A 121,129-nucleotide genomic window follows, 5' to 3' on the forward strand; every position below is an offset into this window, starting at 1 on the left:
CATTGATCTACTGTAAATTTAAATTTTTCCCTTTCTAATATATATAGATACTTGGGGGAAGATACTTTGAGACTATGCAAAATTCCTGTTTCTGCTTACTTACTCACTGATTTCAGCATTCATTGGTGGATCATGCCTGCAACAGTTATTACTGTAGTGCTTGAATGGTGCCTTTTCTATTTTTCACACTTTTTTCCTATATTTACTGATTGTAATTTTTTTTATAAAGAAGAGTTGTTTCTCCTCCCTTTATTTTTATTCAGCTATATATTTAGATCCCCATGGACTCATAGATTTGGTTCCACTTCATGAAACAGAAACCCAAGTACCAGTGACTTAACCCAACAGGGGTTTAATGTTTCTTAGATAACAAGACATCCGTAAGAGGCCCAGTACTGTCATGTCTCAGAGAAATCATTAAGGAAGCAAGCTCCCTCTGCCTTTTTTTTTTTAAAGATTATTGAAGTATAGTTGATTTATAACGTTGTGTTTAATTTCTGCTGTATAACAATGTGACTCAGTTAAACATACATACTGAAGTGAAGTCGCTTAGTTGTGTCCGACTCTTTGCGACCCATGGACTATAGCCCACCAAGCTCCTCCATCCATGGGATTCTCCAGGCAAGAATACTGGAGTGGGTTGCCATTTCCTTCTCCAGGGGATCTTCCTGACCCAAGGATCAAACCCAGCTCTCCCACATTGCAGGCAGACGCTTTAACCTCTGCACCACCAGGAAAGCCCTATACATACACATATATATATACAAATGTATATATGCATTCTTTTTCGTATTCTTTTCCATTATCACAGGATATTGAATATAGTGCTCTGTGCTATACAGTAGGACATTGTCATTTATCCATTCTCTATGTAACACTTGCATCTGCTAATTCCAAACTCTCAATCCATCCCTCCCCTGCGCCCCTCCCCCCTTGGCAACCACAAGTCTGTTCTCTGTGTCTGTGAGTCTGTTTTGTAGACAAATTCATTTGCATCATATTTTAGACTCCGTATCTAAGTGATATCACATGGCATTTGTCTTTTGCTTTCTGACTTCGCTTAGTGTGATAACCTCTAGGTCCGTCCATGTTGCTGCATTGCTTCATTCTTTGTCACGACTGAGTAGTATTCCATTGCATATATGCACCACATCTTTTTCCATTCATCTGCTGCTGCTGCTGCTAAGTCGCTTCACTCGTGTCCAACTCTGTGCGACCCCATAGATGGCAGCCCACCAAGCTCTGCCGTCCCTGGGATTCTCCAGGCAAGAACACTGGAGTGGGTCCATTCATCTGTCAATGACATATAGGTTGTTTCCCTGACTTGCGAGTTGTGACTAGTGCTGCTGTGAACATATGCCTTCTCTCTTTCTAAACCTCCATCCTAAGCACTTGACTGTAATCCCATGGTCATGGAGTTGCTGCTGCAATTCCAAGCACTGGGTCCATGCTCCAAGCAAGAGGAAGAAGGACACACATCTTTAAGACTGTTTCTGTTTGTCAAGAAAGTGGCTTTCCTGGGAGCCTCATCTGCTCGGCTTTACTTACATCTCATTAGTCAAAACTGGGTCACACAGCCAAGGGAGTCTAAAGAGGTGGTGTTGGGGGTATTTTTACCTGGGTATATCACAGCCCTAGACAAAGACAGCATTGATTAGCAAGGGGAAAGATAAGAGTGTCCTCTTGGTGCCTCGCCCCGAGTGTGTGTGTGCACAAGCTTCATTGTGTGTCTGTTCACCTCATTTCCTGTTAGAGCTACAGTCTGGAGGGAAAAAATATTTTCAACTTATTGACAATGGTCACTCTATAAGCCAAAAGCCAAGAAATGGCTTGCTCAAATGAGGATAATTTGTGGACGATTTATTTACAGGATATGGACAGGATGTACAAAGGCCAACCAGAGAACTGCCCTATCCCAGGGCCACTAATGAAGGCACTGTTGGTATCCTTTGGCCCGGGACAGGGGGAGGGGTTGTGGGAATCCCAAGGGAAGTGAGGGATGGAGAAGAGATTGCCTTGCAAAGAGCAGTGATTTTCTGTCAAGGGACACAGCCAGCTTGACTCAGGCTCAGGGCCTCACCCTACTCCATCTGATCTCCCACTGCGCATTCCCAGCCTCCAAACACAGAGGACAGAGAGCACGCAGGGGTGATGAGGCCATCCCTTCAGGTTGCCCTCCAGGGCAGAATGCATCCGGAGGGGCAAACTGAGTGTCATCTGGCAGAACTGTCCTGTTTTGAACAATATCAGGTACGAATAGGCCCAGTGATTAATGTCAACAATTCCTTGGAGGTTATTGTAAATAGGCCTAACTTGTATAGGAGTAATCTTCTCAGTGAAAATGTATCCCTGAAAAATTACCCCTAAAGCTAATTTTTATATACTTGGCTTTGAAAATATCAAACACTGGCCAACAAGAATAATGAGCAAATCCCTATGTTTAGTTCCAACTGCAGCAGAAAGCGTGCTCCTTGGGACCAGACACAGTCAAGCGTAAATCCTGTTTCTCCTGATTACTAACCTGATGTTTGATCTTGGGCAACTAAGCATGCTAAGCCTCAGTTTCCCAATCTGCAAAATGGAAATAATAATTGGACCCATTTTGCTGGGTTGTGAGGGGATAAACTAGAATATTCATGAAAAGCTTAATAAAGGATCTGGTGCTCAAGAAATGTTGGTTCCTTCTTATATTGTCCCCATGCAGGACCATCAGAGTCAATTTAGGCAAAGGTTAGTTTGTGGAACCGGGAGTAGCCCATGGCTTATTTCACAGTTTGTTTGCTCTTAGCAGCCTTGGCAGGTATGGGCTGTGGGGGGCCTGTCTTGATGACCACCGGTCATGGGCTGTTGTGGACAGGCAGACCAGGGGCAGTACTGAGAGGGCAGTGGGACCTTAGAAGGTTCGTTCAGACTGGATGCTAGAGCATGGGAGAGAAGCCAGCCTCAGGACAAGGGAAACAAATTGGTAAGCAGGAAAAAAATCTGTGTTGAATCTTAGGAATGCTTGAAAAGTAAAGAAGTAGAGGAAGAAAAAGAAGGAGAAGAAGAAGGGGAATGAGAAGAGGAAAAGGAGGTGGAGGAAGAGAAAGAGAAGGGGGAGCAAGGGAGAAAAAGCGAGAGAAAGGGATGAAGGAAGCCAGGAACCAGGAAAAACTCTGTTCCTGTAAACAAAATTTCTGAAATCCTATGACTGAATATTTAAGTATTTAAAATGTGGGATGAAGGTTGAAGGTAGCCTGTGCTGGAAACAGCCGTGCTCTGGAGATCCTTGAGTCTGCAAACCATAGGCCAGTCACTCAGCCACTCCCAGCTTTCGTTTCTTCTGGTGAACTCAGGAGTGTCTTCAGGTCTGCGCATCCATTCAGAGGGCGGGGCAGGAGGAAAGTTCTCAGGCACTTCTGCCTGGCTCCAGCGCAAGCAGGCACCCGGCCGAGAAACGTTGGTTTTGAGGGTGGCAGTTGCCATGTAAACATCAGGTGGGATAAAATACAAAATAAACACAGCCTCATTGACCAGAAGAAATTCTTCTCTAGGGGTGGAGGAGGGGAGAGTACAAAGAGGGGGACTCTGGGCTTTGGCAAAGACAGCAAATGTGAGCGATGGAGGCAGAAATACCACGATTTCCATAGGCTGCGGGTTCCGCCCGGGGCTCCTTGGCCCCCCCCGCGCCTGGACAGGGAGGAGCAGTGTGCTGCCCAGTGCCCTTCAAGCAGCCTCCCCAGGAGCAGCAGTAACAGTACACAGGCGCGCTCTCCTTCCCCCGGCGGCAAGGTGGCCCGGCAGCCCAGCCTGACTTCCTGGGTAGTGTCTGCCCAGGTGGCCAGTCTGCAGCAGGCCCCTCGTTTTCCATGGGACTCCAATTTTCCCCTCTGCCTTCCAAAAGAAAACAGTTCGACTCGAAGGCTACGTAGCCTTCTGAGCTCCGTGCCTTGAGCTCTGAATGGGCTCTGCTAAATGAAATTTGGAAACAGGAAAAACAGATTTGAGGATTGGCCAGACTTGGTGTGCACCATGACATCTGCAGTGTTGCCTTCTGAAAACACTCTTCCAGTAAGAACTTAAAACATGTTTTCCAGGAGCTTGGAGCTGAGGCCATGTGGATCCTCCCACAGCCCCTGGATGCAGGGGGACTCAGACTGCTAATGTCTGTCCTTCCCAGCGGCGTGTCCCACCCAACCTCAGCAAAGCATCCAGTGTTCCCACAACCCTGCCTCCCAGTTCGAACTGTTTCTCCTTCCATTGGGAGTGGAGGGCAGCAGCTGAGGAGGGCTGCTGATTCTGAGTCACTGTGCTTGAGTGTTCTTGTGCTCCGACAGCAGTTCTCGGGTGGAGAGCTCGGTCTAAGTTCATGAAGTCCATCTCGCGCCCACACCAGTCCTGTCTTCCGAGTGCCGGGGAGGAATACGTCCGCGCGCGCGCGCTCTGAAGTTGGACAGACCTGGATTTGAGTCTCACGTGCTGCTGGATGAGGTCAGCCTCAGTGTCCCCGGGCTGGAAAGGGGCGGGCCAGGAGCGGCCCGGCGCTGGGATGGGCTCCCGGGCCCCGCACGCACGTGCGCGCCGCCTCGGCCGCCTCCCCCGCGAGGGCTCTCAGGATGCCGGCGCTCGTCCTCTGCGTCGCGCCGGGCCTCCTCCGGGAGCCGCGCGGGTTGGGCGCGCTCCCAGGCGCATTCCTGGCCGGGCAGCCCCTCCTCCTCGGCTTTGGCCAAGGGGCCGGCGCCTCCCCGCCTCGCCGGGACTGTCTCGTGCAGGCGGCAGCGGACGCTGGTGGCCGCGGGAGCTCCAGGTCCGCGCGCGGCGCACCTGGATCCGGGACTGCACCTCCCGAGCGCGGCGGGCCGAGCTGGGCTCCCGGGCTCCCGCTTTCCTCCCTACCCGAGCCGATCCGGACCGAGCGGAGCCCGGTTCCCCGCAGGGGCGGCCGCTGCATCGGTTGGGACAGCCTCGGCGGGGGCGGCAGACCAAGTTATCTCCCCTTCCCAAGCAGAAAGGTTCCGGTTGGCAAAGATGGTGCCCAAATGTCCCCGGGCACTCTTCCTTCTGCTGCTCTTCCTCGCCTGCCCCGAATCGCGGGCTTCCCAGGTCAGTGTCCCTCCCGCCAGTTCCCTGATCCTGCTTGCAGGGGAGGCCACGCCGAGGCCGAAGGACCTTGGCTCGCCACATTCCACCGGAATGCTCGGGCCGGGGGCTTGGAGCCAGGCTGGGGCTGGGGTTCCGTTCCTGCTTCTGTCATCGGATGCATCGCGGGCCGGGCAGTCTGGGAGGACCCGGGCTGGTCTGAGCAGTCGGTGCGAAAGCCTCGGTCCGCTGGGGGAGAGAGAGACAGAGAGAGACAGAGAGAAGGCTCTGCCTGAGCAGAACTCATGAGATGTTGGTCCTCCTCCGGTCTCCAGAAGAGCTCCGCGCTCACCCGATTAGAGTAGAGGATGTCCCGTGACTCCAACTTCCAACACTTAAATTTCTAACCGAAATATCCTTCTTCCCACCAACTTAAAAAAAAAAAAAACAAAACACCACTTTTTTTTTTTTTTTAACAGCAAAAACATTTTGTTCTGGGAGTATAGCCCTGGTAGCTCAGATAGTAAAGAATCTGCCTTCTTCTATGTGGGAGCCCCAGGCTCTATCCCTGGGTGGGGAAGATCCCTTGGAGGAGGGCATGGCAACCTTCCACTCGAGTATTCTTGCCTGGAGAATCCCATGGACAGAGGAGCCTGGTGGGCTACAGTCCATGGGGTCACAAAGAGTCTGACAGGACTGAGCAACTAACATCATAATAGCCAATTTAAGCGTGTTGCTCCCACCACCAACTTTCTTAGCAGTTCACAGCACTTCCAAGGCAGGGGTGGACAGGGCGGTGTCTGAAGCAACTTCCCTCTGAGCCTGGGGGACCTGAGATTTGGGACTGTTTCTTTCCCAAACTTACAGGCAGCTTTCCTTTAGGTTTTCTCTCCCTGACTTGTGGCTATTGGAATCCCGATGGATTTATGTACTTGAACAGATTCACTTTTACGTTAAACAGCAAGGATTGATAGTAAAAATTAAGATAAAAATGCAGATTAAAGGGAGTTCCTTGACGGTCCAGTGGTTAAGACTCCTCACTTCCAAAGCAGGGGGAGCTGTTTGGATCCCTGGTCAGGGAACCAAGGTCCCACATGCTGTAGCAGTGCTGTAGAAAAAGAAAAAAGAATTCAGTTAAAAGTGCACTGTCAAAGGTAAGATTCGAACTGCTAAATTCCAAGCCAGCTATCACCAGACTGGTTCTGAAAACTGGAGACCCCTCCGTCTGTGACCACGTGTTCTGTGAGTTGTAGGGCAGCTACCCGGACAATACCATCCACAGCAATAACAGTAACAGCAGTGTGCGTGTGTGTGTTCAGTCACTCAGTCGTGTTGGACTCTGCGACCCCTGCGGACTCTAGCCCGCCAGGCTTCTCTGTCAGTGGGATTTCCCAGGGAAGAATCCTGGAGTGGGTTGCCCATTCGGAAGGAAAGCTTGCCGAGTGACGGATGAACGCCTGTTTCTTTGCTAAGCATCTCCCACGCTCTTTATTCTCAGAGCAGCCTTGTGAGTTGGGAACTGTCACCACCCCCATTTTGCAGACGAGGGAGCTGAGGCCCAGGGAGATTGTGACTTATTCAGGGTCACACAGCCTCATCTCTCTCTCTGGGCTCTAAGCCTTTTCTCTTCTCCACAGACTGTCACCCATGAACTGAATATCTGAACCAAGCAGGCATATCGGTGGCCACTTAGAAGACCTTGGGATGCAGGAAGGGAGATTTAGTTCAGACCAAACTTGGTCCATGTTAGTGTGGGAGGGGGTGAGTTGCCACCGCAGGGAGTCACTCAGCCACCAGGCCGCAGAAGGTCCCCACAAGGAACTCACCAAGCAGAACAATAGGGTTGCCCATTGCAGATTACAAAACAGAGCCTCAGGCCCAGAGTGCAAAGCCAGGAGCACAGGAAGGTGCATCCCTTAGTTGGCCCCCAACCCGGGACCAGCAGAGGGGGCAGGGTAGACAAGACGCTGCGGGGGGGGGGGGCGGGGGGGGCCTGTCCTGCTGTTACTTGCTCTCTCAAGGTTACCTGGACAAGGTGAGACCTTGACAGTTCTCAGATGTTTGCAGCTGCTGTTCAAATAGGGAAGTAAGTTCTTTCAGGCTATGTCCTTGGAGGAAGATCTGGGTCCCATCCCTGCCCTGCCATGTCCAGGCTTCCTCAAATTTCTTATCCTCTAAACCTTGATTTCTTTACCTGCAAAAGCACCTGCCTTACTGGGCTTGGTGAGAGGGAAAGGGAGCAGAAGGGATTCTCCATGGAAGTTGGTTTAACACTTCTAGTGAAACTGTCCTTTGCCCAAAGTCCTGTGTAGGCTGGGGAATCTCACCCCCAGCGCCTGTCTGGCTTTTCATCATGTCTGTCCTGAGTCACTTTGAAAGACTTTCGGGATCTGCTGTTGGAGAACCGGTGGTCCTGGGAAAGGAGCGGAGGTTGAGCAGTGTGGGGATCCCATAAATGCGGCCCTTCTCAACACTGCTGCCCACTCTGTGGTCTCGCCCTAGGAAGAGAGACAGCCTTGCGGGGGAGACAAGAAAGGAAGGACGCTTAGCAAAGCCCCACGCCTCACCCTTCTGCCCCATGCTGGCCCTCAACCTCCTGAGTGGCTATGGGATGCGGCTGCTGCAGTATTTCAGAATACTTCCCTCTCTCCAAAACCTCTCCTTGTAATCAGTTGTTACAGGGTTCCAAAATCCACTGTTAGAGATTCATTCTTTTGACTGTCTACTCCCATTGGATACATTGCTTTTTGGAGTTTCTTGGGGGAAAAATGTCTTTAGTGTACATTTCCATGATTTTAACCATAGAGCTATGCTCTATATTTGGCCATCTCCACCACAGTCAGGAGACAGAACGGTTCCACCACTCCAAATGACATCATGATGCCCTATGTAGGCACGTGTCTGCCCACCTCAGCCCCTGGCATCACTGATCTATTCTTCATCATTATAGTTTTTCATCTTCATAATGTCATATAAATGGAAGCAAAAAGTACATAGACTTTTGATTCTGACGTAATGTATATAAGATTCTTCCATGTCACTCCGGGAATGCACGGTTCCTTCCTATTGCTGCGTAGTGCTCCACTCTGTGGACGTATCAGTTTGTCAGCTCGGCCACTGAACTTAATGACTCCATGCTATCAATTCCAATTTTGGGAGACTATGACGAGAGCTGCTATAAACATTCCCCATACAGCTTTCTGTGGAATGTAAACACTCATTTCTCTTGGGTAAATATCTAAGAGTGGGATTGCTGGGTCATTTGGTAAATGTATCTTTAACTTTGTAAGAAGCAGCTAGGCTATATTCCATTCAGTTTTATCATTTTTCAGGATCTTCCCTGGTGGCTCAGATAATAAAGCGTCTGCCTACAATGCCTACCATGTGGGAGACCCGGGTTCAATCCCTGGGTCGGGAAGATCTCCTGGAGAAGGAAATGGCAACCCACTCCAGTATTCTTGCCCGGAAAATCCCATGGATGGTGGAACCTGGTAGGCTTCAGTCCACGGGGTCGCAAAGTGTCGGACACGACTGAGCGACTTCCCTTTATCATTTTACGTTCCTACCAGCAATGCATAAAAAGCTGAGTTACCCTTCATCTTCACCCGCACTCAATATTATTAGGTTTGTTTATTTGTCTCCAAGTCACTCTAGTGGGTATGGAGTGATGCCTCCTTTTGGCTGAAATGCCCATTTCTCTAATGACTGGTAATGCTGGCGTCTCTTCATGTGCGTCTTTGACATTTGGACAGTCTACTGGGTGGAGCGTCTATCCAGACCCTCTGCCCATTTTCCAAACGGGCGGCTTGTTTTCTTATGGTTGAGTTTTAAGTATTCTTTATATACTTTAATTAGAAATCATTTTTTCAGGTGTGTGAGTTGCTAATATTTTCTGCAGCTTGTCCTTTAAAATTTTTATTATTTTTTTTAATTTTTAAATTTTGTATTAGAGTATAGTTGATTTACAATGCTGTGTTAGTTTCAGGTACACAGCAGAGTGATTTGATTATACATATTCATATACTGTTCTTTTTCAGATTCTTTTCGCATATGGATTATAACAGAGTATTGAGTATAGGGGCCATGCGCTACAGTAGGTCCTTGTTGGCTGTCTATTTTATATAGAATAGTATGTGTATGTTAACCCCAAGCTTCTACTTTATCCCTCCCCCCTCACTTTTCCCCTTTGGTAACCATAAATTTGTTTTCTAAGTCTTTGAGTTTGTTTCTGTTTTGTAAATAAGTTCATTTGTATCATTTTTTATTTCTAGATTGTACCTGTAAGTAATATCCTACGGTATTTCTCTGACTCCACTTCATTTAGGGGGATAAATCCACCCATGTTGCTACAAATGGCGTTATTTCATTCACTGCAGCTTGCCTTAACAGTGTCTTTTCCAGAGCAAAGGTTTTTAATTTTGATGAAGTCCAACTGATTAAGTTTTTATTTTTATAGATTTTGCTTTTGGTTTTAAGTCTAAGAACTCTCTGACTTCGGATCATTAAGGTTTTCTTGTACTTTTTTTTCTAAAAATTTTATAGTTTTGCTTCTTTATGTTTTGATCTGTGATCTGTTTTGAGTTAATTTTTATATAAAGTGTGAAGTTTATGTTAAGATACATGTTTTTAAAGGCAATTCTCAGTTGAAGGGGCTTCCCAGGAGGTACACAACCTGCCTGTGAATGCAGGTGATGTAAGACATGTGGGTTCATGTGGTTCCCTGGGTCGGGAGGATCCCCTGGAGGAGGGCACGGCAACCCACTCCAGTATTCTTGCCTGGAGCATCCCATGGACAGAGGAGCCTTGGTGGGCTACAGTCCCTGGGGTCTCAAATAGTTGGACATGACCAAGAACATACACATGTACATACATGGCATTTTAATATTGTTTTCCAGTGACATGAAATTACATGTCTTTCCATTTATTTAGATCTTCCTTGATTTTTTTCATCAGTATTTTAAAATTTTCAATGTGAATATGCTTTGTTAGATTTAAAATCTAAGTATTTCATTTTTGGAGCTATTTTAAGTAGTATTAGTTTTAAGATTTTTTCATTTCCGATGCTATATTCCTAGACTATGGAAATTCAGTGGGCTTTTCTATGTTGACGTGGTATCCTGTGACTTTGTGGAACTCACTTATTAGCTATAGGGATTTCTTTTTGTAGATTCCCTCAGATTTTTTACATAAACAATCAGGTTATCTGCAAATAGGGGCAATTTTATTTCTCCCTTTTTTATACACGTGCTGTTTATTTATTTATTTAGCCTGATTACACTTATTAAACTTCCAGTACTGTGTTGAGTAACAGAGCGGACATCCTTGCTGTGGGAAAGATGTGTTCAGCTTTTTTGTCTGTTTTAAAATATTTTATTTATTAATTATTTGGCTGCACTGGGTCTCAGTTGCAGCATGTGGGCTCTAGTTCCCTGACGAGGGATGGAATCCAGGCCCCTTGCCTTCGGAGTGCAATGTCTTAGCCACTGGATCACCAGGAATGTCCCGCATTTAGTTTTTTAATGTTAAGTGGGATGCTAGGCTGTAGGTCTTTGTAGAAGCCATTTGTCAGGTTAAGGTTTTATAGCCATAGCTTAATAGAGTTTTTATTATAGTTCAGTTCAGTCACGCAGTCATGTCTGATTCCTTGCAACCTCATGGGCTGCAGCACACCAGGCTTCCCTGTTCATCACCAACTCCCAGAGCTTACTCAAACTCATGTCCGTCCAGTTGGTGATGCCATCCAACCATCTCATCCTTTGTTGTCCCCTTCTCTTCCTGCCCTCAATCTTTCCCAGCATCAGGGACTTTTCAAATGAGTCAATTCTTTACAACAGGTGGCCAAAGTATTGGAGTTTCAGCTTCAGCATCAGTCCTTCCAATAAATATTCAGGACTGATTTCCTTTAAGATAGACTGATTGGATCTCCTTGCAGTCCAAGAGACTCTCAAGAGTCTTCTCCAACACCACAGTTCAAAAGCATCAATTCTTCAGTCCTCAGCTTTCTTTGTGGTTCATCTGTACATGACTACTGAAAAAACCATAGCTTTGACTAGACAGACTTTTGTTGGCAAAGTAATGTCTCTGCTTTTTAATATGCTGTCTAGATTAGTCATAGCTTTTCTTCCAAAGAGCAAGTGTTTTTTAATTTCATGGCTGCAGTCACCATCTGCAGTTATTTTGGAGCCCCCAAAAATAAAGTCTGACACTCTTTCCATTGTTTCCCCATCTATTTACCTTGAAGCGATGGAACCAGATGCCATGATCTTTCTGAATGTTGAGCTTTATGCCAACTTTTTCACTCTCTTCTTTCAATTTCATCAAGAGGCTCTTTAGTTCTTCTTCGCTTTCTGCCATAAGGGTGGTGTCATCTGCATATCTGAGGTTATTGATATTTCTCCCAGCTTGATTCCAGCTTGTGCTTCACCCAGCCCAGCATTTCTCATGATGTACTCTGCATATAAATTAAATAAGCAGGGTGACAGTATACAGCCTTGATGTACTGCTTTTCTGATTTGGAACCAGTCTGTTGTTCCATGTCCAGTTTTAACTCTTGCTTTTTGACCTGCACCCAGATTTCTCAGGAGGCAGGTCAGGTGGTCTGGTATTCCCATCTCTTTTAAGAATTTTTCAGTTTGTTGTGATGCACACAGTCAAAGGCTTTGGCATAGTCAATAAAGCAGAAGTAGATGTTTTTCTGGAACTTTCTTGCTTTTTTGATAATCGAATGGATGTTGGCAATTTGATCTTTGGTTCCTCTGCCTTTTCTAAATCCAGCTTGATCATCTGGAAGTCCATGGTTCACGTACTGTTGAAGCCTGGCTTGGAGAATTTTGAGCATTACTTTGCTAGCGTGTGAGATGAGTGCAATTGTGCAGTAATTTGAGCATTCTTTGGCATTGCCTTTCTTTGAGAATGGAATGAAAACTGATGTTTTCCAGTCCTGTGGCTAGTGCTGAGTTTTCCAGATTTGCTGGCATATTGAGTGCAGCACTTTCACAGCATCATCTTTTATTATTGTGATGATATTATAGCATCATCACAGCACCTTTTATTATAAATGGATGCTGAATCTCATCACATGCTTTGTCTCAACTGATATGATCTCGTGGTTATTCTTCAGTCTGCTATTAAAGTGGATAATGTTGATTGACTTTTTAAAATTTAATTAAAAATTTTAATTGTGGTGTAATTGATTTAATTGTGGTATAACACATTATAATGTCATGTGATTTTCTAATTTTGAAACCAGCCTTGCACTCGCAGATAAACCCTGATTGAATCATGTCATCTTATACGTTGTGTATATTTCTGGATTCTGCTTGCTAATGTTTTGTGAGAATTCTTGTATCTAGTTGCAGGGGTCAGCAAACTATAGCCCATGAAACATATCCAGCCCACTGGTGCTCAAATCTGGCCACGCTGACTCCCTTACATGTTACCATCGCTGCTTTTTGCACTACAACCGTACAGGTGAGTAGTTGCAACAGATATTCTATGGGCTGCAAAGTTGGAAAACTTGACTCTCTGGCCCTGTTTCTACAGACAATTTGCTGACCCCTTGTCTGTGTATCTCTTCTCCTGTCTTTGCCTGGGTGCGTTACCACAATGACACTAGCTTCCTAGAATGAACTGTGAGTTGGCCCCTTCTTTCTGTTTTCTGGAAGAGACTACGTAGAGGTGGTGTCAGTTCCTCTCACGGTGTTTGATAGACTTGACCAATGAAACCATGTGGGCTTGGAGATTTCTTTTCTGGAAGATTCTTAACTATGAATTCAGTTTCTTTGACAGATACAAAACTCCTTTGGGTAGCTTTTCTTTTTCTTGCGGGGGGATTTTTGGTAGTTTGTGGCTTTCAAGAAATTGTCCCATAGTCGAGAGAGCTCTTTCTCTTGAGGCTACTATTTTCAAATGCCCTGGAAATTATTCCACATTTCTGCGTAACTGATCTTCTGTGATGACAGATGAGCACTTCGTTCCGTTGCTCGGTACGGAGCCAAGTAACCTACCATGATTTCGTTCTTGGGCCACTTTATGGTTTTCCTCAAAGTTTTTCTCCTTTGCCCCATCCATCCTCTACATAAGCACTAGAGTTTCCAAAAATCTCTTTCCTGGTCCCTATTCTGCCGGGCTCCTTGCCCCTGGATTCCAGTTTTGCTGAACCTTCTCTGGGCTCATAGCCCTGCGGCTACCCGGGGACTTTGGCCTGTACTGGAGTTTACGTTTTCTGGCTCATATGCCTTCCTCTTTCTTGGCTTCTTCCCTTGTTTTTTTGAACACATTGTCAGGAAAATGATGATTTAATTCACCATCCTTGTCCTTCCCGAGTCACTTTCGTACTGGAGATGTTACACTTGTCCCTCTTTGAAATTTTAAAGCAGACAATGGTAGCAGCATTATCCCCACACTGTAGACAGGGAGCCTGATGCACCCGAGACAGTAGCAACTGAATCCTTGTATTAGGATCAAAGCCTGAGGGAGGAGCGAGAAGGGGGAAGGATGCCCCCACCCACCGAACCCCACTGACGGAGGCGGAGGGAGAGGAGGTGGCACGGGTTCAGTACCTCTTCCCTGGATGAGACAAAGGGTAGAAACACGGAAATCTGAACACATTCCATCCTGGTGTCGTGTTGTTATCAAGCAGGGTTCTTGGCCCTCCCCAGTCAACAGAAATTGACTAGAGACCAGAGAAGCCCAGACAAGGCCTTATGGGGCCCTGCTGCAGCAGGCGGGATCAAGAACAAGTGGGAATGGGGAAGCTTGTTCCTTATATGGGGGCATAGGCAGGAGTATGGCCAGGGGCATGTGGGAAGGGTGGCTTAGCTGCTTTGCCCACCCCTCTGGTGGTGTGGAGTGCAGAGGGCATACACAGTACCCTGCTTTTGCTCCAGGCTCCTCAAAAGTGGCAGTTGGGCCTTTTGGTCTCTATACCCAGAATCTGCCCCAGCTATGCATGCACGCAGTTATTTTTAGTCTCATACAGCTTCTTTGTATTTCCCTACTCAAGGAGAGTTGTGTCCAGCGCTGCAGGGTCCCAGGTCCCAGCCTGTCTCAGTTGTGGTCAGTTTATCAATGTCAATTCTGTTGCCAATTTAAACGGATAGCCTGGGGCTGCCTGGAGCCTTGGTTGGGATGGATTGTTGTTCACTTCGGAGCTCAATGTGAAAGAATACCGTGCTTGATCAGAGAGGTATCTGCCATGCTCGTAGCACCAGGAGTATTTGCCAACCCTGCTGCAGGGTTTTATAACCAGTTCTTGTATTAGAGGGCTTTCCAGGTGATGCTGGCGGTAAAGAATCCAAGTGCCAAATGCAGGAGAGGCAAGAGACGTGGGTTCGATCCCTGGGTCTGGAAGATCCCCTGGAGGAGGAAATGGCAGCCCACTTCAGTATTCATGCCTGGAGAATCCCATGGACAGAGGTGCCTGGCAGGCTACACTCCATGGGGTCACAAAGAGTCAGACACAACCGAGCAACTGATCACCCTGTTTTAGAAGGATTCGTGGAGATGAACCACAGCTACCAGGATGTGTGAATCATTCAAATCGAAAATGAGTTATTTCATAAAACACATATTTGATGGCTGCCACGGTCCATGGGCTTCCCTGGTGGCTCACATGGCAAAAAATCATGTGATTGATATGTGGGAGACCTGGGTTCGATTCCTGGGTCAGAAAGATCCAACTGAAGAAGGGCGTGGCTGTTCACTCCAGTATTCTCGCCTGGGAAATCCCATGGACAGAGGAGCATGGTGGGCTACAGTCTGTGGAGTTGCAAAGAGTTGGACACGACTGAGTGATTGACACTTTCACTTTTATGGCCCATTCACCGAGAACCAAACAGACAAGGATCCTGCATTGGTTCTGATCGAGCTGCTCTGGGTCTGGAATTGGCTGACAAGGTCACCAGTTTGAGCAGGACTCAGATCATCTGTTCTGCTCATGGGCTCCAGGCTCCACTCTCTAGGCCTGGGCTCCTCTTGGTCTGTGGACAGCTGCTGGGTTAGCCAGGGCTGGATGCCTCTGTTTCATGCAGTCCCCCGTCCTCTAGCAGGCTGGCCTGGGCTTTCCGCATGTTGGAAAGTGGCCGAGGGCTAAGGCCAGCAGGATGCACCAGGCTTCTTGAGACGCTGTTCTGCCGTGAAGCCAACATTTCGGTTTCAGTCAGGCGGGGTGGGGCCAACAGATCAGGAGACAGTGCCGGGGAAAAGATAGCATGTTATTAACTTAGAGTTCTCGAGAGAAGGAGGTTACAGAGAAAACATCAGGCAGAGAGGGGGATGGAAACTTTGGGAGAGCCTGTACTGGGGGCCTTGAGACGGGGTAAGGGCACTAACCGAGTTTGGACTGGCTAGTTGGAATAATGTGAGCGAGATGGCAGTATAAGGCTGTTCCTAGTTGTGTGCTGATGGACCCTGGGGTTGTTGGGGGGGCGTGGCTAGGGTGGGGTGTTCAGGGGGGTGGGCTCAGCTTTGGTTGGCTTGCCACCTAAGGTGTGCTGGGCATGGGCAAGGAGGGTGTTGTGCTGTCTGCTGCCTTTAGGAATTTGCTAGCCAACCCCCACCCCCCGTGGAACAGTCCATGCCAAGTCACACAGCCCCAGATGTGAAAACATCAGATTCAGAGACTAGACAATAAGGTTAATCCAGAGCCAGCCTTGGAACTGGTATTTCGCTTCCAGTGTGTTCTGCCGGCCAAAGCAAGTCACAAGACCTGCCCGTGTCCGGAGATGGGAAAACAGACGACCCCCTGGATGGGAAGACCAGAAGGGCCCCTTGCAGGGAGGGCGAGATTGCCATTCTGTAGGCCTTCATGAGTACTGGTCCAGGGACTCACTCCCCACAGGCACGGGGTTTAGACAAATGGGCGGGCTCAGGGTGAGGATGGGTGACCGGAAGGCCATCCTGGCATTTCCCCTTTCTCCAGCAGCCTCCATCTTTCCTCGGCACCTTCAGGAGTGTGACTCTTTCCCAGTCCTGTCAAGGACTGCCCTGATCGCAGTGAAGAGCAGAGATCCCTTTGCTCCGCTGGGGCAGTTTCTAGCCCTCAAGGGCATTGGTCAGTACAGGCTGAGGGTGTGGACCGGAGGTGACCAGCTGGGGAAGGAGGCAGTGCACTGGGTCCTTGGGCTGGGCTGGAGTCTTCCAGGTGGGAACTGATCCCCTCCTAGGCCTGCTCACCATGGCGGGTCCTGTTGGACACCTGCCTTGATTCTTGGCAGAACCAGCCAGTGGCTGTGGAGTGCTCCCCCTGCCGCTGGGGCAGCAGTCTTGCTTACATACGGCCACCCTGACCTGCCTCCTCGTCAGCTGCCCCAGGAGGAGTGTCTGTCTGCTGAGTGGCGCTGGAGACTGGCCGATGCCCCTGATCAGCAGGGACAATGGTGGGACTGCCAGGGTTCTACAAACTTTCCCCAGGCTTATGCAGCCCTGGGGCCACGGGGCAGACTCCCTGGGTGGATAGAACTTTCTTTGTCCTTTCAAAGTCTCCACCCAGTCTTCCCTGCTTCTTTGGGACTGGCTGGAACTTAAAGTAAGGACATCACAGACATTTTCATTTGAAAGAAAATTGTCGTTTAGTTGTTCAGTCACGTCTGACTCTTTGCGACCCCATGGACTGTGGCCCCCGAGGCTCCTCTGTCCACGGAATTTTCCAGGCAAGAATACTGGAGTGGGTTGCCATTTCCTTCTCCAGGGCATTTTTCTGACCCAGGGATCAGGGTCTCCTGCACTGCCGGTGGATTCTTTACCATCCGAGTCACTAGGGAAGCCCGGAATACATGAGTACCTGTAGGCAAAAATAGACAAAACACAAAACTACTTTCAGAAAAACATCAGACACTTTCAGTCATTTACACTGTAATGTGAAAACATACAGACTTGTCAGTATCAGCTTGGAGCTCTTTCTCTGACTGCATAATTAGAGGTTTTACCTTCCCAGAAGGAATCTAGCTAGTAAGATAATGTGCTCATTCAACAAGTATGTCCGGAGAGCCTGTCCTGCCAGGTGATGTCCTGGGTCTGGGGAGGCAGCCTCTCTGTGTTCTGGCTCCCACTCTTCCTGGCTGAGTGACCTGGGGCAAGTTCCTGCCTTTTGTGAGTCAGTGCTCTCCTCTGAGATCCCTGTCTCATGGGGCTATAGGAAGGACCACGTGAATGACATTCAAAGAACAGATCTCAGTACGTGACTCGCCAAGCATGCAGAGAAAAACCAGACAGACCTGAACGCATCCAGAGGCAGACAATGGAAATGGGGTGTGTACTGGAGGGAGGCCAGGAGGCTGCCCTACACTTGGTAGGCACGTAAGGGCTCTCCAAGAAGGGTGCTTCTAGTGAAAGTGGAAAACTGACTTTCAAGGACCGGGGCCAGAATCTGGACAGAGCAAACGGCCAGTGCACAGGCCCTGCGGTAGAAATAAACTTGCTAAGGTTTGTGGAAACTGAGGGCTTCCCAGGTGGCACCTGTGGTGAAGAACCTGCCTGCCAGTGTTGGAAACATAAGAGACACTGGTTCGATCCCTGGGTCAATGGAGAAGATCCCCTAGAGAAGGAAATGGCAACCCACTCCAGTATTCTTGCCTGGAGAATTCCATGGACAGAGGAGCCTGGGGGGCCACAGTCCATAGGGTAGCAAGGAGTTGGACATGACTAAAGCGACTTAGCATGCCGCACAAGGTGTGTGGAGAAACACAGAGGTCTGAATGTTGGAGCCCAGAAGGTGTCCGATCTGGGCACTGTTGGAGGTGGCAGGGCTTGAGCACACAACGTGGGAAGCAGAATAATGCTCCCCTCTCCAAGATATCTATGTTCTTACCCAGGAAATCTAAGAATCTTACCTTGATTTTAGCCCAGCAAGACCCATGTTGGAGTTCTGACCTACCAGACTGTAGGATAATAAATGTGTTGTTTTAAGTGGCCAGGTTTATGTTGATTTGTTAGAGCAGCAACAGGAAAAGAATCCACCCTGTCAGTGACATGGAGAGGAGTTTGCCTTTATTTTCATGGGTGGGGAGCCACTGGCGGGTGGAAACAAGGAAGTGATGCAGTGTGGCCTCTGACATCTGTCTTCAGGAAGCTTAGATTGCAGCAGGGCCCGGGAGGAGCAGGTGGGACACAGGTCCAGGACAGGATGGTTTTCATCTCACGTCTACCTGCTCACCCAGAAATGCTTGGGATTTTTCGCTAGGGAGGGTAGAAACATCTGAAAGTACACCACGTCTGTTATTCAGCCCTTCACAACTGTGCAGGTGATTTTCTCTAAGGGCGGGACTTCCAAAGCCCCTCCTCTCACGCGTGGCCCATCCTTCCCTTCCCTTCTGCCTGTGTTGGTGGCCAAGACCAGGCCCCCGTCCCCCTCCACCTCTTTGCATCAGCCCCCGGAGACCAGGTCAGATCCAGATAGTTCACTTTCACAGGTCTCGGAGATCGGGGTTCATGTGTGAATGTGCACACACCTGGGCCGATGTTCCCAGAAGGGTCTGTGCAGGTGTGTTGGGAGGGGACTGCCAAGGCACTGAGAGGGTCCTCTGGCAAACTGGGGCCTCCTCTGAGCCCCTCGTCCTGGTTCTTTTGGGCTGAAGAAATGGGCAGAATGTGCTCCTCAAAGGATGGACTGGACACGATGTGGCAGAGAAGGTAGCCCCACCATCCATCAGCCAGATACCTTGAGCCTCAGTTTCTCTAAGCTGTGAAATGGTTAGGCCATGGTGCCCAGATATTTGGTGAAACACCAGTCCCTATGAAGCTATTTTTTAGATGTGATGAGTGTTAAATTGTAGACTTTGAGTAAAGCAGGTTACCTTCCGTAAGGAGGGTGGGCTTCATCCCAAAGACTGAGGTCCTGGGAGAAGGAGGGCGTTCTGGCTTCAGACAGCCTTTGGATATGGAACACCAGCTCTTCCCAGGTCTCCAGCCCCCACACTGCAGGAGCCAGTTCCTTAAATCTCTGTCCTTCTCACTCTCTCGCTGCTGCTGCTGCTGCTGCTGCTGCTGCTGCTGCTGCTAGGTCACTTCAGTCGTGTCTGACTCTGTGCGACCCCATAGACAGAAGCCCACCAGGCTCCCCTGTCCCTGGGATTCTCCAGGCAAGAACGCTGGAGTGGGTATGATGTGTATATATTGAGTTGGCCCAACAAATTCATTAGGGTTTTTCCGTAAGATGTTATGGAAAAATCTGAATGAACCTTGGGGCCAACCCAATACAATTGGTTCTCCTTGATTCTGTTTTTTTCTGGAGAACCCTAAGATAACAGCCTGCCCCCTAAAGTGCCCCCACTTCCCCCAGAAGTGTCCCTTTCCTCTTCAGTGTGGTTGCTGGGTCAAGGTCACTGGGATGAGAGAAGTCAGGGAGTTATAATCTGCTTCTGATTTGGTCTAAAGTTTAAAAAAAAAAATCTTTCAGAGAAAAAAAACATGTGTGAATTCTACATGACTCACATGCAGAGGGCCTCAAGCCTTGGCTAGCAGGCACACGCTTGGCAAGTGTGCTCTCTCCTTTCACAGACCTAAAGTCATCAAAACATCTGTGTTCCCATTAACAACATGCTGACGCATAGCTGTGGCTTAGAGGAAACCAATGCAAGACAGCCCATCCGAGGTCCAAGGGGTCATCTGCACCCGCCTGGAGGGGCCTGGGGTTCTGTTGTCACTGAGGTGGCTTTTAGAAATAGTCTCTTTGCCAAGACTGATGTGAGGATGGCCATCAAGCCAGGTCACGTGAGAACAGAGCCTCAAGGACACCCCCACCCACCAATCCGGCATGCCCTGGCACTTGACTGCTTTGAGAACTGGGCTACTTTGTAAACTGAGCCCAGATGGCAAGGAGGCCTGGATGGGGTGGGAGGGTCCACCCACCAAGTTCTGGCATGGGCTTGCAATGAGCTGGGGACACAAACTGTCTTTGTCTGTGTCCAACCCTGGGCCAACAGGTGGGGTCTCTGAGTTGCTTAGTCTCCCAGGAAGAGGAGTGTTTAACCTCTGAAGTGTCCCCACCAGATCCATCAGAATCAATGTAGTAACAGGATGAGTTGGACAGAAGATAGGCAGGACTTTCCCTGGACGTGGCGTGGGGTGGATGGAGTACACGTCTGTGACCTCCTTGCTCCCAGAAGCCTTAGACTCAGCCGCCTACCACCTGGCTGTCAACATTGGCTAGCGTGTTCTGGAACCATCTCTGCCACCTCCACCCCAGCTTGGAAAGAGTGGGTGGAATGACTGCTGTTGCTACTCCTCTCTCTGCTTCTGGTCTTCTCTGCAAACATCACTCTTGATGTTTAAATTCACTGGAGGGCCAGTGCTCTGAGGGAGAGTTTGATACCAGAAATGGGAAATCTTGATTTTTTTCTCCTCGAGGATAGGAGAGTTTCACTGAATGTCTTTTCTTGGTCCCATTACAAATAAGTTATTAATTCAAAGAAATAAGAACTAATTTTCATTATTTATTGTCAACGGCCTACACCAAGCATGGATGGAGACCGGTATTGAAAGGATGCAAATGTAGGCCATTTGAGGAGCTCTTTGAGAAAAATATTAAAAGTGAGGGTCCTAGGGACTTCCCTGGTGGTCCAGTGGTTAAGACTGGGCTTCCAGTGCAGGGGGTGTGTGTTTGATCACTGGTCAGGGAACTAAGATCCCATATGTGCACAGTGTGGCCAAACAGTAAAAATTTTTTAAAGTGAGGTCCTGGAAGAGACCTGGGAAAGTGGGGGCCCTAAGATAGGCCTTCCTTCCCTGGTGGAGACCCCTCTTCTTGTCGGCCCCATCCAGACTTGACTTTCACCCAGTCACAGCCTTGGTGAGCCTTCCCACCTAAGTGGGAGGTTCTTTTTTACAGTTAGAGTCTGGGACCCTGAGATGGGAAGCCAGGCTGAAATGCAGGTGGGTGACACCAGACGGTCCAGCCTGTTTCTCGTCCCGCAGCCTCGCAGGCCCTTGAAGCCCCTCAAAGCCCCCTTGCGTACAAAGAAGGAAATGGTCTGTTCCCTTGTGTGGCTTCTCTCGGCCGAAAGCAGATACTGGTGGGCGTGGGAGGGCAAATGGGCAGACAAACGGAAGCGGGCTGAAAGGAACAGAGAGGAACAGAAGCAGACTGAGGTGCAGGTTTGACTTTTGCTCTGCTCACTGGTGTGGAAACAATGCCACAGCTTGGCGCCAAGAATAAAGAGCTAGTGCGGGGCCTGCCTCCGAGGTCCAGCAACTGTCAGGGGACGCTTTTGCGTGTGTGAGTGTATACCTGATCCAAATGTTAAAACCACACTAAATGTGAACAGTGGTTGTCTGTGCTCATGGGACTTGTCCTTTGTTCTGATGTGTTCTTCAGGATTTTGAGTGGTTTTGCAGAAAGTATGCTTCATTTTTCTGACCAAGCAAATTGACAAAGTTTTCTCAGTTTGAAAAGGAGGGATGCTTAGGTTCTCAGCCCCCACCACGTGACCTCATTTGTCCCCGTATGCCCATATAATGCAGACCTCTTGAGCCCTTGACTCGGTCTGAAGGTTTCTAGCCTGTCCCTCTGCTCTGCAGATGAATTCAGTTATGCCATTGCTGAGGTCCCTACAGGTGACAGATTCTAAGCGTGGCGCCCATGGGCTCCATTTCTAGCAATTTGGGATCAAGGAGCTGGCCTGTTAGTAGCAGCTGCTGCATAAATCCATCAAACCTCAGGCAATCATTCTTTCCACTGCTTTGGCACCCCGGTTCTGCCCCTGCCAAGCTAGCTTGCCAAGAGGACAAGGATCTCCCGTTTTTCCCCCTTGTGAACTTTATTGTTCCTCCCTCTCCCAGTTTTATTGAGATAAAATTACATAACATGATATAAACGAGTGATAGCATTGTATTAGTCCAAGACATGGGGCCTCTCCAGTGACTCTGGTGCTGAAGAATCCTCCTGCCGGTGTAAGAGATGCAAGAGATATGGGTTTGATCCCTAGGTCAGGAAGATCTCCTGGAGGATGAAATGGCAACCCATTCCAGTGTTCTTGTCTGGAAAATCCCATGAACAGAAGAGCTGGGCTGGCTACAGTCCTTGGCGTCGCAGAGTCAGACACAAATAAGCACACACGCACACCACACAGTCCAAGGTATATACGAAGTAATGATTTGATATACATATATATTGTGAAATGATCACCCCAGTAAATCTAATTAACACCCATCACCTCACATAGTTGCAGCTGTGTTTCTTATGATGGGAGCTTTTGAGATCTATTCTTTTAAGGGACTTTCCTGGCAGTCTGGTGGTTAAGACTCTGTACTTCCAATGCAGGTGCCACAGGCTGCGTGGCCAAAAAAAAAAATCTACTCTCATCAACTTTAAAAAAATTCATTATTTACCTTTGGCTGTGCTGAGTCTTCATTGCTAGTGGGCATTAAAGTTGTTCGCATGTCTTAGCTATTGAAAATAACACTGCAGTAGGCATAGGGGTGTGTATATCTTTTTAAGATATAACTTTGTTTCCTTTGGAATTGCTAGATCATCAGTTCAGTTCAGTTGCTCAGCTGTGTCCAGCTCTTTGCGACCCCATGGACTGTAGCATGCCAGGCCTCCCCGTCCATCACCAACTCCTGGAGTTTACCCAAACTCATTCCATTGTGTCGGTGATGTCATCCAACCATCTCATCCTCCCTCATCCCCTTCTCCTCCTACCTTCAATCTTTCCCAGCATCAGGGTCTTTTCAGATGAGTCAGCTCTTCACATCAGGTGGCCAAAGTATTGGAGTTTTAGCTTCAGCATCAGTGCTTCCAATGATTATTCAGGGCTGATTTCCTCTAGGATGGACTGGTTGGATCTCCTTGCTAGATCATATGGTAGTTCTATTTTTAATTTTTTAAGTAAACTCCAATCTGTTTTCCATTGTGGCTGCACCAATTTACTTTCCCACAAACAGGGAACAAGGGCTCACATTTCTCCACATCTTCACCAATACTCGTTATTTCTTGTTTCTTCTATAATAGCCATTCAACAGGAATGCGGTAATACTTATTATGGTTTTGATTCGCATTTCTCTGATGATTAGTCATCTTGAGCATCTTATTATGTACCTGTTGGCCATCTTTGGAATGTCTTCTTTGGAAAAACTATTTAGAACCTCTCCGCATGTTAAAATCAGATTTTTGTTTCAGTTCAGTTCAGTCGCTCAGTTGTGTCCAACTCCTTGAGACCCCATGGACTGTTGCATGCCAGGCTTCCCTGTCCCTCCCCAACTTGAGTTGGAGCTTGTTCAAACTCATGTCCATTGAGTCAGTGATGCCATCCAACCGTCTCATTCTCTGTCACCCTCTTCTCCTCCTTCCATCAATCTTTCCCAGCATCAGGGTCTTTTCTAAGGAGTCAGTTCTTCACATCGGATAGCCGAAGTATTTTTTTTTTCTGTTTTATTTTGCTCTTGAATTATATGAGTTCTTTGTGTATTTTGGATATTAACCCCTTGTGAGAAAATTGGCAGATGACTTGCAAGTGCTCTCTCCCATTCTGTAGACTGCCTTTTCATTTTGCTGCTGGTTTCCTTTGATGTGCGGAAGCTTCCCAGTTTGATTTAGCTTCGCTGGTTTATGAGCGCTTTCATTGCCTTTACTTTTGGTGTCAAATCCAAAAAAACAGTCATTGTCAAGACTGACGTCAAAGAGCTTACTGCCTATGTTTTCTTCTAGGAGTTTTATGGTTTCAGGTCTTAGGTTTAAATTTTCAATATAATTTGAGTGAATTTTGTGGAGGATGTAAGACAGCGGTCTAGTTTCATCCGTTTGCATGTTACTGTCCAGTTTTTCCCAGTGTCAACTTAAAAAATATTCATAACCTAAAAGGTGAGAGTTATGTTTTATTTGGTGGGAATTCTTAGGACTTCAAGCCTGGGAGGCAGTATCTCAAGCAACCTGGAGAGAACGACTCTGAGGAGGTGAGGGGAGGAACCAGGTTACATAGAAGTTTTGCAACAAATAGCAGGTAGTCTACACATCAAAAGATTATCGTTAAAGAAAACCAGATATCCCAAGTTAAGGAGTTTAGTGCTTTCTGTGTATGGGGAGGTGCAAGTCTGGGCTCACTGAAATCGTTCTTTCATACGCACCTCAGCCATCTGGGGCGGGTATCCTGTGTTTTTTACTTCCTGAGCTTCCTCGGGGCTCACCATAGGGAGGGGCTATAGTCTGATGGCTGCGAGATCTCACGTGCTCTTCTTCCTGAGTGCCCTTAGGGCTCACAGGGTCACACTGGAGGCCTGCGATCACTGATGACTGTGACATCCTTGTTTAATATGCAGGAAATACTCCGCTCCTCACTAGCGCCACTTGTTGAAGAGACCGTGCTTCTGCCGTCACATGTTCTTGGCTCCTTGGTCATAGGTTAGTTGACCATATATGCATGGGCTTATTTCTGGGCTCACAGGATCCTTAACACTTAATTCTGTTAGCATCACCATAGTGAGGCTGGAGGCAGCGATGGCTAAGGTTTCCTGACCTTCCCTCATCAAGCCTGCCCCCCACCTTCCTCCTCCATCTCCACCTTTGCGTGGCCTTAGTGTACTTGATCTGGGAGGGTTTCCCATCGTGACTGGAGAGATGAGCATGTGCATGCTAAGTCACTTCAGCCGTGTCCGACTCTTTGTGACCCCATGGGCTGTAGCTCAGAGGCTCCTCTGTCCATGGGACTCTCCCCCAGGGGATTTTCCCAACCCGGGGATCAAAACATCGAACCCGTGTCTCTTACGTCTCCTGCATTGACAGGTGGGTTCTTTACCACTAGTGCCACCTGGGAAGCCTAGAGGTGAGCACAGCTCACCTGTAATGAGCACCTTGAGGCAAAGCCAGTGGCGCTTGCTGCTCATGGTGCATAGGTAGGCAGGGCTCCAGGGCAGTGCCACCACAAGCAGAGCGCAGTGTGTCTGGACCTGGGAGCACTGAGATTCAACTACTTGGCTTCCCAGAGGCCCCTTTATTTCCATTCCCGTCTTTCCTTCTGTACTGACTGGAGTACAATGTCCTCTATGCCAGGTTCCTGGCAGAAGCCTTGGCATTGATCTAACGTCTCCTACTTTGAAACGTAGCCCTTCCCTGTCCCCTGGGACAGCCCTCTCCCAGCTGTCAGGCCCTGGAGGCAGCTGCTGGCCTGGCTCACTGCGTGAAGCTGTCTCTTCCACTCCACCCACCCCGCTTCCTGTCTCCACCGCTCATGCTGGCAAGCTGGAATCCACACAGGAGTTAGAAATCCACTCCTGTGGGATATTTAGCTTGGGTCACAGGGTGATCAATCCCTCATGCAGACTAATTGAGAACCTTCACCACACAGAGGCTTTTGTGAAACAGTGGTAAAGAATCTGCCGGCAATGTGGGAGGCTTGAGCTCGATCCCTGGGTTGGGAAGATTCCCTTGAAGAGGAAATTGCAACCCACTTCAGTGTTCTGGCCTGGAGAATCCCATGGATAGAGGAGTCTGGCGGGCTACAGTCCATGGAGTTGCAGAATCAGACACGACTGAGCGACCGAGCACACTAAGGCGTATGACAACCCCGGGGGCATGACTTGTTGGTGGGCGCAATCGATTGGAGTCAGCAGGTCCCCAGCCTGGTGCTGCCGCTCACAGGCCACATGGTTCAGGACAAGTTGCTTGACTTCCAGCCTCTATATCTTGACTGTAAAACAGAGACCGTCCCAGGCTTTCTTCACAGGGCTGCTGCCAGCCAGTAGTCCTTTTGTGTGCTCAGTAGCTTCAGTCTTGTCAAATTCCTTTCGACTCTATGGACTGTAGCCCGCCAGGCTCCTCCATCCTCCTAGGAGTAGCATATAGCTTGGTACACTGTGAGGAACTTCACAGATGTGAATCACACATGCTATGGAGCAGCATCTCTGGAAGCAGCTCCTTATTATTGTTATGTGTTTTTAAAGGGAAGGGAGGTGGGTGTGTGAAGTCCGATCTGGGTGGATGGCTGCGCCATGCTGGGCAGGTCAGGGACTGCGAGAGGTCACTGCCCGGGTGCCCAGGCCTGTGTGGGAAGGACCACAAGGAGGGAGGGAGAAGGAAAGCAAAGAAAAGTTCCCTTCCCAAAGGTTGTGTTTGAGGCCAGGCCCAGTTAGGCCCTGGTTTTAGGGTGGAGGCCAAGGAGCCCCCAAGGATTAATGAGCTCCAGGGGCAACGGGATTCAGCTTTGTCAAAAGCATCCATTGACCCGGAGCAATAAGCCTTGTGTTTGGTGAGATCTCCAAGGTGCGGTGGCCTGGCACCCGCCCTGAGAGAGCGGCCGCGGCTCCGTCTCCGCCGCGGTGGCAGCACTCCACTGGCGATGCTGGAAGCCACCCAGGCTGCAGAGGCCACATGCCTCCCGGCTGCCAACCGCTGGCCGCCTTTGAAAGCTTTTTTTCTAATTATAAAGCTAATAATCATTGTAGGAAAAAAATTAAGTATAAGAAAATAAAAGCGGATTCACAAGCCTATCCCCAGAGGTTGCCATCATCCCACTCTCCTTTGTTCCATGCAGGTCATGTGAGTCAGGCTGGACTAGGCTGTGCTGAGGTAATGTGCAACATGTGAACCAGGGCCTGTCCTATCTCTGCCCACGGTACTCACCTCTCCTTTCTTTCTTTCTTTTTGTTCCCAGTGAGGCAATGTTCTTATTTGTTTATTTATTTTTTTGCACCCTCCCCACCTTGGCATGGGGGACCTTAGTTCCCCGATCAACGATTGAACCTGTGCTCTCTGCGCTGGAAGCGCAGTCTTAACTATGGGACCACCAGGGAAGTCCTCACCTCTCCCTCCTGTTCACTTCCTGGCTCTTAAGGGCAATTAGGATCAGTGCACGCGCAGTCACTTCAGTCCTGTCCGACTCTTTGCAACCCCACAGACTGTAGCCTGCCAGGCTCCTCTGTCCGTGGGATTTCCCAGGCAAGAATACTGGAGTGGGTTTCTGTTTCCTCCTCCAGGGGATCTTCCTGACCCAAGGATCGAACCCACCTGTCTTACATCTCCTGCATTGCCAGGCGGGTTCTTTACCACTTAGTGCCACCTGGGAAGCCCCCGTTAGGATCAGAGACCTTGAGATTTTTATCACTAGGCATGAAACCAAGTTTTGCTAAAGTTAGTCTCTATCGTGATAAGCACATGCCTCCTCCTTCTGTGTTTTGAGCTTTTCAGAAAGTGTTAGAACTCAGCATTAACCTTAACTGAATGCTCCTTTAATTATTCTTACTTGCCCTGTTGCCTTTTCATACTGTTCATGGGGTTCTCAAGGCAAGAATACTGAAGTGGTATGCCATTCCCTTTTCCAGCATTTTCCAATGCTGGGAAAGATTGAAGGCAGGAGGAGAAGGGGACGATAGAGGATGAGATGGCTGGATGATATCACCAACTTGATGGACATGAGTTTGAGCAAGTTTTGGGAGTTGGTGATGGACAGGGAAGCCTGGCGTGCTGCAGTCCATGGAGTCACAAAGAGTTGGACACAACTGAGTGACTGAACTGAACTGAACTTGCCCTGTTATATTTTTTAAATACTTAATTATTTATTTGGCTGTGTCGGGTGTTTAGTTGTGGCATATGGGATTTCCTTGAGTCACATGGGGTCTTCTATTGTTGTTCCAGGGCTTAGTGGTGCCAAGGCATATGGGATCTTAGTTCCTCAACCAGGGATCGAACCTGCATCCTCTGAATTGCAAGGTAGATTCTTAACCACTGGACCACCATGGAAGTCCTGTGCCCTGTTACATTTTTAAAAGAATGGGAACCACTGGGCTTCCCTGATTTGCCTGTTCTATGTTATATCATCCATCTGCTTAAGAATGTCCAAGGTAGAGAAAGAAAAAGTTCCTCGAGGCCCAGATTTCAGAGCAGTAACTTGGAGTGAAGAATTAGCAGGATGGAGGGGGGGGTGGTCTTTGAAGTAAGACCACTCATATAAGGCACAATGCCTTCAGATAATTCTTCTACCACCCAATCACTTAGAGTCATCACTTCTGCCCTGCACTCTGAAAATCGGAGCTTTATTTTCATTGAAGTAGGAACTGGGGAGTGCTTTTTGGGGGCCTCACCCGATATATTGTCGGGATACAAGCGCTTCTGTATTGTACTCAGCGGATCCCCAGGGTGTTAGAGCCCAGGGTCCCGGTAACCCCTGGCCCCCCATGCTAGTGGTGGTGATGAATATTTTTTCCTCTCCCCAGAACTGTCTCAACAAACAGCAGTTCCTCATGGCTATCCGCCACCTGCAGCAGTTGCTGAAAGGCCAGGAGACACGCTTCGCCGAGGGCGTCCGTCACATGAAGAGCCGGCTGGCGGCGCTGCAGAGCTCTGTGAGCAAGGCGGGCCCGGATACGCCCCCAGGTGGGTCCCCGGGTCAGCGCCCCGAGCGCCCCCTGCTCCCGTCTCCCATGGCTGGATTGATTCCCAGGCCTTCCCGGCCTCGCCTTCTGTATGGGGCTGGGTGCTAGGAAGACGTGCCCGTTTCCCCCTATCTTCGGGGCTTCCCGGGGGACACTAGTAGTAAACAGCCCACCTGCCAATGCAGGAGATGTAAGAGACTCGGGTTCCATCTCTGGGTCGAAAGATCCCCTCGAGGAGGAAATGGCAGCCCACTCTAGTGTTCTCGCCTGGAGAACCCCATGCGTAGCTTCTCCAGAGAATGGTCGAAAGGCACAACTTTCAGAGCCTGCATCCCCGTCAGGAGAGACCCTAGTTGGTTCATTTTTCTTGTTTTGTCATTTAATAGACTATTTTTTATTTTTTTAGAGCAGTTGTCATTTCACGGCAAACTGAATGAAAAGCAAAGAGGGGTCCCACATACCCTCTCCTGGAACAATCATGGCTTCTCCACCATTAATAGCTCGCACTCCTGTGGCCTGCCGGGTACAGCCCATGAACCAACACTGGCTTCTGTTTTCCAGGCGTGAAAATTATTCCTTTTCCATGAGCCCCCTGTTAGTGCCGTGGGTTGGGATGGAGGGGCTGCTGAGGGCAATTTGCATTTGTCTCTGCTGTCCTCCCCCTGCCCCCAGACCCCCTCCCCTGCTGTCCTCCCCCTGCCCCCAGACCCCCTCCCCTGGGGTAGGACTCTGACAGACACTGGGCCTTTCCTGGTTGTCCCAGTGATGGATTGCACGCTGTCAAGTCCTGGCATGGGTGGCTGCATTTCTTCTGGCCTCTCCTCAGGGTGACAGGGGTCAGGGAGCCTGTTGTATGTTTGTTTAAGTCATGATGACTCTGGTGGCTCATGCAGTAAAGAATCTGCCTGCAATATGGGAGACCTGGGTACAATCCTTGGGTTGGGAAGATTCCCCTGGAGAAGGGAACAGCTACCCACTCCAGTATTCTTGCCTGGAGAATCCCATTGACAGAGGAGCCTGGCGGGCTGCAATACATGGAGTCGCAGAAGTCAGACATGAGTGCTCACATGCACACGGGGTTATGGGGGGTTGGGTAGGGCTGCCATATATTTGTTTAAATCATCAGCTTGAGGAATATCTAATGTCTTCACTCACTTAAGATGCTTTTCTCCAGGGCCTCCTTGGTGGTGTGAGATGGATTTCCTGGGTTGGATTTTCCACCTTTGCAGACTCTGGTAGCAAATCTAGAGTCTCCACAGCCCTGAGTCAACGCCTGTTTTCTTTGGCTGCATGGGTGCAGAGCTGGACCTGGTGGCCAAAGGCCTCACACTTTCCAAGGTGCCGAGAGGCCGCGGCCTTCGCTGGGGCTTGTCACAGTGTGGCATCCCTCCTTTCGGCTGCAGATGTGGAAACTGAGGCCAAGAAACGTGAGTTAGTGATAGTGGGTTCTGTTCTGGGGATTTTGTTCACTGCTGAGGCTCAACCGCACTGGTTCTTCCTGTTTTCATGGGATCAGAGTGCCTGCGGGTTTCTGGGAGTTTCCAAGAAAAGCCTGCAGAAGGGAATTTCTACAGCTGCCCTGCCCATCTTTAAGGTCCCTGTCCATGAATACAGAAAAGAAAAGGTAGGGGTTTTCCCTGGTAGTCCAGTGACTAAGACTGCGATCCCAATGCAGGGGACCAGGGATCGATCCTTGCTCAGGGAACTGGATCCCACAACTGAAAAAAAAGATCCTTCATGCCGTAGCCAAGACTGAAGATCCTATGTACTGCAACTAAGACCCAGCACAGCCAAATAAATACACATATATGCATATGTATATATTAAAAAGAAACATAGCTATGGTTAGATTACTAATCTTCTTGCTGCTGGGTTCAAGGTCTTTTTTCCCTGAGCTATGTGAGACCTTTTTAAAGTGGCCAATTCTTGGGACATTCCTGGTGGTCTAGTGGTTAAGACTGCACTATGGTCATGGGTTTGGGATCAGGGAACCAGGATCCCACAGGACACACCTTAAAAAAAAAAAAGTGGCCAATTCTCTTTTTAAAGAATTGCTGCCGTGAATTTTGTCTCCCTCGTGCATTGGACATGGGAGCGGGCAGCTGTCAGCACCACCTTGCAGGGTAAAGGGCACTGACAGGTGCCCAGGGGAAGCCAGAGGCTTGCCCCAGATCACACTGCAGTTAGAAGGAAAATTACCTTTTCTTTTTTTTAAAGGGTCATTTGCTTGGGAATCAGGAAGAATAATTTCCAGTACCAAAGAATTCTTGGCCTTCTTTCTGGTTTATTTCTGAGTATCTCCCTCCTATTTTCCCAGCCTTTCTTCCCTGAAAACTTCACAGTCCATCAGCTTTAGAACTTATCTCCGCAGCCTCATTCCAATAACGTCCCCAAATCACCAGGACTGATTTCCTGCTGAGCTCTTTCTTATACGTTACATCCTCTGGGATGGTGGAGGCCCTGTAGGCTCACCAAGAGACGATCATGATGAAATGAACCAGCCAAGGGACATGTCTTCCCACCCAACAGAATCCTTTGGCTACCATTTGGGAAATGCCTGAAAATTGATTTTTATTGAATCTGTATCCATTCATTGGGACTTCCCAGGTGGTGCTCTTGGTAAAGAACCCACCTGCCAATGCAGGAGGCACAAGAGACGTGGATTCGATCCCAGGGTTGGGAAGATCCCCTGGAGGAGGGTGCAGCAACCCCCTGCAGTATTCTTGTCTAAAGATTCCCATGGACAGAGGAGCCTGCCATGCTACGGTCAGTGGGGTCACAAGGAGTTGGACACAACTGAAGCACACATGCACACCCATTCACTAAGCCTGCTGACATGCATGGGGGCCTGCTCAGGTAGCTCAAATGGTAAAGAATCCCCTGCAATGCAGGAGACCCAGGTTTGATCCTTGCATTATGGAGCCATGTGGAGATATGATTCCATCCATTCTGATACCATTTGCCTGTGAGTTGCTCCAGTGGGTAAGTTTTCTTTCTTTGAAGGTTTTAAAAATGTCTCTTCCCCATAGAGACCCTACTCCTTTCCCCCAAAGCATTTTAAATCCTCTTCAGCACAATGCAGTAGGAGATTTTTCAAAGAGAAATATAAAGTCGTGTACTTGCAGGGACTAAGGCAGCGAGCTGGGGGTGCCCAAGTGTTGGGATCTGGGTTCGCCTGGCTTTCTGCTCACAAGGTCATTACTGTGGGTGCTCACTTGGAAGTTCACTAACAGAAGGTCACGTGTCAATCGTCAAATGTTCCCCAGAACCCAAAGGGCACTGAGCGTCCTCAGGGAGTGAACCGGCTCCCACTCTTCTCCCAGGACAGGGGGGTGGGGATATGGGGCAGAGATGCAAGTGGCTGCTCCCCCGCCCCTGGAGCGATGTGTGGACAGATGCTGTTCGCCTAGTAGATGCTGAGCCATTCTCTATCACAAACTACAGCCTACACAGCTGAAGCAACAGCTTTGTTTTCATCTGTCTAAAACCCTGAAAGTATTTTTACAAATGACATTTGGATCTTACCTTAAAAACGAGTTAGAAGTGACTGAATTTCCAGCTCAGACAAATCCAAACCCAAGCTGTCCCAACTTGGGGCAGCCTTCCTTTAGACCAGCGTGGACCACGAGTGGAGCTTGGCTGCAGACTGGGGAGGAACAGGGACCGTCACCCCTCTCCAGCCCTGTTGCACCCTGAGAGCAAGTTACGTGGCCTTTTCTCTCCTCTGGGATGCCACGGCACTGCTGTCTCTAACTCCCTATTGCCTCTCTGTTTTCATGCCCTATTGCTGTCCAGTTTGTTCACCCCGCTGCAGTCATGGCGGTCTCCCGGACATTCCTCAGACTTGCCAGGCACATCCCTATCTCAGGGCCTTCGCACCAACTTGATCCCTCTATCCTCCTTGGATACCTGCATGGTCATGCCTTTAGCTTCTTCAGCTCTTTGTCCCAAGGAGGCCTTCCCTGACCACTATCCCAAAACACACCCCTCCTCTGGCTTCCCCTGTGCTACTTTACTTTCTACATGGCACTTATCACCTCTTGTCACACTCTGCCATTTGCTTGTGGATCTTGCTTGTTGAGTGTCTTCCCTGATGGAAGGAGACTTCCTGAGAGCTGAGTTTCATCTGTTTGTTCACTAATTGTCTCAAACTCCTAATAGGGTGCCTGGCAGACAGTAAGAATACAATAAACAATTTTTCATTCATTCATTTGGTCAAGAATTATTTACCAGGCCTTCACTACAAGCTGGTGACAGGGATACAGACCAGACAAGAGGTCAGGCGAGGTCTCTGCCCCACTGGAAGTTCTGAGGGGTAGACTGACATCAAATGTACAAACAAACACGTTGATAAGATAATGCCAATAGTTACAAACATTAGAAGAAAGCCAAGTGAGCTCATGGGCAGGGGAAGAATCTTAGTGGAACATGATGGAAGAACACCCTGGAAAGCGGTGGGCGTTCAAGTCAAGACCTAGATAGTGAGAAGCCGCCAGAGATGGGCAGTCCTTGGGGAGAGAACATTCTAGGCAGGGAAAAGGGCAAAAACCAGGGCCTGGAGATGGGGCTGAGTATGGCCTGTCTGGGAGAACCAAGGAGACCCTGGGGAGGCTGGGGCTCCAAGAGAGCACAATGAGTGGGTGGGCCCTACAGGGGCCCCAGCTCCCACCCTCCCACTTTGCCAGGCCCTGCACACCACAGTGTGTCTAAGCCATGATCTCATCTGTCACCAAGCGGGCATGCATTACCTGTGCCCAAGAGTGCTCTGAGTATTCAGTGACACGTAGTATTTTGAATGTGCAGTCCAAGGACTTCCCTGCCAGTCCAGTGGCTAGGCCTCTGAGCTGTCACTGCCAAGGGCTTGAGTTAGATCATTTATCAGGGAACTAAGACCCTGCAAGCTTTGTGGTGCAGCCAAAACATTTGATACAAAATAAGATGTGGAGCCCAGTGCACAGCTTGCAGCAGGCACTCAGCCTGCGGGTGCTGAGGGTGAGAAGTTTTGTGATCCAGTTTGTTGCTGTTTAGTCACAGAGTCATGTCTGATTCTTTTGTGACCCCATGTCTATAGCCCTCCAGGCTCCTCTGTCTGTGGGATTTCCCAGGTAAGAATACTAGAGTGTGTTGCCATTTCCTTCTTCAGGGGGTCTTCCCGACCCAGGATCAGATCCGCATCTGCCCTGGCTCTTTCTGCTGAACCACTGGGGAAGCCCACTGTAAGGCAGTTGTTGCCCTTCAGTTGCTCTGTCTTGTCCGGCTTTTTGTGACCCCACGGACTGCAGCACGCCAGGCTTCCCTGTCCTTCACTATCTGCTGAAGGTTGCTCAAATTCATGTCCATTGAGTCGGTGATGCCATCCAGCCATCTCATCCTCTGTTGCCCCCTTGTCCTCCTACCCTCAATCTTTCCCAGCATCAGGGGCTTTTACAGTGAGTGGGCTCTTCGCATCAAATGGCCAGAGACCTGGAGCTTCAGCTTCATCGTTATGAATATCAGGGTTGACTTCCTTTAGGACTGGCTGGTTGGATCTCCTTGCTGTCCAAGGGACTCTCGAGAGTCTTCTCTAGCACCATAATTCAAAAGCATCAGTTCTTCCGCACTCAGCCTTCTTTAAGGATTGTAATCCAGAATGATGTCTAAATGCTTGTGGGCCTTCCTTTCTTCCTTACAGTTTCCTGCCCTGCTCTGAATGCCCCTCTGGATGGCAGAAAGTTTGGAAGCAAGTACTTAGTGGATCACGAAGTCCATTTTACTTGCAATCCCGGCTTCCGGCTGGTCGGGCCCAGCAGTGTGGTGTGTCTTCCCAACGGCACCTGGACGGGGGAGCAACCCCGCTGTAAAGGTACGGTCCCTCCTTCCCAGGGGCCTGCTGGATGGGAGGGGTCATTCCAAGGGACATTTTCTCCCTGATTTGTCAACACAGAGCCGTAGCCAACCTGTCTGATGACTCACTCCATGCCTGGCCTGGGCTGGCCTCTGTCTCCAGAATCCCTTGCCAGACCCTCTCAACGATTTAGTCTTGTTTTACCTATAGGGAAATGGACGCATAGAGAGGTGAAGGAATTTGCCCAAGGTCACAGCTAGAGGACAGGCTGAACTGGTTGACATATGCACTCTTATCGCAGAGTTGGGGCAAGAAGTCTTCTGTGGGCTGGGGAGGGGCCAGGGGGATACTGCAGAGAGACATTTCTTATTTGGACTGCTTTGCTCTGGGGCTGCCGTTTGATGGCAAGGTTCTTTGTGATCTATAACGCTGAGGAAATTTCTCAGGAGTCCTTTGTGACTGCACTGGGGCTTGGTGTAGACAAGCTACAGGAGAAACCATTTAGCTGAGAAGGAGGCATGAAGAGGCTTCTTTTTTTCTCTGTGCTAACCTTGAAAACAGTACATTTTTTTTTTAATTGGAGGATAATTGCTTTACAATATTGTGTTGGCTTCTTCCATACAACAACATGAATCAGCCACAAGTACGCATATGTCCCTCCCTCCTGAACCTCCCTGCTCCCCCTCATGCCACCCCAGCCCTCACGGCTGTCACAGAGCACCAGGCTGAGCTCCTGTGCTAGACAGCAGCTCCCCACCGGCTCTGTCTCACATGTGGTATATATATGTCAGTGCTCCTCCCTCAATGCATCCCCTCTCCTCCCCCACTGTGTCCAAAGTCTGTTCTGTAAATCTTCATGTTTACTCCTGTCCTGCAAATAGGTTCATCAGTACCCATTTTCTAGATTCCAGTATGCTTTAATATACGAATTGTGTTTTTCTCTTTCTGACTTACTTCACTCTGTATAACAAGCCATCCATTTCATTGGAACTGACTCAAATGCATTCCTTTTTGTGGCTGAGTAACATTCCATTGTGTTTATGCCCCACACCTTCTTTATCCATTCTGATGGACATTGAGGCTGCTTCCATGTCCCAGCTATTGTAAATAACGCTCCTGTGAACATTGGGGTACACGTGTCTTTTTCAATTATGGCTTTCTCAGCCTATATGTCCAATAGCAGGGTTGCTGGGTCATAATGTAGTTTTAGAAAATAATTTCCATACTGTTCTTCTAGTGGCTATATCAATTTACATTCCCACCACCAGTGCAAGAGGGTCCCCTTTTCTTTACACCCTCTCCAGCATTTATTGCTTGTAGATTTTTTGATGATGGCCTTTCTGAAGGTGTGAGGTGATACCTCATTGCAGTTTTGATTTGCATTTCTCTAATAAAGAATGATGTTGAGCATCTTTTCATGGAAAATAGTACTTTCTTGAGGGAGAGGAAAATCAGCCATGGCACACATAATTTGTTGGCTTTTCAAAAGCATATGGTCAAGGACTTCCCTGGCCATCCAGGGACTGAGACTCCATGATTGCACTGCAGAGGACACAGGTTTGATCCCTGGATGAGGAACTAAGATTCTACATGTCAACTGGCATGGTCAAAGAAAAAAAGTATATGGTCGAAATATCATGGATACCAGTCATTTTCAGAACAAGAATCATGGGACTTCTGCTGGGGCAGAATGTCCATGACTTGCCCAAGCTTTGAAGGGGAAAATACAAATGTTACATAAATATCAGTAAGTTCATTGTGAAGAGTAGCTTGGAGAGGACTTCTAGTGCATGAATAACTTGAAAATATAAAGGAACATCAGGAAGACAGGCCATCTCTAAAGACAAAAGCAGGCTGATATGACGGGCCCTGGGCAACTGGAACCATATTCATGGACCTAGACTTCCATTTCCTGTCTCCTGGAAAGAACCACGGTTCGAAGGTTGATGATAGGTACCAGCTCTCAGAGTTATCTGGGAAACACCCAGGAAATCAAGCCATGTGACCTGCAAACACTGAAAATGCCAATATCTGGACTTAGCCTTGACCTTGAAAGCTCTCCATCCAGGATCAGCACCTTACGTGTACTAAACTACGGCAGCAGATGTGCGACTACAGCAGCATTTCATTGCCATCGCTTTGGGTGTCTGTATTTCTAACTTCTAATTCTCCAAGCCAGGCTCCAGCAATATGTGAATCGTGAACTTTCAGATGTTCAAGCTGGTTTTAGAAAAGGCGGAGGAACCAGAGATCAAATTGCCAACATCTGCTGGATCATCAAAAAAGCAAGAGAGTTCCAGAAAAATGTCTGTTTCTGCTTTATTAACTATGCCAAAGCCTTTGACTGTGTGGATCACAATAAACTGTGGAAAATTCTGAAAGAGATGGGAATACCAGACCACCTGACCTGCCTCTTGAAAAACTTTTATGCAGGTCAGGAAGGAACAATTAGAGCTGGGCATGGAACAACAGACGGGTTCCAAGTAGGAAAAGGAGTACGTCAAGGCTGTATATTGTCACCCTGCTTATTTAACTTCTATGCAGAGTACATCCTGAGAAATGCTGGGCTGGAGGAAGCACAAGCTGGAATCAAGATTGCCAGGAGAAATATCAGTAACCTCAGATATGCAGATGACACCACCCTTATGGCAGAAAGTGAAGAAGAACTAAACTCTTGATGAAAGTGAAAGAGGAGAGTGAAAAAGCTGGCTTAAAATTCAACATTCAGAAAACTAAGATCATGGCATCTGGTCCCATCAGTTCATGGCAAATAGATGGGGAAACAGTGGAAACAGTGGCTGACTTTATCTTTTGGGGCTCCAAAATCACTGCAGATGGTGACTGCAGCCGTGAAATTAAAAGACGCTTACTCCTTGGAAGGAAAGTAGATAGCATGTTAAAAAGTAGAGACATTACTTTGCCAACAAAGATCCATCTAGCCAACGCTATGGTTTTTCCAGTAGTCATGTATGGATGTAAGAGTTGGACTATAAAGAAAGCTGAGCACCGAAGAATTGATGCTTTTGAACTGTGGTGTTGGAGAAGACTCTTGAGAGTCCCTTGGACTGCAAGGAGATCCAACCAGTCCATCCTAAAGGAGATCAGTCCTGGGTGTTCATTGGAAGGACTGATGTTGAAGCTGAAACTCCAGTACTTTGGCCACCTGAGGTGAAGAGCTGACTTATTAGAAAAGACTGATGCTGGGAAAGATTGAAGGCAGGAGGAGAAGGGGATGACAGAGATAGATGGTTGGATGGCATCACTGACTTGATGGACAAGAGTCTGTGTGGACTCCGGGAGTTGGTGATATACAGGGAGGCCTGGTGTGCTGTGGTTCATGGGGTTGCAAAGAGTCAGACACGACTGAACAACTGAACTGAACTTCTAACTTAGGGCTTCCCTGCTGGCTCAGCTGGTAAAGAATCTGCCTGCAATGCAGAAGACCTGGGTTTGATCCCTGGGTTGGGAAGATCCCTTGGAGTGGGATACTACCCACTGCAGTATTCTGGCCTGGAGAATTCCTTGGACTGTATAGTCCGTGGGGTCACAAAGAGTCAGACTAGCATTGAGTTACAGACCTCAGTTGGTTTCTTTCTCTGAGCACTGGGTGCCTCTGATGGCCATTCCATCTTCCATGAGGTGTGTGGGCATCTCACCTCTTGGTGCCCTTGTCATGGACACCCAGGTGACAGTCTCCTTCCCATCACCACCAACAGTGCTGATGAAGTCTTCTTTCCCCACCTCTTTGTCTCTGGGCCATGTATCTGGGGCTGGAGTTGGGGGCAGTTGGTTGTATGCTCACTTCCTTTGGACCAAGTGCTGTTGTGTTGTTCTTCACAAGAACGAGACCAGCCCCTGCTCTCCTGGTAATGCTATGGACAGAAGCACATATTACTCTTGTGAGAATTTTTCTTTCTTGCTCAGGTCTTCTCCATATTTGGCCCTCATTTGTGATACACATTTACAGTGAGCATCATCTGGTTTGAATGAAAAGATGGGTTCATAAGAGAAGAGAGCTGAAAAAATGCATATTTAGGCAGATAAATAAGAAACACTGGAGGCTCAGGAATGTAGTCATAAGTGGCTTGAGCAAAGAAATCCATTGTTGCTTGACAAAGTTGGGACCCATAGGAGCCCAATGTCATCTTAGTGTAAATATGTGTCATATGTTATGCATATATATACGTTAATATATGAAATTTGTTTTTCTGATTTACTTCAATCTGTATAACAGGCTCTAGATTCATCCATCTCACTAGAACTGACTCAAATTCTTTCTTATGGCTGAGTAATATCCATTCGTCGACCGGCATCTAAGTTGCTTCTATGGCCTAGCTGTTGTAAATAGTGCCTTCTCAGAGGATCCTGGGTATGTCTGCCAGCTGCCCTCCTGATCTTACACCTATTAATTATATATTAGCTCTCACCTCCCTGCAGCAGGACCAACCCCCTTAGTGGAAAATGGAGTCTTACTGTATCATGGCCTGTGATGCTGTGGATCCCAAACTTTCAGGCACTCCAGGATCACCCAGAAAGCTTATAAAACGTAAGTTCTGATGCCCCAACAGGTCTACTGAGTTGGGTGAGATCTTTTTGGATAGGAGTTGGGAAATCTGCATTTTTTCATATGATTGTGATGTTAACTGAATTTTAAGAAACACTAAAAATGCTGGGTTTTGCCACTGCCAGAAGTGGGAAGGATATTGAACATTCTGAAGCAGTGATGCGATTGGACCCTCACCAATCAGGACTGCAAGCTATAAGCCAGCAGTAGGGTATGACCAGGTGAGACATACTAGGTATGCTCACCTCCACCTGCACTGTTGTTCTGGGAAGGCTGAGCCAGCCCTGACAAACATCAGGGCACCCAGTCCCACCGAGCAGGCCCCTCTCCTGAGATGTGGAGGTCATCCTCCCTGGAGGCCCACTGCCAAGCCTGGCCAGCAAGTCCACTGGCCTTTCCCATTGTCCAACATGGTGCTTCTCATTCTCCACCTTGAATGTCCCAGCTCATTCCAGACTCGCTGTGTGTTCTTGGTCTCCCCTATCCTCCCAGCCTCCTCCCTAACCACCAGTCCTCCTTCCCTGACTTCCATGCCTGAGGACAGCTTGCAGCAGCCCATCCTGGACTTCTCTGAGGGCCACACTTATCTAAAAGCCTGAGAAGAACTGGCTCAGGGAATGAGGTGGCAGCTAGTCCATGCTGAGATTTTAGAGGATGGTTTTCATCTTAGATGCTTCCCTGGTGGCTTAGATGGTAAAGAGTCCACCTGCAATGGAGGAGACCTGGGTTCTATCCCCGGGTCAGGAAGATCCTTTGGAGAAGGGAATGGCTACCCACTTCAGTATTCTTGCCTAGAGAATTCCACAGACAGAGGAGCCTGGTGGGCTACAATCCATGGGAACACAACAAGTCAGACACAACTGAGCAACTAACACTTTCATCTTATGGTTTAAGTGTAAACTGGACATGGAGTTCTCCCTTGGGTGGTGATGGAACAGAAACACTGGTGTCACACGACCAAGGTGCCCCATCAGCTGCTGGACAGGACACTTTCCCAAGAGAGTGGACGGTGCCTGGTCGACACTTCTGTTCTCAGCAGGAGTTTGTCTAATGGATGCTATTTCCAGTAAAAGCCTCAAAAGGGTGCCACCCAAACCTGTCAAAAAGGAGAAATAGTGCTTCTACCTGCTATTTGGTGGGACAGCATTGACGGGGGGCCAGGACATGGGAGTTCAACAATCCAACGGCCCCTTCTCCCCACCTCGGAGTGGCCCTAGAATCTCACCAGCAGCTACTGCTTGTCCACTTCGCTCACCTTCTCAGGAGTCTTGCAGTCACTCTGTGTGTGACCACAGTGGGGAGATCATCTTATTTACAGGGAAGTAATCTCAAGATGCCGAACCTCCGTGTCGCTGAAAAATTTGCGAGTGCTTTAATAATTGCCCCCCCTCCCATCCAGTCAACCGCTTGAAGCAAGGTGATGAACCCAACTTGGCATGAGAGGAGATGACACATAATTACACATTAAAAATGCAGAGGTAGGCTCCGGAACTCCAGAATGGAAAGCAGCCATTTAGCTTCCTGGATTAGTTCCCTGTTTCCTTTCTTAGTCAGAAGAGCATATTTTTAAGATTTGAAGCTTCCTGAACTGAGGAAATCATAACCACAGACCTTGTCCCTTTGACAACATGGGTAACCAAAAAACAGCACGAGAGGAATAAACACCCTTGTCCACCACGCTGGGAAAAAATATTTACTTTTCTCATCCCCATCCTCCTCTTTTTAAACCTTCATTCATTCGACCAGTTTTCACTGGGTACCAGCTGTGCACCAAGGATCATGTTAGGGATTCAATGCTGAAACTAACAGATGCTGCCCAACTTGGAGTGTGAGTAGGACTCACACTCCAAGATGGAGGCAAGACGCAGGTCACTGAGCACAGAAGTAAGCAAATCAGCATTTGTGGTCAGTGCTTTGAAAGGACTGACATCAGCCCTGAATATTCACTGGAGGGACTGATGCTGAAGCTGAAGCTCCAATACCACCTGATGCAGAGAGCCGACTTTTTGGAAAAGACCCTGATGCTGGGAAAGACTGAAGGCAGGAGGAGAAGGGGACGACAGAGGATGAGATGGTCGGATGGCATCACCGACTCAATGGACATGGGTTTGGGTGGACTCCGGGAGTCAGTGATGGACGAGGAGGCCTGGCGTGCTGCAGTTCATGGGGTTGCAAAGAGCCAAAGAGACACAACTTCGCGACAGCAACAGGGGCCTGGGAATAAAACCTCCTATGGGGTGAGGACAGTTGAGAGCCTCTCTGAGGCAGTGACAGTGATGCTGGGATTGAAAGGATGAGCAGGATCCAACCAGGTGAAAATGGGTATTAGTGGGTGGCATGGAACGATGCCATTCCAGAAAGAGAGAGGAATATGTGCAAAGGCTTAAGAAGGGAAGAATTTGGCATGTTTGAGGAAGTGACAAGGTAAACATAGAACCTTGTTGCTGGAGCAGCGTGTGAGCTGAGAATGAGTGAGGTTGGGTGGAGAGATTCCTGAGCCAGCTCTTATAGTCCTGAGGACGGGGTGGGTGGTGAAGGTTGTAGTTCTGAGAAAATAAGCCAGGTTTAAGAAGAGGGCTGTACTGATTTGATGGGCACACTGTTGCTGTGTAGACGTGAGCTGGAGATGACTAGAAGAGACAGGATGCTGGGAAACCACTTAGGTGGCTCTTAGCAGGTCCAGGGGCCAGACTGAACAGGGGACAGGGAAGATGGAAGGTGAACTGGGGGACAGCATCATGGAACTTATCCCACTAGGGATGCGAGCAGGAAAAGAGGGCAAGCTTCCCAGACTCCATCTTGGGTGACAGGGTGCATGGCGCCATGGGCAGAGACAATGAAGACCCGGTGATAGATGGAGGTTTATTTTTGGTTGCTCTTGCTTTTATTTCACTATAGTTGATTTATAATAGTATGTTAGTTTCAGATGTACAGCTTCAGGCTCTTTTCCATTGTAGGTTATTACAAGATACTGAATAGAGTTCCCTGTGCTACACAGTAAAGTTTTGTGGTTTACTATATATATATATATATGTAATAGTAGTTGTTGTTATTTAGTCTCTAGAGTCAGGCCCGACTCTTTGTGACCCCATGGACTGTGTAGTCTGCCAGGCTCCTCTGTCCATGGGATTTCCCAGACAAGAATTCTGGAGTGGGTTGCCATTTCCTTCTCCAAGGCATCTTCCCAACCCAGGGATCGAATCTGCGTCTCCTGCATTGGCAGATAGTTCTTTATCACTGAGCCACTGAGAACACCTGTATTTAGTAGTATGTATCTGCTAATTCCAAACTCATTCACCACCCCCTCACCTCTCCTCTTTGGGAACCACGATTTTGTTTTCGACGTCTGACTCAGTTTCTGTTTTGTAGGTGAGCTGACTTGTATTATTAATATTTAGTTAGAGTCCACATTTAAGTGTTGTCATGTAGTATTTGTCTTTGTATGACTGACTTCAGTTAGCATGATCATCTCTAGGTGCATCCATGGTGCTGCAAATGGCATTATTTCATTCTTTTTCCTGTTGGTGGGGATGTAAATGGTGGGGATGTTTTTTTAAAAACACCTGAGTGTAGGTCGTTGATCAGAATACCATTTTGGTTACCTTAATGTGTCTGTGTGACATTGCAGTGGAGATCCATTCATTCAACCTACAGGGACCATCACACCCAGCACAGTGCCCTGGTTACCAGTTCCAGCAAGGCTTTAAGTACTCTGCCCACTGCATCTTAATATTGGAGTCACCAAGGAAAATACAAGGCGGTTGGGCCCTGGATGAAGCAGCACTGTCCTCACGCTTCTGGCCAGTGCAAGATCAGTTCCAGCCAAGGGCGTCCATCCCCCAGGGTGGGCAGGTCTCTCAGCAGCAATTGCCCAGGGCAGCTTGCTAGTGTGCAGTGGAAGGATTCCCCACTTCACCAAGGAATCTGAAACACTGGAGCTTCAGGTGAGCCTGAGAGCCATCAGCATACAACCTCAGCAGAACTGAACAGCACTTGTGGAGCAGGAAGAAGGGAAATATACGGCCACATGAGATGGCAAACCCAGCACAGGCCCTAGGAATGCCTCATCTCTTGTTGAGGGCAGGTGCCAGGCCCAGTGCGGGGCCAGAGATTTCCTTTCTCAATAGAGCCAAGTGAACAGTTTGATGTAAAATCTGGAGTCAAGGGCAAAGGAGGGTTGCAGAGACGCAGTTCGGAGTAATTATATTAGCATGATGATGGTGCTTAAATGGGCTCCCTGGTGGCTAAGTGGTTAAGAATTTGCTGGCCAGTGCAGGAGATGTGGGTTGGATCCCTGGTCCAGGAAGATCCACTGGAGAGGGAAATGGCAACCCGCTCCTGTATTCTTGCCTGGGAAATCCCACTGACTGGGAGCCTGGTGGATTACAGTCCTGTGGGGTCACACAAGAGTCAGACACGACTTAGCCATTGAGCACTCCCGCGTGGTGCTTAAATCCAGGACAGTGATCAGAGCACCCGGAGGAGAGGGCGGAGAGAGAAAAGAAGTAGCTCAGAACCAGACAAAGGAGGGTGGAAGAGGCAGGCAGAGTCTGCAGAGGCAAACCACAGGGAGACTGCAGAAATCACGGTGTTGCACCAGATTTGGTATCTGGAAGGTTATCTTGAAGTCAGAATAGAGCAAAGCTTTGGTTCTCTTACTTTTGGATCATGAGGCTTTCCTCAGAGACCTTTAAACAACATCTGAAAGAGCTGCCTCTGATAGAGTAGCCCCTTGATATTTGGTTACTGTGAAACCAGCTGGCTGGCTGATTTATCAAATGTTTGAATGACTGAATGACTGAATGAATGAATGGGGGATTATATTTTTAAACAATTTCCTTCTGGCTTTTATCTGAGTCAGATGTATATTTATATATACACACACACACACACACACACACACAAATTTGGAAAACTCATCAGTGGCCATAGGACTTGAAAAGGTCAGTTTTCATTCCAATCCCTAAGAAAGGCAAAGAATGCTCAAACTACTGCACAATTGAACTCATCTCACGTGCTCAAAATTCTCCAAGCCCGGCTTCAGCAATATCTGAACCGTGAACTTCCAGATGCTCAAGCTGGTTTTAGAAAAAGGCAGAGGAACCAGAGATCAAATTGCCAACATCCATTGGATCATCGGAAAAGCAAGAGAGTTTCAGAAAAACATCTGTTTCTGCTTTATTGACTATGCCAAAGCCTTTGACTGTGTGGATCACAATAAACTGTGGAAAATTCTGAAAGAGATGGGAATACCAGACCACCTGACCTGCCTCTTTAGAAATCTGTATGCAGATCAGGAAGCAACAGTTAGAACTGGACATGGAACAACAGACTGGTTCCAAATAGGAAAAGGAGTACGGCAAGGCTGTATACTGTCACCCTGCTTATTTAACTTCTATGCAGAGTACATCATGAGAAATGCTGGGCTGGAGGAAGCACAAGCTGTAATCAAGATTCTTGGGAGAAATATCAATAACCTTAGATATGCAGATTATACCACCCTTATGGCAGAAAGTGAAGAAGAATTAAAGAGCCTCTTGATGAAAGTGAAAGAGGAGAGTGAAAAAGTTGGCTTAAAGCTCAGTATTCAGAAAACTAAGATCATGACATCCAGTCCCATCACTCCATGGCAAATAAATGGGGAAACAGTGGAAACAGTGGCTGACTTTATTTTTCGGGGCTCCAAAATCACTGCAGATGGTGATTGCAGCCATGAAATTAAAAGACTCCTTGGAAGGAAAGTTTTGACCAACGTAGACAGCATATTAAAAAGCAGAGATATTACTTTGCCAACAAAGGTCCGTCTAGTCAAGGCTATGGTTTTTCCAGCAGTCATGTATGGATGTAAGAGTTGGACTATAAAGAAAGCTGAGCACCGAAGAATTGATGCTTTTGAAGTGTGGTGTTGGAGAAGACTCTTGAGAGTCCCTTGGACTGCAAGGAGATCCAACCAGTCCATCCTAAAGGAGATCAGCCCTGGATGTTCTTTGGAAGGACTGATGCTGAAGCTGAAACTCCAATACTTTGGCCACCTGATGTGAAGAGCTGACTCACTGGAAAAGACCCTGATGCTGGGAAAGATTGAGGGCAGGAGGAGAAGGGGATGACAGAGGATGAGATGGTTGGGACTGACTCAGTGGTCATGAATTTGAGTAAACTCCGGGAGTCAGTAATGGACAGGGAGGCCTGGTGTGCTGCAGTTCATGGGGTTGTAAAGAGTTGGACACGACTGACCAACTGAGCTGAACTGAACACACACACACACACACACAAAATATTCCATAGTATGTATACATATACACACTTTTCACTTACTTTCGGTATTCCATTGTATATGTGTGTATACATATATTCATATATCATATATATATATGGGCTTCCCAGGTGGTGCTAGTGGTAAAGAACTCACTTGCCAATGCAGGAGATGCACGAGACTCAGGTTCGATCCCTGGGTCAGGAAGATCCCCTGGAGGAGGGCATGGCAATCCATTCCAGTATTCTTCCCTGGAGAATGCCATGGACAGGAGCCTGGTGGGCAACAGTCCATAGGGTCACCAAGACTCGGACACAATTTGGAGCAGCTTAGCACAGTACAGCATATAAATATACCATATACCATATCTTCTTTATCCATTCATTAAGACAAGCAATCTTAATGCATTTTCCATTATGGAAAAATTCAAATACACAAAAGTAGAATGAATAGTTTAATGGTCATCATGTACTCGTAGTCCAGTAATGATCAACACAGAAAATCTTTTAATATCTTAAAATTTCTAGTCAGGATAAACATTTCTGCACTTGTCTCTCATATTTTTAACACTTTGAGCCAGGGTGCAGATAAGTTCTGCACATTACGGTTGGTTGCTGTGTCTCCTACACCTTTTAATCCATAGTTGTCTTGAAGAAGACTGCTCCTCCTCTCTGTCTGCCATTCCTTTGAAGTTTATCTGTTGAAGAAAATGGCTTGTTTCCCACAACCTTGGATTTTTAAAACTTATTTATCTATTTTTTAGTTGCATTGGGTCTTCGTGGGTGCACTCAGACTTTCTTTAGTTGCAGCGAGCAGGGGTTACCCTCTAGCTGCAGTTTGAAGGCTTCTCATTGCGGCGGCCTCTCCTGTTGCAGAGTGTGGGCTCTAGGTGCTCTAGGGCTCTAGCTGCCTTGTGGCATGTAGGGTCTTCCTGGACTAGGATCAGTCCCGTGCGCCCTGCATTGACAGGTGGATTCTTAACCACTGGACCACCAGGGAAGCCTCCCACAACCTTGATTTTGCTCACTGCATCCCTGTGGGGTTATTTAACAGGATCTGCATTTCTCTTTTTGGGGGTCCAATTTCACTGAAATAAAATGACATATAGCACTGTGTAAGTTTAAGTTGTACAGCATAATAACTTGATTTTCATATACTGTGAAAAGATGACCACAGTAAGTTCAGTTAATGTCCATGATCTCATACAAATACAAAAAAAAAAAATAGTTTTTTTTCCCCTTGGGATTTAGTCCCTTAACAACTTTCTTTTTTTTTTACTCTGAAACCGAGCTTTATTAGATATGTCAAATAATTATCCATTTTAAAAAACTATATTTTCCTTTAAAATGCCACCAAGACACAATTAATTCATTGCATGTTCTGCCTAAACAAACCAGTAATAACAACTACAATAAATATTTGAAGGGTAAAATTACAATCAAGATCTCTTTTAAAAATTATCTCCATGTTTGTCATATTTGTCAGTAAAAACAATCTAGTTTTAGTGAAAGGTACAAGTTATAAACTACGTACGGGGCTTCCCAGGTGGCTCAGTGGTAAAGAATCCACCTACCCATGCAGGTGACACAAGAGAGGCGGGTTTGATCCCTGGGTCGGGAAGATCCCCCGGAGAAGGAAATGGCAACACACTCCAGGATTCTTGCCTGGAGAATCCCACGGACCGAGGAGCCCGGCAGGCTATGGAGTCCATGGGACTGCAAAGAGTTGGACACAACCTAGCGACTGAGCACGCACATTAACTAAAGGCAATACTGCACTTGTGATCTCAGATTTCCTTTGTTAAGACTCAGATCTGAGACTGAAATACCTTTCGATTTAGGGAGAAGCAGGAGTCATAAAGTGTGTTTGTCTAAGCTGGTCCATCCGGGCTTTTCTGTAGGGTTGGAGTTGCAGGGTTCCCAGGCCCAGCCTGCCCAGGAGCTCTCACCACAGCTCACTGTGTGCTTTCTGAGAGTACCTGGGATGTAAAGTGTTTACTCACTATGTCTACTCTAGTTTTTTTTTTCTTTTCAAATAAAGTCAGTTGTGAGTAAAAAGCTGTTTCTTGAAATTTCTCCAATTTAACTCATTATGTACCTTCAAAAATGACAAAGCCTATTCTTATAGCTAAAACTGTTCTCTAAGAAGGTACTTTCATTCCAGCTGTGAAACTGATTGATGTTTTTAAAACCCCTGAGGAACTTCTGCTGGCAGCTAAGTTGTAGTTTCAAAGAAGAAATAGATGTGGCATGTGTCCTTTTGTAAAGAAACATTTCTACCTGAAGGAGCAGCATCACTGCACATGAGGGACTGAAAAATCAATGCAGTTAGTCAACATCTAAAAATTCATTTTACTAATGCTTAACTATTCAAATATACTAGATAGCAGTGTCAACCATAATCTTCATATTGTACATTACATGCCTAGTACTTATGACTGGAAGTTTGTAAGTTTTTGGCCTCTGTATTTCTTATAAACTCCAGAGGCTTGATTGGATGCTGGTGAGATGTTTCTATCATTTGGGCAGGACAGCAGTACATACTTCTTTCTACCAGGAAGCCCCTGTGGTCCATCTCTGTTTTTGTGATGCTGAGCCTTGGTGAGCATCACCGCCCTCCTCACCCTGACCTCTGTCCAGAAGGCTTCTCAAGAGGAACTCACAGGGCGGTTCCTGAGTTCTTACACTTTCAAAACATACACAGCATTACCAACAATGACTGTTCAGTTGCACATAAAACACCTGTCTCACGTTTTCTTTTCTTGAATATCTTAAATATATTCTTCCACATCTCCTGTTTTAACTGTTATTGCTATCATAAGGCTGCCCAAAAAATGTTTTTTCTTTTTCTTGAAAACCCAATAATTGTATTGGGATATGGATCAGTACTGGCATTTCTGGGTCAGTTGTCTCGGATGTGGGGTTTATCTTTGCAACAGGAAGTTTCAATGGCTGGAACAGTCTGGCCCCAAGGATCTCTCAAACTTCCCAAGACCTTTAAAGGTCCATTTTCTAATGGATGGAGAATCCAATTAAGTCAAACAAGGAAAGTTGGTGCAAATGAAAGAGATAGTCTGGATAAAAGTGAGAGAGGAGAGGACAGAGTGGAGCGGAGAAGGCATGGGCTGCCTTAAAAAATGACTAAAGGGAGAGGCTGTCAGAAAGTTGCTGTTGTTCAGTTGCTAAATCATATCCAGCTCTTTGCAACTCCATGGACCACAGCACACCAGGCTTCCTTGTGCTTTACTATCTCCCTGAGTTTGCTCAAACTCATGTCCATTGAGTCAGTGATGCCATCCAACCACCTCATCCTCTGTCTTCCCCTTCTCCTGCCTTCAATGTTTTCCAGCATCAGAGTCTTTCCCAATAAGTTGGTTCTTCACAGCAGGTGGCCAAAATATTGGAGCCTCAGCTTCAGCATCAGTCCTTCCAATGAATAGTCAGAAAGTTAGAAAAGCTATATGGGAAAACTTATTTCCCCTAAATATGAGCAACAGAAAAGGACTCTTGTCAAATCCTGTCCAAATTATTATATGAAAACAAGGTAAACTCTCTACAGTCAATGAAGAAATCCCAGAAAGACATGCCCCTACAAAAGATGAAAACCATGACCTAGTACTTCCGGACAAATGGAAAGAAATTTAAAAAATATAAAAACGATGAAAGGACAACATAAATAAAAATCAGAAAGCCTTAGAAATGAGGTGATTAAAGAAATGGAAAATTTGAAGCAAGATGACAAAACACAGGAAACAAAAAGAAAAAAGAAAAAATCAGATCATGCATGTGGAACATTTAGCTCAGTTCTGGGAAAATAGCAAGTGCTCAGTAAACAGATTAAAAGAGAATCATAATCCATGCTTTTGGCTTGCCAGCCTCTCCACAGCCTCTGTTATTGTCCTCCTTTTATAAATTCAAGGGTAGTTGGTTTATAATATTGTTTTAGTTTCGGGCGTGCAGCTAAGTAATTTGGAATCTGAAAGTTTTCAGATTCTTTTCTGTTATAGGTTATAATAAGATATTGAGTAGAATTCCCTGTGCTACACCATAGGACCTTGTTGTTTATCTATTTTATATACACTAATTCAACTGCAGCCCTCCAGGCTCCTCTGTCCATGGGATTCTCCAGGCAAGAATGCTGGAGTGGGTTGCCATTTCATTCTCCAGGGAATCTTCCTGACCCAGGGATTGAACCCAGGTCTCCTGCACTGCAGGCGGATTCTTTACCGTCTGAGCCCCCAGGGAAGCCCTATATACTAGCTAGTATCTGTCAATCCCATGCTCCTAATTTATCCCTCTTTCCCCTTTTAGTAACCATAATTTTGTTTTCTATGTCTGTGAGCCTGTGTCTGTTTTGTAAGTGAGTTGATCTGTATTATTTTGTTAGATTCCACATGTAAGTGATATCTTGTGGTGTTTTTCTCTGTCTGACTTCATTTAGCATGAATCTCTAGGTCCATCCACATTGCTGCAATTGGTGGTAGTTCATCCTTCTTCATAGCTGAATAATATTCCACTGCATACATGTACCACATCTGTCTCCTTTTGTCTGCTGATGGATGCTATAGCGCCACTGTGAGCACTGGGGTGTATGTATCTTTTTGATTTAGAGTTTCCATCTTTTCTGGATATATGCCCAGGAGTGGGTTTGTTGGATCATATGGTAGTTCTATTTTCAGTTTTTTGAAGAGTCTCCATACTGGTCTCCATAGTGGCTGTACCAGGTTACATTACTACCAACAGTGTAGGAGGGTTCCCTTTTCTCCACACCCTCTCCAGCATTTGCTATTTGTAGACTTCTTGATGATAGCCATTCTGACCTGTGTGACGTGTAATCTCATTGTAGTTTTAATTTGCGTTTCTCTAATAACTAGTGATGTCAAGCATCTTTTCACTTTCCTGTAGGCCATCTGTATCTTCCTCAGAGAAATGTCTATTTAGGTCGGTCCTCTTTACAGTTCTGAAGTCGTCATGCACTCAACTAAATGCCACAGCTTGGACAGACTTGAATGTGATGACAGCTGTACTTCAGTCAGGACACAGAGAGTGTGCCAGAACTGGGCACTGGGCCATGGAATGCCTGACAGCGTATCAAGATAAGAAATGAGAGTCTGAATGTGGCTTGTCTAAGAAATGAAAATCCTGGGTGGCAAGATCCAGACAGGTGCTAGCACACAGGGTCATGGGGCATCTCTTCATTCCTCTATCACGTGAACAACTCCATCCCACCCTACCCTATCCTCACCCACACCAGCCAAGTACAGCCAGGCTCAGTGCCTCCCACCGCAGGCCCTGCGGGGGACTCACACTGGTGCTGGTCCCCACCCCGCTGCAGAGCCAGACTGAAAGATTCTCAGGTTCTCAGCCTAGTGACCGGCCGGCCCACTTTCAGACTATGCTGGGGAGCAAGATGGCAGGAACAGGAATTCCATGCGCTGGTGCATTTGTGTTGTTTCAGACACATTCCTGAAAACTGGTCATCGGCAGAGAGAACATATCGGTGCGGTGGGGGGCGGAGTGGGCGGGGGGCAGGAAGCTGAGGCTCTCTCCCCAGGCCGAGTTTACTGAGAAATTGGAATGGCTCCTTCCCCAGGGAGAAGCAGCATTTCGGATGGTCTGGGTCCTTTCGCAATGAACGGAATCCATGTAATTGTCTGCATAACTTCCCAATTACAAGGAGGCTGAGGGAAGCCAGAGTCTCTGCCAACCCACCCACAGGAAGGCTGCTGTTCTCATCAAGAGCAAAGCACCTTCCTCTGCCTCCTGATAGACACAGCAGGAAAGGATGCTCTGAGGCCAACAAGGAAGTGCTTCCAGTTTCTTTCCCAAGATGCTGCAGTCAGGTCAGTGAACTGACAAATCACTCCTCCTGGTGGAAATGGCCTGTGCCCTGAAACTGGGCCTAAGGAACTCATAGCGAGCGGATGTGGCCTGAGGATCATTGTCTCCTCATTAGAAAATTTAGAAATGTTCGCTGTGGAAAAATGGAAGATTGTTAACAAAATGCTTTTGAACTGTGGTGCTGGAGAAGACTCTTGAGAGTCCCTTGGACAGCAAGGAGCTCAAACCAGTCAATCCTAAGGAAATCAATCCTGAATATTCATTGGAAGGACTGATGCAGAAGCTCCAATGCTTTGGCAACCTGGTGGGAAGAGCTGACTCATTGGAAAAGACCTTGATGCTGGGAAAGGAGGAGAAGGTGGTGACAGAGAATGAGATGGTTGGATGGCATCACTGATTCAAAGGACATGAGTCTGAGCAAACTCTGGGAGATAGTGAATGACAGGAAAGCCTGGCATTCTGCAGTCTACGGGGTTGCAAAGAGTTGGACATGGCTTATCGACTGAACAACAACAAATAGAATAATTGTCAATAAACAAAGAAAAATTACCCATAATCTACCACACAGAGAAAAATCTATTAAAGCCTATTACATATTTATTTTATTTTGTGACTGCTCCATGTGGCTTGCAGGATCTTAGTTTCCTAATCAGGAATTGAACCTGGACCCTCAGCACTGAAAGCACAGAATCTTAACCACTGGACTGCCAGGGAATTCACTAAACCTATTAAATAGTTGAACATGTTTAATGTGTCTCTCCGATAGCTCAGTTGGTAAAGAATCCGCCTGCAATGCAGGAGACCCCAGTTCTCTTCCTGGGTCGGGAAGATCTGCTGGAGAAGGGATAGGCTACCCACTCCAATATTCTTGGGCTTCCCTTGTGGCTCAGCTGGTAAAGAATCCGCCTGCAATGCAGGAGACCTGGGTTTGATCCCTGGGTTGGGAAGATCCCCTGGAGAAGGGAACAGTTACCCACTCCAGTGTTCTGGCCTGGAGAATGTCATGGCCTATATAGTCCCTGGGGTAGCAAAGAGTTGGACATGACTGAGCGAGTTTCACTTTCACTTTAATACATTTTTCACTATTTAGACTATTTAGTCTATAAACAAGGAACGTTTTCCTTTTCAGGAAAAGGAAAAATTAAGGGTCAAGGTTAACTCCTCCCTATTCCCACAGGGTGGGAATTTGGAAAGAGTTATTTTTCTCCATCTCTGACCATTCTTATGGGCCATCTCTCCCTCTTATAACCCCTTGAATTGAGTTCTTGTTCAAAGAGGGTTCTACCTGGGCACTGGCTGATAGGGGCAGAGTTGAGAGGCAGTAAACTCAACTTAGAGGCAGTGCGGGCCCAGGACAACGTCGGTTCCTTCTGCCCAGCTGCAGTATCTACACTGCAAATTAGAAAATGGCGCCTCTGGGTAGAACTGGGCTGAAAGATGGGCAACTCTCACAGGCAGAGCTCCAGGTGGGCACAATGTGTGCCAGGGTCAGTGGCTTGTTGCATGCATGGTGGACTACATCTCAGCCCCACTGGCTCCCTCCCAGCTCTTGCTGTTGCTGGAAGAGGCAGAGGCAAGGACTGAGTGGGATGGGGAGTGGTCACAAGCTGGAGTCATCCTGTCATGAAAAGAAAGTGACCCCACCTTTGTGTTTTGTTTTAGAATGAGAACTCATGCCTATATTTGAAATTTATTTCTTTTCCTAGATATCAGTGAATGCTCCAGTCAGCCTTGTCAGAATGGTGGCACGTGTGTGGAAGGTGTCAACCAGTACAGATGCATTTGTCCTCCCGGAAGGACTGGGAGCCGCTGTCAGCATCAGGCCCAGACTGGTATGTAGCAGCTATAGGGCCGGGGAGGACAGTCCGTTATCGAGAAGGGAGGACCCTAGTCACGGGTCACCAAAGGCAGACCAGTGGGATGTTCTCTCTGGTTCACATCATAGATCCCTCTGAGATGGTTATTTGGGATGGCACTTAGTTCTCTTGTGGAACCAGAGTTTTGGTCCAGGTGGCTCAGTTAAAGAATCTACCTGCCGATGCAGGAGAAGTAGGTTCAATCCCAGGTTGGGAAGAGCCCTTGGAGTAGGAAATGGCAACCCACTCCAGTGCTCTCGCCTGGAGAATTCCATGGACAGAAGAGCCTGGTGGGCCACAGTCCACGGGGTTGCAAAGAGTCAGACATGACTGAGCACATGCACACACACACTCGGAAGAAGATGCAAGTGCAAGGACTGAGTCCCACCCTAAAACCCTCCAGATTTGGAACTTGGCCTGAGAAGCTTCCTTGCTGCCACCTTCACGTGGTTGGCTTTCCTCCGCATATCAGCAGAACAGCTTCTCCTGCAAATGTTCCATGCAAAATCCATAGTTCCTGATATAGTATTTTCAGAGCTGGGTAAACTAGACGTTCAACTGGTGATGAGGTTATGATCCACATTTGAGTCCCAGCATTTCTGCAGCCAGAGGTCTAGGTGCCACATGGTGGCTATTTTTGCAGTGAAAGTCACTTAGTCGTGACTGTTTTTGCAGGTGCCAAGAAAATCTGATGATAAGGAGTCTATGGGAGATGGGGGCGGGGAGTGGCATGCTATGCTACAACCATCGTTTTGTTTTTGGCTTCCCCCATATGTAGCTTGTAGGATCTTACTTCCCTGACCGAGGATTGAACTGAACCCATGCCCTCAGCAGTGAAAGTTGAGTCCTAACTACTGGACCACCAGGGGATTCCCTGAGCCACGCTTTCTCATCTAAGAAAGTCAAACCCTAAAGATGTCCTGTTCCGTTGCCAGAAAAGCCTGGGGTGTCTATGTGGTTGTCTTCTGAGTGGAACCTCAGTATTGGGGAAGGAATTGGTGGTTAGCAGAGAACAAGCTTTGTCAGTACTTGGTATCTTTCCACTGGAGCCAGCTCAAGGTCCAGTTTAAGTTTTGTCCCCAGGGATTTGCTGCTTAACGTGTCTTGACTTCATTCAGCTGAGTCACCCTTCTGGGTGCTTTCTCAGGGAGAGCCTGAGGTCCCTTGACAGTGCCTGTCCCTGGAGTTGCCCTGTGTGGAAACAGCCCCACTCCTCCTCCTACTTAGTACCAGGAAGGAAAAAGAAATAGCTACATTTCAACCCAACTGTGCTGGTCCTGGACACTGGATCTAAGCCCCACCTGTCTGGGCATCCACTATTGGAAACTTCAGGCTCCAGGCCACAGATCCTCAGGCTCCTGGATCCTCAGGTCCGGGGCACAGTTAATATAGAAATTATTCCTATGACAGGAATCTCTGCGAGGAATTGGAGGGAGGGAATGAGCAGGCGCATCTGAAGCTAGTTTATGTCCTTACAGGATCCCCGTGAACAATGTGAACAACAGCCCAGCACACCTCTGGCTTTTTGCTCACCTGGTCCCCCAGCCTACAGCCTTCCTTCTCATCAGCTCTGCCCCTGTCTTTCTGGCTCCCAAGGGGAGCCTCTCTTCAATTACTTAAAAAAAACCAAACCAAAACAAAACACATTCACCGTTTTTGTTCACATTGTAAAGTATACATAACAAAATTTACCATTTTAAGTGTGTGGTCCAGTGGCATTAACTACGTTCACCATCACCACCATCCACCTCTAGAACTTTTTTCACCTTGCAAAACTGAAACTCTGTGCCCATGAAACAACTTCTTCCCATCTCCCCAGCAATCATTGTGTTCTCTGTCTGGATGAATTTGATGACTCCAGTGGGATGACTTAGTGTCCTCTTGTGTATCAGATAACATTTACCACCAATCCCTTTAACCATGGAGAGTCTGAAATCCTTTGAAAGCTTTCAAAAATTAACACTTTTTTTTTCACTGATTAGAACACTGATTTATATTCTTGGTTGAAACAAAAACTTTCGACACTTTAGGAAAATATTTTAAAAATACAAAAAAATAACCCAGAAAAAAAGGTAGTGTTTTAAGCTATGTAGATTTTTTTTTGAATTTTTACTTTTTAGCCATGCCATGCAGCGTGGTTTCGAACCTGCACCCTCTGCATGGGAAGTACAGAGTCTTAACCACTGGACTTCCAGGGAAGTCTCTCCATAGATTTTTTTTTTTTAAGTGTTTTAAAATTAATTTTTATTGGGGGTATAGTTGATTTAGTTTCTGCTATACAGCAAAGTGAATCAGTTATACATATACATATATCCACTCTTTTTTAGATTCTTTTCTAAAATATATATATTATATGCATTGATATGTTTGCTCAATGGTGTCTGACTCTTTGCGACCCCATGAACTGTAGTCTGCCAGGCTCCTCCTTCCATGGGATTTTCCGGGCGAAAATACTGGAGTGGGTTGCCATTTCCTTCTCCAGGGGATCTTCCCAACCCAGGGATTGAACTTGGGTCTCCTGCACTGCAGGCAGACTCTTTACCGTCTGAGCCACCAGGGAAGCCCAGTATACACACACACACACACACACACACACACACACACACACACACATTGTTGCTCTTATTGCTTAGTCACTCAGTTGGGTCCAACTCTTTTGCGAACCCATGGACTGTAGCCCGCCAGGCTCCTCTGTCTATGGAATTCTCCAGGTGAGAATACTGGAGTGGGTTACCGTTTTCTTCTCCAGGGGATTTTTCTGACCCTGGGATTGAACCCACATCTCTTGCATTGGCAGGTGGATTCTTTACCACTGAGCCACCAGGGAAACATATATATATATACACATATATACTACTATATATAGTAATGTAGGGTGTATAGTCAATCCCAATCTCCCAACTTATCCCTCCCCTGTTACCCCTTGGTAAGCATAAGTTTGTTTTCTACAGCTGTGACTCTATTCCTGTTTTGTAAATAGGTTCATTTGTACCATTGGTTTTAGATACCACAAATAAGTGATATCATAGGCTATCTGTCTTTGATTTCACTCAGAATGACAATCTCTAGGTCCATCCATGTGGCTGCAAGTGGCATTATTTCGATAAGCTCCGTAGTTTTAACCTCCAGTGCTCACTGCTAGGGCCCTGGTGCTTTACGCCTTTGAAAGTGAAACGCGGCTCTCACCTCACTGTGGTCCTCTGGGTGCGGTTGCGTCGCCTGCTTTTCTTGTATCATTCTTTTCGGGCGCGTCCCCTTGTCTTCCGCCCGTTTGGGGTGGGCGCTGGATCACCGGCTGAGTTTCGGTTAATTCCGTGTCTTTCCTCTCCCTACTCCAGAGTAAGCTCTGAGAAGGGGCCGCGCCCCGATCTCGGGGCTCCCCCAAGGTCAGGCCCAGGTGCACCAGGCCCGGCCCTGAGGATGTCTTCTCCCCGCAGCCGCCCCCGAGGGCAGCGAGGCAGGGGACGCCGCCTTCAGCCGCGCGCCGCGATGCGCGCAGGTGGAGCGGACGCAGCACTGCAGCTGCGAAGCCGGATTCCACCTGAGCGGCGCCGCCGCCGACAGCGTCTGCCAGGGTAGGCGCGGGCTCCATCGGGGGGAGGGGACGCGGGGGTCGTGGGGAGAGGGGCTCCTACCTGCCGCCCTCCCGGGGGGTGCGCCCGCGCCCATGTGTAGGTGCGAGTGGGCGGGTGGCTTCCTGGGCGTGCTCTCAGAAAGCCCCGTATCTTGCTGCTTAGGTAAGTAGGTGTGGACCTGATGGTGGCTAGGACACAGCTAGCGCGGAGAGCTGGGAAGCGGTTCTAAGAAAGCATCCAGGGGTCCCCGGTCTACCCCTAGTCATGAGCACTCGTGCAGAAGTCTGTCTCCCTCCCGGCTAGGATTGCGGGGCAGGTGGCAGCGCGGAGCTGGAATGACAGCCCCTCACCATACCCCATCCCTGTCCCCAGAGCTGTGCAGGGGCTTGGGCTCACTTTTTGGGCCCCTCTCTGCTTAGTCTTACTGACTGGCCCACTTTTGCAAACCTCTTCCTGGATTATCAGACTTCCATCTGAAAACCACTCAAACCAGCGGTTTCAACCTAAGAGTTGCCTGCAGCTACTAAGTCGCTTCAGTCGTGTCCGACTCTGTGCGACCTCAGAGATGGCAGCCCACCAGGCTCCCCCGTCTCTGGGATTCTCCAGGCAAGAACACTGGAGTGGGTGGTCATTTCCTTCTCCAGTGCATCAAAGTGAAAAGTGAAAGTGAAGTCGCTCAGTCGTGTCCGACTCTTAGCGACCCCATGGACTGCAGCCTTCCAGGCTCCTCCGTCCATGGGATTTGCCAGGCAAGAGCACTGGAGTGGGACGCCAAGAGTTGCCTAGTTGTTGCTAACGGCCTCATTTTACAGCCACAGAAGCCGTCTTACACCCGTTCCCAAAGATGAGAAGGATTAAGGCGCGGCGGGGAACCAGGGCGGAAGTCTGGGTCCGCCGCCCCACGCTTTGCTCCCTGGGGAGCAAGGTACTCGCCAGGTTGGACTTGGCAGCCTCGCAGGATCTGCCCAGGTAGTCATCAGCCTTAGAGGAGCGGCCCAGGGTCCCTGCCCGTATCAGCTCCCTCACCTCGTCCCTTCGGCCCTCCAGGGCCTTGGCTTGGGAGAACGGGGAGCACTCCTGCGTCTCTTCTGAGTCCTCTCAGGGGATCGGCCTTGGCGGCCACTGCAGACCCCGCCCGCTAGCTACAGCTGCCACCGATGGTGATGCAGCAGCCGTGCTGGGCCATAGCCGGTGGCTGCCCACTGGCGGCTCCTGGAGTTATACCGGGTACTTCTGTCCCCAGATGTGAACGAATGCGAGCTCTATGGACAGGAGGGGCGCCCCCAGCTCTGCATGCACGCCTGCGTGAACACGCCTGGCTCCTACCGCTGTGTCTGCCCCAGTGGATACCGGACTCTGGCGGACGGGAAGAGCTGTGAGGGTGAGTGAGGCTGCGGCAGAGGAAGGTGGTCCCAGACTGTGGCTCGGAACTACTTGGGGAGGAGGGGAGGGCAGAGGGCTCTTTCTACGGACTGACATGGAATCCAAGTGAACAGGGAGCTGCCCAGTGACGTCCTAGTGGGGCCCCATGGCTGGGCTCAGAGGAGTGGGTAACCTGGGACTAAAGGAAAAGGCATCCAGATAGCCGTCGTCCTTCCATCATCCACCCATCCATCATCCGTCCATCTCTCGATCATCTATCCACCTTTCCTTCTATCCTACGAGTATTCATAAAGGCCCCTAAAGTTTGTGTGGGGTTTGAAAAGAAGCCTGGCCTCCAGGCCAGGAGCTCATTGAATATGTACAGAACGGAGGACATATAAAGGGCATGATATTAGCCACAGAGGGCAGACTCTAGGTCTCGCTGACTGAGGGGGAGGCAGGTCGAGAGAAGCGTTGTGACCAGTGACACTCATTCGTGCCCTCCAGCGCCTCTGAAACCTGTCACGTCCGGAGGGGGCGGATGGGGTCCTAGGGAGGGGAGCTCCCCAGGGCTGCCATCAGACCTGGATTTCTAATAGTTAAGAGCGACAGGGCTTCTGGTTATCAGAATCAGCGCTGGACATTTTGGAAAGTTCACTGCGTGTACAGCACCTTTTGCAGTGCCTGCTGGTGCCATTCATGTGGGCCCATCAGTGATGGACGGGTGGCAGGAGATCTTCTTCCTCATTGGGTGCCCACTATTCTTTTTTTTTTCCATCCATGGATTTTATTTTTATCGGAGTTTAGTTGCTTTACAATGTTGTGTTAGTTGCTACTGTACAGCAAAGTGATTTAGTTATACATATACATATAAAAGCTGACTTAAAACTCAACATCCAAAAAACTAGGATCACAGCCTCCTGTCCCATCACTTCATGGCAAATAGGAGAAAAAGTGGAAACAATGGCAGCTTTATTTTCTAGGGCTCCAAAATCACTGAGGATGGTGACCACAGCCATGAAATTAAAAGACGCTTGCTTCTTGGAAGAAAAGCTATGACAAACCTAGACACTATATTAAAAAGCAGAGACATCACTTTGCAGACAAAGGTTCGGGTAGTCGAAGCTGTGGTTTTCCCAGTTGTCGTGTACAGATGTGAGAGTAGGACCATAAAGAAGGCTGAGTGCCAAAGAATTGATGCTTTTCAACTGTGGTGCTGGAGAAGACACTTGAGAGTCCCTTGGACTGCAAGGAGATCAAATCAGTCAATCCTAAAGGAAACCAATATTCATTGGAAGGACTAATGCTGAAGCTGAAGCTCCAATACTTTGACCACCTGATGTGAAGAACTGACTTGTTGGAAAAGACCCTGAAGCTGGGAAAGACTGAGGGCAGGAGAAGAAGGGGGCGACAGAAGATGAGATGGTTGGATAGCATCACCAACTCAATGGACATGACTTTGAGCAAACTCAGGGAGATAGTGAAGAACAGGGAAGCCTGGGGTGCTGCAGTCCTTTGGGTCACAAAGAGAGATGGCTTGGTGATTGGAGAGCAGCTCTTTTTTAGATTCTTTTCCCATATGGATCATGACCGAGTACTGAGTAGAGCTCCCTGTGCTGCGCACAGTAGGCTCTTACTAGTTGTCTGCTCTGTATAGAGTGTTGTGCATATATCCATCCCAAGCTCCATTTACCCGCACTCTGCCTCACCTGGTGTTTCAGATGTCGATGAATGTGTGAGCACACAGCCTGTGTGCCCCCGGGGGACCGTGTGCATCAACACCGGAGGAGGCTTCCAGTGCGTCAGCCCAGAGTGCCCCGAGGGCAGCAGCAACGTGAGCTACGTGAAGACATCTCCGTTGTGAGTATGACTAGGGCCACCCTCAGCTGAGTGCGTTCGCCCTTCACCCAGGCCTCCCCAGGGGTGGGCTGCATTCTTCCTAGATGTTCTCGGGAGAAGGTACAAGTATGTCTGATGAAAGGCACGGCGCTGTGTCTGGCTTCTCGGAGCTTCCCTCTCTCTCCTTTCAGGGTTTGCATTGAGTGTGCTGCTGCCCTGGGTAGTAGGACTGATGTTCCTGAGCGCTCCCCTGAGGACAGGGAGGCCACTGGGGGGAAGAGGGCAGTGGTGAGGCTGCCAGGAGGTATGTATGGGACACAGATTCAGAAGAGGATCACTTCCTGTGTTCACAGGGTATCTGTACACTTTGCATTATAGCACTCTTCTTTGCTGCTGCTACTAGGAGTTTTGATTTCCAGGAACCTCAGCCCCTCACAGACTTTTTTTTCTTCAAAAGATGAAGACAGGCTTTTAAGGAGAATAACTGCAACTATCACAAGCAACACATATTTTCTCTGAGAGAGAGATCACAAGAGCCTTAGCATTGTCTTTAGAATGCCTTGGCCCAGTGAAGCAGCTCCTTGAATAGCTGCGGGGGCTACAGCAGGTCAGAAGCAGCCAGAAGGTTGGTGGCAGTTATTCACTGAGAGTGAAGACACCAGGGTCCTTCTGCAGTGTCACGTCGTGAAGGGACGGAGGGACCTGTATGTCGGGCCTTGGCAGACATCCCTGATGGACAGCCAGAAGTGCTGCTTGATCTCCTTAACGGGGATGATCTGAGTCACCAGAATCGCTAAACTGCATCTATCTCTTGTGTTGGATGGCGCTAGGGGTAAAGAACCCACCTGCCAGTGCAGGAGACTTAAGAGACATGGGTTTGATCCCTGGGTCAGGAAAATCCCCTGGAGGAGAGCATGGTAACCCACTCCAGTATTCTTGCCTAGAGAAGCCCATGGACAGAGGAGCCTAGCAGGCTATAGTCCCTGGGGTCGCAAAGAGTCAGACACAACTGAATCAACTTAGCACTCAGGCTTGTGTTGGATGAGATGGAGAAAAAAAAAAAAAACTATCAAAGCACTTTCACAGGACCTTGACTCCACATGCCTACGGAAGGCAGAGTGTCCTGCTCAAGAATGAACACTGGGGGGTTCCCAGTGCTTTCCCCGCTGTGGCCCTGGTTGGGGAGCTAAGATCCCTTAAGCCATGATACACTGACAAAAAGAAAGAACACTGGTTGTTTAGTAAGCTCACCACATGCGGAGAACCACACTCTAGGATGTCACCAGCTAACTGCTGGGGTCTCAGCACTCTAGAAGGGGCAGCTGGTTTGAATGCTAGCACCATCATCATTGAATCTTTTCTGGCTTTATTTTTCTACACAAACAGTGAAAGAAAAAGGGCTTCCCTGGTGGTTCAGAGGGTAAAGAATCCTCCTGCAATGCAGGAGATCTGGGTTCGATCCCTGGGTTGGGAAGATCTCCTGGAGAAGGGAACGGCAACCCACTCCACTTCCGGCCTAGAGAATTCCATGGACAGAGGAGCCTGGCGGGCTACAGTCCAGAGGGTTGCAGAGAGTCGGAAACAGTAGTAATAGCATATTATAGTAGTAATAGCACAGTATGTAAATGGTAGTAATAGCCTGTATAAACATACACACATACCCAGACACACATGGACAGATGGGTCAGGGAAGCACCTTTTCCTGGCCTGACCCCACCCACGCTCCCGCGCCTGTGGTTTTGGAGTGCCTGTGTCAAAGAACACATGGCTGGAGGAGTCACTCCAGTGCCTCTTTAGGAAGGCAGGTGGGACAGACCGGCCTGGTCAGAGCAGCCCCTGCCGACTTTCCCCAAGGCTGAGCGTCCCCCACATTTGCCTCTCTTCCAGCCAGTGTGAGCGGAACCCCTGCCCCATGGACAGCAGGCCCTGCCGCCACATGCCCAAGACAATCTCCTTCCACTACCTGTCTCTGCCCTCCAACCTGAAGACGCCCATCACACTCTTCCGCATGGCCACAGCCTCAGCCCCTGGTCGGCCGGGGCCCAACAGCCTGCGCTTTGGGATTGTGGGTGGGAACAGCCGCGGCCACTTCGTGATGCAGCGCTCAGACCGCCAGACTGGGGAGCTGATTCTGGTCCAGACCTTGGAGGGGCCTCAGACGCTGGAGGTGGATGTCGACATGTCCGAATACCTGGACCGCTCGTTCCAGGCCAGCCACGTGTCCAAGGTCACCATCTTTGTGTCCCCTTATGACTTCTGAGGGGGTCCTGAGGTCGCGGGGTGCAGCAGCCTGGGCCCGTTTCTCTTCCGCAGAGACGTAGCTGCGGGCGTGGGCCGCAGCAGACATCTCTCCCTGCCTACCTGTCCCCGTGGCTCCCAGGACAGCACCGCACGCCATCCCACGATGCTGAAGTGCAAACCCACAGCCCAAACTATTGCTGTCATATGTTTTTCTGCTTTACGGCCTCCCATTAGATGATGCACTTTCTCAAATCTTCGTTGTCTTTTTTTTAACAGGGTAACAGGCAGCTTGTCAAAATGCTGCATGAGTGGCATTACGAGTTTGAAACAGCTGGGGAGGGAGGAGCTTATGGCCTGTGTCTGAGATGGTGGCCCAGCATCTGTATCGCTAGAGTCAGGCCTCCAGGCACACTGAGGGTGGATCACGCCCCTGTGCTTGTGGCGTGGGGGGCGGGCTCCTGCCACGACTCGGCCCGTCCTTCTCTCTGCACCTCCCTTTGTGCCACGCGGCTGGCCTTCTCACCAGAGTGTCATGGCAGGGCTGGACCCCCACACAGATTCTTCCAGACCAAGGAGCCAGAGTTTTATGTGCAGATTCTGCCTGAATGAATTCCCTTTTGAGAAACCATGTCTCGAAACATAACCTGGTATTATAACTGAAAAAATAAAGTCTGTTGCTCATCCCTGTCCATCTGGCCTCTTCCTGACCGTGAGCTAGCCCAGTTCTTCCCAGGAGGGGAGACCCAGCTCTCTCCTGTCTAGGCTGGAATAAACTGGGATAAACAAATGAGAAAGGGAACACAGAGGTGATGTAGGATTGCTCTGTCAATAGGAATTTGGCTTGGCTATGTGGGAGCCTGGTAAGGCAACATCTGCCCGTGGAGAGTTTAAGAAAACGCTCGAGTCGCCGTTGGGTCCCCGTTTCCCCGGTTGCTCAGCTGGGAAAAAATCTGCCAGCCAGTGGAGGAGACAAAAGCGACACGGGTTTCATCCCTGGGTTGAGAAGGTCCCCTGGAGAAGGGAATGGCACCCCCCGCCCCGGCCCTGCAGCCAGTATTCTTGCCTGGAGAGTCTCCTGGACAGAGGAGACCGGTGGTCTACAGTCCATGGGGTCACAGAGTTCTACACAACTGGGCACACGTGCGTTGCAAACCACTGATTCCAGGGCCTTCTACTCCTGATGGAGGAGCCCAGTGGGGACACCCTCCAGTGACTCAGTTTCGAACACTCTCTCTGGTGCTGGGAGTTGGTGGGGGTGTGGGTGTTCAAAAGACAACTTAGATGCTAGCTGAGTCATCGGGAAATCACGTCCATCCAGGTGAGATTTCATCCCAGATGTCCTACTGAACAGTTCTTTGTGTTGCCCTTGGTGTGAGGTGGCGCCCGAGGGAGTGTGTTGCCAGTTTAGTGATCAAGCCCTCCACCAAGGTGGTGCCTAGGACGCCTCTCTTTGTATTATGTCCAAGAGTGAAACACGGCCAAGAGTTCCTTCTGACTCTTCTGGGATCAGCTGTGCTGATCTGCTTCCCTGTGTTGTTACACATCACTATTAAAACTGTCATCCAGGTGGGAGGGGGCTTAGGGGAGAATGAATACATGTATACGTGTGGCTGAGTCCCTTCGCTGATCACCTGAAACGATCACAACATTGTTAATTGGCTATAAAAGTTCAGAAGAAAAAAAAGCCCTATCATTCCAGGAAAAAAACAAGAGTACTTCTCTGGTGGTCCAGCGGTTGAGGCTCCACACTTCCAGTGCAGGGAGTACGGGTTCAGTCTCTGGTTGGGGGACTAAGATTCCATGTGTCACGTGGCCAAAAACTAAAAAGATTAAAAAAAAAGAAGGCGGCTTCCATGGCTTTGTGTCTCCAAATAGTGCCTGATGGGTCAGAAGCCTGCCTGTCACCTGATCCCTAGGAGAATGCCAGGTGGGAGGGACCAAGGCGTGGCCATGCTCCTGAAAGTGCAATGTGACAGGAGTGCGGACCTTCCTCCTTGCTGGGGGGAGGACGAGCGGTGCCAAAGGACAAGCTTCTTACCTCCCAGCAGGTAAGGAGTGATTTCGGGCACTACAGAGCAGATGCCCTCCCTAATTTGTGTAGGATGATGACATAGGCCAAATCAAAACCCAAAATTTCCATCATCACAATCCACCATCATCAAGCCTGTTTCCCATTTATGAAATGCCATGCTGAGCCCCAGCGCCTACCTATTAATGCCTGCCGAGCCCACTGTCTTGTGGATTATGCCTGGACCTTCCTCCCTGGGTGACATCCTGTTTTCGCCTCTCTCAACTTTCCCTTATGGAAACCAGTTTCTCCATTGCCCATTCATTGCTCCAGTCTGTTCTAGGTCAGAATAGCTAGGAGGCTTCCACAGTGGCTCAGATGGCAAAGAATCTGCCTGCAATGTAGGAGACCTGGGTTCGATCCCTGGGTGGGGATGGTCCCCCCAGAGAAGGAAATGGCAATCCACTCCAGTATTCTTGCCTGGGAAATTCTATGGACAGAGGAGTGTGGTGGGCTACAGTCCATGGGGTCACAAAGAGTTGGACATGACTGAGTGATTAACCTAACAACAGGTATTAATTTGCAGCCCTTTTCACATAATATAGTTTCATATTATTTGGCAGAGGGCTTCTAAAACTTTTTATTAGACACCGTTGCAAACATAGACAAAAGTACAGATAATAAAATGAATTCCATGTCCAAATCAGCAGGTTCAACAATAGTCTCACAGACAATCTTGTTTCATCTCTGCTCTCACCCCATGCCATGACAATTCTGAAGCAGATCCTGGACGTCACATTTCATCAGTAAATATTTCAGCATGTATATCTAAATGTTCTTATGTATAACCATAAGAACTTAAAAAAAAAACCCATGACCTGGATAACAATCCAATCTAAAACATCAGCAATAATTCCATAACACCTTTAAATATTTAGTCATTGTTCATGTTTCTGAGTGGCTCATTGGTTTTTTTGTTTGTTTGTTTGAATTAGGTCCATTCTCTATAATTTGCTGGTTCACTTCTTAAATCTCTAATCCATAGCAGTGGTTCTCAAACTTGAGCATATACTGGAATAACCTGGAGGCTTGTTAAAAGACAGAGAGAGCCCTGGGGCTTCCCTGGTGGCTCAATGGCAAAGAATCCACCTGCCACTGTAGAAGACACAGGATTGATCCGTGGTCCAGGAAGACGCCACATGCCTCAGACCTACTAAGTCCATGAGTCACAACTACTGAGCTTGTGCTCTAGAGCCCAGGAACCACAGCTCCTGAGACTGGGGGCTGCAACTACTGAGGCCCGCTCACCCGGAGCCCGTGCTACACACAAGGGGCCACTTGGGGCGAGAAGCCTGCACACTGCAACGAAGAGCAGCTCCCACTCTTGGCGGCTAGAGAAAAGCCAGTGCAGCAATGGAGACACAGCACCGCCAAAAATAAACAAAACCGCTAGAAACCCATTTTATCAAATAAAACAAACCCCGAGTACTGGGTCATTTGTCCTGAGTACTCCTCGCGGTCTAGGTTTTCTCGAGTGCACCTCTGGAGCTTCTTTTAACATGGCCCTCTGTCCTCTCTTCCCTGGCGGCTCAGTGGTAAAGAATCTGCCTGCAATGCAGGGGACCCGGGTTCAATCCCTGAGTTGGGAAGGTCCCCTGGAGAAGGGAATGGCTACTGACTCCAGTATTCTTGCCTGGAGGATTCCATGGACAGACCAGCCTGGTGGGGTACAGTCCATGGAGTCACAAAAGGTTAGACATGCCTGAGTGACTTACACGTTCACTTTTCTGTCCTATTTTTTATATGTCAGTAGTTATAGCTAGAAATTCAATTAGAGTGCAGTTAGGTTAATTCTCACAGGACTGCTCTGTTGATGACAGGTATTTCCAGTGGGAGCCGTATTATCTCTGGTTGCCTCTCTTTTCTGATGTCAGCAGCTCCTGAAGATTGTTGTATAGACCCACTACTTCCTTAGGAGCTGCGAATAATATTCTGGTGCTGTTGTTCATTAGTGGCATACCTTCTAAGAAGAAACTTCCTTTCTTTGGTTATTTGGCTCCCCTGAGGCTTGGTTTGTACTGGAAAGATTGGATAGAATTTTCTTAATGTTTTTTTCCCCTATTCTTTTTCTTCGTTTTTTATTTGGCCGTACCTCAAGGCATGCAGAACTTCCCCAACCAGGAATTGAACCTGCATTCCCTGCAGTGGAAGCAGAGTCTTAAACACTGGACCATTGGGAAGCCCAAGACAATGAATTTTGGATTCTTCCCCCCTTGTCAGTTTCTGAAGTGGTTCCCTGGCATCTTTCCAAGCTTTCCAGTGAGTGTTGTTTTCTTATTGGATACATTATGAACTTGTGGCTTAGATATATTTGACATATGCTTCAATCTATAGATGTTATTATCTTTACTGTCACTCAAATTGTCCCATTTGGCTTTTGGGAACTACTTCAAGTTGACTAATCCTTTTTGACATGACTCTACTGGTCTAATCCACTCCAGGATTCTTGCCTGGAGAATCCCATGGACAGAGGAGCCTAGTGGGCTAGTCTGTGGGATCACAAAGAGTCGGACACGACTGAGGGACCCACACACACACTGGTCTTTGGTAATTTTGTCGTTATCTTGCAAGACAAGATGTTTCAGACTTGTCTCGTTTATTTCATGCTCCAGCCTGAAGTCACTCACTTTCCCTGCCCAGGGACCCATCCGTGTTCTTTCAGTGGGGCATGGCCATTAGATCAAAATCTGAGTGTAAGGAAAGCTCATTGGTCGTGGTTTAGTCATTGTTTCTTGGTTTTAGTGAATAGAGCTGGGAAATAGGTACTATCCATTTTTTTAAAGAAGAAACTCTGCATTAGTTTATACTGATACTTCCAATTCAACTCAAGACTACAGGGTTTTTAATGTAATGTCGCTGATCTTACATCTGCTCTTCTGTCATTCTGAAGGCCTCCTTCTCAAAAATGACCAAAATAACTATGTTGTTGTTCAGTCACTCAGTCCTGTCTGACTGTTTGCAACCCACAGACTGCAGCCCACCAGGCTTTCCAGTCCCTCACCATCTCGCGGAGTTTGCCCAAGTTTATGTCCGTTGCAGTGGTGGTGCCATCCAGCCATCTCATCCTCTGACACACTCTTCTCCTTCTACCCTCAGTCTTTCCCAGCATCAGGGACTTTTTAAACCCTCAGGATAACAATGCCAAAATTATCACGAAAAAATTACTGAAAAAGTTAAGGTTTTCCTTTTGCAGTTTTTTTTTGTCCTTAGAGTTTATGATATTGAGGATGTACAATCAAATAATTTGGAATAGTTCCTTGCTCTGTGGTTATGGCCCAAGCATGAATCAGGGTTAGGATTATTCACTTTGTTTTGCTTCCATTTTTAGATTTTTTTTCATTTTAATTTTTAAAAGTCGTGTAAACTATTTACATGGTTATGAAGTCAAATCCACAAAATGAGCAGTGATCAAAGACGTCTATATCCTAACATTGTCCCCTTCACCCTCTTTCCCCCTTCTATCATAATCAAGTTTTTTTCCATTTTACCCTTTCATTTAAAAACATATAAACACATGATAAATGATAGCATACTAATTCACTTAACACTTGCCCTGATCTTGGTTCCCCCCCCCCCTTAATGATATACTGAATATGAATCCACAGAACCAGATAGAATGTTCTTCTATAAAATGCTGCTTTATGAAGACATATTATTTATTCCACCAGTCACCCTTGATTGACATTTGGCTTCTATCTAGTCTGTTGCTATTAAAATACTGCAGCAATACCTGCTTGTCTTTGTGCATTTTTGCCTTTGTATCTCTAGGGCTGGTTTCCCTGGTGGCGCAGTGGTAAAGAATCCACCTGCCAACGCAGGAGACAGGGGTTCGATCCCTGGGTCGGGAAGATCCTCTGGAGAAGGAAATGGCAACCCACTCCAATATTCTTGCCTGGGAAATACCATGAACAGAGGAGCCTGGCGGGCCACAGTCCCTGGGGTCGCAAAGAATCGGACGCGACTGAGCGAGCACGCAACAGGCACAGGCAGGCGCCTGTTCTCCCACCTCTGTGCCCTTCTGCCCCCTTGTGGCTGGGTCGCAGTATTACAGAGTTCTTTCCCCTCCAAGCTGGCATCTCCACTCGGGTGGAGGCCCCCATAACAGCGCAAGTGAACTGCTGGCACATAATGTGCGCGGCATGAGCAAAATATGGTCCCAAGCCACAGAGAGTTTATTTTAAATTTTATTTATTTATTTTTGGTCGCATTGGGTCTTCGTTGCTGCATGCCAGTTTTCTGGAGTTGCGGCGAGTGGTAGCTTCACTTGCTGCAGCTCACAGGCTCTAGGCATGCGAGCTCAGTAGTTTCTCCGCTGCATGTGGGATCTTCCCAGACCCGGAACCAAACCCGTGGCCCCTGAATTGGCAGGCAGTGGACCACTGTACCACCAGGGAAGTCCCACAGAGATTTTAGAGTTGTTACTCCAGCATACCTATCCTGACAATGCAAAGCGAGAGAAAAATGAGGAATCCCTCCATCACTGACAATGAGATCATGCTATGGGTTGAAGGATGGCATGCACTGAACTCCTTATACCTGCTTTACGCCGAACAGAAAAACCACATGCACGAGTGATATCTTACATTGCAAAACTGGGCTACAACGGTAGGTCTCAAAGTTTGGGGTAGGTTCCCTGGCAACATGGAGGAAACTGCAATGAGAAGTCTGCACATCAGAACAGATAGTAGCCCCCTGATTGCTGCAATTAGAGAAAGCCTGCATGTGGCAGTGAAGACCCACCACAGCCAAAAATAAAATAAATTTTAAAATCTTAAAGAAAAGAGAAAGCCCTCAGGCGTCTGGAGTCCAATGTACTGAGATGAAATTCCATTTTTTAAAAAAAGTGATAAAAACAATCACCTCCTTCATGAAATTCCTGCTAAACTGAGAGAAGACCATTTTGCAGTGAATGCAGAGTCATGCTGGGGACATTCAGGAGGCTAATTTTCAAACACTGTGGTCTGCTTTCCGTTTACAAAAGAGAAGTTGGTTGATTTTATAACTAGCAGTGACATAATTCTACTTATTTCAGCAGTCGGAGCTGAAACAAGCAGCCCAATCAGCATATTTCATAAATATTTCATAAATTCATTGACTCCAGGGATATGGAAGGAATTTGGACTCTTAATCCCAACCCTGGATTATTAGGCTAGAAGACTGGACACGGAATCAAAACCATTCTCCCCTCAGGGTCTGCAGAACCAAAAACTCCCTCTCCGAACCCTCATCCCCCCGTTCCCCAAAGCCCCTACCTGGCCGCCCCACCCCCACCATCTCTCCAGCAAGATTCCTACAGAAGGACCCCTCTGGTGGCTCAGTGGTGACGAATCTGCCTGCCGATGCAGGAGACACGGGTTCAGTCCTTGATCAGGGGAGATCTGACGTCGCAGAGCAACAGCCTGCGGGTCACAATTACTGAGCTTGGGCTCTAGAGACCAGAAGCTGCAACTGCTGCCGCCCACATGCCCTAGAGCTCATGCTCAACAAGAGAAGCCCGCGCACCACAGCTAGTGAAAAGCCTGTGCAGCAGTGAAGACCTGGCACAGCTGTAAGCAGATAAATAAAATCATTATTAAAAAAAAAAAAAAGATTCCTACAGCAGGAGGCAAAGTAGCCCTTCCCCTTACAGCGCAGCCTCGGAAGCCCCTCCTCTGTGGTCTACAGTGAACGAAACTGCTGTCACTCACGTCAGGGGGCTTCGTGGAGCAAGTGAAGGACCAGATAAAGTTGGGTTCTGCCCTAAAAACGACTGCAAGGCCTGCATTTCCTTTCCCTCTGGTACACACAGAAGGGGAACACAATTCATAATCTTGATCAAAAGTGAGAGGAACTTCCCTAGTGGTCCAGTGGTTAGATCTCTGCAACTCCATGCTTCCAGTGTGGGGGAGAAAGGTTTGAGCCCTAGTTGGAGAACTAAGATCCCCCATAAAGTGGGGCATGGCCAATATATATACATATATGTGAATCAAAAGACAAATGGACGGGAATTCTGCAGAGGGTTCCTGGAAAGTCAGGGCCTTCCTTGAATCTGAGAAACAACCTTGCCAAGTCCATGGGCATCACTGCACACACACCTACTGGCTACTTGACAGGCAGACAGGTCACTTCCTAGGATTGCTCCACCTCTCATTGGGCCAGTTTCTCCTTGGTAAGAGGGAAAAACTGCTCGGCTGTCAGCCAGCCTTGCGGGGAAGCAGAATGGAAACAGAAGCCAAAACTTCTGTGGCTTTTCCAAACAGGCTGCTCCGGGACTTATACCACCCAGAAACTGCACCCATTCAGATGTGAGTGTCACAAACTGCCTAAGCATAAACTTCCAATACCTGCTCATTCCCAGAGACCAGACCACCAGCTTGTCCAGCAACTCTGTACTTAACAAAATCTGCCCCACCCCAGGACTGACTCAAAAACTCTTGTTGGGCTTCCCTGATGGTCCAGTGGTTAAGAATCCACCTGCAAATGTGGGGACACAGGTTCGATCCCTGGTCTGGGAGGATCCCACATGCCTTGGGGCAGCTAAGTCAATATGTGCCAATTTCAGAATATCAGGGAGGGCACCCCTGACACCAGAGAAAATTTGGGTGAGGCCTCAGGAGAGGGTCCTTCATGCAGCTAAATCTTGTTACAGCCACAGTACCTTGTGAGCTTTTTTAAAAAAATTTATTCATTTTTGGCTGTGCTGGGTCTCCATTGCTGCGCGTTTTTCTCTAGCTGCAGTGAGCAGGGGCTGCGCCCTAATTGTGGCATGCAGATTCTTCGTGGTGGTGGCTTCTCCCGTTGCAGAGGACAGGCTCTAGGGTACTTGGGCTTCAGCAGTCGGGGTTCGCAGGCTCTAGAGCACAGGCTCAGTAGTGGCGGCGCACGGGCTTAGTTGTCCCCGGGCATGTAGGATTTTCCCGGATCAAGGATTGAACCCAAGTCTCCTGCATTGGCAAGCAGAGTCCTTACCACTGAGCCACCAGGGAAGCCTTCTTGCTGAGATCTGCCAGAACCAAGGCCATGGGGAGCAGCCACCTCGCCATTTGTCCCCGGGTGCTCCCTTCCCCATCCTGCCCTCTAGTCTCCCACCTGGAGGGGCCTGCATATCCCATTCAAAAGTCAGTCACTTCTCTTTTTTTTTGGTGCAGATTTAGCTGGAGGGCGCATCCCCAAGAATTCAGCCCAGCAGAGGTGATGACAGGAGGCTGGGCAGCTTTCTGTTTCCTGAGGGGCAGCTCACATCACCTCTGCAGCTTGGGGAGAACATAGAACCCTTCACGGCCACACAAGGACAGCCATTCAGCACCCGAGACAATCAGGAATTCACTGGGACCAGGTTTTCCTTCTTTTCACACCGAAGTGACCGTTTTATATGTCTTTGGCTGAAAAAGGAGTGTTTCTGTTGAATCTGGATTCACCAAACTGAGCTCTGCGACATGAGGAAGTTGAAATTGGCTTACGGTCCTCGGGTACACAGAAAGGCTGGTGTGTCAGCAGATATGGGCTGAATCACGAATTTGTTCAGGAAGTCCAATATTAAGTCCAGTTTATATTATTATGTAACTAGCTTACCTGCCAAGCAACACATCCACGCAAATAAATTTAAAATATTTTTGTGCAGGATACAGCTGGGATTCAAAACTTGTATTTACTTAAGACTTGTATGAATGGTAAATAAGGCCACTTCTGTGGAACCCCTGAAAAAGGCAGTTTAAATATCTGGAGCAGGAGTGAAGGCCTTACCCACTCAGAAATGAGGAACATCAGGCTGGAAAGATGAGTTCCTGGACCGCCAGGCAGGAAAGGGGGATTCGGAAATAAAAGACTAGAAGATGGGACACCTGCAGTCTTCATACCAGGCAAAGATAAGCATTTCTAAAGTGTAGACATGGTAGAAAAACATGTCAAACAATACTTAAAAGGGAACTGTTGTCATCCCTCCTGAAAGGACAAAGGGTCTCTGAAATCTACTGCTTCATAAAAAGTATGAGGACAATGACCAAAACAGTGAAAATTAAATTTTTTTTTCAGAATTCTGGAAATTAAAGGCTTACAATTCAAAGAGAATTTTACTCAAGAAAACCAGCTGAAAGGACTTCCCTGGAAGTCCAGTGGTTAAGACTCCGCGCTTCCAATGCAGGGGATATAGGTTCGATCACTGGTTGGGGAACTAAGATCCCACATGCCATGTGGCACAGCCAGAAAAAAAAAAAAAAAAAAAGAAAAGAAAAAATAGCTGAATCTGGGTAAAATGCCTTGTGGCAATGACTTCCCTAATCTCACTCTTCTCTCCCCAGCAGCCTTGAAGATCGAGACCTCCCAAAGTAACACCTGAGCTCCGGTCTGCAGTCCCAAGACCAGGCAGAGGCAGTGCACGCATGCTGCCGTGTTCAGCTCCTGAACCCATGGACTGCAGCCTGCCAGGCTCCTCTGTCCATGGGACTCTCCAGGCAAGAATACTGGAGTGGGCTGTCATGCCCTCCTCCAGGGGATCTTCCTGACCCAGGGATTGAACCCACGCCTCTTGTCTCCTGCATTAGCAGGCGGGTTCTTTTACCACTAGGGCCACCTGGGAATGCCCTAGTCTTTTTTAAGGATTCATCTGATTAGTTACAGCCCACCTGTAATCATCTTCCTTTTGATGAACTCAGAACCAAGTGATCAGAGATCTTAATGGAGACGGTTATGCAGGCTGTTTACACTGGGGTCAAAAATTTGGGGAGCCACCTTAGAATACTGCCTCCCCCATTTTCAAACTGAAATGTCGGTAACTTAATAAAAGCCACCATTTTTAATGTACCAGTAAGAAAAAATAATGTTCAATGAAAATGTGACATTCCATCAGCTGTAAGTTCAGTTCAGTTCAGTCGCTCAGTCGTGTCCGACTCTTTGCAACCTCATGAATCGCAGCACACCAGGCCTTCCTGTCCATCACCAACTCCTGGAGTTCACTCAAACTCACGTCCATCGAGTCGGTGATCCATCCAGCCATCTCATCCTGTCGTCCCCTTTTCCTCCTGCCCCCAACCCCTCCCAGCATCCCCAATCCCTCTTTTCCAGTGAGTCAACTCTTCGCATGAGGTGGCCAAAGTACTGGAGTTTCAGCTGTAAAGTGTATCCCAATTTCAGAGATGCTGACTGTGAAAGAAAGCATGCTTGTTTCTTACTGTTTCTCACTGTGGCACCTACAGGAGCTGACATGGTGAACAGAGTCTAGGTGAGGACAGTGGTGGGTGAGGACTCGTGGCCTCTGGATCAACAAATAGTTTATTTTGGGGTCACGTGGATTAGCTTGTCTTTGACTGCAGCTAACATAAAGCCTAAATCAAAATGGTCTAAACAGTAAAGAGAATATATGATTTCACATGGCATAACATGAAATCTGAATGTTGGCCATCTTTTAAGAGTCGTGAGTTCCATGGCTCGGTTGTTCTCAAGGACCCAGGTTCTTCCCAAGTCTCTTCTCTGTCATCTTCCACTGACTAGCCAGCTCCCCTTGAGGTCTTAAGACAGCTGCATCCGTTCTGGGTGTCTGTTTAGACATGGCAACATCTAGTTCCTTACCAAGTATCTCAAGAAATGTTAGCTTTTCCGGGAGTGCAGCAAAGGACCTGAATTTGTATTTCAAGCTTAAGCCAACTAATGGCAAGAATGACTTTTCCATTACTTGTTGAGACCAGTAGTATTCAACCTTGGTTGTGCTCTTGAGTCACCTGAAAGCTACTGAAAAAACCCCAGGTTCACACATCCCAGGCTTCCCTCCAAAACTCCAAAATCAAAATTTCTGCCTGAGTGGGCCCCACGCATCAGTATTTTTTTAACCCCTGAATGGTTATGTTTAATAAAACTACTCAGTGAACTGAGCTAACTGTGCTGGATGTCAGGAATCCTATTAAGACTGGGGGCAGGTAATCCAACTCTTTTGCACCTGAAATTACTGAAGTTCTACAATTGGGTCAAGTTAACATACTGGAAGACTACATTGTCTTTCAGTTACTAAGTCACGTCCAACTCTTGTGACCCCATGGACTGCAGCACATCAGGTTTCCCTGTCCCTTACTATCTACCTGAGTTTGTTGAAACTCATGTCCATGGAGTCTGTGATGCCATCCAAACATCTCATTCTCTGTTGTCCCCTTCTCTTCCTGCCTTCAATCCTTCCCAGCATCAGGGTCTTTTCCAATGAGTCGGCTCTTCTCATCAGGTGGCCAGAATATTGAAGCTTCAGCTTCAGTATCGGTCCTTCCAATGAATATTCATGGTTGATTTCCATTAGGATTGACTGGTTTGATCTCCTTGCAGTCCCAGGGACTCTTAAGAGTCTTGGCCAGCACCACAGTTCAAAAGCATCAATTCTTCGGCGCTCAGCCTTCTTTATGGTCCAATTCTCACATCCGTACATGGTTACAGGAAAAACCACAGCTTGAACTATATGGACCTTGGTCAGCAAAGGGATGTCACTGCATTTTCACATGCTGTCTAGGTTTGTCATAGCTTTTCTTCCAAGGAGCACATGTCTTTTGATTCCATGGCTGGAAGGCTACATACTTGACTTATATTGTCTCACCAACTGACAAACACTGAGTTTTCCTGTCATGTGCCTTTTAGTAACTGACTGCAAAAAAGTTCTATGAAACGTCACAGAGAATCTTAGAAATGAGAAATCTGTTCACGTCCCACTCTGTGATTTCCATAACGAAGACCTATGTAAGAATTGTTTTTATGAAACTATTATTAGAACAGTTAGGTTTTATATCTTTTCTCCTTCCTGAAAATAAGAGGTAAATAGATAATCACTTCATCGTTTTTGTTTGGGCTCTAAAAAAAGATCAGTGATAGGGTTGTCCTGGTGGTCTAGTGGGTAAGATTTCATGCCCCTACTGCAGGGGGCACCAGTTCGATTCCTGGTCAGGGAACTAAAATTCTGCATGCTGTGCAACATGGCCAAAAAACAAAAACAAACAAAAAAAACAACCCAGAGATACAATTAATACAGCCACAACCATGCAGACCAAACGATGTGTAAATCCATGTACAGTTTTCCCCATTACAACTTTTTTATTATTTCCTCTAGTTCAGATTTTTTTTTTAAACTATGGTTTTATTATGAGCCTTCCTAGTGGCTCAGATGGTAAAGAATCTGCCTGCAACACAGGAGACCTGGGTTCGATACCTGAGTCATGAAGATCTATGGCTACGGTTTTATAGTACATGACTTGCTTGCAAGTGCCTCAAAGGTCAGTGAGATTCATCAATAATTTACAGGAGGAAACCAAGGGGAGCAGCAGAGGCTGCAGGCACTTCAGTCTGGTGATGCCCAGGCTTCAGAGTGCTTAAAACCGGGCAGATAAACAGACCCTGATTCAAGGTACAACAGAATAGAGGCCTGACTGAGGTAGTACCTTGGAAAACCTGCTCTGAGGAAAAGAGAGTGAATTGCAGAGAAGCAAGTGGAAACTGGAGGCTGGAGAGCAGCTGAAAGTGGCTCTAACAGCCCCCATGCAAGCGGCCCACGGCCTGAGGCTGCTTCAGGTGCAGAGGGCACCGCTGAGAACATGCCTCTCCTTCAGGCTGACTTAATGCCACAAGTTAAGAGACTCCCCTGACACAGAGATGCTTGCCTCTTCAAAATAATAATAATAGCTGTAGCTATTCAAATTTCCGTGACTCTCAGTCCCTCCAACCTCTGCTTGGGCTTCTAACTTCAGAGGTGAGGTGGGTACTGCCTCTTCGAAAACAAATACTTTTTTCTTATACATAAACTTTGTATGTGTATTTAAACTAGACACTACATAAGGAAAAAATTGTTAAAAACTGTCATAGAAGATTAAATACAAGTATTTTCAAGGCTCATGAAAAGAGAGAAAGTATAAGCTAAATATTTTTATTTCTTTTCTAAGCAATGGATCCCATTATCCACTGAAACTAATAATAATAGCATCTGTCCAAAGTTGGAGCTTCTATCAGTCCTTCAATGAGATTGTGATGGACTGGTACTGCTCTCTTACCACAGAAAAGCATCAATTTTTCTTATGGTCCTATAAACTATTGTATGCTGTATTTTAAACGCAGACACTGTCCATCACCAGGAAAATTCGGTGTCATCAATAGCAAGATTAATGAGTCAACAAGTACTTTCAAGCATCTCAATGGACTGATCTGAGACTAAAAGTATAGAGCAGTTAAGCATATTTTTATCTTTTTCCATACATATAGACTAGACATGGATATATCCCGTCATGACTGCAGTCACCATCTGCAGTGATTTTGGAGCCCATCAAAAGGTTTTGAGGCTTAAATTATAAAAAGTCAAACAGTATTGAATAAAATAGCCCAGCGCTTGCACATGCTAAGTATGCGCTCATCTTAGCTTACTGCACAATAGCCAATGTTAGCTTTCATACAAGTTGGCCATAAAATGTACCTTCTACCACTGCCCAAGACAAGATCTTGAATTCCCTTCAACTGTGTGTGATCTTTAAAGAAGACATAAAATATTAATTCTACAGGTAACATAACCACTCCCTTGAACAACGTCATTAAATAATAGAAGGTTCTTATAATGAACCTTGTTAAAGCATCGACTCAGCATCTCTCCCACGTGGCTTCGTATGGACGATTCTGGTGCATTCTCTGCCCCCTCCGCATCACAGCCATGGAGTAAACCTGGCAGACAGCAACGGTGCTGAGCGATGACTGCTCTCAGCTCAGACTCCCCACGCTAAAGGCCCAGGATCCATCCTTGTTTCTTCCTTTCCCAGGTCTTGTCTGATACACCTCTGTTGGAGTATATTCAATTTCCTTTCTGGCTTTTATGGGATTAGGTTACAACCAAAATAATTCTGACTCATATTTTCAAACAGGGCTTTGCTAACAAGTGTCACTAATGCTGGCCTCTATTGTACACAGCACGCTTGTGATCCTGTTATATATAATGATGATCGTTTCAGTTTCATTGTATTTTTCTAATAATAATCAGTACTACTAAACAAAAGTACATGCTTAGAAGCTTATTATTTGTGCTTGGAAAATTCTGTATTTGAATATTATATTAAGATATCACCATACTCCCATTGGAGAAGACTTTGATGCTGGGAGGGATTGGGGGCAGGAGGAGAAGGGGACGACCGAGTATGAGATGGCTGGATGGCATCACTGACTCGATGGTCGTGAATCTGAGTGAACTCCGGCAGATGGTGATGGACAGGGAGGCCTGGCGTGCTGCGATTCATGGGGTCGCAGAGAGTCGGACACAACTGAGCGACTAAACTGAACACTCCTAAACTTTACATTCTACTGCAGTTTATGAACCAATGAGAAAGAAAACCATTCTTCTATCTTATCGACAAAAGATTTAGGAACTCCAGGCTTAAGAATGGTATAGCAGAAGCCCCGGCCGTCGCTCCGCAGCGCGCTCCCCGCGCCCTCTGCTCTCACCCGGCCGGCCGCCCGGGGGGTGTCGGCGCGCACCCTGCGGCCCGCCAAGCTCCGTCCTGCCCGGCCCGCGCGCGGGGCAGGCTTCCGTGGGGACACGCCGTGAGCCCTTGGGCCAGGGCAGCAGAGCGCCAGAGGCTGTGAGGCGGCCAGGGAACGAAACGTCATCGCTGGAATTTCTATTAAAAAAGAAAAGAACGGTATAGCAAGAGACACTGTTCCATTTTATTTATAATAGTAGGAAACTGGAAACAACTTTTTTGTCCAACAACAGGAAATGGGTTTTAAAAAACATCATCAAACCATAATTTAAAACAAAACTATGAGCAACCACGAACATGTTGTGAATGTAGTTAATGACATGAAAAGAGCTAACTGTGTATTTACTGTCTACTATTCAGACGTCTTCTATGAGAAACCTGATGGTCTTCTCTTCAAACTCCTATACCTCTTCATCCATCCTTACTCAGTCTAACCTTGCTTCCTGTTTTATTGAGAACATGCAATCACTCAGAAGAGACCTCTGCAACCTACTACCATAACATCTGTGCACCAGCTGGCATCTCTGCCATATACACTCCTCCTGTTTCAATGGCTGGAACCATCTCGGTGGAGACCAACCCTTCACATTAGACACCACATGCTGTCCCTCCGCACTGTCCACGGAAGAGTTGCACTTCACTATAATGACACAAGGGGGCGCTCTACACCAGGACTCTTGTAAACCACTCCAAATCAAGTCTTGAATAGTCTTGAACAGGGATAGACAGACACAAGCACTCTTCATCCATACAAAGCTACAGAAGAAAAAACAAAAACACATTAGCTGGGGATTTCCCTGGTGGTCCAGTGGTTAAGACCCTAGGCTTCCAATGCAGGAGGCACGGGTTTGATCCCTGGTTGGGGAACTAAGATCCCATATGCCATGCAGTGTGGCCAAAAAGACCAACACACAAAAAAATTTATTAGTTGGTAAAAATTATCAACTTAGCCACACACCCCACCTCTAAAGCTATTAAAAACAAAAAACAAACAAACAACAAAAAAAACGAACCTAAACCAACGAAGTAAAAGAGTCCAATATAGTCAAGATGCTCCTGAAGAACAACATTAGAAAAATTATCAAACTATGTGGTGTGGTGCTCAATCATGGTGCACTCATTGCGACTCCGTGGACTGTAGCCCACCAGACTTCCCTGTAAATGGAAGTTTCCAGGCAAGAATACTGGAGCAGGTTGCCATTTCCTACTCCAGGGCATCCTCCCAACCAGCGATCAAGCCTACATCTTGTGTCTCCTGCACTCACAGCAGATTCTCTATCAAACTATATCCAAATCCAGTAAAGCTCCAGTAATTAAAGCAGTAGAGTATTAGAGAAACAGACAAAAGGAGCAGACAGAGGTCCCAGAAATAGACCTTCATTTGAAGAAACTCAATATACAACACAGGGGCTATTACAAATCAGTGGGGGAAAGCAGTCTTTTCAGTTGAATGGTTCTGGGAACTGGTTTTCCATATGGGGGAAAAAAAAAGACAATACAGTCTTTATCACACCTTGTTAAAAAAAAATCAATTAGCCTTAATTCTTCCATTTTCCCTACACCTATAGCCACTCTCTTTTTCCTGAAATCAGTCCAATATACAAATACTGGCAAAAGAGATTAACAGCATTTCACTAAAGCTGAAGCTCAAAAGCTAGTAAGCATAGGAAAGATGTACAACTTTATGAAAATAAAGCTATGTGACACCATTTCTACATCCAGTAAATTGGTCAAAATTTTAAATCCTGACAATTAAAGCATTGCTGAAGGTCAGTTCAGTTTAGTCGCTCAGTCATGTCTGACTGTTGGAGACCCCATGAACCGCAGCACGCCAGGCCTCCCTGTCCATCACCAACTCCCGGTGTCCACCCAAACTCATGTCCACTGAGTTGGTGATGCCATCCAACCATCTCATCCTCTGTCGTCCCTTCTCCTCCTGCTCTCAATCTTTCCCAGCATCAGGGTCTTTTCAAAGTAGTCAGATCTATGCATCAGGTGGCCAAAGTATTGGAGTTTCAGCTTCAGTCCTTCCAATGAACACCCAGGACTGATCTCCTTTAGGATGGACTGGTTGGATCTCCTTGCAGTCCAAGGGACTCTCAAGAGTCTTCTCCAACACCACAGTTCAAAAGCATCAATTTTTCGGCACTCAGCTTTCTTTACAGTGCAACTCTCAAATCCATACATGACTACTGGAAAAACCATAGCCTTGACTAGATGGACCTTTGTTGGCAAAGTAATGTCTCTGCTTTTCAATATGCTGTCTAGGTTGGTCATAACTTTCCTTCCAAGGAGTCAGCGTCTTTTAATTTCACGGTTGCAATCACCATCTGTGGTGATTTTGGAGCCCCAAAAGACAGAGTCTGCCACTGTTTCCCCATCTATTTCCCATGAAGTGATGGGACCAGATGCCATGATCTTAAGTTTTCTGAATGCTGAGCTTTAAGCCAACTTTTTCACTCTCCTCTTTCACTTTCATCAAGAGGCTCTTTAGTTCTTCTTCACTTTCTGCCATAAGGGTGGTGTCATCTGCGTATCTGAGGTTATTGATATTTCTCCTGGCAGTCTTGATTCCAGCTTGTGCTTCTTCCAGCCCAGCGTTTCTCATGATGTACTCTGCATGTAAGTTAAATAAGCAGGGTGACAATATACAGCCTTGACGTACTCCTTTTCCTATTTGGAACCAGTCTGTTGTTCCATGTCCAGTTCTAACTGTTGCTTCCTGACCTGCATACAGGTTTCTCAAGAGGCAGGTCAGGTGATCTAGTATCCCCATCTCTTTCAGAATTTTGCAGTTTATTGTGATCCACACAGTCAAAGGCTTTGGCATAGTCAATAAAGCAGAAATAGATGTTTTTCTGGAACTCTCTTGCTTTTTCCATGATCCAGCAGATGTTGGCAATTTGATCTCTGGTTCTGCTTTTCTAAAACCAGCTTGAACATCTGGAAAGTCACGGTTCACGTATTGCTGAAGCCTGGCTTGGAGAATTTTGAGCATTACTTTACTAACGTGTGAGATGAATGCAATTGTGCGGTAGTTTGAACATTCTTTGGCATTGCCCTTCTTTGGGATTGGAATGAAAACTGACCTTTTCCAGTCCGGTGGCCACTGCTGAGTTTTCCGAATTTGCTGGCATATTGAGTGCAGCACTTTCACAGCATCATCTTTTAGGATTTGGGAAATAGCTCAACTGGAATTCCATAACCTCCACTAGCTTTGTTCATAGTGATGCTTCCTAAGGCTCACTTAATTTCACACTCCAGGATGTCTGGCTCTAGGTGAGTGATCACACCATCGTGATTATCTGGGTCGTGAAGATTTTTTTTATACAGTTCTTCTGTGTATTCTTGCCAGCTCTTCTTAATATCTTTTGCTTCTGTCAGGTCCATACCATTTCTGAAGGTGGAGTAATGGAATTTCTTTTACATAGTTGGTGGGAATAAAAACTGTAAGAACTACTTTAGAAAAGACTGGCATTATCCTAAGTTTATTATTTTTTTAATTGGAAAAAAATTGCTTTACAATGTTGTATTAGTTTCTGCTGTACCACAATATAAATCAGGCATAAGTATACAGATCATCTTAAGTTTTAAGATGATACAATTCTACTTCCTGATTCATACTCAGGACAACTCACACACATTTCCATCAGAAGACAGGTAAAACACTTTTTTATAATAAGAGTTTGTACTTTAAAAATTGAAAATAACCTCAATGTCCATCAACAGTAGAATGTCTAAATAAATTGTAATATATTCATAGAAAAAAATGTTCTACAAGAGTACAAATGAATGACAGCTGCATGCATATACATGAGTGAACCTTAGAAGCATAATGACGAGTAAAAATAGCAAGTCACTAATAAATATCAAATATGATACTGTTTAAAATAATATCCAAACCCAAGCATAATATTCAGTTAACCTTACCCGTTTGGTAAGTCTACAAAGAATAAAACAAGAGAATAAAAATACAGAAAGACAGTGACAAATCCAGAGTGGGAAGTAGACCCACAGAGACCCACATACATATCTACTTATATCTGTCAAACATTGTATAACTTTTTTAAGTGAGCAAGAAAAAGACTTCTATTTGAGAAAATATATGTTCCCATGCTGATTTCTAGAGACATTTCAGAGGGGGAAAAGAAATGTTAAATTTTAATTTTACCTTTTTCAGCTATTTTATTTTCATGATGACTTCCTTTCAGGATCCAAAATCTAATATAGAGGGGAAAAAAAATTCACAATCATTTTCATGTACTATCTAATTCAGGTACATCATCATACTCTTATAATTTTCCTTTTTTTTTTTTCTTATAATTTCCTAAAGATTCCTACACCATTAATCCTAGTAATTACCTAATAATACTTATTAAAAGGGGAACTGGAAAATGAATTCTATATACATCATTTTTTCCATATATGCTTCATGGTAATAAACAACCAAATATTTGCTATAATTTCTAATTCCAGGATAACTCTTCCTATTTCAAAACTAAAAACATAAGGACCTTTGACTTTTCAGAAATAAGGACCTTTGACTTTCCAATATTTGCATATGCTCAAGGGAGTTTTTGTTGCAAGATTAAACAGTCTGGTTTCAAAAGAATCTTTTCGGAGAGTGTTTTGTCTATGTTCTCCTCTAGGAGTTTTATAGTTTCAGGTCTTACGTTTAGATCTTTAATCCATTTTGAGTTTATTTTTGTGTGTGGTGTTAGAAAGTGATCTAGTTTCATTCTTTTACAAGTGGTTGACCAGTTTTCCCAGCACCACTTGTTAAAGAGATTGCACATCCCAGAATACTGGAAATAAAAGCAAAAATAAACAAATGGGATCTAATTAAAATGAAAAGCTTCTGCACAACAAAGGAAACTATAAGCAAGGTGAAAAGACAGCCTTCTGAATGGGAGAAAATAATAGCAAATGAAGCAACTGACAAACAACTAATCTCAAAAATATACAAGCAACACCTGAAGCTCAATTCCAGAAAAATAAACGACCCAATCAAAAAATGGGCCAAAGAACTACATAGACATTTCTCCAAAGAAGACATATGGATGGCTAACAAACACATGAAAAGATGCTCAACATCACTCATTATCAGAGAAATGCAAATCAAGACCACAATTAGGTACCATTTCACACTAGTCAGAATAGCTGCGATCTGGAAGTCTGCAAGCAATAAATGCTGGAGAGGGTGTGGAGAAAAAGGAACCCTCCTACACTGTTGGTGGGAATGCAAACTAGTACAGCCACTATGGAGGACAGTGTGGAGATTCCTTAAAAAATTGCAGATAGAACTGCCTTATGACCCAGCAATCCCACTGCTGGGCATAGACACTGAGGAAACCAGAATTGAGACCCCAATGTTCATCGCAGCACTGTTTATAATAGCCAGGACATGGAAACAACCTAGACGTCCATCAGCAGATGAATGGATAAGAAAGCTGTGGTACATATACACAATGGAGTATCACTCAGCCATTAAAAAGAATACATTTGAATCAGTTCTCATGAGGTGGATGAAACTGGAGCCGATCATACATAGTGAAGTAAGCCAGAAAGAAAAACACCAATACAGTATACTAACACATATATATGGAATTTAGAAAGATGGTAAGGATAACCCTGTATGCGAGACAGCAAAAAAGACACAGATGTATAGAACGGACTTTTGGACTCTGAGGGAGATGGAGAGGGTGGGATGATTTGGGAGAATAGCACTGAAACATGTATACTATCATGTAAGAAATGAATCGCCTGTCTATGTTCGATCAGGATACGGGATGCTGGGGGCTGGTGCACGGGGCTGATCCAGAGAGATGATATGGGGTGGGAGGTGGGAGGGGGGGTTCAGGACTGGGAACTCATGTACACCCCTGGCGGATTCATGTCAATGTATGGCAAAACCAATACAGTATTATAAAGTAAAATAAAGTAAAAATTAAAAAAAAAAGAATCTTTTCTTTTCACTCACATTTCAATTTAATTTTGAAGAAATCAGGTCCAACTTACACATGGAAATGAAAGGACATAAACAACTATTATTTTTCAACTATCTTTTCTTACAATCTGAAAGAGCTTTTGAAGAAAACTTTGAAATAATTATTTGAGTATGCTTTGATGTAACTCTAAAATATTTATCAACCAATGATCCTTAACTTTCCTTCTAAGAGTGTATCAGGAGTACTATTTCTCCTATCTGCTTTGTTTTCCATTGGCTGACATAGCTACTGAAGTCGCTAAATACACTGAAGTTTTTAAGAACATTTCAATTTATACCAGCAACAAGTATAAATTTTCCTTTAAGCTACAAGGGAAAACATACAAATGAATAATAATTTTCTATACTGAAGTAAGTTGTCGTAATATAACCCATATGCTAACCCATGAAGCACTCTGCTTAAATAAGTGTCTTTTTAAATTCCCACCCTTAGGTTCAAACGTATTCTTTAAAGAAGAAAAACAAAAATTAAAATTGTACTTACTTTAGCCAACAGTTCTTGTGTTTCATCAGTCAATGGAGCATGTGAAAACTTGCAGTATTCTCCCTGATAACATTTTGCTCCTGTATGGTAAAACTTGCAAGGATATTCATGTAACGCAAGTGTTAAGGAAGAAAAAAATTTTAATCCTGCTAATATAACTTACTATTAATCTAATAACTTTATTTTTCCTTCATGAAGTTCTTTTCTACTAGTGGAAACATTAAATTCTCTATGTAAAATATGAGACGACAGGACTTCCCTGGTGGTCCACTGGCTGAGACTCAGCACTCCCGATGCAGGGGTCCAGGGTTCAATCCCTGGTCGGGGAACTAAAGCCCACATGCTAAAGATCCCACGTGCTGCAACTAAGATCCAGGACAGCCAAATAAATTAATGAATTAAAAATAAAAAGATCCATTCTTAACAAAATAAAGCACGAGACAATAAATTATTAACTGGGTTATAAGAAAATTAACTTTAGGATGATTATACACATGAAGTTTATTGGCTATCACAGGACAAATTTCTCCCTCATAATCATTCTTAAACCACAGGTATGTTTCACTGATAAGACAAAAGAGATGTGCATTTTAAATACTTAGAGAAATTTGACTATTTTTAAAGTATTCTTTTGGGGTGAGGGAATTAAAGTCAGTAACAATAATGTGTCTTGCAAATCTGGATCCTTGTTAGACTTGTTTAAAATGGGATCCATATACATAACTCTGATATTATTTTCCAGGAAAAATTTCTCAAGTTAGGGTTTGAGATTCCTCATATTGAATGACTTAAAGGAAAACAACTTTTGTGGTGACCAAATGTGCAGTTGTCCTAAAATGTTATGTTCCATGTTTTCATAGCATGTCTAGACCATTTATACTCAAGAGTTAGGGTTACTCTTCAATTAAGGGACAATTAATCTCTATACAGCACACAGTATAACAGAAAAGAAGTACTCCCAAACTATGCAATTCCTGCCTCTTTTATGAAGCAGATTTCATGAATACAGATTCAATTCAGGGATGTCACAGCAGAAATTCTGAGAAAGTATTCCTGGGACCTAAACTGTAAGGTCTCATGACCCTGTTACACTACCCAGTTAGAGAGGATGTACATTTGAGAGAATTTCTAATCTGTGAACAATTTAATCACTTCAATACTGAGTTGAGCTTAGATAATATAATTTTGCCATGGTTAAAACATTTGTTTCATTCAAAATTTTACATTCATGTAAACATTTATGAAAAGTAAATTTACTGTATCTTGTGATAAAGGATATTATGCAAATAAAGGCAGTTTTCCCCTCTGGTACAATATCCTTGTACATAAAACTTACACATTTCCTTTTTCTTCTCTATCTCTGCATCATGATCAAATTTACATTGGTCTCCCTGGGCCAAAGGAAGAAACAAGGGAAAGCTATTATTTCTCACAGTTAAGCCATTACAATTCCTACTTAATTCTGGATAAGCAAATGATTCCAGAAGAAAACAAAGTCTTAGAAGCAGTATAGTCTGCTTTTTAAAGAGCTATTATAACTGCATCGTATTACATATTTTGGCTTGCAATTTGTCAAGTCCTTAACATTTTTAACACAAAGCATTTAAAAAAAATTATCTATTTTCAGAGACATAAAACAAGGTACAAAAATTTCATGGTCTAAAGTATTAAAATCATACAGAGTCTGTTCTCTTATCACTGTGGAATTACATTACTACTTTCTAAATACAAAAGAATATTTCAGTAAAATTTTCTACTTGAAACCTTTCCAGAAAGAAAAAAGTTCTAAAATTATACAGGTATGCTTTTGCAGTGTCTAACAGAAACAGAAGCTGGTTTTAGAACATTTTTGCTATACCTTACATCTATTTTTTTTGCTTATACTATACCTTAATACACTTCCTTTCAAGAAAGTATTTACAAATTTGCTTTCCCTGGCGTTGCACCGTATGTTGGTTGATGAACCCCTGACTCATTCTCACAGGCTGCTGCTGCTCTTTAGATTTCCCATTCTATGAAGACAAAAACAAAAAACTAAACGTGAAAAATAAGAGATTAAACATTTGATTCCATTGTACAAAATTATCTTAAACCACCTTTTAAAACATTAAAAACTAACTCTTCTGAATTGCCCTTCAGGTAAGACTTGGATTTTTGTGTATCATTTGAAACAAATGAATGATCGTCGGTTTTGGTATCATTCCACCACTGAACATTAGTGTTTGTGCAATCTGAATTTTTACTGTATCTTGACTGCATGCGAACTGTGTCCGGCTCTTTGCGACCCCATGGACTGAAGCCCGTGAGGCTCCTCTGTCCATGAAATTCTTCAGGCAAGAATCCTGGAGTGGGCTGCCATTTCTTCCTCCAGGGGACCTTCCCAACCCCAGTGATCGAACCTGAGTTTCCTGCAGCTCCTGAATTGGTAGGTGGATTCTTTACCTACTAATTCTTTCTTATTGCACCATCTGAGATTATATTGTACTTGCCCTCACTTAAAAAATTTTAAAATTTTTAAAAAGTAAGTTCCACTCATTGTGATAAACAGTGAAGTCTAAGAACAAGGCTCTTTAGAACACTGGGGACAAACCTCAAAATTAAAAAGTAAACCAACCACAAGTAGCGTAATCTTTCATTTCAATGACAGGCTCATTAGGTGTGAGCTGAGTACACTGATGAGCTCAAATTAGTAAACATAATTAGAAACAGACCCTCCAAGATGGTGATAAAGATATGAAAACAAAACGGGACTTTCACATAAAAATGAGAGGGAAATTTTATTACAGGTCTTTAGAAACATAAATCACTTTCATGGAGAAGGAAATGGCAACCTACTCCAGCGTTCTTGCCTAGAGAATCCCAGGGACGGAAGAGCCTGGTGGGCTGCCGTCTACGGGGTCGCACAGAGTCGGGCACGACTGAAGCGACTTAGCAGCAATATATCTATGTCTATAGGAAGGATAGAAAATATCCAAGTACATGCTACATTTTCCTTTCTGACACTTTATCCCATGTTGTAAAAAAATAAGACCATCTTCAGAATCAGGGAAATGTAAAGACTGTACGATAAAGACAAAGCCTGGAATAATAAAATAAGTATCAACTCTGAAACCAAATATAGGTAGGTTTTATTTCAGCTCTGTGTGCCTTTGGGTGCATCACTTCTCCTAACCTTTATCACCTACAAAACTGAAATAATAATATCAATCTTGCAAAATCCAAGATATAGAACTATTGTGCCCAAAATGCCTGAACATACAGGAAGTGCTCAATAAACGGTCATTTTTTCCCCCATTAAAAAAAAAAAAAATCACTTTCAGCGTGTTAACTTGTGGTGCAACTTACAGCATCTACATATGGTATTCCCACATACGGTCTTAGGAACTCCACAGGTACAAAGAAGGGAGCTGACTGCACGCTTATGTGAGCTGCTCTGTAATAATGTCAAAATTCCACTCAGCACTATCAAAATCATGTGCCTAACAAGTATGCCAGTTTTAACTCTCAGTTTTATTTGATCATGTGATTGAATTCTAATAAACATGTTTACAATTTGTTTCTCATGTAGAAGAGCTGTCAGTTATGGTGGAATAATCACTTGAGTCAATCTAAACCAAAGGAAAGGGAACACTGCCTGAGTGCAGCCCTGCCTGGCCCTGGGTGACTACAGACCTAAACACTATGGCTTCACAGTCGCCTTCTGTAAAATAAATTTTATATAAACACATTTCAGTCCATAATATATGGTGTTTCTAATATTTTACTAAGCCCTAACTCTTGTTTCCTGAACCAAGCTTAACAAATGGATGCCATCCAGCTTAGAAGCCCTCAGAAAAGTAGAGTCCAGAAGAGTCACTTACTGCTCCACTGTGATTACATCTGCAGACCAAGGAAGAAGAACTTCTAGAAAGCAAAATCAAAATACCAGAGGGGATGGGGGGTCTGGTATCTGGAAGGGGGTGTCTCAAAAATATTCACTTTTAATTTCCAGAGGGAGTCAAAACCCAATAGACCAATGGCCGTTAGAATGCCCTCACAGCTATCTAGGGACTTTCCCGGCAGTCCAGTGGTCTGGGCTTCCCAGGTGGCGCGGTGGTGAAGAATCCACCTGTCAGTGTAGGAGACACAGAGATGTGGGTTCGATCCCTGGGTCGGAAGATCCCCTGGAGGAGGAAATGGCACCCACTCCAGTGTTTCTGCCTGGGAAATCCCATGGACAGAGGAGCCTGGCGGGCTACAGTCCACGGGGCTGCAAAGAGCTGGTTGTGACTTAGCATGCACGCACCCTTTTCCTTGCTTCCCACATCTGTTTTTTCACAGTCATCGACAGCACAGCACTCAGAAATCAGGGGGCTTGTGCGTATGTATTCAGGGGCAGCAGGTACGACACTAAGGTTTGAGTGTGAGGAAGGGAGCCTAACAGGGAGAAGGAAGCATGTGGGGAGCCTGCTGAGGGTAAAGGAGGCCCCCTGAGGTGTGAGATGCAGTGCCTTCCGACACACGTGGATCCTCATACCTGGTCCTGTGAGCCACTGTTCCTCAGGGAAGCATTTCCTTTGTCTCCAGGGCCAGGACACTTTCGCTTCATTTTCTTCTTTTTACCATTCTTGTGAACAGCTTTAAGGTTTTTATTTTTTTGCTTAACAGCTAAAAACAACAACAACAACAACAAAAATTTAACTTGAAGACAATATAAAACAACACTCTTTTTTAAATTTTTTATTAAAAAAAAAAATCTTTAATTCTTACATGCGTTCCCAAACATGAACCCCCTCCCACCTCCCTCCCCATAACATCTCTCTGGGTCATCCCCATGCACCAGCCCCAAGCATGCTGTATCCTGCGTCAGACATAGACTGGCGATTCGATTCTTACATGATAGTATACATGTTACAATGCCATTCTCCCAAATCATCCCACCCTCTCCCTCTCCCTCTGAGTCCAAAAGTCCGTTATACACATCTGTGTCTTTTTTCCTGTCTTGCATACAGGGTCGTCATTGCCATCTTCCTAAATTCCATATATGTGTGTTAGTATACTGTACTGGTGTTTTTCTTTCTGGCTTACTTCACTCTGTATAATCGGCTCCAGTTTCATCCATCTCATCAGAACTGATTCAAATGAATTCTTTTTAACAGCTGAGTAATACTCCATTGTGTATATGTACCACAGCTTTCTTATCCATTCGTCTGCTGATAGACATCTAGGTTGTTTCCATGTCCTGGCTATTATAAACAGTGCTGTGATGAACATTGGGGTACATGTGTCTCTTTCAATTCTGGTTTCCTCAGTGTGTATGCCCAGCAGTGGGATTGGTGAGTCATAAGGTAGTTCTATTTGCAATTTTTTAAGGAATCTCCACACTGTTCTCCATAGTGGCTGTACTAGTTTGCATTCCCACCAACAGTGTAGGGGGGTTCCCTTTTCTCCACAGCCTCTCCAGCATTTATTGCTTGCAGATTTTTGGATCGCAGCCATTCTGACTGGTGTGAAGTGGTACCTCATTGTGGTTTTGATTTGCATTTCTCTAATAATGAGTGATGTTGAGCATCTTTTCATGTGTTTGTTAGCCATCCGTATGTCTTCTTTGGAGAAATGTCTATTTAGTTCTTTGGCCCATTTTTTGATTGGGTCGTTTATTTTTCTGGAATTGAGCTTCAGGAGTTGCTTGTATATTTTTGAGATTAGTTGTTTGTCAGTTGCTTCATTTGCTATTATTTTCTCCCATTCAGAAGGCTGTCTTTTCACCTTGCTTATATTTTCCTTTGTTGTGCAGAAGCTTTTAATTTTAATTAGATCCTATTTGTTTATTTTTGCTTTTATTTCCAGAATTCTGGGAGGTGGATCATAGAGGATCCTGCTGTGATTTATGTCTGAGAGTGTTTTGCCTATGTTTTCCTCTAGGAGTTTTATAGTTTCTGGTCTTACATTGAGATCTTTAATCCATTTTGAGTTTATTTTTGTGTGCGGTATTAGAAAGTGATCTAGTTTCATTCTTTTACAAGTGGTTAACCAGTTTTCCCAGCACCACTTTAAAACAACACTCTTACGAGGGATATTCTGTAATAATGCAGGAAAAGTTCTCCACTATTCAAAAAGTAAAAAGTGGGATGATGTGGACCTGTCCTTCCAACAGCTCTGGGATTAATATACTCTGGATCCCAAACTCATTCTTTGTGAAAAAATATAAGGCACTGCCAGGAAAAAAGCAAGATAATTAACGAAATCATTCTAGCGAGCCACCAGCCCAGATTCTTTCAAAGTACGATGGATCTCATTAGGAATTGCTATAGCGCTGCAATAGTAAAAGCTTCAAAGGACCTCATATATGGCTGTTAGATTATTCACTGAAAACATTTTATATAGATTAAGTTGATCTATAGATCCATTTAAAATAGAAAAACATTTCAACAGGGGAAAAAATGAGAGGATTGAGAATTTTACTTACAATTGTCCCTTATTGTCATATCTATGGCTTAATTTTATTTTAGTAATCTCAAAGAATATATTCCTGGGACACTTCCCTGGTGGTCCAATGGTTAAGAGTCTGCCTTGCAATGTGGGGAACATGGGTTTGAGCCTTGGTCATGGAACTAAGATCCCACATGCCATGAAGCAACTAACACTTGATGCAGCCAAACATAAATATTTATAAACAGGAACATATTCCCAAGTTTAGTCTCATACACTATTATCCCAATCTATTCTTCTTCAAAGGAAAGCAACCAGAAAAGGTATTTCCTGCCCTTCATGTACGCTGAAGCCAGGGATTTAGCATTCTCCCTTGCAAAGTTGTCATGTCCTTTAAAAATTTTATTTATATGGCCTTACTAGGTCTGAGTTGTGTACACGGGATTTTTAGGTGCCACATATAGGATCTAGTTCCCTGACCAGGATCGAACCTGGGCACCCTGTATTGGGAGTTCAGAGTCTTAGCTACTGAACCACCAGGGGAGTCCCAAAGTGGTCATCCTTTGAAAACTCTGCTGCACCCTCCACTCCTCTCGCAAACTGAGCATCTGTACACCAAGTGACCAGCTCACATTTGATGTCAAGATCCAAGAAAATCTGGTCTTATCATGAGATAAAATGCAGACCCCACCCCCACCTCCATCCATGGACAGTGGTGACTACTCCTCCAGGTAACTTTAAATGATCAAGCAGTTTGACTCTTACCTTTCGTGGTCCCCTTTGCTGTCTCTTTCTTCACAGATCCTTCAGGACACAGTAGGGACTGAGTAACACTTGCCATCTCTTTAGCTTGTATGTACTGCTGAAGCTCCTTAGCAAAATTATCTTCCGGCTCCTGATTGCAGATGTCATCGTCACTATATGCATCATAGTCCTTACTTCTTGATTTCCTATGTTGCAAATTCTTCAGAGATGTAGAGCTTCCAGAGTGCCTAAACTAAGTAAAAATTAAATTTTCAAATTTAAAAACCTAGCATGATTTGAAACAATCTGGTCATGAAGGAGAAATAAAGACTGGCTGTGAACTGATCATTGTTGAAGCTGACTGATGAGAACACAAGGATTTCATATGCTAGTCTTTCCACTTCGATGTATATGAAATCTTCCGGAATTAAAAAAAACAAAAACACATGCATCCACACTTAAAAGATGCTTTGAGGGAAGACTATCTGTTCACTGTGTGTACTTTACTAGATTGAAAGACTAAAGCCCCACAACTTAATTATTTGCTATAAAAGAAGTACACTAATATAGTCCACATTTTATTTCTCCCTTTGCATCGACCATCTTTTTAGGTTTAATTCAGTAACCTGTCATCGAGAGTTGGAAATCCACCTCACCAGCTACCAAAGTCTGCTTCCTCCCTTAGCCCGGAGCATTGCTGGCAGGGGATGCAGCAGCAATGACGACAAGAAACTGCCAAGCCGCCCAAGCAGCAGACACCTTCCAGCACTTGGCGCAGAAACACTCCCAAGTATGGGTTACGGGTGTCTGTACTTTGAGACACCAGGGCTAATTGAGAGTTATTATTACAACCGGTATGGACAATACATTTCAATTAAACAGTTTATCTGTAAAAGGCACAGTTGTCTAGTTCAGTTGCTCAGTCGTGTCTGACTCTTTGCAACACCAAGGACTGCAGCACGCCAGGCTTTCCTGTCCATCATCAGCTCCCCGAGCTTGCTTAGACTCATGTCCATCAGATCGGTTATGTCATCCAAGCATCTCATCCTCTGTGGTCCCCTTCTCCTTCTGTCTTCAATCCTACTCAGCATCACCATGTTTTTCAATGAGTCAGCTCTGCATCAAGTGGCCAAAGTCCTGGACTTTCACCTTCAGGATCAGTCCTTTCAATGAATATTCAGGACTGATTTCCTTTAGGATGGACTGCTTGGATCTCCTTGCAGTACAAGGGACTCTCAAGAGTCTTCTCCAACACCACAGTTTAAAAGCATCAATTCTTCAGCGTTCAGCTTTCTTTACAGTCTAACACTCACATCCATACATGACCACTGGAAAGACCATAGCTTTGACTAGACAGAACTTTGTTGGCAAAGTAATGACTCTGCTTTTTAATATGCTGTCTAGGTTTGTCGTAACTTTTCTTAAAAGAGCTAGTGTCTTTTAATTTCATGGCTGCAGTCACCATCTGCACTGATTTTAGAGCCCAAGAAAATAAAGTCTCTCACTGTTTCCATTGTTTCCCATTTATTTGCCATGAAGTGATGAGACTGGATGCCACATCTTTGTTTTGGGAATGCTGAGTTTTAAGCCAGTTTTTTCACTTTCACCAGGAGGCTCTTTAGTTCCTCTTCTCTTTCTGCCGTAAGGGTGGTGTCATCTGCATATCTGAGGTTATTGGTATTTCTCCCAGCAAACTTGATTCCAGCTTGTGTTTCACCAGCCCAGCATTTCACATGATGTACTCTACATACAAGTTAAATAAGCAGGGTGACAATAAACAGCCTTGACGTACTCCTTTCCTGATTTGGAACCATGTTCGGTTCTGTTGGTTCTTGACCTGCACACAGATTTCTCAGGAGGCAGGTCAGGTGGTCTGGTATTCCCATCTCTTTACAGTTTATTGTGATCCACACAGTCAAAGGCTGTGGCATAGTAAATAAAGCAGAAATAGATGTTTTTCTGAAATTCTCCTGCATTTTCTATGCTCCAGTGGATGTTGGCAATTTGATCTCTGGTTCCTGTGCCTTTTCTCAAGCCAGCTCGAACATTTGGAAATTCACAGTTCACATATGGTTGAAGCCTGGCTTGGAGAATTTTGAGCATTACTTTGCTAGAGTGTGAGATGAGTACAACTGCTTGGTAGTTTGAATATTCTTTGGCATTGCCTTTCTTTGTGATTGGAATGAAAATTTACCTTTTCCAGTCCTGTGGCCACTGCTGAGTTTTCCAAATTTGCTGGCATACTGAGGGCAGCACTTTCACAGCATCATCTTTTTGGATTTGAAATAGTTCAACTGGGATGCCATCACCTCCACTAGCTTTGTTCATAGTGATGCTTCCTCAGGCCTACTTGACTTCACATTCCAGGATGTCTGGCTCTAGGTGAGTGATCACACCATCATGATTATCTAGGTTTTGTATAGTTCTTCTGTGTATTCTTGCCACCTCTTCTTATTACCTTCTGCTTCTGTTAGGTCCATACCATTTCTGACCTTTATTGAGCCCATCTTTACATGAAATGTTCCCTTGATATCTCTAATTTTCTTGAAGAGATCTCTAGTCTTTCCCATTCTATTGGTTTCCTCTATTTCTTTGCACTGATCTTTGATGAAGGCTTTCTTATCTCTCCTTGCTATTCTTTGGAACTCTGCATTCAGATGGGTATATCTCTCCTTTTCTCCTTTGCCTTTTATTTTCTTCTTTTCTCAGCTATTTGTAAGGTCTCAGGCAACCATTTTGCCTTTTTTTGCATTTCTTCTACTTGGAGATGGTCTTGATCACAGCCTCCTATACTTGTCACAAACCTCCATCCATAGTTCATCAGGCATTCTGTCTATCAGATCTAGTCCCTTAAATCTATTCCTCACTTCCACTGTGTAATCATAAGGGATTTGATTTAGGTCATACATGAATGGTCTAGTGGTTTTCCTTACTTTCTTCAATTAAAGTCTGAATTTGGCAATAAGGAGTTCATGATTTGAGCCACAGTCAGTTCTCGGTCCTGTTTTTGCTGACTGTATAGAGCTTCTCCATCTTTGGCTGCAAAGAATATAATCAATCTATAGGCAAAACACTCTGACATAAATCACAGAAGGATCCTCTATGATCCATCTCCCAGAATTCTGGAAATAAAAGCAAAAATAAACAAATGGGATTAATTAAAATTAAAAGCTTCTGCACAACAAAGGAAAATATAAGCAAGGTGAAAAGACAGCCTTCTGAATGGGAGAAAATAATAGCAAATGAAGCAACTGACAAACAACTAATCTCAAAAATATACAAGCAACTCCTGAAGCTCAATTCCAGAAAAATAAACGACCCAATCAAAAATGGGCCAAAGAACTACATAGACATTTCTCCAAAGAAGACATACGGATGGCTAACAAACACATGAAAAGATGCTCAACATCACTCATTATTAGAGAAATGCAAATCAAAACCACAATGAGGTACCACTTCACACCAGTCAGAATGGCTGCGATTCAAAAATCTGCAAGCAATAAATGCTGGAGAGGGTGTGGAGAAAAGGGAACCCCCCTACACTGTTGGTGGGAATGCAAACTAGTACAGCCACTATGGAGAACAGTGTGGAGATTCCTTAAAAAATTGCAAATAGAACTACCTTATGACCCACCAATCCCACTGCTGGGCATACACACCGAGGAAACCAGAATTGAAAGAGACACATGTACCCCAATGTTCATCACAGCACTGTTTAGAATACCCAGGACATGGAAACAACCTAGATGTCCTGCTGCTGGAAACAACCCTGCTGTCCTAGATCAGCAGACGAATGGATAAGAAAGCTGTGGTACATATACACAATGGACTATTACTCAGCCGTTAAAAAGAATTCATTTGAATCAGTTCTGATGAGATGGATGAAACTGGAGCCGATTATACAGAGTGAAGTAAGCCAGAAAGAAAAACACCAATACAGTATACTAACACATATATATGGAATTTAGGAAGATGGCAATGACGACCCCGTATGCAAGACAGGAAAAAAGACACAGATGTGTATAACAGACTTTTGGACTCAGACGGAGAGGGAGAGGGTGGGATGATTTGGGAGAATGGCATTGTAACATGTATACTATCATGTAAGAATCGAATCGCCAGTCTATGTCTGACGCAGGATACAGCATGCTTGGGGCTGGTGCATGGGGATGACCCAGAGAGATGTTATGGGGAGGGAGGTGGGAGGGGGATTCATGTTTGGGAACGCATGTACACCCGTGGTGGATTCATGTCAATGTATGGCAAAACCAATACAGTATTGTAAAGTAAAATAAAGTTAAAAAAAAAAAAAAGAATATAATCAATCTGATTTCAGTATTGACCATCTGGTGACGTCCATGTGTAGAGTTGTCTCTTGTGTTGTTGGAAGCGGGTGTTTGCTATGACGAATGCATTGTCTTGGCAAGTCTTTGTTAGCCTTTGCCCTGCTTTATTTTGTATTCCAAGGCCAAACTTGCCTGTTACTCCAGGTATCTCTCGACTTCTTACTTTTGCATTCCAGTCCTCTATGATGAAAGGACATCTTTTTGGGTGTTAGTTCTAGAAGGTCTTGTAGGTCTTCATAGAGCTATTCAACTTCAGCTTTTTGGCATTAGAGGTTGGGGCATAGACTTGGATTACTGTGATATTGAATGGTTTGCCTTGGAAACTAACAGATATCATTCTGTCATTTTGAGATTGCAAGTTTATCACAATGAACTGTGGAAAATTCTGAAAGACATGGGAATACCAGATCACCTGACCTGTCTCTTGAGAAATCTGTATGCAGGTCAGGAAGCAACAGTTAGAACTAGACATGGAACAACAGACTGGTTCTAAATAGGGAAAGGAATACATCAAGGCTGTATATTGTCACCCTGCTTATTTAACTTATATGCAGAGTACATCATACAAGACGCTGGGCTGGAGGAAACACAAGCTGGAATCAAGATTGCCGGGAGAAATATCAATAACCTCAGATATGCAGATGACACGACCCTTACGGCAGAAAGTGAAGAAGAACTAAAGAGCCTCTTGATGAAAGTGAAAGAGGAGAGTGAAATCGTTGGCTTAAAGCTCAACATTCAGAAAACGAAGATCACGGCATCCAGTCCCATCATTTCACGGCAAAGAGATGGGCAAATAGTGGCTGACTATTTTGGGGGGCTCCAAAATCACTGCAGATGGTGACTGCAGCTATGAAATTAAAAGACACTCCTTGAAAGAAAAGTTACGATAAACCTAGACAGCATATTAAAAAGCAGAGACATTACTCTGCCAACAAAGGTCCATCTAGTCAAAGCTATGGTTTTTCCAGTGGTCATGTATGGATGTAAGAGTTGGACTATAAAGAAAGCTGAGCACTCAAGAACTGACACTTTTGAACTGTGGTGCTGGAGAAGACTCTTTAGAGACTGCAAGGAGATCCAACCAGTCCATCCTAAAGGAAATCAATCCTGAATATTCACTGGAAGGACTGAGGTTGAAGCTGAAACTCCAATACTTTGGCCACCTTATGGGAAGAGCTGACTCATTTGAACAGACCCTGATGCTGGGAAAGATTGAAGGTGGGAGAAGGGGATGACGGAAGATGAGATGATTGGATGGCATCACTGACTCAATGGGCATGAGTTTGAGTAAAGTCTGGGAGCTGGTGATGGACAGGGCAGCCTGGCATGCTGCAGCCCATGGGATCACACAGAGTTGGACGTGACTGAGCCACCATACTCAACTGCATTTTGGACTCTTCTTGTCGACTATAAGGGCTACTCCATTTCTTCTAAGGGATTCTTGCCCACAGTACTAGTTATAATGGTCATCTGAAATAAATTTGCCAATTCCTAAAATGTTGATATTCACTCTTGCCATTTCCTGTGTGACCACTTCCTATTTACTTTGATTCATGGACCTAACATTCCAGGTTCCTATGCAGTATTGTTCTTTAAAGCATCAGACTTTACTTCCGTCACCAGTCACATCCACAACTGGGCGTTGTTTTTGCTTTGGCTCTGTCACCTCATTTTTTCTAGAGGTATTTCTCCACTGATCTCCAGCAGCATATTGGGCACCTACCAACCTGGGGAGTTCCTCTTTTGGTGTCTTTTTTGCCTTTTCATACTGTTCATGGGGTTCTCAAGGCAAGCATACTGAAGTGGCTTGCCAGTCCCTTCTCCAGTGGACCATGTTTTGTCAGAACTCTCCACCATGACCCGTCTGTCTTGGGTGGCCCCACACGGCATGGCTCATAGTTTCATTGAGTTAGACAAGGCTGTGGTCCATGTGATCAGTTTGGTTAGTTTTCTGTGACTGTGGTTTTCATTTCTGTCTGCCCTCTGATGGAGAAGGACAAGAGGCTTGTGGGAGCTTCCTGATGCGAGAGACTGACTGTGGGGGAATCTGGGTCTTGTTCTGATGGGCAGGGCCATGCTCAGTACATCTTTAATCCAAATTTCTGCTGATGGGTGGGGCTGTGAGGATAACTACGTTTACCTTGGTTTCAGCCTTTCACATTATTTAGCAGGCACAGGGACAACCAAAAAAATCATTCAAGTGCAACAGTGCACATGAAGTTTAGCACAACCATGGGATTCTATTCAGTACATCTGAATCAAAACATTACAAGGATCCAGATGAATGATATCACATGTCCCCCCACCACACCCCCACCCCACAAGACCCACAGGCCTGCAATCCTGAAGCCGACCCTTTTCACTACAAGCAGTAACAAAAGTGACTTACTTGTATTAAATGAAGAGATGAGAAGACTTGGTAACATTATAAAGCCAGGACGATCATCAGCTATGCTGCTTTATTAGACATTAGAGAGTGAAAGTGTTGTCGCTCAGTCGTGTTTGACTCTTTGCCACCCCCTGGACTGTAGTCCAATGTACTCCTCTGCCCGTGGGATCCTCCAGGCAAGAACACTGGAGTGGGTTGCCAAGCCCTCCTTCACGGGGTCTTTTTGACCCATCGATTGAACCAACGTTTCTTATATATCTCTGGCATTCACAGGCAGGTTCTTTACCATCTGAGCCCCCAGGGAAGCCCATACATTAGAGAAGCATTTCTAATTGACATTCTTTTCAGAGGGCACTGAGAAATACAATATATTAACACAATGATTGCTTAAATATGTCCTCACGCAGCTGCTATAAACTCATTGCTCTGATGTCTGTTGTTCTCTATATAACTTCGAAACTATAAGAACACAATATTACAACTTATCCCCCTTTCATAAGAAAGTCTGAAGTATTTGTCTCCTCTTTTGAGTGAAAGATTTTCTTGCACTTGATTCAGAATGGTTTATAGAACTAGTATGGTCTCCTGAAATTCCACAGAAATAAAAGTACAGATGTAGAAATTAATAGTCTCAAGAGAGTATGTGCATAGGGAGTGGGGGAAATAAAGTACAGTTTGTCAGGAAGGAATTAAGAAGGGTTCAACAAATTCCTGGCAAATTTTTGACAAAGATAAAGCAAGCTATAATTTGGGGCTTAGGTTGCAGTGTGAGAAATAGGGCTATAAAGGAGAATGAATTAAAATGCTACATAAAAAAAAACAAAAACAAAGCTACTGTAACAAATTATCTCTGACCACCCCCTCTCAACCCAGAATATAATCAAACAAAAATTTATCCCATGCCAAAGAGAGGGTTATTCTCTAAAGAAATTGAATCAACTTGCCTGACTTCAGGCTCTACTACAAAGCCACAGTCATCAAAACAGTATGGTACTGGCACAAAGACAGACATATAGATCAATGGAACAAAATAGAAAGCCCAGAGATAAATCCACACACATATGGACACCTTATCTTTGACAAAGGAGGCAAGAATATACAATGGAGTAAAGACAATCTCTTTAACAAGTGGTGCTGGGAAAACTGGTCAACCACTTGTAAAAGAATGAAACTAGATCACTTTCTAACACCGTACACAAAAATAAACTCAAAATGGATTAAAGATCTAAATGTAAGACCAGAACTATAAAACTCCTAGAGGAGAACATAGGCAAAACACTCTCAGACATAAATCACAGCAGGATCCTCCACGATCCACCTCCCAGAATACTGGAAATAAAAGCAAAATAAACAAATGGGGTCTAATTAAAATTAAAAGCTTCTGCACAACAAAGGAAAATATAAGCAAGGTGAAAAGACAGCCTTCTGAATGGGAGAAAATAATAGCAAATGAAGCAACTGACAAACAACTAATCTCAAAAATATACAAGCAACTCCTGAAGCTCAATTCCAGAAAAATAAACGACCCAATCAAAAAATGGGCCAAAGAACTACATAGACATTTCTCCAAAGAAGACATACGGATGGCTAACAAACACATGAAAAGATGCTCAACATCACTCATTATTAGAGAAATGCAAATCAAAACCACAATGAGGTACCACTTCACACCAGTCAGAATGGCTGCGATCCAAAAATCTGCAAGCAATAAATGCTGGAGAGGGTGTGGAGAAAAGGGAACCCTCCTACACTGTTGGTGGGAATGCAAACTAGTACAGCCACTATGGAGAACAGTGGGAGATTCCTTAAAAAATTGCAAATAGAACTACCTTATGACCCAGCAATCCCACTGCTGGGCATACACACTGAGGAAACCAGAATTGAAAGAGACACATGTACCCCAATGTTCATCGCAGCACTGTTTAGAATAGCCAGGACATGGAAACAACCTAGATGTCCATCAGCAGATGAATGGATAAGAAAGCTGTGGTACATATACACAATGGAGTATTACTCAGCCGTTAAAAAGAATTCATTTGAATCAGTTCTGATGAGATGGATGAAACTGGAGCCGATTATACAGAGTGAAGTAAGCCAGAAAGAAAAACACCAATACAGTATACTAACACATATATATGGAATTTAGGAAGATGGCAATGACGACCCTGTATGCAAGACAGGAAAAAAGACACAGATGTGTATAACGGACTTTTGGACTCAGACGGAGAGGGAGAGGGTGGGATGATTTGGGAGAATGGCATTGTAACATGTATACTATCATGTAAGAATCGAATCGCCAGTCTATGTCTGACGCAGGATACAGCATGCTTGGGGCTGGTGCATGGGGATGACCCAGAGAGATGTTATGGGGAGGGAGGTGGGAGGGGGGTTCATGTTTGGGAACGCATGTAAGAATTAAAGATTTTAAAGTTAAAAAAATAAAAAACTAAAATAAATAAATAAATAAAATGTCTGATAAAGGCCAAGTCTTCTCGTACGAGTCCTAAGACCCCAGAATGAAATCCTTCACATTCTGACATGTGGGAACAACTTCCATCAGAAAAACACTCCATCCTCTATTCTATATCAGGGGTTCATAACCTGCTGTCCGGAGATGCATGCCCCTCTCCTGCCTGCCCCTAGCCAAGAGTCTATGGACAGAATGATAGAATTCAATGGACTTGGATGAGAATAAAAATCACATGTTAATTTTCATCAACCTCTAAAGTGACATTTAGCATTTTCTTCTGTTTCGAACGCTGGCCGCAACCACAGTAGTATCAGCAGTAGCTGCAACTGTCATGGACAGAAATCACAGGGACTTTTACATGTTATACTTACTGCAGATCTCAAAGTATGTTATGTTTTATGGTCATCACTTTGCCAACATAATATTTAGACCTACAACACAGTAATGAGACCTACAGCTGGATCTAATTATTTAGTGCAGCAACAAAGAACATACTACTCTTACCTCATTTCTTAATATTTTGATAACTGTTGTTTCAATAAAATCAACTTCCACTACAACCCAACATATTTTATTTTATTCACTTAAAAACATTATTTTGAGAAGGGGCCCAAGAGCTTTGCCAGACTGCCAAAGGGGATACATGGCACATAAGGAGTAGTTCTTAAACTACTATGCTGCTGGATGGAGAAGGCGATGGCACCCCACTCCCATACTCTTGCCTGGAAAACCCCATGGACGGAGGAGCCTGGAAGGCTGCAGTCCATGGGGTCGCCAAGAGTCAGACACGACTGAGTGATTTCACATTCACTTTTCACTTGCAGGCATTGGAGAAGGAAATGGCAACACACTCCAGTGTTCTTGCCTGGAGAATCCCAGGGATGGGGGAGCCTGGTGGGCTGCCATCTATGGGGTTGCACAGCGTTGGACACGACTGAAGCGACTTAGCAGCAGCAGCAGCAGCAGCATGCTGCTGGAAACCTACAGATGCACATAGCCCACTCAGGTTTATCAAGTGCCCAATCAGGCTTCCCATTGAGAAGAAATGCCTATGGAGACCCACCAGCAGATCAGCAAAGGACTTTCATCAACTCCCCAGGCCTTTCTTAATTCAAAGGACATAAAGAAAAACAAAAGCAGGGCTTCCCTGGTGGCTCAGTGGTAAAGACAATGCAGGAGACACAGGGTGAAGCCCTGATCCGGGAAGATCCTACATGCGGAAGAGCAAGCAGGCCCGCAGCCACAACTGCTGAGCCTGTGCTCTAGAACCCATGCCCTGCAACAGAAGCCACTGCAACGAGAAACATGAGAGCAAAACAAAACAGATCTAGAGAATAAAACAAAACAGCAGGACAAAGAGAAAACCTGACCCAGAAGAAGAAATACAATTCAAGGGAAAGAAAAGAACACAAAAATTTTAAACAAATACAGAAAGATATCAACATGGTATATATATATTTAATGCTAGAAAGTTATAACAAGACAGCAGAACAAGAAAGAACTCTTGAATCATTAAATTATGACTCAAGAAATGTAGATAAACAGAAAGAGGAAGTTTTTTAGAATATAAAGATAAAACACAAAGAATAAAAATAAAACACATTCCTTGTGCATGAAGGGTATGAATAGTTTCACCAAATACTTAAGGACAATGAATGAGAAGATTCATAGTCTCTAACAATACTGGGAATAAAGAGAAGAATGTAAAAGCTCCCAGAACAGGATGCTTACCAAGTGACTAGAACCAGACTGGCAAGACTCACATTGGCGACATAGTAGCAGAAGAGAACAGGGCAAATACCCTCAAGCCTAAGTCTATTTCAGCCAAAATACCTATCAGCTATGAGGATAAAGTCAGTATTTTCAGAAACGTTTACAAGAACTCAAAAGCTTTATCCCATGCATTCCTATATAATAGAACATGCCAGCTAAATGAAAATAAGTTAGAAATAGTGCTTAAAAAAAAATGTAATTCACAAAAGCCTCATCAGACACCCAGCATTAAATCTAACAAAAGGCATGAAAGATATCTACAAAGAAAATTATAAAACACTGCTAAGACAATTAAAAGAGGACCTAAAGACTGGACAATCCAATATTCTAAAGATGTCAATTCTCTCCCAAATGACCTACAGTTTCAATGCATTCCCAAGTGAGAGTCCCACAAGGGTTTTCTGTGGAACTTGACAAACTATTTCTAAAATTTATATGGAAATATGAGGGGCTAAGAATAGACAAGACAGTTAAAGAAGAAAAACGTGAGATGACTTACTTGTTTGATATCCAAACTCATTATCATTAAGTTGTACTAATTAATACAATGAGGTCTTAAGGGGAGGGGTAGACACATAAACCAGTGGATGAGAACAGAGACTCTAGAAATGGATCCATCAGAACACAAACACTTTCCAAACACCTGATTTTTGACAACAGTGACACTGAAGATTCATGGGAAAAGAACCACCTTTCCCCCCAGTGAACGGTGTTGAAACAACTGGGTAGGATAATGGAAAAAAAGTAATCCAAAATCTGTCCCCTCTACCTCATAGTAAACACAAAAATCAATTGTGGGTGATTATAAACTTAAATGGAAAGGAAAAACAGCAAAACTTTTAGATGGCACTGTATGGAAATATTTTTATTATCTCAGGATACGTAAATAAAACACATAAAGCATTAACTATGAAAAAAAGATTAACAGACTTGAAAACATTAAAATCATTAACCTTTTATCAAAAATTGCTATTAACTTGGGAAAAAAGCTACAAAATGAGCTGATACCTGCAACACATAAATCCACACAGGGGAAAAAATCCCCTATATCCGGAATAAAGAAAAAAGAAAAAAAGGTAAAAAGACTTAAACTGCCACACAAAAAAGGAAATCTAAATTGGACAAATATGAAAAGATGCTCCATCTTAATAGTAATCAATAAAATGCAAACTAAATGACAATGAAGGTATCTCACCAGATGGCAAAATTTAAGAAAGTGTGGAGATATCTCTGTAGAAATACAGACTCTCATTACACCGCCTTTGGGAATAAAAATCAGTAGAACGACTTTGGAATACGGCTTGGCCTCATGGTAAAGGGAAGGATGCTTATCCTCTAAGACCCAGCGGTTTTACTCCACAGGAACTGCAGACGAGACGTGCAGCAGGACACCACTGAGACGCAGCAGCACTGACCCCAACCTCCAAAGCTGGAAGTGAGGCCGAATGTCTACCAATGCCAGCACCTAGTACCCTCAATAAGGGAATGCTATGTGGTTAAGAAAATGAACAAATAAGGTCACATCACTTGTGTGCACTATGCATACTCTATAAGTATACATTATGCATACCATGAGCCTTAAAAATATAATGTTAAGAAAAAGGAGACAAAAGGACAACAACAACACTATTCTACCAAGTGCAAAAATAGCCACGAGAAAACGACACTCTTAAGGAGGACAGCATTAGTAGGAAAACTGCAAACAAGCAAGAGATTCGTGCCCAAGTTGGGACAGTAGTCATCTCTGGAAGGAAAAAAAGGAACACCGCCGAGAAAAGGAGAGCTGTACAGTGTTTACTTGAGTTCTTTTTCTAATTAGCTGTGATACACTTATGTTTTATACACTTGTAAGGAAAGAGCCTGGCCTGAAGCAAGCCTACTTACAAGTAATCTAGCTGTCTACATTCTCATAGCATTGATTCTGAGAAAATCCTTAAGATAACCATAGAAGGTTGTATCTGCCTGTATCCTGTATGGGGTTATATACGTACTGGGGAACTTTAAGTGGGCACAAAGGACTGGGGCTTATGTGATTAATATTAAAATTTTTAAAAGTAGTGTTATTTACTTATTTCGGCTGTGCTGGGTCTTCATTGCTGCGTGCAGGCTTTCTCTAGTTGCAGCGAGGCGGGGGGCGGGGAGGGGGGGTGGTTCTCTGCAGCGCATGCGCTTCTCACGTCAGTGGCTTCTCTCGTCAGAGCACAGGCTTCAGCAGCTGCGGCTTGTGGGCTCTAGAGCGTGGGTGCAGTAGCAGTGGTGCACAAGTCAGTGTTTGTTGTGCTGTGCTGTGCTGTGTCTTTGTTGCTACGCGGGCCTTTTTCTCGTTTCAGGCTTCTCAGTGCACTGGCTCCTGTTGCGGAGCAGGGGCTCCAGCAGCTGTGGCCCACGGGCTCAGTAGCTGCAGCGCCCGGCTCTATAGCACAGGCTCAACAGTTGTGGAGCACAACCTTAGCTGCTCTGCAGCACATGGAATCTTCCTTGAGGAGGGATCAAACCTGTGCCCCTGCCTTGGTGGGCGGATTCTTATCCACTGCACCGCCAAGGAAGTTAAAAAAAATTTTTTTTTTAAGTATTAAAAACGTCTGGGAAATTCACGTTATCATTTCTCAGTTTTAACCACGGCTCTCGTCTACAGCAGCCATATATGCCCCAAAGGGCAAAAGAAGTTATGTCCCTGGGTAGCTGAGAGGCCTTCTGAGACGAAGATGCTGTACTTCCCGCCCTGAATCCTTTTATAAAGCTGAGTATAACAGTATTATATTAAAGGCCATGTGTGTCTTGCAGATCTCACTGCCAATTTGAACTCATTCTTTTGTAGTGTGTTAAAGTTCACAATAACAAAGGTTCCAAAGGAGAAAAAGCAAGACAGAAGCAGATGTTGGCTTTGCTGTGGGTTGGCTGTGTCCTCCCCAAATTGAAGTCCTAACCCCCCAGTACCTTAGAACATGACCACATTTGGAAATAGGGTCATAATATGTACAATTAGTTAAGATGAAGTCATTAGGATAGGCTTTAATCCAATATGTCTAGTGTCCTTATAAAAGGGGGGAATTTAGACACAGACCTATTCACACAGGGAGAATGCCTTTCGGAGCATGAAGGTAAAAATGAAGATGATGCTTCTGGAAGCCAAGCCACGGGGGACCAAAGGCCAGCAGCAAGCCAACCAGGAGCTAGGGGAGAGGCATGGAGCCGACCCTTCCTCACGGCCTTATGAAGGAACCAACCCTCCTAACAGCTTGCTCTTGGACTGCCAGCCTCAAGAACCACAAGACCATAAACTCTGGTTGTTTAAGTCACCACTCAGTATGTGGTACTTTGTTATGGCAGTCCTAGCAAACTAATACAATCTTTAAGCTGTAAGTCACTAAGGCTAGCTAAGGTAGCAAATCAAAACTCTAATTTGAAAAGAAAGAAGTTTTTGAAATTGTTTACAACCACTTCAGAGATAATCAGTTCATGTTAAATGACAACAAAGTTCTTAATTAATTTTTTAAAAAGCATAAACAGGTTTCCTTTGATATAAGTAACCTGGTCTCAAATGCTGACTAAAATGAGACAAACAGACTCTCTATTAATTTCTCACACCCTTTCCTATCTGTTTTTTTCAAGACACCAACTTAATCTTACTTTTTTGGGAATTTGCTCACATTCCAGTTTTACTTTCCATTTTATTTTCTCTTCTTGTGTTTCTTCAACTTCTGTATCATCTATTTCACCACCGATTCTGTAGCAAAAATATCAAATAACACAAAAGGGTTTTCAACCTGAAAGGGGTTCATACCACAGCATTAATATCCACTGCTCTGGTTTACCTTCAACTTGCCCTCAAAGAAATTCCAAAATCATATTCTACTCCAAATATTTCAGAGAAATGTACAAAATTATGATAAACAGCAAATGTCAACATACGTTTATGAGTAAACTGCAAAGCTGAAACTTAAAATTACATAACCTTAATAGTCAACTATTAGCAGCTATATGAATCATCTATTCATTCAACAAATACTGAGAATCCACCATATACCAGGCTCTGGGTCTTAAATCCTGGGATATAACAATGAAAAAGACCTTGTTCCCACTTTCTGAGAACTTTCTATCTACTTGGGAGAAGGAAAGAAATTTCGGTATGGGGTGATAAGAACTGGTGTATATATGAGGAACATATTAAACCTAAGATATGGGGACCAAAGGTTTTCTGAACCTAAAAGATATGTAAGAATTGAAAACAAAGAGGAGTATCAGGGAGAAAAATATTTCAGGTAGAATTCAGGGTGCCTTCTGAGGTCAGAAGGAAGCCAAACTTATATTCAAGTGGGAAGATCAAAAAGGAATGTTGTTGGGACTTCCCCAGCAGTCTGGTGGTTAAGACTGTTTTCAATGCAGTTTGATCCCTAGCTGGGGAACTATGATCCCATATGCCGCATGGCGCAACTAAGAATATATTTAAAAAAAAAAGAAAGAAAAGTTGTTCTCAGGGTCACTAGAACTGAGAATTTGAACAAGCAGAGACTGTCTCAGATGACTACTAGAGGATATTCCAACAAAACTAAAAACGACCCTAAGAAAGATGAAAATGGAAACTATAAGAAACAAAGAGGCCAATAAAATATACAGCTAACCCTAATTAATGGTAGATGCTGTAGACACAGGGTGGAGAAGGAAATGGCAACCCACTCCAGTATTCTTGCCTGGAGAACTCCATGGACAGAGGAGACTAGTGGTTGCAAGGAATCAGACCCAACTGAGCGACTCACACACACATAGACACAGGGGGCTGAAGACAAGGAGTGACTACGTGACGAAAGCTTAAGATCTGAGTCACACGCCAGACAAGGGCAAGGACTAGACAACTTCAGAAGAACAGGCTGCGAGTGGAAACTGCCGCTAGCACAGGACTGTGAACAGTGACTCCGCACTTCTTTCAGTTGCAGGAGAAAATGGGACGTTAGTTTCATCCAATCCAACAGCTACTACACTCATCTGTCCTGCGTCAGAGCTTCCGTCACATCTATCAGAAGAGGGAGCAAGGCCATTGTTATGAGAGCCAATAAACCAAATACTGTGGACTACCACTGGTCTAGTTTCCAGTCGTGAACTATCTTATATAGGAAGCAAGCTCTCCTTAGAGCAATAATGACGACAGCAACAGTAACAGTAGCATCTGACATGCTTTATGCCTACTCTGTGCCAGGCGCTGTTCCATGCATATTAGACACACCAGAACAGCCCTCCACATACATGCTATTGTTAAAAAGCCCATTTTATAGATGAGAAAACTGAATACAGAATGTTTACAAAACATGTCAGATATCTAGCAGAGCAGAACTGAGATTTGAGTTCAGGCAGGCAGAGCCAACTTCCCATTCAAAGTACCTACTAGGGCCTTCCTGGCAGTCCAGTGGTTAAGACTTCACACTGCCTCTGTGGGGGGTGGGGGGTGGGGGGGCAAGAGTTCCATCCCTGGTATGGCCGAGGAATTAAGATCTCGAATGTCACTTGGCCAAAAGAAAAAAAAAAGGCAATTAAAATATTTACTAGCAGTAGGAGTGTTAGTCACTCAGTCAGGCCCGGCTCTTTGCGACCCCATAGTCTGTAGCTCGCCAGGCTCCTCTGTCTATGGGGTTCTCCAAGCAAAAATATCGGAGTGGGTAGCCATTCCAGCCATTCCCTTCTCCAGGGGATCTTCCCGACCCAAGGACTGAACACAGGTCTCCTGCACTGCAGGCAGATTTTTTACCATGTGAGCCACCAAGGAAGCCCCAAATATCTACTAGACAAAATCTTATATCCAAAACTGAACTCTTGATCCAATCACCCTACAATCTTAAACAGCAACTCTAGCCTAATGATACAAACCAAAAACCTTGAAGTCGATCTTAACTCCTCTCTCATATTCCCCATCCAGTCCTCAAAATACATCCTTACCTGATCACTTTTTAAAAAAAATCTAGCCATGTGCTCTTTATTGAGCTTCGTCCCAATTGCTTAGTAGTAAAGAATTCATCTGACAATGCAGGAGACACCAGGTTCAATCCCTGGGTCAAGGAAGATCCTGGAAGAGGAAATGGCAACCCACTTCAGTATTCTTGCCTGGAAAATTCCATGGACAGTGGAGCCTGGCGGGCTACAGTCCATGGGGTTTCAAAGAGTTGGACACAACTGAGCAACTGAACACGCACTTTAAAAACATTTTATTTATTTTTAATTATTTTTGGCTTTGCTGGGTCTTCCTTGCTACACAGCATATACTTTCTCTAGTTTTGGAGCTCTGGGATCTCACTGCAGTGACTTCTCTTGCTGCAGGACACAAAGGCTTCAGTAATTGTGGTGCACAGATAGTTGCTCTGGGGCATGTGGGATCTTCCCTGACCAGGGATTGAACCAGTTTTCCAGACATTACAAGGCAGACTCCTAACCACTGGATCACCAGAGAAGCCCCAGACTTGACCACTTCTTGCTACTAACCCTAACTACTAGCGGCCACTACAGTCTACTCTCAACCACCAGATGGTCCTGCTAATGTGTAAGTCTCAGCTAAAAACCCTCCAATACTTACCTCTCACCTCACTCAAAGTAAAAGCCAAAGTCCTTATTATGGTAACTGCAAGTCCCTACACAATCTGCCCCTTCCCTTCCGGCCCCCATTCCAATACCTGTCAGGCTCTTCTCTTCCAGTCCCACCATTCTTCCTCTCCACTGCAGCTGTCTTTCTGGCCACTTCGCTCCCATCACAGCAAGTCTACTCCAGCTCAAGACCTTTACATGGAATATTCTTCCCACTAGATAATCAACCTCTCTCGCCTCCTTCGAGCCCCTACTCAAACATTCCTCATCAATGTTATTAGTAACCGTTCCTTACCTACCTTCTTTAAAAGATCTACGTTTTCCCTACCATCCCATCCTCCCTTACCCACTACCCAGCTTTCACTTTCTCCACGGCAATCTCAGTACCTCTTTAAACATAAGGGAAATAATACACCGCAATGTAGTTCGCTGCTTTATTACGGTCTTTAGGCATTTTCAATGTAAATCGGGAGACTAAAGGCAGATTACTGGCTGTTTATACTTCACGATTCATCTTTTCTACCGACGAGCACCCAGCACGTGTAGTGAGAACAACAAATGATCTCTGTCCTCCAGGAGCTGACGGTCTGGAAGACAAATGCTACAGGGGCCGCAGGCGGGCTCCCTCCCAGCCAGAGCGACCTGGGCGCGGGGAAAAGGGAGCATACTGAACCTCCCCCGCCCCCACCCCGCTCGCCGCCTGAACCCCGCGGCTCCCCGGGCCTCTGGCCGCGGCGGTCTACGGACCGGGACCCAACCCCGGCTTCTAACTCCTGCCCCCGAACGACCTCTGGACGCCGGACCTCACGGCGCCGCCCCCGCGGACTCCCTGAGCAACTAAGGCGGAACCCGGCTGCAGTCCCTGCGTTCAAAGCATGAAAAGACTAGCGGTCACCTTTGATCAGAATCCGTGGCGGACTTCTTGCCAAGAGCCGGGTTTGGGGGTTTGGAGAAAAGGTTCTCAAAATCCATCTTTCTCTTCGGCGCCGGCGCCGCGGAGCTACCAAGAAACAAGCCCCGTGCAAGGAGTTCCCACGCGACGCTGCTCGCCGCCCGTAGGTCACACTGCGCATGCGCCGTTCAATCCTTGCGCTGCGCAAATCGGCGCTCTCCCCGCCCCGCCGCTCTGCGCAGGCGCTGTGCTAATTCTATTCAGTAACATGTACCAACACTTTTGGGATACGTTGTCTCGAATCGGTATTAGAATTTTAAAAACTCAGTCCTGAGACTCTACTTTAGTGTAAACTGTTCGACCGAAGTCACAGTGTTTCTAAGGAATGATACCAATTATGCGTGGGCGCTCTTCAGTTCAGTCGCTCAGTTGTGTCCAACTCTTTGCGACTCCATGGACTGCCCCGCCAGGCCTCCCTGTCCATCACCAACTCCCGGAGTTTACTCAAACTCATGTCCATTGAGTCGGTGAAGCCATCCAACCGTCTCATCCTCCGTAGTCCCCTTCTCCTCCCGCCTTCAGTCTTTCCCAGCCTCACGGTCTTTTCAAACCAGTCAGTTCTTCCCGTCAGGTGGCCAAAGTATTGGAGTTTCAGCTTCAGCATCAGTCCTTCCAATAAATATTCAGGATTGAGTTTCTTTAGGATGGACTGGTTGGATCTCCTTGCTGTCCAAGGGACTCTCAAGAGTCTTCTCCAACACCACAGTTCAAAACCATCAATTCTTTGGCACTCAGCTTTCTTCATAGTTAAACTCTCCCATCTGTACATGACCACTGGAGAAACAATAGCTTTGACTAGACAGACCTTTGTTGGCAAAGTAATGTCTCTGCTTTTTAATATGCTGTCTAGGTTGGTCATAACTTTTCTCCCAAGGAGCAAACGACTTTTAATTTCATGGCTGCAGTCACCATCTGCAGTGATTTTGGAACACTCCCAAAATAAAGTATGTCACTATTTCCATTGTTTCCCCGTCTGTTTACCATGAAGTGATGGGACCAGATGCCATGATCTTACTTTTCTGAATGTTGAGTTTTAAGCCAACTTTTTCACTCTCCTCTTCCGCTTTCATCAAGGCTCTTCTTTAGTTCTTTGCTTTCTGCCAGCAGGGTGGTGTCATCTGCATATCTGAGGTTATTGATATTTCTCCCGGCAATCTTGATTCCAGCTTGTGCTCCCTCCAGCCCAGCGTTTCTCATGATGTACTCTGCATGTAAGATAAATAAGCAGGGTGACAATATACAGCCTTGATGTACTCCTTTCCCAGTTAGGAACCAGTTGTTCCATGTCCAGTTCTATCTGTTGCTTCTTGACCCGCATACAGACTTCTCAGGAGGCAGGTCAGGTGGTCTGGTATTCCCAGCTGAAGCTGCAGCTGTGTGGCGCTGGAGGGACTTTAAGGAGTTACCCTGTGTTTAAGAGCAAAGGAGAAGCCCCAGCAAGATGGTAGGAGAGGCAAAATTGCTTGCGCGCTGCTAGCTGATGTTTATTTGAGCGCTCACTTTGTACCAAGCATCAGTTCACATTTTCACTCACTTCATCCTCAAAACAGCCCTCTAAAGTATATACTGTCACCTTCCACACTTGAGTAAACAGAGCTGTGGACAGATTTTGTGACTGGTAGACTCTACAGCGGACTTCCTTGGTGGCTCAGACAGTAAAGAATCCCCCTGCAATGTAGGCCACCTGGGTTCGATCCTTGGCTCAGGAAGATCCTCTGGAGAAGGGAATGACAACCCATTCCAGTATTCTTGCCTGGAGAATCCCATGAACAGAGGAGCCTGGTGGGTTACAGTCCATAGGGTCACAAAGAGTCAGTCAGACACGACTCAGCAACTAAGCATGCACTCAAGCATGTCCCATGCAATATTTAGGAACTACATATACTAAATACTTATCTGTATTTTATCCTGGTGCCTCTTTTCTTGCTGCAGCAGACAGGGGTTGGGGCCCTGAGCTTTTCATTTGTAACTGCATATCTGTGGGGCTACCTTTGTTTTGAAGAATTTTTTGTTAATCATCATTGAGAAGGAAGCAGTTTCTGAATCTTTGATTTGAAAGGTGGGTCCTCTGTAGCCAGCCCAAGTCCATCAAAGGCTATAATGAATGGTTTCCTCTCTGTTCTGCTGGTCACTGATTCTCAACACGTGGAGAGTTGGCTTTTAAAATAAAAAAAATGAAAGAATGCCCATTTATTTAATTTTATTTCATCAGAGGTTGTAGCTTTCCTCATACAGATTCATGTACGTATTTTGTTAGATTTATACCTAAGGGGCTTTGTTTTTGGTCTTCATATAACTTTTTAAATTTCAAATTTCAATTATTCATGACTAGTATGTATGGTGACTTAGCAGCAGCAGCAGTATGTATGAAAGCAATTGACTTTTGTATATTAACCTTGTATGCTGCAACTTTGCTTTAATTGCTTGTTAGTTCCAGGATTTTTGGTCAATTATTTGGAATCGGCAGTTGTCAAGGGTAGGGCTGCGGGTGGGGTAGGGAAGGAAGAATGACTAGGTAGAGCACAGCAAATTTTTAGGGTAGTGAAACTATTTTGTACACAGTGATGAGGGACACACGCTGTTGTATATTTGTCCCATAGAATACCACACAGAGTGAATCCAATGAAAACTGTGGATGTTAATGTATTGGTATTGGTTCATCAGTTGTAACGAATGTATCACACTCACCTAAGATGTAAAGAATGGGGTAAACCGTGTTGGGGGGGCAAGGGAAATTGTACTTCCCAGTTTTTGTGTACACCTAAAACTGCTCTAAAACAAAGTCTATTTTAAAAAGACTGTTGACAGTGGACTTTTGTGAAATGAAGATGCCCAGGGTTGGTTGGAGGGAGGAAAGGGGGTGGATATTAAGTGCTAAGGGGATACAGAAGAGAACAAAGCACATTGGTTGGGAAGACTCCTGAAAAGGGGTATTATTTGAGGTTTGTCTTGAGGTAACTTCCATTGGAAGAGATGAAGTTAGAGGCAAATGGGCATCATATGCAGACAAATGTATCAGGTCAGGAAAATAAAGCACACATTTGAAAAACAGGGAATTGGGAATTTTTAAAATTGTGCTTAATATGATGCCAGCATAAGGTTAATCATGAAAAAGAAATCTCCAAAGGTAGATTGGCCACCCTATGATAGCCTCACTTGCTTCTTCTTTTAGGGAAGGACTGTTTGACTCCCGGCCCAAATTAGGGTCTACTTCACAGACAAGCCAAGGGAAGTTCTCTGAAGCCAGACATTTTCCCCAGGGAAGTTGTACCTTCCCCTGTTGTTCATGCTGTTGGCAGTCACTTTCTTTTACACATGAAGCATTACTAAGGCGAAAATTAAATTAAGTTAGTGACCTTTCATTGAAGGAAAGGGCTGTTATTACAAAACTCAAAGTATTACCATGCATACTTTTTGACATAAAATGTCCATCGTGTAGCAAAAGATAATCAGGCTGCAAAAGGAAATTAAAATGATAGATAAGGGACTTCTCTGGCAGTCCAGTGGTTAAGACTCCGAGCTTCCAGTGCAGGGGATGTGGGTTCGATCCCTGGTAGGGGAACTAAGATCCCATATGCCTCAGGGCATGGCCAAAAAGAAATTAGCAAAACCAGGAAGCAGGGAAAACTGACCTGAAAAGGCATCAGATACTAGTTTTTTCATATAAAGACTGTAAAAGTCTACATATGTTTGTGGTAGGTGGACTTCCTCCAGTGGCCCCCGTTCTCCACCTTTCCCTATATCTGCATCCTTTACCGTATGACTTTGACACTCCTCCCACCACAGATGGACTGTATTTCATTTTTTGTTTAATCCTCCTTAATCTGAGTTGGACTTAAGACTAACTAATAGTGTGCAGGGAAAATAACATGCCACACTATGAAAAACATGATGGAGGTCCCTTAAAAACTAACACTAGAGTTACCCTATGATCTAGAAATCCCACTCCTGGGAAGATATTTGGAAAAGATGAAAGCTCTAATTTGAAAAGATACACACACCCCAATGTTCATAGTGGCACTACTTACAATAGCCAAGTCATGGAAGCAACCTAGATGCCCAACGACAGATGGATGGATAAAGAAGACGGGGTAAATATGCAATGGAATACTACTCAGTCATTAAAAAGAATGAAGAAATGTCATTTGCAGCAACATAGACGGGCCTAAAAGTATCACTAAATGAAGTGTTAGACAGAGAAAGACAAATACCATGTGGTTTTACTTATGTGTGGAATCTAGAAAAACAAGAGAAATGAACAAACATAAACAGAAACAGACTCATAGATACAAAGAACAAATAGGTGGTTGCCAGAGGGGAAGGGAGTGAAGTAAGAGAAGGAGATTAAGAGGTACAAACTTTCAGTTCAAAAATAGATAAGTCACAGGTTTATAATGTACCGTGTAGGGAATTTTGCCCTGGGTAATAAATCCTTTGTTGTGAGGAACAGTCTAGGGCATAATAAGATGTTTAACAACATCCCTGGCCTCTCCCCACTAGATGCCAGTAGCACTCCTCCCACAGTTGTGAAACCAAAAATGTGTCCAGGCATCGCCAATGTCCTCTGGAAGGCAAATCATCCCCATATTGAGAACCACTGGTCTAGAGTGATTAATTCCCAAAGCAGGAACGCTTGGAACATGACATTAGTTTAATTAAACTTGAACAGCCATTTGGCCACTTAGAACTTCTTAGGCTAGTGAATCAACAGATAAAGAAAGAGCTTATTATACTGGCTGGGGTGATTAATTGTAATATCAAGTCATCCTGCTTGTACAATGAGGTTAAAGAAACTCAGGAGAATTCTTGAAGGTATTCTAATTAATTCTACGTCCTATTCTTACAGTCAGTAGAAAACAAAAACCCATAAGCAGTACTATTAATGGCCCAAACCCTTTAGGGATGAAGATCTGAGTTATTCACCAATAAGGAGCCAAGAACAGCTCAGGGCAAAGGGAATGTAACAAAAAGTAAAGGGAGGAGGTAGTTATTAAACAACACAACCATGTGACCAGTAGCAAACATGATTGTAACAGTTATGAATATTTCATCCTCGACTTGATATAAATGTGTATAGTGTTAGTTGCTCAGTTGTGTGGGACTCTTTGTGACCCCATGGACTGTAGCTCACCAGGCTCCTCTGTCCATGGGATTCTCCAGGCAACAATACTGGAGTGGTTGCCAGTTCCTTCTCCAGGGATAAATGTGTATGTGTACACACAAATGTGTGTGAAATATAATTATGTATACACAAAAAATATATGAACTCTTTCCCCTCCCATTTCCCTTCTAACACATAATGTATTAATAGTAGTTAACTTTATTTCTCTTTACTCAAGTTATTTCATATGAAAGGAGGAGTGTGACTGAACTAAAAGAAAAATTAGAAGAATAAACATAACCCAAAGATGGAAAAGAGAATTTTTATCTTTTTTAGGGAAGAGGGTTAACATGTTTTTGGCTGAACACGGTGTAGTAGGACCATAATAGGCCAAAGTATGATTTTGCTATTGTCTTTTCTTTTTTCGGCCATCCTGGGTCTTTGCTGTGGCACCTGGGCATCTCTCTAGTTGTGATGTGAGGGCTCAGTGGTTGTGGCAGGCAGGCTTAGTTGCCTCATGGCATGGGGGAATCTTAGTTTCCCATATATCCATTCATGTTCAGTCGCTCAGTTGTGTCAGACTTTATTCAACCCCATGGACTGTTAGCCCATCAGGGTCCTCTGTCCACGTTTTGGGCTGCCAATGAGTGAGCGGGTTGCCATTCCCTACCCCTAGTTCCCCGACCAAGGATCAAACCTGTGTTCGTTGAACTGGAAGGCAGTGGATTCTTAATCACTGGACCACCAGGGAAGTCCCTGCTATTGCCTTTAATCTGGATAGAAGTTAAGTACCAGTGAAAGAGGTGCATATGGGTGCCTAGTTGAAAAGTGTGTATTGGTGATTCCGTAGTGTGTCGTCTTGGCTGGGCTGCTCTATGTTGTGCAGAATTCCTATTCTTGCATATTTCCAGTTGGAGTGGGCTATAAGAGAGATTTTGCACAAAATTCGGAAGGTGGAAGTGAAATAGCAGTCGTATTGTTTCTATGTTCAGAAAGTCAGTGAAGGCGTGCAGATGTTGGTACAATACACGCACATTATCATTTATCTGCTAGTTCACCTTCTTGCTATGGGGCAACAACCAGACCTTTAGCTGACCCGCCTTCCCACAGATCTTCCTTCAGCTTCTCCATCTTCTGGGCAAGGTATGTTTAACTTCAAGCTAAACGGCATAAGATTTTCCTGCAGAGCACCCACATCACAAAAGTTGGGTGTGGTGAGAGATGAAGATAGTTTCTGGTTTGTCTCCTAGGGATTCTAGCTCATTTCTCCTCTCCCTCTTTACATCCAACTCCCCTTCCTGAGTCCTTGCCTTGAAGATCCTAAGTTCTAGATTCAGAGAAAAGCTTTACACAGATTATTTGTAACAGTTCCTACAATTGCTTAAGGCCAATTGCCTGTAAATCTGTCTCTTAGTGATTCTGCTTCTCTGAGAGAAACTTGATTAATAAGATGGCCTTTTGTAGAAAACTAGGCAGGTCTATAGGGGAAAGCAGGTGAAACGGAAGACAAGTCAGAAGAAATTATCCAGAGATACTCCCCCTTTAAGAAAGGAATCTACAAAAGCGACTATTAGAAATAACAATAATAAATCAAGATGTCTAAACATAATTAACCACAAGGTGAGAAAGAGAAAGAGAAAAAGGTGGATGAAATATTTCAAGAGAAAAGGCTGAGATTTTTAAGAACTGATGAAACACATCAATCTATATATCAAGAAATGTGTATACATCACTCGACAAATACCAAGCAAGATCACTAAATGAAATTCACACCTAGGCACATCTCAATAAAACTGCAGAAAAGCAGAGAAAAGTTTTAAAGTAGCCACAGAAAAAGAAGTAAATGTGTCCAAAACCTAGATGGCTTGATGTAATGTTACTCAATAATTAACTAGGAAAACAAAACAACTTTAAACATCTATGTACCTAATAAAATATCATTATAATATATGAAGGAGAAGAGCTGATAACCCCAACATCATAGTGAGGGATTTTAACATCCTTTACTTGATTGACTTATTAAATGGACAGAGAAAAATTGGCAAGGATATAGCTAATAAACACTTTGAAGTTAATAGGATAGACCTAATGGACAGGTATTAGAAGTTCTGCATCCAGCAATGAGAGAATTTTATTTTCTTAAGCACACATGGAGTATTTGTAAAAATTAATCATGTACATAAAGCATCAACAAATTTTAAAGATAGATATTATACAGACCATGGCCTAGGTCACACGATAGTTGAGCAAGAAGTGAATCGCAGACTGAATTCAGACTGAATCTCAGAGCAAGAAGCTAACCAGAGCCTGTGTTTAGTCTTGGACCTCTACCAACAGCTATCTCATTATTAAAGAAACTTAAAATCTGTTTTTAGTTAAGCCATATAGTTGAATTTTCATTACATGCAATCAAGTTCAATTTCAACTGAGTAGGTATCCTTGACCCCACTTAGCATTTTGATAAGTGCAGGCTTCACAAGTACAAATTACTAGACTCTAAGCTCCATGAGAATAGATATCCCAGGTAGTATATCTGTAACTTTGCTCAGAAGATAGCATGATGTCAAGCATAACGATCTATAAATATTTCCTGAATAAACAAATGAGTGAATCAATGCTCCCAAGATTAAGATGCTGGGGGTGGGGATAGATAGAGTTCAGTACATACTTTCAATACTGGAAAAATAAACATCAAGTTTCTACTGCAGATGAATGTAAGTGATATCTTAAAATAAAAACTATTTTTTTTTTGCATCAGAAAATTCTTTCACAACTGCTGAGAGCTGCCACTGAGTTCATTATCTTTGCAGAATAATAATAAAGAATTTGGAGGAAGGTATTTAATAAACAGGCTTTCCTGGTGGCTCAGTAGAAAAGAATCTGCGTGCCAGTGCATAATACAAGGGTTCCATCCCTGGGTCACAAATATCCCCTGCAGAAGGAAATGGCAACCCTTTCCAGTATTCTTGCCTGGGAAATCCATGGACAGAGGAGCCTGGTGGGCTACAGGCCATGGGGGTCACATGACTCAGTGACTAAACAACAAAAATAGTTAAGAAGCAGGTGTAAAAAAAAAAAAAAAAAGAAGCGGGTGTAAAGAAGATCTGATATTCTGAAATGACTTTTTTTTTTTTTTGCCGCCCTGTGGGGCTTGGTGACCTCAGTCCCCTGACCAGGGGTTAAACCCTTGTTCTTTGCAGTGAAAGCACAGAATCCTAGTCGCTGGGCCACCAGGGAACTCCTCTAATATGACTCAGTGACTTCTGTATTCTACCTTTGAGACATACACCTGAAGTGTACTATGGACTGATCCCAACCTTTACCATCTGAGGCTGTCAGAGAGCATGAACTAGAGATGATGGAGCCTGCCATATGTGTCAGTATCTTCATCTTATTTGGAAGCAACATTTTGAAAGCACTTTCGCAAAACCAGGGCTGATATCCAGGTGCTTGAGGGGGTTTGGGGAAAATTTCCAAAGAATGTGAATAAAACAGGTATTTGTTTGTAACCTTAAAGTGTACTGTATAGGGAATCTCCCCACCCCCAAATTAACTCCAACCTGACGCCCCCATCCTGCAAGATACGTAAAAATCATAGTTGTAATTGGGTCCCCCCCACCATTACTTTGAGCCCCACAAGCAGTTAGGAACTTTACAAGCTCACAGGAAGACTGAGGAAAAGGCCCCCTAATCCTCCACTTAGAATGATCACCTTGGAGATCGTTTTTGTCCAAGGTTGACCAGTCTCTCTCAGTCACATCATTTTTGTTATGGAATCTAAGTCATGTCTGAATCTTTCGCAACCCCATGTACTGTAGCCTGCCAGGTTCCTCTATCCATGGGATTCTCGAGGCAAGAATACTGGAGTGGGTTGCCATTTCCTCCTCCAAGGACTCTTCCAAACATAGGGATCAAACCCAGGTCTCTTGTATTGGCAGGCAGATTCTTTACCACTGAGCACCTGGGAAGCCCACGTCACATTAGACCACTGAAATTTTTGTCATAATTGGGAATATGGTTTACAGAGCTTGTTCTTACTGCCCTGGGGCAAAACAAAGACAAAGAAGTGAATTTTTCTTAAAGTTAAACATATTCTTGTTGTTAAAATGTCCTTTCTTTTACAAAATACCCATAATAAGGTTTGTTAAAGTCTTTATTTGGCAAAATACTGACCCCTTTACATCAATTACCATTTTTGCCGGGGTCCAGCCCCGGTGGATCCAGGGTGATTCGAAGGTGGGGACGGAATTGGCGTCCTAGGAAAAATCTTAATTACAGATACAGAGAGAGATTAGAAATGGATAGTGTAGTAGGAAAATTAGTGGAGAAAAAGAGGCTGAATAACTTGGTTTACGTGGAATAGCATCCGTGCTCCAGATGGGAATTCAGCCAGAAAAACGGGGAGCAAGAAAGAAATGACATGGGGGAATCAGTCTTTCCAGAAACGGATCCGATTTCTTTATTTTTCAGGTTTGTTTCTATACCTTTTTGTTATACATAGGGATGAATACAGAGTCACGCGGCGGTCAGCAGACCTGACCCTTGTCACAACCAGGTGCTTCATATAAAATTATACAAAGGTCTTATGGGTTTGACATCATCTTCTGGCCATCAGACCTGCTGACATTTTATGGCCCTTTCTGATACCGGTCAGTTAACCAGAAAACTTATTTTTCCAGGGGTGATTTTTTCTTAAATCAGGCGCCACCCTCCAAATAAAGTTGCATTCCTATAGGGTGAGGGTGTAGTGAGTTACAACTAGGAAAGGAATTTACTTAGCCTAAGGTTTAACATGATTAATCTTAAAGGTTATTACTTATTTTTCCTATATGCTAGTGATATTCATTATAAGGGCAAGGAATATGGGGATTTAGCAGCAAATACTGGCTCAACAAATGTAAACCCTTGACCAATGTTCCCCTTAAGGTCTATTTAGTCTTAAGATAGTGATAAAGTTACATTTTTACATAGCAAGGACACAGTGATTTATAACAAAGTACAGTGATCTATAACAAAAGAGAAAATTCATTAACTCAAAAAGTCTAGTATTGCCAACATCAAAAACTACTATATTTCCTTTTCTATATTCCAAATACATTGATTAATATATTCCCAGGTGCCTAAGGATATGGAGGCCTGGCAGCAATCACTGACTCAACAATGAGAAAAGCCCTATGCTAATACTCCAAACTCTCTGTGCTGTTTATGGTTGAGAGGTTGTCACACAAGCTAGTCTGTCAGCAGAGAGGTTTGACCTGAGACACCCTTGTCACATCCAGGGCAGGGAATTAGCAGTAATTATTGGCAGGACAAATGAAAAAACCCTTCACCAATATAATTTCTAATCAACCCACTATACTATACTAATAATTTTCTAACTTCTCAAAAGAGTCTGTATTTAGAAAGTTTTAAAGCATCTCGTACCTCTCAAGGTTGGGAGGCTGTAAACAATCACATGTGGCCTGATGAACCTGATCAGGGAGGCTAGAGTACCTCCAGAGGAATTTCTAAGTTGAAACACTCTTGTCACGCCCAGGAATTTTTATTAACTGGAGCTGCAAGTTAACTCCTTCTCTGAGAGAAATGGTTATGGGGGAGAGCCCCCCGTAAACTCAGAGGTGTAGGTGAGAGCATGAAACAGACTCTGGTTTTGGGGTTGGATGCTCGGGAACAGGGGGTTTCCTGAGGCTTGATCATGCCTTTGCGTATGCCAAGCCTCCTTCCTCATGATCTTTGCCATGGGCAGAGTTCCTGACGCTGGCCCCTGGCACATTTTCATGTGTGTGTGTGCATGTGCATTGGTGATGAGCATTACTGTAAAAAAATAAACAGAGCCAGATACTAGTTAAAGCAGTGAAAACATATTTTATTCGGTAACTACTGACCAGAGAGGAAAGAACTGAGCTCCATTTCGACTTGTGCAGAAGTGACTGGGCATGTTAAAGGAAGAATGTAGGATGAAGAAACATATATTGTATAATTCAATGTAGATCGAATGTTTAGAAAAAGCAAATCTATAGGCAGAAAGTAGAGTAGTGTTTGCCTGGGGGCAGGGGTGGCAAGGCAGGACATAGGCACTTGGGTTGATGGAATGTTCTAAAACTGAATGCTCGAAATGGCTGCACAACTTGGTAAATTTACTGAAAATCACTTAATTGTACACTTAAGAATGGGTGGATTTTATAGCATATACTTTACCCATAAAGCTTAAAAAAAAAAAAAACAAAAACAAAACTAAGTGCAGCGGCAGGGGCAGGCAAACGTGTAAAATTACAAAGGGTTCAGTTCAGTTCAGTCGCTCAGTCGTGTCCGACTTTTTACGACCCCATGGACTGCAGCATGCCAGGCCTCCCTGCCATCACCAACTCCCAGAATCCACCCAAACCCATGTCCATTGAATTGATGATGCCATCTGACCATCTCACCCTCTATCGTCCCCTTCTCCTCCTGCCCTCAATCTTTCCCAGCATCAGGGTCTTTTCAAATGAGTCAGCTCTTCACATCAGGTGACCAAAGTATTGGAGTTTCAGCTTCAGCATCAGTCCTTCCAATGAACACCCAGGACTGATCTCCTTTAGGATGGACTGGTTGGACCTCCTGCAGTCCAAGGGACTCTCAAGAGTCTTCTCCAACACCATAGTTCAAAAGCA

General features: G+C 45.3%; 2 protein-coding genes across 8 annotated transcripts; one reads left to right on the forward strand and one right to left on the reverse strand.

The window, feature by feature from the left end:
• Window positions 1-4,734: 4,734 nt before the first annotated feature.
• On the forward strand, window positions 4,735-62,399 carry FBLN7 (fibulin 7). 2 transcript variants are annotated; one of them, XM_060412437.1, is made up of 9 exons: window positions 4,735-5,082; window positions 27,620-27,694; window positions 28,198-28,357; window positions 34,028-34,198; window positions 52,544-52,669; window positions 56,131-56,268; window positions 57,512-57,649; window positions 59,352-59,490; window positions 61,357-62,399. In XM_060412437.1, the coding sequence occupies exons 3-9, from the start codon at window positions 28,225-28,227 to the stop codon at window positions 61,727-61,729; spliced, it is 1,218 nt and encodes a 405-aa protein (XP_060268420.1). In that variant the 5' UTR covers window positions 4,735-5,082; window positions 27,620-27,694; window positions 28,198-28,224; the 3' UTR covers window positions 61,730-62,399. The 2 variants fall into 2 exon arrangements, with proteins under 2 accessions (XP_060268420.1, XP_004006236.2); XM_004006187.5 differs by lacking the exon at window positions 27,620-27,694.
• On the reverse strand, window positions 58,395-109,499 carry ZC3H8 (zinc finger CCCH-type containing 8). Of its 6 annotated transcripts, none has more exons than XM_060412442.1 (9): window positions 109,322-109,499; window positions 105,490-105,586; window positions 90,900-91,131; window positions 88,240-88,370; window positions 85,613-85,735; window positions 85,001-85,114; window positions 83,724-83,831; window positions 81,404-81,453; window positions 58,395-63,530 (listed from the first exon to the last, which is right to left on the reverse strand). In XM_060412442.1, exons 1-8 carry the CDS (start codon window positions 109,396-109,398, stop codon window positions 81,424-81,426), a joined length of 912 nt encoding a protein of 303 aa, XP_060268425.1. In that variant the 5' UTR covers window positions 109,399-109,499; the 3' UTR covers window positions 58,395-63,530; window positions 81,404-81,423. The 6 variants fall into 6 exon arrangements, with proteins under 6 accessions (XP_060268425.1, XP_060268424.1, XP_060268421.1 ...); XM_060412441.1 differs by lacking the exon at window positions 58,395-63,530 and adding an exon at window positions 76,038-77,370; XM_060412438.1 differs by lacking the exon at window positions 58,395-63,530 and adding an exon at window positions 77,395-77,988.
• Between the last annotated feature and the right edge of the window lie 11,630 nt (window positions 109,500-121,129).

This window comes from Ovis aries, chromosome 3, assembly GCF_016772045.2.
Source record: "Ovis aries strain OAR_USU_Benz2616 breed Rambouillet chromosome 3, ARS-UI_Ramb_v3.0, whole genome shotgun sequence".
NCBI lineage: Eukaryota > Metazoa > Chordata > Mammalia > Artiodactyla > Bovidae > Ovis > Ovis aries.

What these genes read in the sequence shown, in the direction of transcription:
- FBLN7 (XM_004006187.5), top strand. Translation starts at nt 5,008, where the DNA reads ATGGTGCCCAAATGTCCCCGGGCACTCTTCCTTCTGCTGCTCTTCCTC. An exon ending in CCGAATCGCGGGCTTCCCAG is followed by an intron (nt 5,083 to 28,197) that starts GTCAGTGTCCCT and finishes TCCTCTCCCCAG; the next exon opens with AACTGTCTCAACAAACAGCA. An exon ending in TACGTGAAGACATCTCCGTT is followed by an intron (nt 59,491 to 61,356) that starts GTGAGTATGACT and finishes CCTCTCTTCCAG; the next exon opens with CCAGTGTGAGCGGAACCCCT.
- ZC3H8 (XM_060412442.1), bottom strand. Translation starts at nt 109,398, where the DNA reads ATGGATTTTGAGAACCTTTTCTCCAAACCCCCAAACCCGGCTCTTGGC. An exon ending in GCCACGGATTCTGATCAAAG is followed by an intron (nt 105,587 to 109,321) that starts GTGACCGCTAGT and finishes TTTTTGCTACAG; the next exon opens with AATCGGTGGTGAAATAGATG. An exon ending in ACAGTGGCTCACAGGACCAG is followed by an intron (nt 85,736 to 88,239) that starts GTATGAGGATCC and finishes TTGTCTTCATAG; the next exon opens with AATGGGAAATCTAAAGAGCA.